At 46.7% G+C, this 144,179-nt stretch overlaps 1 protein-coding gene across 1 annotated transcript; it reads left to right on the forward strand.

Annotated features, from left to right (window-relative positions):
• Positions 1-9,364: 9,364 nt before the first annotated feature.
• Positions 9,365-118,725, forward strand: Hunk (hormonally up-regulated Neu-associated kinase). The gene is made up of 11 exons (XM_034515774.2): positions 9,365-10,003; positions 56,898-57,190; positions 69,280-69,335; positions 75,507-75,642; positions 84,401-84,528; positions 92,127-92,262; positions 95,936-96,098; positions 101,377-101,460; positions 107,361-107,408; positions 112,850-113,030; positions 115,347-118,725. Exons 1-11 carry the CDS (start codon positions 9,743-9,745, stop codon positions 116,003-116,005), a joined length of 2,145 nt encoding a protein of 714 aa, XP_034371665.1. The 5' UTR covers positions 9,365-9,742; the 3' UTR covers positions 116,006-118,725.
• The last annotated feature ends 25,454 nt before the right edge of the window (positions 118,726-144,179 follow it).

The raw sequence follows: 144,179 nt of genomic DNA on the forward strand, positions 1-144,179 counted from the left end.
TCCCTTGGACTCTTCAGCCTTACCTTGCAGGTCAACGCACCATTGTCAACCAAGCTTCATGTTGTATGCATTTTCTATTGTGTCATATACTGCTCCACTAAAAGCTGCCATTCTGAGTTGAGTTAGGGCAGGTCTCATTGAATTCTTGTATGCAAATCTGGACTCAGCTTCAGTTTTCGAGTTGGGGAGTGTATGATTTGAACATTGTTTCCTGCCCATGTCCATGGCCTAGGCTGACATCATCACTGTTGTCAGCCCAGCACTCTGCCCTGTTTTTTTTTTTTTTAAAGTAAAATCAAAATCTTATTTATTTATTTTTTAACTATGTGTATATGTGTGTGGGCATGCGTGTATGCATATGAGTATGAAGTACCCATGGAGTCCAGAAGAGGTCATTGAATCCCCCTGGAGATGAACTTACAGGCAGTTGAGAGCACGCAGATGGGTGCTAGGAATCCAGCCTGGGTCCTCTGCAAGATCAGTGTGTGCTCTTAGCCCCCGACCCGGCTCTGCAGCCTCTCTGCCATGCCTTCCTCTAGAAATATTTTTTAAACAATTTCTGTGAGTTACACCCTTTTTATAAGTGATCTACCCATAGAGGCAGAGCCTTATATATGTCTTAATTCTGTACATTGGATTTGAGGTGCATTTTGGAACAGACACAAACATTCAAAATTTAGCAGCAATGGCTTTATGTTCCACTTGAGGGACCAGAGGGCCTTAAGATTGGAAACTGAGGAAATGATCAGGATTTGTAGATGGGGAAGTTGCTCTTGATCTCCTGGTCATCCACCTTCGATTTCCTCAAAGTGTACAAAATGAAGCAATATCCTTGGTTGCTTGCCATCTGTCTTACCCCTAGGGATATGGTATTCTTTACTGACATAGTTCTCTATGAGGGAGCCCTAACTGGGTGCCCCTCAGCTTCCTTTGACCTCACAACAGCTGCACCTGCCTGGCTGATGGCTCAGCACTCCATCTGGTCTCTGTTAGCTCAAGGGCCTACCATACACATAAGTACTGTATTAGATTTTCTAGAGGAACAGAGTGGATAGAATGATATAATGAGCATAGAGAGGATTTATTAGGATGGCTTACAGGTTGTGATCAGACAGTCCAACCATGGCTGTCTACTAATGGAACGTCCTAAAGTCCGATGGGTGTGCAGGCCATGAGGCTGGATGGCTCAGCTGATCTTCACTATTCGCTGGAATCCTGAGAAAGTAGTCTCTGGTGCCAGTAAAGGGATGGACTTCCTAACAAGAGCAAGAAGGCAGAGAGAGAGAGACAGAGAGAGAGAGAGAGAGAGAGAGAGAGAGAGAGAGAGAGAGAGAGAGAGAGAGAGAGAAGAGAGAAGAGAGAAGAGAGAGAGAGAGAAGAGAGATCCTTCTTCCATGTCCTTCATAGAGGCTGCCAGCAGAAGGTGTGGCTCAGATCTTCCCCTTTTAGAAAATCCATATTAGGGGCTGGGGAGATGGTTCAGTGGTTAAGAACACTGACTGCTTTTCTAGAGGTTCTGAGTTCAATTCCCAGCAACCACATGGCTCACAACTGTGTGTAATGGGATCCGATGCCCTCTTCTGGTGTGTCTAAAGAGAGCGACAGTGTCCTCGCATACATAAAATGAATAAATAAATCTTAAAAAGATGAGGAAGAAGAAGATGATGATCCAGATTAAAAGTGGGCTTTCCCACATCAAATAATTTAATTACAAAACCCAAAAATTCTTCATGGGTGTACCTAGCCTCTTGGCTTTTAGTTCTAGATGTATTCAAGTTGACAAGCAAGACTAGGTACCACAAGTATCAAGCAGCTCAACTCTGCAATGGTGTCTCCTGCTTCAGCTTGGGGAAGGTCAGCAGTGAGCTAGTTCATTGTCACACAGGTAGGCACACAGACTTGGGGTGGGGGACCCCAGTCCCATGATTCCTTAATGTCTGAAGGGCTGAGGCAGCTACGTAAGCAGCCACCCAAGGTGTCTTAATTCTACTATGACTGCATCGGGTCACATTAGCTCCCACCTGTGGCTGTGGGTAGAAGGGACTACTGATGACACACTTAGGAAGGAAAAGCACAGTCTGTACAAAGGTACAAGTCACAGAAGACAGTGAGTGGATTGTAGCTGCATTTGGGGGAAGCCTTGAGGTCAGCAATGGAACCTTAGTGGGCGGAGTCTCTCTGTACATCTCATCTGTCTTGTGTAGACAGAGTCCTCCTCACCTTGCCTTTTGCTGATGAATCCATCCATCATATGGCTATCTCTTGATTAATTTTTCTACTATGCATCTATCTAGATACCATTTTAAATGTTATCTATCCATCATCTGTTTATCTAGAGTTTATTGATTTACTCATATCTATTTGCTTACCATCTATTAGTCATTCTTTAACTACCTCTTAGCTATCTTTTTATTTTTTTTTTTGAGACATAGTTTCACACACGTAGCTCAGGCTGGTCTGGTACCCACCATGAAGCCTAGGTTAGTCTTGAACTCCTAGATGTCTTCTTGCTTTAACCTGAGTACTAGAATTACAGGTGTGTGCTTCATGACCACCTCGGCTATCTGCCTCTTTCTGTAGCTATACACTGTCCACTTAAGTTTTATCTAAACATCATGTGTCGTCCTCATTATTCTTATCAATGCATCTATTTACTGGCCATCTATTAATTTATCTTTTGATCATTTGCCTATTATTTTTGCATAATTTTTGTCTGTCTGTCTAGTTTGCCTATTACTTGACCTATCTAGAGATTTATCTATCATCTTCGATCTTTCTACATAGCGGTTTATTGGCAGTAACAAAGGCCTCGAAAGAGACAAACCGAAAGTTCAGGGACTAGGAAGCAGACGCAGAGGCTTGTGGGTAGGCTGCAGCACTGAGCACAAGGCATGAAGTTGTCTCTACTCCAGGATGCTTTCGGGAGGCTTCCATCGAAGAGGAGCCAGACAGCCATGTTTTTAAAAGCATTCACTCTTGATTGAAATTTATCGTTTTATGAATTACATCTTTAACTACTGTAATGTAATATTGTTGTGCAAGAACAACAAAACGCGCAAAAATATTCTTCCCCTTCCAGATGAAGAAAGCTGACCATCAGAGGTGAGAAATCACCTTGTGGTTCCTTGCTAGGGAGTGCAGGGAAAAACAGCGTGTCCGCCAGCAGGGGGCGCCCACCTCTTCTGGTCTGCGTCAGTCCACCTACCTGCTCTTGGCAACACTCTGCCATCAGTTTGGGCTCTGGCCATTGCCTCAGTGCCACAGTGCCTTTTCTCTTACCATCTCCGAGTCTTCATTCCCAATCACACAGGGTTGCTCATCGCGTGTTCACTCTGTAACTCTCTGGTTATGTCCAGAAACGGACAGCAGGCAGCACCCAGCCAGGCAGGGTCAATAAGCCCAGTACTAATGGTAACCTTTTCCATAATCTACACATGCAACTTATCACAGAGGGTTATCTCTACAGCAAAAATATTTATTTTATTCCAATGGGGTGCACTTAATCTCCAACAGGACACAGTTTTCTTGCAATTTCTATTTTTCTGACTTGTTTATTATGATGAGTTAAAAATCCATCCAACCTTCGAGGCCAGCCTGGTCTATAGAGTGAGTTCTAGGACAGCCAAGTATACACAGTCAAGGAGACCCCGTATTAAAAAAATAAAATCATCCAACCACCACAAATTCCTATTGCTTTCCTCCCAGGAATCATGCTCCATGCCCAGCACATTTAACTAAAATCCCAGCTCTCGTGGGGCTGTAGTTCCTGAAAGGAATAGAAACAATAAGCAAAATAACAAGGAAATTATCTAATTTCTCAGTCAGCAATAAATACTACCAAAAAAAAAAAAAAAAAAAAAAAAAAAAAAAAAAAAAGAGGAAGAGAGAAGATTAAGGAGGTAGGTCACAGGGAGGTAGATCTGTTTATATTATAGGAAAAGTCACAGAAAAGGCACACGATAGTGACATTTGAATCAAAACAAGATGGTGAAAGTCAGATCTTGAGGGGGGGGATATATATTCTAAGGAACAGGCAATGCAGGGAGTCCACTGGTGAGGGGGCTTCTGCGCCTGGAGTGGGGTGACTGCAGGGGATGGAGAGGGGGTGAGAGACATAGGAAGATGTGGTACCTAAGGGTGAGGTGCTGATCTCAGGGCCTTGTAAAGCTACAGGGGTGACATCGGTGTTGATGTGAGATAGGACTCCACTTCCACCTGACAAACACATGCAAGGGGACTGTGCAGGACGGTGTCTTCCCTGTGAAATGTTTCAAATGTCATTCCTCCTCAACGTCTCCATCTGGGACTCAGAATCATCTGAGATTCCTGCAATCCCTGATGGTGGAGGTGGAGGATAATTGTTCTCACAACAGCATATCTCTTGGCTCCTGTGGGCCGTGGCAGGCACAACTGTGTTGAGAGTACGGTGCTCCTAGAAGGGAAACCATCGGCATCTCGTGTGAAAGAATGTATCTTTTCACACAGAACGTCATTGTGGTGGATGCTGGGAGGCAGTTATGGGGGATTGGCACGGTGTCACCACCCACCTCCCATCACATTGCAGTCCTCACATCTTCCAAAGCCCAGAACCACCCTCATCTCCCCCACAGATAAGAGCTGAGATGATGTTTCAGGCTAAGCACCTGAAATGAGTCAGGCACACAGGTGTGGGGAGTCTGTATGTGTGCCTGGTTGTCTGTGTGTGGACCACATGTGTGCAGTACCCAGGGAGGCCAGAAGGGGGCATCAGATACCCTGAAACTGGAGTTATAGATTGGTGTGAGGCACTCATGGATGCTGGGAAGTGAACTCAGGGTCTTTGGAAGGACAACAGGTGCTCTTAATCATTTAGCCATGTTTCTAGGTCCTGACTTCTGGGAGAGAAAGAGAGAGAGAGAGAGGGAGAGGGAGACGAGGGAGAGGGAGAGGGAGAGGGAGAGGGAGAGGGAGAGGGAGAGGGAGAGGGAGAGGGAGAGGGAGAGGGAGAGGGAGAGGGAAAGGGAGGAGTATAGGGAGAGGGAGAGGGAGAGAGAGAGAGTTAGTTTAGGCTTGGTGTAGACACAAGGGACTCCAGTTAGGAGGTGAGGCGGTGGTGACTGAAATGGGGTGACAGGAGTGAGAACCGCAGGTGGCCACAGGTGGACATGATTTGTCTGATAGAGTAGATACAGGGTTAAGGAGGAGAGGAAGCAAAGGATGATTGCTTGATATTTGGGTGAGCTTGAGTGAAGCCCAAGAAAAGAGAAGGGAGAGGTGTGGGTAGTGGCTCCAGATGAAGTCTGAGGTCTTATGAGGTGGCCTGGTGAGATGGCGAAGTCAGCCCATGAGACTTGGAATGAGGGAAGAGGCCCAATCTGGGCGTCAGACCTGAGATTCATGATACCCAAGAAAGGCATGTGTGGGCTTTGGGACGTTCTGGGTTGACTTCTCTGAGAGTGACCCCCATAGGCTCATGTATGTGAATGCTTGGTCTGCAGTGGGTGGAACTGTTTGGGGAGGATTAGGAGGTGTGGCCTTGCTGGAGGAGGTGTGTCATTGAGAGTGGGTTTTGGGATGTTACAAGCCCATGCTATTCCTAGTTAGCCTCTCTCTCTGCCTTGAGGTTATTATCTCACATGTAGCTCTTAGCTACTGCTCCAGAGCCAAGCCTGCCTGCCTGCCGCCATGCCCACTATCAGTACAATCAAAGATCCCACTACCCTCAGGACCACAAATCCCAAATTAAATGCTTTATTTTTTTATAAGTTGCCTTAGTCATGGCATCTCCTCACAGCAACAAAAAAAAGTCACTGAGACCAACGAAAGTGTGAGCAAAAATAGACAAGTTTATAGTACACCAGGGACTGAACTAAACACTGCTTTACGTGGTAGGGAAACTGAGGCACGGAGGTGAGTTGACACCGTTCCCTACTGAGAAGTCATTGTTGTGGTACTGGTGATGCCAGGCTGCACATGCAACTGCCATTATGACTGGGGGACCTCTATTCCCCAGCCTTTACACTGAGCACAGTCAACAGCTGGGCTGTGTGGCAAGAATCACAGTGGCCACAAACTCTGGGGACACGGGTTCAAATCCAGAGTCTGCCATTTGTCGGTTGTTTTGCTCGCAAAGAACAAACAACACACAGATCTCTTAGGTCGTCTTTCAGGCATCGTTTCTCCTGCCTTCTGCCTTTGCTCTCCTGTTTCTTCCCCAGCTACCATACCACTCCTGCCAGCCTAGCCCTTTCTAGCCAACTCTCATTTCCTGGCAGTGCCAGGATGATTATTTCTAATTGTCTTTGACTGCTTCCAGCTGGGTCTTGTAGCTGGCGTACTGTGGGAGCACACAAACAGTGTCTCGGCCATATGGAAGGAGGAAAAGGAGAGAAGGAAGAGCACGAAGGAAGCAGCTGGCACAAGTCAACCGAAACAGCTTCCCCTGGCTTGCCTGGCCACTTGTGACTGATGATGTTTTGAAAGGGTTAACTCTACCAGGTTTGAGAATGAATGGCCTCTCTTTGATAAATGATTAAATCGGTCGATTCCCCAAAGGCAACATTGTAGCAGTAACTTTAGAAAGTCATTTGTAACATCTAACTGAGGGCAGATGGGGTCTTGCTGTCCTCAAGCAAGAAACAGTCACTGGACACTCAGTGACTGATGGGTTTTTTTTGCACTCAGTCAACAAATACTCTTTAGACAAGTCTGCAGCTCAAACACTATGCTGGGTACTATAGGGCAACATGGAAACCAAACAGGCACAGCCCCTGTCCACTGAGTCTAAAAAGAAAGACATCCAGTCAGCAACATGGAGGATGGAAGGTGGATGGGAAGCTGAGTGGTATACTCTGAGAACAGAGGGTTTATCAGCTACGGCCGCTCGTTGGTTGGGAAGGGCTTCTCCCAATGGAACACCTATGTTCGGTGAAAACTGGCCAGAAGTAGCAGTTTGGAAGTGTAGAGCTAGGAAAGCCAAGCCTGGACAAGGATAGACAACTTGTTTTAAAAAAAATACTTTATTTCAAATTCATTCTCTCTTTCTCTCTCCCTCTCCTGGGGGGGGGGGGGGGGGCGGCAGGCATGTGCATCTGAGTGCAGGTGCCTTTGGAGGTTAGAAAAGGGCATTGGATCCCCTGAAGCTAGAGTTGCAGGTGTTTGCAAGTAAATCAATGTACATGCTGGGAACTGAACTCTGGTCCTCTGGAAGAGCAGTGCGGGCTCTTAACCACTGAGCCATCTCTTTATTCCAAAGACAGATAACCTGTAATGCCTAATGAACCCTACAAGCTTGGGGTGTGTGTAGGGGGGTGTTAGAAGAGGCTCTTCAATGACAGGTGACTGGCCCTCTGCCAGCTATTTCTGGACTACCTCATGGGAGAGCCATACAGCGTCTCATGTGCTTGTTTGTCTTACGAAATGAAGTTCTGGAATCATTCCTTATTGAGCAAGGCCACTTTAGACAGCAGAAACTGTAGTTCAAAAAACCAGTTACTAAGCTCAGGCAGGGGTGGGATTTGAACTTCTTTTTCTCTTTGGCATCCATCCCAGCCAATAGAATTGGCAGTGTGCTTGGACCAGACCCAGGCAGCAGCAGGCTTGAAGATTTAATGGGCCTGTGTTTTCTCTCTTCTTACCCATTTCCTGACCTCTACCCTGGGAGGGTATAATCAAAACATTAAAAGGAAAAAAAAGTCTCTATTTCATCATAAGTGACTTCCACCACTTATGAAGTGCCTCTCCCCACCCCACCCCCCCCCCCCCATCAAATGATGAGTACTCTCTGGGATTTGCCTTAAACTGCAACAAATGAATCTCTAAATTTTCACTAAGAGCTAATTTCCTAAAATTAAATCAATACAACATTGGGAAACTTTAAATCCTTTCCTGGTGGAAGATTCACCCCAAAATGGGCTTCATCCCCCCTTCCCACACTTTGAACCTAGCATCCTCTCCCTCTCCCCATCTCTTGCCATTTTAAAATCCAATTACTGAATTAGAAACGGGAAAGTGATTGGATGAGCCCTGCAGAAACCGTAGGAGCTAAGGCGTCCCTTAAGTACAGCAAGAAAGCAGTGGAAAGCTTGTCTTTATCATAGGAAATCCAGAGCAACGAGACCCCAGCCCAAGACAAGACTAGACTCTGTCATAATAGCAAGGGTGGAGACCTACAGCATATTCATGGTTCAAAACAGCATATGCTTAGACTTGGAAACGGGCATTTTGGGGGTTACTTTCCAGATAGGCCAGGGACCTCCCCCGCCCCAAGACTGCATGGGTGACAGCTGTATCCCCTCCCCCATCTCTGAGCATTAATGTGGATCGATGATGTCATACCTGTTTACTGCGGGGTAAACAATGAAATGAACTTTGTTAGGACCGAATCCTCCCTTTGAGCTCAGATGATGTGTGATCAGAGGTTAAATTCGCATTAGGCGCGGGCACCTCAACAGGTCGCATTTTGGAAAGTCCTCCCCGCATCCTTTTTTGTGTCTCTCATTTCGGTTCAGGAAGATGTTGGGGATCCTGGAGACACCGGGTAGGTGGCTCAGGCTGTTTATATTTACTGTTTATGTGAGATCAGTACAGTCACAGAGCCCGCAGAACAAAAAGCATCCATGGGCGGCGAGGCTCCGGTCCGGCTCACCCTGCAATACATCATCTCTAAAGGAAAGCAGACAGGAGGCAAACGGACTCGCACAGGCAGCAAACGCCCTGGTTGGTTCTTATGCTGCCGCCACGACTGTTAGCTGTGGCGGCTGCTTCTTCTCGGACAACAGCAATCCAGTACGTGTCCGAGCCCCGACACACAGCCTGCTAGATACCCACCCAACCACCGACCCATCCACCCATCCACTCATCCGTCCATCTTCCAGAGTCCCTACTGTGTGCCAGGCTCTGGGCTGGGTACCCAACTCTCCTACAGTCGAGAGCTTCTCTTTCTCTTTCCCCTGCCCATGGTGGGTGCTGTTGGTGAGGAAATTTACTCTCGGAAGGTCCAGAAAGCTCAAGCTCAGAACCAGCGCGATCCGCAACCCCCGCCACCCCCCGCCACCCCCCGGAGGCAGCAGGTCTTGGGAAGCCCGGGAGCGCGCGTCTTCGCGGCCGCGCGGGGTCCCCCTGTCTGGCGCTCAGGTGGCTTCGCCGCCCACTCCGCCGCTCCCTTCCCCTCCCCTCTCCCAGCGAGGGTCGAGTTGGGCTGTTGCGCGCGGGGAAGGAAGGAGGGGCTACGAGGGATTTGAAAGTGCTCAGGCTGCGGAGTGGAGCTCGCTTCTGTCCCCGCCGCCCGCGAGCGGATTAAATTTCTGCAAATTCAAACTGAATGGGGCTTTCTTCTGCTGCCTTCCAGAGGGCGCCTGCAGCCTGCCGCGCGCTCCTCTCCGGCGGGAGCGGCCCCGGGGAGCACCGCTGACGACCCGGCGGGCCAGAGGGCGGCGGCGCCCGGGCTTGGGGGACTCCGCCACCGGACCGTGCCCCTCTCGGACCAGCAGCCGCTCCCTCTCACACCCGATCGGGGCACCAGACGGGACCGCGGGCGCGATCTGGGCGATCGATCCTCCGAGGAGGAACTTCTCGGGGGCGGGTCCCCGCTCGCCCCGTCGCCAGCTATTGTCTGCGCGCGGCGCTAGCACCGAGGCGCGGGGGGCGTGAGCGCGGAGACCTGGGCCGGGCGGGGCCGGGTCCAGGGCGGCGGCAGGAGGAGCCGGGGCAGCCCGGGGAGCCGGAGGAGGAGCGGTGCGAGCGCGGGAGCCGAGCGAGCGCGATGCCGGCAGCGGCGGGGGACGGGCTCTTGGGCGAGCCTGCGGCTCCCGGGGGCGATGGAGGCGCGGAGGACACGGCCAGGCCGGCGGCGGCCTGCGAGGGAAGTTTCCTGCCCGCCTGGGTGAGCGGCGTGTCCCGCGAGCGGCTTCGGGACTTCCAGCACCACAAGCGCGTGGGCAACTACCTCATCGGCAGCAGGAAGCTGGGCGAGGGCTCCTTCGCTAAGGTGCGCGAGGGGCTGCACGTGCTGACCGGAGAGAAGGTGAGCTGGGGTGCGCCGGCCTGGCGGGAGGACCCGGGAGCACTGTCCCGCGCGCCAACACTCAGCCTGGCTTTCCAACCCAGTGGAGCTAGACGCACGCTCAGGCTCTCGCAGTGGGCCACTGGGCACCCACTGATGGGTGATGGTGGTGGTGGGGTCACGTTCGTGGGGTGGGGTACCCGGGCAGATAGATGTACCCGTGAAACTACCCCGCACTGTCTTTCTGTTTTGGTTTGGAAGGGTGCCGCCTGGCGGACGGCAGAGGAGGGAAGGGAGAGGTGGCGATGGAGGGTCCTGCGGTTGGGGCATGGATCAGTGCAGAGGCGGGAACTAGATCCAGGCTGGGGTTCAGCCTTGTTTACGGAATGTGCGGCGGGAGAGCAGGGCAGCCAGTCTGAGGTTGCTTAGAGTTTCATCCCTCCTAGGCTCAGGCGAGAACGTGGGGAAGAGTTGAGCCCCTGTAAGCTACCCTCTCCACCCGCGTGGGCTGGGGCAACAATTTGAGTTGGAGTACAGATCTTGCTTTTGGCAGGTGCAGAACTAGGCGGGCCCTGGACTCGAGAAGTTTGGAGACACCTTTTCGCTTTCTAGAAGACTGTAAAGGAAAGGGGCCCCTCCCCCACACCCGGAGGGACACCACTTCGACCTAATTAGAAGTTAGAGAGCGAACTCTTGCCAGGCCAGGTGCGGGCAGATCTCAGGTGTTAACTTAAGATTTGTGAGAAGAAACCCAAGAAGCTGACTTACTTTTGAGGCTGGGTGGCCTCAGACAGGGAATTGCTCAGGGCTGCCAAGCTGGTATCTTTGCAGGGACCCAATACTCTTAATCACCCAGGCTGGGTGCTGTCCATGCGGGTGGAGGAGGGGAACTCAGGAGGTCCTAGCAGCAAATAGCCCATGGGCCAAACCCTCGGGCCTGCTGCTCTAGGTTTCCTTGTCCAGCCTAGGAGTTTGTGACAGTGACGAATTGTGAGAAGTGCGGTGACAGCCCCGAGCTTCTGTGCTGGCCATTTTCCTACCCTCCTGATACCATTGATTTCCTCTTGGTTTCTGTTGTCCAGGAGACCCCTACATTTGAGCACTGGGTTCCATCACCCTTAGAATTTATCTTCTTTTTCTGTAGCCATTCCAAGTGGGGTGCCCCTTTATACTGGGTAAACAGGGTTAGACCGAGTCAATTTGAAAAGTGTCTCTTGCCCGAATTTCTAATCAAAAGGCCAGCATTCATTATGAACTCGCATTAGCTCTTCAAAGAACAGACTCTTTAGACCCATCCAGTTCTCACTGGAGTAAGGGAAAGTTTATTTACTCTTTGGTGTGCAGTGGGCTGACTGCCTGACACACCGACCTCCCTTCGGGGTGCTGTGATACAGCTTGATTTCAGTGAGCTCACTTCTGTTCCGGCAGGGAAAGGCGGAGGACTTTGCCCTCATAGTCTATAGAATTCAGTCTGGCTATGCACATGCTATCACCTCTCTAAAAAGATCAGACCTCAGCTCCTCACTGGGGCAGTTTCGCCCCGTGGGATAATACTTTTGTCCTTGGCTGCACTGCCTGGGGGTCTTCAGAGTTCAGCCCTGATTCAGTTCTGGACTCTTGTGTTAACTCCTGCTTAGCAGGAATAAATACGAGGAGTTTCTGCCCAACTGGGGTCTAGAAGACGGGACCCTTTTCCTCCTATCTTTATGATGGCTCAATTCATCTTTGCAATGAGAGGAGGCTTGTTGAATATAAAATTTCTTCCCTGGACCAATTGATCAGATCTAGTTAAAGACCCTAGTCCTAAATGCAGACGTAGAGGCTAGGGAAGGATACTTAGGTTGTAAACCTTGGTCTTTCCTGCTATGCTTTTCTGTAGCCAGGAGGAGCCCTGCTCTGGGGACAACAGAGTATCAGGGAGGGACCTGGATTTTAGCTCCTTCACTGGTGAGCTTTAAAGAAACAGTGGTGCTATTCATAGCTTTTATCTCCCTAACCCTACATCTTTAGTGCTTAACTAATAGACACGGGCTTTAGCCAGCTGATTGCAGATATGAGAAGGAGAGGGGGAGGGGAGAGGGCCACGGGAACGGAGAAGTTGGTGAGCTCTTGAGTCCCAGGCCCTCTTTTGTTTTGGGTTTTACTTTATTAAGCAAAACTAGAGGGAAAAGAGGAGGCTACCTCAAGTTATTTGCAAACTAAACTGCAGGCCAAGGGGCTTCACCACAGGAAAGACGGACTCTGTGGAAGCCTGCCTCCAGGCATGCCCCCATGACAACTTTTTTGGGGTACATAGGTTTAGTTGAAGCATGTCCTCCTTTCCTTTTTAGTGGGCACAGATTTTCTCTTTTAGGAGGAAGGGATGCAGCGTGTCCTCCCAGTGTCACGGGGGCAGAAGGACCCGGAGTAGCTCATCTTGAGGAATAGCGTTTGTGGTACAGAGGATGAAGGGAAGACGAGGGCACCATCTCAAATTCCGTCCATTCCAGAGCCACTCTTATCAGAGCATGCATTTTATTTTGGTTGACTTGTGGTTAAATCTAGACTCTTGCTCATTGAAGGCAGTGTGGGTGGTGGTGGTGGTGGTGGTGGTAGTGGTGTGTTTGGTAAGGTGCACATTTCCAGAATGCTTTGGGTAAAATCCTCTAGGGCTTGCTGGGAATTCCTGGCTGAGTCCAGAAGACAAACACGTTCCTTCTCCCCACTTTCATTTTGGAATCAGTCCTATCTCATCCAGAAGCTTCTACTGCCATCACTGCAGGGCAGGTCGGTGTTTTACCTCAGTGGCCTCTGAAGCTGTTTGCTTGGAAGCAATCCGAAACTACATGGCCCCTTTACTGCTGAGCACAAAGGATGGCTTAGGGCTGAGATCTAAGTTTTGCTTTCCTTTAGCTTTTAAGCAAAGACAATCTCTGCCCATCTGGCTTTGTAAAAATAAATATTCATTCAATCATAGGTCTTTCATTACAATGTTCTTGGTCATGGCTGAGGTGACATTTGGACCAGGAGACATCGTTTGTTAGATTTTGAAAATGTAATTCCCCGTGGCTGTACATAGGGAACAGAGTGGCTGGGGGGAGTATGGGCCAGTGACTTTCACAGACTGGGGGGCTGGGGAGGGGCTCTGCTGGTTGCCTCAAAGTGGTTCTCCATAGGGAAGAAGCACCATGAGAAGTTACTATCACATTTTAAAACTTGAATAAAATGTAACTGAAATTTCTTGGCGGTTAAAGGTGCGGCCAGCAAGCATGACGACCCAGGTTGCATCCCTGGCACTCTTAGAAGATAACCACCAACTCCCGCAAGTTCTCCTGTAATTCCCAGACTTCCACAAGTGCACTTCCGTGTGTACCCTCCATCAATAAGTGTAATAATATTAAAAATATCTGTGAACACGGCAAAAAGGCTCAGCAGGGAAAGTCTAAGGCCGTCTTGGGCTCAGCTGGCTTGGAAGGCCAACTCGAGTATTTGGCAGAGCCAACAGCAATGCACCGTCACCTGGTCACCTGTGATTAAGAGGCCAAGGAGGGCACACTAAACAGTCAGTGAAGGTACTCAAGGGACTCATTCTACCCTTTGACTTTTATTTAAAAAGCCCGTTTATACATTTCACTGGAGCTATTTCGGGGGCTGAAAACAAGGACTGCCTGCTTAGTAAGTTGCAAGTCATCACCCACAGAGTGCAGCGGCACCAGATACCTGGAGTGAAGAAGTTACTAAAATTACCCTTTACTACGCTTTTTTTTTTTTTTTTTTTTTTTTTTTGCAAAGCAGGAAATATGACTAATTTTAGAGGTGGCCTTTTGGCAAATCTGTTTTTAGCAAGTATTTCTGAAACAAACAGGTGCTAAATCCTGTATTTCTTTTTAAGAGAGAGAAATTTCAGGAGTGATGGTTCTGAGGTACAGGGCACACAAGGAGAACTGGAAATTCCTCTTAACCTTCAGCAGGGTCTCCTTGGGAGGAAGGAGGCCTTTTCAGAGGCACCTGCCCTGTGGTCCTGTGTGCAAGGCGGTGCTATAATTTCCTGGATTACAGGTGGTGGGGCTGTGGGTACACTCTTTTGAACTTCCTGTCTTGCCTCATCTTTTTGAAGTACTTGGGGGATGATGGAAATTGGCACGTAGGGCTTTTTCTCGGCGCTCATTGACACGGGGCCAGAGGACTTCAAAGGACGCAGTGAGTCAGCACCACCATGCAAAACGAGGCACCACCATGCCCACGAGGAGCACACCTTGCATTTTCTCTGCAGGTGTCCCGCTCCACTTACTAATCTGACTCAGGTCTGTGGGCCCATCCATGTCTTCGTGTTGCTGGCTATTCCGGGGATGTAGCAATCATCCAGAGTGGTGATTATCTTCCCAGAAGGGGTAGAGAGTGCCAATCACATCCATCTGACGAGATGGGCAGGTTGGGTTGACGGCGTGGGTATAAAGTAGCGTTTGCACTGAAGTTTGTCCCCCTTTCAACTATTCATGATAACTGAGAAACTTCCTGTCTTGCCTAATTGTGCCCAGTCAGTGAGCCTTATTTTATTGGTTTTGGTTTGTTGTATATCATTGAGAAAGTGACCTTGAGCTGCTTGCTTGGTCCTCCTGCCCCCAACCTCTAGAGTAGAGGATTATGGGTATCTGCCACCATGCCTGGTTTATCTAGTGATAGAGATTGTCTTAGTTATTGTTATAGTGTTGTGAAAGACACCATGACCAAGACAAAAGAAAGCATTTAGTTGAGGGTTTGTTTACAGTTTCAGAGGGTGAATTCATAACCATCATGGCTGAGAGCATGGAGTCAGGCAGGCATGCGTGGTGCTGGGGCAGTAGCTGAGAGCTTACATGTGATCCACAGTCAGGAGACAGAAAGGGAGACTGGGCTGGGCATGGGCTTTGGAGACCTCAAAAGCCTACCCCTAGTGACACACCTCTTAATCCTTCCCAAACAGTTCCACTAACTGGGAATCAAACATTCAAATACATGAGTCTATGAGGGCCATTCTCATTCAAATCACCACAGTGAGCAAACTCAGGCCTTCATGGGTAGTAGGCAAGCCCTCTACTGATTGAGCCACACCGGCCTCACACTTTGCTCTGCCCAGGCTCTGCCACGCCCAGATGCTGTCCTGCTCTGGATTCCCTGCTCTCTCATGGGAGTGTGGTTGGGTGATCACCAGCAGCAGATGGTTGCATCCTGAGGCTTGAACTGGATTCCTGATATTAGTGCAGAACAGAGTCTAAGGATAAGCAAGAAGCTGAGTTGAACCTTATTAGGAGATTTCAGGGCTGGAGCAGGCTTGGGGGTGGGTAAAGATGTTTGGTGCCTAGATTGGTGATCCGAGTCTAATCTCTAGGGTCCACAGATGGAAGAAAAGAACTGACTCCTGCAAGTTGTCCTTTGACCTCCATGGGTACCAGGACACATGCACCCCCAAACCCATACACACACACTGCAATAATTTGAAAGGTTGTAAAAAGAGATTTTTAGGGGCAGGGAGATAGCTCAGTGTGGAAAGTACTTGCTGTGCCAAAGTAAGTACAGAGTTGGGAACCTACAGAGCCCACCTAAAAGCCAGGTGGGCATGGCAGGTCATCAGTTATCCTAGCAAGGAGGAGGCAAAGACAGAACATCTGCAGAGCAAGCTGATTAGCCAGGCTAGTTGAAGAGATGAGCTAATTTGTAGCACCAATAAGTAAAGTGGAGAACGACTGAGAAGACGCTTGATATCAACCCAGGGCTTTTACGTGCCTTTCACAGGGGTTGTGTATCAGATATTTACGTTATGATTCGTAAGATAGCAAAATGATAGTTATGAAGTAAGCAGGAAAATAATTTTATGGTTGGGGGTCACTACAACAGCCGAACATAGGATTTTGGTGGCGTTCATGTTATGTCTGAAAAAGTTGTTGAGGAAACCCCCTTCTCCCCCCTTTTTTTCAAAAGATTGAAGTTATGATTTTAGGGTAGCCCTCTAGATGCCTTGGAAGGGATGGTAGTCTGGGAAAGCCATGCATCATGAGGGTTGCACAGGTCTTTCACTGTAGATGGGGTTTCTTTGTGAAATTTCTAGAACACGGCTGGCTTCCAGCTTGAAGTGGAGGGATATACAGGGAAGGGCCATTATGTGTTTAGGCCTTAAGCATGGTTTATTATTTATTTTATTTTTTAATGAATTATCTACTTTTATTTTACGCGCACTGGTGTTTTGCCTCCATGCATGTCTGTGTGAGGGTGTTGGATCCCCTGGAACTGGAGTTACTGACAGTTGTGAGCTGCCATGTGGTTGCTGGGAATTGAACCCAGGTCCTCTGGAAAGACAGTCAGTGTTCTTAATCACTGAGGCACCTCTCTAGCCCCTTCATGGTTCACTGTTATCTTAACATCCTGATATAAAGTATCTCTCTATAAGAGGGCCATTATCTCTAGGCAGACAGACTTCGAAGCAAATGTTAATTGTGCTGGCATCCTTGACTCTGAGTTCATGAGAGGTTTCAACCAGATTCCTGGGTGGGGCTTCTATTCTTCCCAAGTTCCTCCAGTCTCCCTGGTTGCTCTAGTCTACCTTAGAGAGCAAGCAGGAAAGTGTAGAAAATCAGAGCCTGGGTATCACACTTATCGGGTAATGCTGGAAAATCCCAGCATCCTTGTCTTCAGCACCAGCACTGTGGCTTACGGTTGCTGGGGGGTGGGGTCTTTTGTGCTTTTTCTCCTTAGACTCTGGCAGCAACTCTGCACAGGTGAGCGCCACCTTCTCCCCATCTTTAACTGCATCTTTAACTGCAGTGACTAAGCAAGGCATGCCTCAGGCAGCTTTTCTTTCTGGCTCTCTCTATTAGTTTGCTAGGGAGGCCGTGACAAGTTACCATAGATCAGGTGGCTTAAACAACAGATATTTTTTTTTGCCGGAGAGTAGAGTCCAGAATGAAGGAAGGCCTGGGAAGAGCCACGCACCCTTGGGAGGTTTTTTTTGCTTCTTTTGGTGCTTGGTGCTTATAGCATCCTCTGTAGCCCAGGCTTGTTAACATGGCCCACCAATCTCTGTCTCCCTTTTCCTGTGGTGTTTTTCCTCAGCACGTCTCCTGGCTGAGTTGCTTCCTTCCTCCATCATTGGGTTAGAATCCATTCTAATCTAGTTTTGTCTCCTTTTAACTTGATTACATTTACGAAGACTCTACTTACCATATTCACAGGCCCCCTAGAACTGTTTCTCAACCTTTGGGTCTGGACTCCTTTGTGGGAGGTGTCTAACCACCCTTTCACTGGGGTTGTTTATCAGATATTTACGTTATGATTCATAAGAATAGCAAAATGACAGTCGTGAAGTAACCAGGAAAATAATTTTATGGTTGGGGGTCACTGCATCATGAGGAACTGTATAAAGAATCACAACATCAGGAGGGTTGAGAGTCACTGGCCTAGAGGTCAGGACTTGAAGCTGTGGTTGGCATAGTTCAACCTGCTACACCTTAGGTCACTGAAGGTGTCCTGGATGATTTCCTGGCAAGCTGACTGACCCTTTGGAAGACAGGAATGTGTTCCCAGGGACTTGGAGAGAAAGAGAGTTCTGGAGATCAGGGTTGGTGAGGTTGGTTCCTTCTGAGATCTGTGGGTAAGAGTCTCTCTCAGACTTTGCCCCTTGGCTTGTAGACAACTGTCTTCCCTCTGTGTCTTTCTGAGTTTTATTCATTTGTGTCTCTGATCACCTTTTTCTTCTTGGGGTACTTGCTGTTTTGGAGGGTCACCCTGTAAGAAGACCCCAATCATGCTCCGTAAGGTACCCCAGGAAGGAAGAGGTCAGCTTTCCCTCTAATAACCCCACCCCAACTCCATTACATCTCTAAAGACCTTGTCTCTGAGAGGTGTGGCGAGCCTGGCCTCTCAGTTGTGAGCGGGAGGGGCACAGTAGGCTCTTATTGATGCATTCGCATTATCTATGGTCTGAACTCACCTCCTCACTAGACCATAATAAGCCCCATGAGGAGGAGACCCACTGCCCTGTTCCTGATGCCAAGAGTGACCTCAGGCACACACAAGGCATTCACTAGAGTTCATGATGGATGGAAGAATGCTGTGATCTTCTCGGGTGTTGTAGAGCACCCTTTCTTCTGGGTATAACACGATGCCATCTTGGACTTTGCCCGGTAGCCATAGCAACTAGAGCAGAACAAGACAGTGCAAGCCAGGCTCGAGATAATGGCAACAGAACCTTTAACAAACACTCACCAGCATACTATGTAGGAGAGGAGAGTCAGGAAGCTCCCTTGAGACTCCAGCCATTGTTCCCTGTCCTCTTCCAACAGCTTCAAATGATCCCAGGAGATTTGGGGTGCATAAAAAAGAAGGGGTTAATTAAAAATCAGGACTCCATGGTGTAGCTTAAGTGGGGTCACCTTCTGTGATGGAACAGGACTTTTCAGCGATGCTGCTGTTTTGGGGGTCACCCTGTAAGAAGCCCCCCACTCATAACTCCTTGATCTCACTAAACTGGGCTTTGGTGAAATTGCACTTTGGTCTATCACTGGTGTCCATCTAGGGTGAGTGAATGTTCACTCTGTCTCCTTAGGAAAAGTTACCTCAAACTAGGATGTGGGGAGGGCTTTCTGAGCTGTCAGGTTGTCAGCTGTCAGTCATGGTCTTCCCCCTGCCCCTCTCCATGCCGCTGGGGTTGGTTGGTTTGCTGGGCTGACACCCTGAAGAAAACCGTGGCCCAGCAAAACTGGGCTTTCTATAGAGACTCATTAAGACCATTAACTGGCTGTTAGAGTGACAGGATCAGACAGGACACACCCATTCTGCGATGTCTTAGACCCTCAGCGCTTCCCAGAGAATATGAACCAATGCTACAGCAGATGAAAGAGATTGTTATTTGCAAACATACATTTTTTTTTGGATGTCTCCCATGGAGATATACGTAGGCTTGGAGTCTGTCTCTTTGACTATAATTTTATCCATAAGTTTTATTAGTCTCCTAACCTAGATTCTTGCCAAAGCATTCTGTAATCCTGCAGGCTCTGCTTGCCCATTTTTGGAGCCATTTGATGAGATTTGGTCTCATTCGCTGTGCGACCTTTGTGGTTCCCATCTGTGGCTTGTCGTTCAGCCTGTCTTGTGGCTCTCTGTTGTCAGGGCACATTGCTGCAACGGTTTGAACACTAGTTGCTAATTAATGTGTTGTGTGTATGTGTGTATGTCTGTTTGCCTACATGAGTTTATGCATACCATGTGTGCAGGAAACTTTGGAAGCCAGAAGAGGTCATCAGATCAGTACTGGGATTGGAACACTGGGCCTCTGCAGGAGCAACAATGTTCTTTTAGTTGCTGAGCCATCTCTCAATGGCTCAGTCCCCTGTTTGAACTCTGTTTCTCTATGAGGCACCTCAGTGGGTCACCTGATCTTTGTTTCCAGAGTGGTCAGGAAGTACGAATGTCCACTGGGCACAAAGGGTCTTCAAGCCGTGATAGGACGGAGGCCAGAATCCTGTGGATCTCTGTCTATGTCATGCCGGGTTTCATGGCCCCTGGAGTTCCTGACTTGTTGGGGAAAAAAAAAATGAGTGGGAATCAGGATAAGATAAAAGGGTGAACACTATAGTTGACACCAGCTGCAGCCAGGTCCTTCATGTTGGACTGGATAAAGCATTTCTGCCACAGAGCATTTTGTGGTAGTTACTACTGTCTTCATTTCCTCCTGCGGTTTGACTAGCACCCTAGGGATCTATTGATCTTAGCACATAAAAACCCAAAGCTTGCAAAACCCATCAGAGAAAACAAAGCCGGATTGACCCAAGAAAACATTTCATTAGTGTTCTGTGTGTTAGCTGAAAGCTTCCAAAGGAAAGTGCTGGTCAGTAGGCTGCTCACCAGTTAGGGATCGCAAATAGCATCATTTAGGGATGAAACTTAGAGCCTCAGGCAGAGCTGGAGAACTGGTGGGTAGTAACCTTCATGTGTGGTCCTGGCGAGCAAGGGACCATTTCCCACATCTGTAATACCCAGCTGTTGTCCTTTACAGATTCACCATAAGATTGTGTGTGTGTACATATAAACATATATGAATATAATGTTAAATATAAATTATATGATACCACACTGGGTATAGACATAAACAAATATAACGTTTTGGCAGCAGAGTTTCTCAGGGAAGGAAGCAATGGAGGGGGTGAGGTGACAAGATGGCTAGCAACCTTTCTAAGAGACATCATGGCTCTCCCTTCTGTCATTATTCTGTTAAAAGAATAGACCCTAAGGGTTAAAGTCCCTCAGTAATCTGTGCCTCAGGAAGAGAAAGGTTGAAGCCCAGGTGCCAGCCAGAGGAGGAACTGTCTCTCAAAAAGAGATTTCACACAATTGTGATAGCCTGGAGCTGAGACAGTGATGGGTCACCCATGGGTGACAGGGACCACACCTGAACTAGGACTGCTTAATTACGCATGGCATGCCTCTTGCCCTCTGTTTAAATCCAAGCCTAGTAACAGTCCCCCAAGGATGGACTGGCATATGTGTTCCTTTTCCCAATGTGGATACTGGAAGTCTTGGATTTGAGGTCCAAGGGGTCCAAGAAGGAGGACTGTCTTTTTGGGTAAGAGACTTACAGGAAGAGTCGCTAATGCCATAGACAGCAGATGTCAGGGGGACAGAGGGGTTCAGGCCCACATGGCAGAGTGAGGGTCCCTCCTTATAGATTCAGAGGATGGTGGCTTCTTGCCCTGTGATTGATGAGTAGTCCATAGTTTAAGTTGGCTCTTATTTGGGGAGACATGGGAACCCCTGTATTTTGAGGAAGGAATGTATGGTTAGAAGTTTTGTAGAGAAGTGTGAAGGAGGGTCCCATTTACTTTATGTATGTCGATCTGAGTTGTATTTGTCTTGAAGTGTGGGCCCAAAACAAACAGGAGAGTGCCTGAAGTGTTTGGTCTTCAACTATTTCAGGGAATGGTTAGATTTCTATGGTTGTCATAGCCTCCTCTTAGAGCTGACATCATTAAGTTATTTTGATTTGGTAGCAAAAGTCATGTGATGATAACGGTAATAGATTGACTATTTTTTTGTTGTTTACTTTATTTTAAGGCTAAGGTAGCCCAAGGTATAACCCTTGGCTTCCGGCCTGTAATGTTCCCACTCCACACACTTGTGGAAGTGTGGCAGCCTCGAGGGAGCTTTTGGAAGGGCACAGACACTGGGTTAGCTTCTCCTGAGACGCTTCCCACTGGCCAAGCAAGACAGATCTGTCCCACCCATGTCCTGATGCAAGGAAGCTCATTCCTCAGATCTGATGAAGATGAAGCTGAGTTATCAGGACAGAGAGATGGCTACTAAACCCACTGAAAAAGGATTTCCTGGGTCATGTTACCCTGTTAGCCTTCATGATCCAGCCTGATTTTCTGTATTGTTAGTTTTATACCTAATACTAAAAAAGAATAAAAATAAAAAGCACAGAGCGTGTCAAAGGTCTAAAAACAGCCTCTAATTTACACTAGGAGAGATCATTTAAATCTCTTCACATCCCTAACTGTAGGAAAAGGTCTGGAACTGATTACTACTGTTCTTAATATGAAAAGGTTTTTTGGCTGTAAGAGTTTGGATATAAAATATAGGAACTGGGCTGGCAAAATGGTGGGTCAAAGCACTTGCTGCCAAGACTGACAACCTGAGTTTAATCTCCACGACCTGTATGAAGGTAAGAGAAGACTATCTCCCAAGTGGTCTTCTCTGACTTCCACATGCTGCCATGAAAACACACACACACACACACACACACACGCACGCACGCACACACACACACACACACACACACACACACAAAATACTTTTATATAAAATAAATATATTTGTATCCCAAAATGGAATTTCTTTTGGGATATTTAAAATAAGTTTTTATCTATTTCAAATGAGATTTTCTTGTATACAAATTATACTGTGTAATCATAAAATACTTTCACAAAGACAGTGACACATTCAAATGTTTTCAGACACCAGAGTGGGCTCTGGGTAAGCAGACAGCTATTTGAAAAGCAGGGTTGAAGGAAGGACACAAAGCTGTCCTTTTCTATGGTCTGCTCAGAATCGAGATTGGCATCATTTTACACTGAGGAACAACCGTGAAAACTTACCCATCCTTTAAGTGCAGCAGGACTGAAGACATGTTTGGATACGGTCCTTCTCTTCTAGGCTGGGGAAGTCCTCCAGCCAATGAACGCATCTGCTTGTCTCTTCTTGGAAGGAATCGTGATGAACTCATGATTCCTAATAGCAATCGCTTATTTAACTATCTGTCCAGAGGACTGAAGATTGGAGGCACAATGAGGATTTTGTCCTACCAGCCAAATGTAGAAATAGATTGAATTATTTGTCCTGCAGAATAAGTTTTATGATCACTCTAATTTAGCAGGAATGTCTCAAGTAGGCATAATTCTTTGAAACAGAATTTTTCCTACTGTTAGACAGTGTGTCTTTTCAACAAGAGACAGCTTTGCCCATTCACAGTACATACTAGCACGATTTGGAGAAATCTAATCTCAGGTTTTATGTGTCTCATTTAGTAAAAAGATCGAACACAATAATTATTTTTCTAAGCCCATTTTTATAAACATTCTTGAGAGCAGATCCAGACTTGAGAAAATTTTATTGTTGTAAACAGCATCAGACATCAATTTAATATCAGTATAATAGAATTTTGGCCATAGGAATTATAATTAATTTAGAACTAATATAATCATCTTTTTAGAATTTCCCACATAAATTTGTTGTATCCAAAGCCTTTCCTTTCTTTAACCTTCTTTACCGAAAACACACTTTACAATGCATGTATCTCTTAATAAACAAATGAGAACTTAGGAAATGATAGTGCATTGCAGAGATACATTGTAACATCATCAAAAAGGCCTGGATACTTAAAATGTATTGATATTATTGGTAAATTCCAAGATGTCCCTGTATGTCTTAAAACCAACAACAGCCCCTCTACTTTATACATACGTACCTGTTCATACATGTGCACACGTCTTAAAATCAGGTATATAGCACTCTATAACCCTGACGGTGGCCACAGGTCTTAGTTTTTCTGCTCTCTTTAGAACAATGTTCATGCTTGCAACATTTATAAACACATTTGCAAACAGCTGCAGCTGTTTTGCAGACAAAGTGACAGTACACAGAAACATCATGGTTTGGTCTAACCAGTGAGAGGAGCTAAGGAGAGAGTGGAGGTTTGTGTCTGGGCAGACAGTGGGCATTTGGGACCAGCCGGCCTCAGGAGGGAGGAGTGGCTAGGAGCCAGTTAGGGCGGTTTGAAACTTTTATTCTCATGGAAGCTTTTGCTACTTGGAGTTGAAAGCTGCAGGGCCCTGGAGGGGTGTGGGTGATTGGACATTTTTCTTTCAGGTGTGTAGCCCCAGACAGGGGGAGGGAAGAATCTGGTGCTGAAAAGATTTTGGAGCCTAAAGGAAAGCAGCTTGGTTAACCTGACTGAACCCAGAGTATCAGGTTACCTGGGAATGAGCAGAAAGGGGTCTTAATCCTCAAGATATTTTTGTTTGTCAAAGACCAAGGCCCCCAAACTTACTGGGTATTGGGGTAGCATGCTCGACTCAATCCAACAGATTTCTTAGTTGGTGAGGACTAAGTTTTTTCACCAACAAGACTCAAGACCCACAAGGAGCTTTGATTGCCAGGAACCAAGCTAACTAGCTTTCTTTCTCCCATTCCTTCCTTTCCCCCTTTCTCTCCCCTCCCTCCATCCCCACTTCCATTCCGCCCTCCCCACCTCTTTTGTAACTCAAGAGTATTTAGTGTGGGCTTCAAGGCACGAGGGACCCCTTTGTGGGTTCTTGTCTGACTTGTAATGAAATCTGGTTTTACTTTAGCGAGGAGTCAGTGGTGGTGGTGGTGGTGATGGTGGGGGAGAATCACTCACCATTTTGGAGGGACTGAACATTTGTAGCTGGAGGCCTGGGGAGTTTTCACTGGGAGAAACAGAGGCTGTTTCCCGTGGCATACTGCCCTGGAGATGGAGCCAGGCAGGGTGCCCATGCAGAGGGGAATAGCCAAGAGAAAAAAGTTACTGCTGGGGTAGGAGTGAGGGTGGGGGTGGGGCAGGAGTGGGAAGCAGAGAGAAATGGGAAGAGCCTTCGTGGGAAGGAGACTGGCTGCCATCCTTGTGTGGGAGACACCTAAGCAGGAGGGGGCCACCGCTGAGAAGCTGGGCCTCTCGTCATGTGATCAGAGGAGACCTGGCTAGGAAGGACAGTGGCAGGAGGCACAAGTCCTCTTACCGCCTGGGGAAAGTTGCTCTGGGCTGGACCAGCTGGAAGCTTTTTTGAGCCAGTTGATAGTAACTGGATTTAGAGAGCAGAGGGGAACTGGCTGACAGGAAGCTTTTTTTTTTTTTTTTTTTTTTTTTTTAAGACGTGAGAGTTCCCACGGGAAGTCTCTACCAAAATAGACTTGCCACTGAGCTCTGTAAAGTTACCTGGGTCTGTATGTGTATGAATCTGGGGATCACATTTTCCAGTTGTGAGGTCAGACAAGTTGAGAGGAACAACTTGAGAGGAGCAGGTGTCTTTATGCCTTTGATTTCCTCCTGCGTGTGAGCAGATGGCAGCCATTGTCATCCTGGTGGGCCTGGAACTCACAGAGATCCACCTTCCCGGCCTCCCCAGTGCTGGGGTCAAACCACACCTGGAGAAGTTTTCAAATCAAATCACAAAGCCCTGAGCTCATATTTTGAGTAGCCCAGAGAAAAGGTCCCTGGAAGTTTCTGGTCAGTACATCCTTTCTTGTTACACATGAGTATTTCGTCTGCTGGGCACCACCAGGATTTCCAAGTCCTGTGTCCTGAAACAAGACGTTGGAGAATAGTAGGAGCAGCAGAAAAAACAAACAAACAAACAAACAATTTACAGAGCACTTCTGAGGAAAGACGTGGGCAAGAGCAGAGAACAAACGTTAAGATATCTGTGGTGCTCCTTCCGGTGGTGTGGAATCTTCGTAGATCATTCAGAAAGCATGGGCCTTTTCTATATGTGTTCTGTGTCTCTTTGGTAAGGGGGCTTCCTGTCTGGTTTCTTTTATATGTACTTTCTTCTCCACGTTCTTGTTACACCCTTAGAATAGTGAATATTCTACCAGATCTGTCCTTTCCGCCGACGTGCTCATGTGGACTGTCTGGAGCCAGCACAGTTTGTGAGGGCCTTCCTTTGTTGAGAAGGGACTTCGAGACCCAAGGAATGAGGAAGTGTTCTGATAGGTGAAGGCTGGCTGCGGGTGTGTGTGTATGTGTGTATGTGTGTATGTGTGTATGTGTGAGTGGGGTGGGATCAGAGCCCCATGTCAGTGGAAGCAATGCTTCAAGATCTGTCATCTTCATATATGTAGTCTGTCCTCCAGCTGGGATCACCCCACTCCCACGCAGAAGTAGGGCTTCTAAGTGCATTCTTTATTCCAGGTTAAAATTTAATTACAGAAGCTTGTCTCTGAGTCGGTTCTCAGTTGAACATTTACATTTAATAATACTAATAAAGAAAGCTTGTTTTGAAAACACGGCTGCAGGTTTGTGAAGTGTTGTTCCCATAGGATGACATTTTATTCTATTAAAAGGGAACATTTGTGAGCAGTCGTCGCAATTTCAAGGCCAATTTGAACTCATAAAACTCAAATTTCCCTCTGGAGGGAAAGTGCTGTGGGTATTCCTCTCCCTCCTAATTCATTACTTTATTTCTCCTGCTCAGAAACAAGTTGTTGTCTTGTTCTTTCTCACTTCTCTTCCCTCCTCCCTCCCTTCTCTCCCTCTTCTTTTTCTCTTTCTGATAGAGAACCAGAGAGCATTTGAAATAATCCAGTCAACAGACACAGTGGCTTCCCACCTTTAAAGGGGTCATGACTGGACAACGTATTTATTTAAATTTGTGTCTGTGTGCATGTGTGTGTGGCATGTGAGAATGTGTGTGTGTGTGTAAATTGCCACATGTCAGCTCTCTTTTTCTTATGATCAACTATGTATGTGGGACTGAGAGTAGACCCTTGGGCTCCTACATGCTAAGTACACATGATACCACAGATTAGTGCCTCTCACCTAAGGGCTGTGAAAAGAATACTTGGAAACCATTCTTGACAAACCATTTCCTGCTTTAAACTTCAGTCCCAGGAGTGCTTTCTACCTTTTGAAGCTCTGAGCACATTCAGGTAGGTCTTGGGCTAATGGCTCCCTTTCTTTCCTAGCCGTGTGGCATGCTCTCGTCATCGTCAGCTCTTCCTCTTGTCGTGCACTTTAAACCTCATGATCCATTCTCCTCTTGTTTTAGACAGCATTAATGTTTTCCTCCTGTTTAATTAAATACACCTCCCTTTTCTTGTTGGAAATAAACACAAAATTAATTAAAAATAGCTTTGAGTCACACAGTTCCGAGAAAATCAGTGTGAACATTTAGTTCACATGTGCTGCATACACATAATAGTTATATGTAGTTACATGTACATGCATGTATTAGTTACATGTAGCTACATGTATATGCATGTGTTAGTTACATGTAGTTATGTGCACATGCATGTATTAGTTACATGTAGCTACATGTACATGCCTGTGTTAGTTGTATGTAGTTACACGCACATGCATGTGTTAGTTACATGTAGCTACATGTACATGCCTGTGTTAGTTGTATGTAGTTACATGCACATGCATGTGTTAGTTACATGTAGCTACATGTACATGCCTGTGTTAGTTGCATGTAGCTACATGTACATGCATGTATTATTAGTTACATGTAGCTACATGCACATGCATGTATTATTAGTTACATGTAGTTATGTGCACATGCATATATTATTAGTTACATGTAGTTACATGCACATGCATGTTTTCGTTACATGTGTAAGCATGTATCATTAGGTATATGTAGTTACATGTACACACATGTATTAGTTATGGATATTGCTGAACCTTCTTTTCCCCTTTGATTACAACATTGATATTGACTGTTCATATGTAAGTATCCCATATTTCACTGAAAATTTAGTGCTTTCCAACACTGTTAAATCTTCTTTTAAAGTGTGATATTTTGTGATATATTTAAATATTTGAAGTTACTGTAGTATTGAAAAGTTGGGATTGCTTCAAGATGTCCCCTGTATAAACAACACTGCTGTGTCTGTCCTTGCATCTGTCTCTCTGAGCCAGTCCTTAGGAACAATACTCTGAAGAGTTTTGACATATTATTAAATTGCAATTCAGAAGAATTCTGCTTCATGGCAACATTGTATGAAACTGACTTTTGGAATATGTGTCTTGGTATATTGCTAATGGTTTCCACCACGTTTCTCCCATATGGCGGTTACTGGCTCTTTCTGTATTAAGGATGTTAGCTTTATCTTTATTATATTGTAGATAATATTGTCTACTTAGTCACTTGCTTTCTTTCTGATTCATTTTATGACTTTTTGGCAAACGTACATTGAGGTTTTGCTTTGTTTTGTTTAGCCAACCAATTGATACTTTCCTTTAGTGTCCCCTTACTTCAGGCTTATACAGAGGGGAGGATTTATTGTTGGCTTTGCTTTATACATTGTCAGGGACTTGCCAGTTTTTTGTTTTATGAGGAAGCCCTTGTCCCGGGGTAGGGAAACACCTTTGACTATATTTTCTAACCTGTTGCATAGTAGCAGCCTGCAGGCTTTGGGGGTTCACAGCTTCTGCCTCCCAACTTTCTGCTTCTCAGTAATTGTGTGGTCTTGGGTGCGGTATCAAAGCTCTTTTAAACTTCCATCTCTCCATCTGTAGCATAGTGAAATGTATTTCATGAATATTCAGTGATAACCATGCACATATGTATATGTAAATGGTATGTGTGATGCTTAGCTTAAAGTGTGTGTGTGTGTGTGTGTGTGTGTGTGTGTGTGTGTGAATGTGTTGTGTGTGTGGGCACTTAATTAGCCTAAAGTGTATTCATCATTGTGTTGGAGAACACTTGACAGTCAGTTACGCTTTTTTTCATTTAGCTCCTCAGACCTGTTTTTAAACTTAAAGGTACATAGAGGTCAGATTCCTTGAGCTAGCAACACAGAGACCGCCCACTTGGTTTATCTGTATGATGGAGTTGACCTCTGAGGACAGAGGCGAAAGTGTGAAGAGGATCATGGGACACCTCTGCAGCAGTTACCTCCCCAGGGCAGGAATGCCTCTGGACGTGCAGGGACACACATGTCTGCATTCCTCAGCTTCCACACCCCTCGTATCTGCCTGTGCCACGAGCCTCCTTTCTCTGCCTGGGGAAGGGACTCCTCTGCCCCCTGGTTTTTACTTTCTGCTCTTTTTAGGCATCTGGGGTGTTGTGTGTGGGTAGGTGGTGTCCCTTACCTTTCTAGGATTCATGACACCATGCCAGGAATGATCACTGGACCTTACTGGCCTTACCTCCTAGTCACCTTTGTGGTCCCTTTAATGGTAGAGACTTTTTTCCAAAACAAAATTAAGAATGACACTTATAGACACTTCTCCACCAGTGACCAGACTGGTAGGGTTGGGGAAGCTTCATTGGATGTGATTTTGATTTGATAGCTTCCTCTTTCCTCGACAGGCAGCTGGATACTTCCAGTGTGTGTTGCCTTTAGCTGACGCTTGGTTAGAAGCCCCTGGAGCTTCTGAGACCTCCGTTGACAGCATGGTCCTGGATAGGAGACTGATCTTGTATTAGAGTTTCCTGGAGTTCTGTTTCCAATCCCGCAACACCCCCTCCTCCCCTCCCACAGGCCATTTTCCTCTTGTACCTCTCCGGCTGCATGTGGTTGCCAGTTGTCCCAGGATGGAGACGGGATATTGATTGTTTCCTGTTGCCCGTGGGACACGAACACTTCTTGAATTAAACCTAATTTTGGAGTTTGAAGTATTAAATGTCAAATTTGAAAGAGAACATGTCTAAGACTTCTTTGTTGTAGAATGGAAGGTCATCCAAGGCCTAGGGAAAGGGACGGGAAGAAAGAAATGGGAGAAAGAAGAGAACTGTACCCTTCTGATTAAGTCTGCTGTATTAATATTTCTCTATCAAAACAGTCATTTACGATAAGGTAGCCTGAACTCTTTCCCTTTTTTTTTTCTTATGTTCAAAGTGATATCAAATCATTTTGCTATAGTGTTATTTAATATATTGAATGTATCACTATGTATAAAATAAAATATGGTTAAACAATTTTTTTTTTAAAGTGAAAAGTCATTTGTTAGAGAGACTACAGAGTCAGAATGTTCAATGTTCAATGCCAGGAAACTGTCCTTGTTGTAATTAGCTGAAAACAAGACACACAATTATGGTGGTGAATCTCCTTTCTGCTTTTGTAGTTGTGAGCATGCATGTGTGTCTCTATGTGGATTTGTGCATGTGAGTGCCTGTGTCTGCAGAGGCCAGAAAGGAGCCTTCTTATCTATCCCCTGGGGTTGACATTACAGGTGGGTGTGAGCTTTCTAGTATGGGTGCTAAGAACGAAACTCAGGTCCTTCCTCTGTAAGAGCAGCCAGTGTTCCTATCTGCTGGGCCACCTCTGTAGCTCAGTCCTTCCTTCCTCCCTCCCTCCCTCCCTCCCTTCCTTCCTTCCTTCCTTCCTTCCTTCCTTCCTTCCTTCCTTCCTTCCTTCCAATTTAAACATCTGTAGGTTCTTTCTACATGTAGAGTTTGTGCTAATCACCTGTGTGGGCTTTTGTACAAATTAGAGACAGCTCAGCTGTGTTAGAAACACAGGTCTATCGAACTGTAAGTAAAAACCGGCCAACATCAGTGCTGGCCTCTCTCTGCTTTGACAAAGTCCGTTTTGTGGCTTCCTCTAGAATAGGCGACAAAGGAGGGGGAAGAAGACTCTGGAAGGGAACGATGTTCAGTGTGTGTTGCTCACTGCCCAGCAGACCCCATCTTCTGGAAGAAATAGAGTATGAAGGAAACTACCTTGGGCCTCATGACCTGCAGCCTTCTGTCTCTAGAGTCTTCACTCATCTGGATGCTGGAGGGACTCAGGGCTCAGATTTGTAGTGTGGCAGGAGCCCAAGACACTGCTCTAACAAGGTGCGAGAGATCTCAGTCTGTATATTTGATGCAGAAAAATCTCAAAGTGCTGGCTGCTCAGCCCCCCTCTCTCCTCGTGGTTCTGTCCATGGATGAGTGAACATCGTGACAGTTTAATCAGGGCTGTGATGGTGACATGCAAGGGGGGAGGATGGAAAGCCAGAGCCTCTGAATTGGGATTTTTTTTTTCCTTCTTTCTGGGAAAGGAATTTGGTGGTTTTGAGTTTCTTGGTGTGTAACCTGAGAGGCTCATCCATCTCTTTGTGACAGAGGAACATTTTGGTGTTGGGAGTGCAACTTCTGATTTATCACACACAGCTGGGTGGGCCGCATCTAGCTGGTGCCTTGTCGTGCCCAGTTGCTCAGCGAGGCTTTGCCTTCCAGAAAGGCTTGTGAGCTGGGGCTTTGTGTGTTTAAGTGGTTGCTGGGAGCTGTCACTCTGGGCATGTGTGTAGGGAAGCTCAAATGACGAAGTGGGTCACCTGGCCCCTTTCCAGTCTTTCTGGAGTCTCAGTCTTGTCAAGGCTGAGTTGGGCCCCCGCTAAAATTGCTTTATTAAAGTCTGAATTCTTAGTACCTCTGAATGTATCTCTGTTTGTCTTTAAGAAGGAAGGGAAACTGAAGTCATATGGATTGCCCTAATCTAATGCAACGTATTCTCTTCCAAAAGAGGAAACTTGGGTAGAGATGTGTGCACCCAGAGAAAAGACCAGAGGAAGAAGAGACATAGGACGGCCAGTCTATAGCTGAGGAGAGAGGCCTCAGCAGAAATCCACTCTGTCCGAATCATGGACTTCTGACCTTTATAACTGGGAGACAGTGCATTTCTGCATATAAGCTGCTCAGCCTGTGGGGTTTTGTGATAGCAGCAGACAAACACTGTGCTTACACGCTGTGAATGTCAGCAGTCGAGGTGGAAAACTTTGGCTGGTTATTTTAGAGGGTTTTTGAACTAGACCCTCCTGCCTCTTCTTTCTTCATGATGGAAGCTTCTGGAAGGAACCTTGGCTATTCTCCTCACAGCGTTTCCCTCACTTCACTCTGCTCTATAATAAACTCATCAGGCCCAAATACCACAGTGCCTGTTCCTAGACACAGGTTCCTCGTGGAGTAAGGAACGGAGCTTGCTCAGCAGACCCTGGTTTGGTTTCTGTGATAGAAAGCTCAGGGCTGTCTGATTGAGTGGGGGTGGGGGGAGGATTTCCTCTCTAAAGAATGAGAGGAGCCTGAGGCAGGAGGATTACCAGGCATGTTAGACCACCCTGGGCTCCATGGTGAATCCCCTATCTCATCTCAGGGGGAAAAAAATCTCCAGTGAAAGAATGAAAGTATTTTAAGTTCCAGATAGAAACTCTTCGGGGGCACATATGTGAGATTAGGAGGGTGCCTACAGAAGTGTTTAGATCTGGTTATAGGATGCATTCGAGTGGCCCGTGGATATTGGTAATTTCCCTATGAGATGCATGAACTGGAAAGGCTCTTCTGTGCGGCTTCCAAAATGTCGCCACTAAAACTGTGCTTCTTGCTAATAGCATTTGGTGCGTAGTTCTTTCTTTCCTGAGTTGATTAGGACAAAATACCCACTGGCCTGGTGTCTTAAGCCACAGACATTGTCTCTGGGATGTCATGGGCAGCACCTTCTGAGGAAGACATTGTTTAGACCTCTCTCCCAGCTTCTGGCAGTCTCAGATGATGCCGGGCCTGTAACGGTCTGTCTCCTGCCTAGATTTAGACTACTATGACATTGGGTTGGATGAGGGTCCATCCTTCTGGCTTGGCCTCATCTTAATCTGGTCACCTGTAAAGATCCTACAGGGTCAAGCTCACAGATACTGGGGGTAATAAATGACTCCAGCTTCTTTTGTGGAGACACAATTTAATTCATAAGAACATGTCCTGATTTTTCTTTTGTACACATATTATGTCTAAGTGTGTGTGGCACGTGTATGCCCTGGTGTGTGTGGAGCTATTACCATCCATCTTGTTTGAGACTAGATCTCTTGTTGCTTGTTGCTGTGCACTCTGGGATAGCTGGCCCACGAATGTCTGGGAACTCTTCTGTCTTTGACTCCCATCTTACCTAGAACACTGGGCTGAGAAATGGCTCTATGTGGGGTCCTAGGGATTCAAACACAGGCCCTCATGTTTGTTCAGTAAGAGATTTTCTTACTGAGCTATCTTCCCCAGCCCTGTTACGGTTTTCTTTAATGGCCTCCTATGATGGCTAATCTTGGTCAACTTGACTACATCTGGAATCAATTAAAACCCAAGCAGCTGGGCACACCTGTGGAGGATTTTCTTGATCGGGTTATTTGAGACGAGAAAACTCACTCTACATCTGGATCTCTGAGGTCAGAAGACCTACCCTAAATCTGGACCACACCTGGTGTGGAAAAATCTATGGAAGAAGAAAGCCTCTGTGTTTTTCCTGCTTGCTATCACTCTCGCTGGCACGTTCATCTGCTCTGCTGCTGAAGCATTTCTTTGCTGGGATTTGAACCTACTTCTTCAGGGTTTCAAATGCAGACTGAAGACCAGCTGAGACATTCAGCCTTGTGTATTGAATAACTTTGTGATTCTTAGTCTTTCTGTCAGGACACACACACACACACACCCCTCTGGTCATTTCTGTTTCTCTAAAGAACCCTGACTAATACTCTTCCCACAGGTCTTTGGTCTTACAAAGCAAAGAGCAAGATCCAGGCAAAGTGAACAAGGTCATGAAGGAGGGAGGTAGTCACAGCCAAAAGATACATAGAAGCTGTTTCTAGGGGTCTGCAGAGATTTAATTCCAGGATGCCCCGTAGATACCAACATCGTCAAGTGCTTAAGTTCCTTATATGCAGTAAACTAATGCACCATATCATTTAACCTAGTACCCCACTAATCATTCTTAGGTTATCATGCTAATAAGATGCAGATGATACGCAAATCGTTCCTAGTGTATGCTTGTTTAAGGGATAATGACTAGAAGAAGTCTGAACATGTCTAGGGCAGACCCTGATTTCCTTCCTCAAATATCTTCCATCTGTGGCTGAATTAATGGGCACAAGGGCAGCTTTGCCGCCTCTACCTGTGTTGTGGATTTTGAAATGCTCAGTTCATTAGTTTCTTATCATGTGACATAATACCTAATGCAAACAGTTTGAGGGAGGAAGGATTTAATGCTCGTGCTTCCTGGGGAAGGCGTAGTGATGTGAGTAACTCCCAGCTGTAGCAGCCAGGTAGTGAGGCACCTATTCGTCTCTCAGCAGACCAGGAAGCAGAGAGACCCACGGTGGAGGTAGCCTGGGGCATCCACAAAACTTGTCTCCCAGATACCCACCTCTTCCAGCTAGGGCTTCCGAAGCCTCCAGGAACAGCACCACCACCTGGGGACTAAGTGTTCAAACCCACGAGCCTGTGGGAGTTGTTTTATACCAAACCCATGGCTCCCACCTAGGAGATAGTCACTGTTGGGGTGCCTGGGCTAATGGTGCAGTGTCAGAGTGTGGAGAGACACAGCGCCCCTGTGGAGGAGAGATGCGTAGTAGAGACAAGGGTGGTCATGTGTTGCTCTTCTATAAAGTAGGCCCTGGCAGCATTCTGCTCCTGTGATGTCTTTAGCTGGTATGACTTCCCCAGAAGGGCGGGAGCAGCAACACCACACAACTTTATACCTCACCCACGTGCCCTGTGGTGAGTGGTCCCCCATCCAGTGAAGCCTCCTGGTTATTAGAACAAATTTTACGCTTTGTGGTTCTAAAATTAGGTCAAAACTTGGTGTATTGGACATGCTTCTTACAGCTACATGTTTCTCCTGGTTGGTGTTGTGGGTTCTCTCTCGTTCCCATATGGAGCGTTGTTTTGATGTGGAGAGAGCAAGGTGGGCAGGGGTAGAAGCTTCTGGAAGCATGACATGGGGTTGCCATGGGATGCCTAATGTCAGACCAGTTCTTCACGGGCACACTTGAAAGGTAGAGCAGAAGGTTAGTTTCTAGGGATACAAAGAGCTGATGTGAAGGTGTAGCCTTTGCTACTCGTGATGGACGTACCCGAGGGAGCTAATGGAGTTGTCTGCAGGAGCCCCTTAAGGAATTCCATGTGTAGGCTTCTTGTGTTCCATGGCTTAGAGTTGAAAGCGTTTGTAATACACGTCATGGTAGCGCGTTTGCTCTGGTTCCCTGGCAGTCCTCACAGGCAGATGAGTGGGAAGGAGGAAGCTGCCTCTGTCTTGGAGTCCCAGAGGAAAGGTTTGACAAGTTGCTGCTGCACCAATGTCACTTAGACCTGCTGTGTCTGTGGTGGCTGAGAGGACACAAACCAGGGGCTGGAGGGGAGAGACATTTATTCTCACTGCCCCAGAGGCTAGCACAGGAGATGGAGCTGTCAGCCTGTCCCTTTAAGGAGGGACTTTTTGCTTTACACTAACTTTTAGGGGTTGCCTATAAAATTTTTAGTCTTCTTTTGGCACTTAACTACAAGTGGCATTGTGGAGAAGTCCCCAGGGATTTGCCAATTATCACATCAGCTCAGTGACATGATAGGAGATGACGGGGTGTGGGGTACCACCTGCACGAAGGGGTTAATGCTGTTCTTGCAGGACTGGATGACTTACCACAAAGGCAGATTGTTATAAAGTGAACTGCTGCAACCAGTGTTTCTGTCTTTCTGTATACATCCTCTTGTCTGTCACCTTTTCTGACATGTTACCATACATACATGAGGCCCTCACTGGAAGCGAAGCAGATGCCAGCCACCTGCTTGCTCTAGGACTTCTCAGCCTCCAGACCAGGAGTTAAAGAAACCTTTTTCCTTTATAAAATTCTTCACTTGTGGTGTTTTGTTGTAGTGGCACACAATGGATTCAGACCATCTGTGGCTCTTGAGTTTTGTGTGATGTTTCTTATGACCTTCCCCCTGTACGCCTGTGACCTTTCTTGTATGGCTGCCATGGCTTAGACACTGTGGTCTTTCCACATCAATGGCCTTGCCTAGACCGGTTAAATATATAATGACCTTGTTTCTAAGAAGGGACACATTTGGATGTCCTGGGTAGGGGTATGATTTCATATCTTTGTGGAGAACACAATTCAGACCCTAATGTGTTGCAAAGTGGCTTTCCTGCCTTAGACATGGAGGACTCTCCCTCATGGTTGTCTGCTACGTCTCCAGCTCAGCATCTTGCCATTGTCTTGGATACTCTACCCTCTCTTATTCATTGGCCTATTGGAGTTGCCTTCAGTTCTCCCTGGCTGATCAGTGTTCACATAGCCTGGCCGAGTCCTCCAGCATCCTCCCATCTCCTGGGCCTCATGGCGCAATCCATCCTGACTGTCTAGATACAAACTCTAGTCAGGCTACAGTCCTGCTGCTAAAGCTTGAGGATCTCAGAGAAGATCCCACTTGGTTCTGTGCCTTCAAAACCATCAGGGTCAGTCGTCATGATCCTTAGTTCTACTGACGGACTTAGTGCTCTGCCCTCTGTGGGGACCTGCTGGCTTCCTCTGCCTTCCCCTGGTGCCCATGGTAAGCATAAACTTCTAGATCGCCGAGGTTCATCCCCAGGGTTTGTTATCATCTGGATCTCTGCTGGAATTCCACATCACTGCTCACACTGTGTGTGCCTTTATCAGCATTTATGAGTAGGTGCTGGCTTCCGCATCAACTCCTAGGATTTTTTTTTTCCGGGTGGAATCGGACCCTAGAAATTTTGAAATATGTACTTTTCTGTGCCCATCTCGATTGTTCCCAAACAGTGGCTGCTTAGACAAGGTCAGTGGAGCAAAGGTCTCTGGGAAGCTCTCACTGTAGTCAGGAGGCTCTGCATGGTCCACAGGTTTCCTCTTCCAGCCCTGTGTGCACAGTGACACCCAAGTTAATCAGTATCTATGAGTCAGCCTTTCTCCAAGGACGCTGGGTGTGTGGTGGTGGCGGCTTATGTTTTAACTTCTTGATGGGTTGGAAGCAGAGCAGTTGGAAGAAATCTCCAGTTAGGTTTAAGGTTGGGCTCAATGGAGGGAAAGAACCCTTGAGAAGTGTGTTTGATTCCTTGAACTGCCTTAGTAGGATGCCACACGTAGATGGTTAAAGAAGCAGAGACACACTGTCCCATAGTTTTGAAGGCTGGAAGGCCAAGACCAGGGTGTTGAGAGGGCACATGTCCTCTGAAGGCGCAAAGGAAGTCTTGTTTCTAGACCTTGCCAGAGGCTACCTGTGGTTTGTGGTTCATGGCGGTGTGAAAACAGTTTTTACACAGTGTTCACTTATGTGCCAATTATCTTCTCAGAAGCCCAGCATTCTAAGAATCTCTTTAATCTATTGTGTTAAGGTCCTCAGAGTAGGACTTCAAGTGCTTGGAAGACACATCTCAACACCAGCCATTGCTAGCATGGGCTCCTCTATCCAACCCGAAGCATGACTGCTGAGTGGCTTATTAAAGTTTGTCAGGTCAGAAGGTTACACCCTGTAGGTAAAATGTGAGGAAGTGGCATTTGCATGCACCCTGTTTTATCTAGTTTCTGGGAAGACATCCGGCTGCCTTGCTAACAGCACTTCATGCTGGAAGCCTTGGACTGATAGCCAAGGGCAGCCAGCCTGGGCTGAGCATACGGTCACGTCAACCCTGCTTGCTTTGTACAGAGGCTAGAGGTCTGCTCCCGAGTGAGCCTTTGAGATCTGAGTCCAAGACCTGTATTAGTCACAGTCTGCTCAGCAAATGCTTCAAGTCGCCCATCATCCTTGTCTAGTGAGCCCAGTTTTGCCTGTACTGTTTTATTTCCCCGTAAGCTGGGTTCTGATGACCAGTGACTGAATTCTGAATGTGGGTGAAACTGTCTTGCTAGTGAATTCTGTTCATTGAACCCTGATGATTAGTGAAGACGTTCTAATGGCCGGTGATCGAGGCCTAAAGGTTTGTCAGGGTTCTGATGATTCGTGACTGAGTCCTGGTGTTTGGTGAGTGAGGATCAGTGATCAAATGCTAGAGGTTGGTAAGTGAATTCTGATGGTTGGTGACCAAGGACTGACAGTCAGGGGTTGACTTCTGATGGTTAAAGTCTTAGTTTCTTTTCCTCTTGCTGTGATAAAGGACTCTAACAGAAGCGACTTAAGGGTGAACTTCCAGTTCACTTTTCAAGGTACAGTCCAGTCCATCATGGCGGAGAAGGCGAGGCAGCTGAGAATGAGGCAGCTGCTTGTGTTGCATCTACAGTCAAGCCAGTGAGAGTGGTGAATGCCTCAGGCCACTTTCTCTGTTTATGCAGAACAGGATCTCTCCAGAGAATGATACTGCTCATAGTAGGCAGAAGATCTTCTCACTTCAATTAAAGGCATTGACGTAATCACCCACAGGTGTGATTCCAATCCACCACTTGACACTTCACCCTGACCGTAATAGTCTGTGATTGCGTTCTGATGGTGGGTGAGTGATTGATTTGCTCCCCCTATAAGACATTGATGGTGAGGAGATTTGAGAATTAGGCCAGTATGGAGGGTAAGGTGTTCCTGGTTTTCCTTGCTTTCATTGGCTTATCTTACCATCCTTCGGTTATCTACAATACTTGATCCCTAGCCCCTGTGTGGTCAGGCTCAGAGCAGAGTCACAATCACTTTTCCCATTTTTTCCAAGAAGCAGCTTGTCCACAGTCCAGGCCAAATAACAGCCCTGCCATGTCCCAGGTTGGAGACCCTGGGGTAAATTTCTTAATCTGTGTCAATCCAGAGTTTCCCTCTGTATGGGGAGAGCTGGTGTCCTCCTTAGAAGGACAGAGTGTGCACAGGATACAGAAAATGGCTTACAGGACCTTGGTCACAAGTGCCTAGTGGATACGACTGGTCCCAACTGGAAGATTGGATTCATAACTGTGGTCTCCATGTATGCATTTTTTTCACACCACGTAGTTAACAAAGATAGGAAACAGACCGTATCAGTGCTACCCTTTTTGACTATGAAACTAGATAATTTAGGCCATGGGAGATTGGTTCCAAGATCCCTAAAGAGTCCTAAAAACTAAGGATGTCAAGCCCCTTCTATAAAATGATTCAGCATCTACATATAACTTACAAAGTCCTCCAAACAGATTAAACCAGCGTTAGCTTATTTGTAACATCTAACTCAATACTCTGTAAATAGTTGTTATATTAAGTTGTTTACGGGTTAAGGAATATATATATATATAGTCAGTACATGTTAGTATGGATACAGGAACCGTAGGTCTGGCTACACATCGCAGTGAGGCTCCAGTGGGTGCTGGAGTGAGGTGGAGGACCAGTGATGTTGCATGGTGCTGGGATGCAGGGTATGGCTGCACCTGGCTTCAGTGTGATGCTCAAGGCTGGCTGGGAACGTGAAACAATCTTCCTGCTTCCACACCTCTGGGAAAAGCGTGACTGTGCCCATATTTTCCTCTGAACTGGCTGAATCTTTGAATGAAAACCTCACAGCCAAGAAGGGCTGACTGTATTTACAAAGTTGAAGTTAATCAGACAGTTGTTTGGACTGAATGTTTGATTGTATCTGGACCATTGAGCCCTAGCTTCTGTGTTGCTTAATTGTAAGTGAACACAATTCACCTTCCCTCCCTCCCTCCCTCCCTCCCTCCCTCCCTCTCTTCCTTCCTTCCTCTGACCCTTCCTTCTTTACTCCCTCCCTTCCTTCCTCTGTCCCTCCCTCCCTCTGTCCCTTCCTTCCTTCTTCTGCCCCTTCCTCCCCTTCCTTCCTTTTTTCCTTCCTTCTTCTGCTTTTTCCTTCCTTCTTTCCTTCTCCCTCCCTCTCTCCCTCCCTCTCTCCCTCCCTCCCCTTCCTTCCTTCCTTCCTTCCTTCCTCCCTCCCTCCCTCCCTCCCTCCCTTCCTTCCTCTGTCCCTCTTCTTCCTTCCTTCCTTCCTTCCTTCCTTCCTTCCTTCCTTCCTTCCTTCCTTTTCTGTATGTGAGTATGTTGGTGTGGGTGCACATGTATGTTCAAGTGCACATGTGTCATAGGGTCAACCTTGGATGCTGTCCCTTGGGAGCCATCTACCCTGTTTATTTTGGTAACAGAACCTCTCACCAATTAGGCTAGATTGGCGGCCATTGAGCTCCAGGGGTCCACTCACCACTGTCTCCCTGGTGCTGGACTGTGAGCACTGCCCACACCTGAGTACTTTACCTGGGTTCTGGGGATTGAACTCAGGTCTTCACGCTTGTCCTGCAAGTACTTCACCACCTCGGTCATCTCCCCAGTACCCTGACCTTTTCTGAGTGCTTACAAAATTGGTAAAATGAGAGCCACCCTCCTGGTCATTTTTTTTTTTTTTTTTTTGAAAGTGTGGTAATAATCAACATATCTTCTTTATTATCTGTCTTTTTAAAAATGGCCAGGAGGTTGGATTTGTAACCAGTACATCTTGTTTCCCATGAAAGCAACATTAAAATCTTTCCGACCTGATTTTGACCTAGCAAAGCTCCATTAATTGTGATGAAGGAAATAGATAAACTAGTAGTTAACCCAGATTCTCAGGATGAGGCCCGCTGGGACTGGCATTTAAGAGCTGAAAATGGTAACTCTGATCACAGCTGCCTTGAAACTCAGAAAAGAGGCAGCACAGAATTTACAGGGTTTTCAGTTAGTAATCACAGCCTTCTAAGTGGAAAACATTTCTTTGAAGTTTATGATGGTCTCCTTTTTTGAAACTGTTCTGTTATCGATCTGCTTATATAAATATTCAAATCCTTGGGTGTCTGTCTTTCACATTTCTTTTTCTTTAGTTAAGGTTGTTTACATTTGTGTATTTCTTTTGTATGTAGGAGATGCCTTTGTGCTATGCTACAGGTGTGGAGGTCAGAGGACAGCTTTTGGGAGTTGGTTCTCTCAGGCTTGGTGACAAGAACCTTTACCTGGTGAGCCATCTCTGGCCTAATCCAGTTCACATTTCTTTATTGTTTTTTTTTTCAATTATCAGGCTTCAAGAGCCACCCACCTTTGAGGCAGGATCTCTCATTGGCCTAGGGCTTACCAATTGATGTTAGGCTGGTTGGCCAGTGAGCTCCAGAGATCCTGTCTCTGTCTTAACTGACTGAGCAACCCAGCTCCTCCTTTGTTTAGCCCCCTCCAGAGCTTTAAATGATAAAGAGTAGAAAGAATACTAACCTATTGTCTCATGTGATGGTTTTTATAAGCTCAGTCAAGGGAGAGGCACTATTAGAAGGTGTGGCCCTGCTGGAGTAGGTGCGTCTCTGAGTGTGGGCTATAGGACACTCATTGTAGCTGCCTGGAAGTTAGTCTTCGGCTAGCAGCCTTCAGATGAAGATGTAGAACTCTCAGCTCTGCCTGAACCATGCCTGCCTGGATGTGCCATGTTCCTGCCTTGATGATAATGGACTGAACCTCTGAACCTGTAAGCCAGCCCCAATTAAATGTTGTTCTTTATAAGACTTGCTTTGGTCATGGTGTCTGTTCACAGCAGTAAAATCCTAACACATCTCCTAAACTTAGTTCTTCACCAAAAGTAGCTGAAAAGAGAGAACCCAGTGTGGCAAATACCCATAAAGACATGGCAACTTCCTTTTCAAAGATAAAGAGCCAAAGCTACAAAAGCTACACTTATTAATAAAGAAGTTAACGACTTATAGGAAATACACGGAAATGCCCCAGCTGGGAAGACAAATCCTGTGATTGGTTGGGTTGGGTTTACTCAGTAGCATTCTTCGTCCTAGGTTCTGGGCCTTCTGTCCTTCAAGTCTTCCTTTCTTAGCATTAAAATATGTGAAATTTATTGACTCCTTGAGGCCTCCAGTGCACATGTCAAAGCCCGACTCCCAGCACCTGGAAGATGCCTGTGCTTTTGCAAACAGAGTCTTTGAAGAGGAAAATGAGCTGGCATCCTCATTATAGCCCGTGGTCCAGTCCAAGTTGTGTTTTATGAGAAGGAGTTTGCATTCTTTTAAGTGATGGCCTGGCAGTGGCAACGGAAAGGCAGGCACGGAAGAGATGAGCGATGACCGGGTACCGCATTCTAATGTTGTATAAAGAGTCCGTACATGGTGAGGAGAGGCCAGGTAGGAGGGCCAAGGGAGCTGCCCCTACGAAGGCTGAGGGGAACCAGGAGAGTGAAGATCTTTCCTGGGAGTCAAGGACAGATACTGAAGGATGGATCTAAAGCAAGGCTGGCTGAGATGGCTTATTGGGTAAAGGATCTTGCCGCCAAGCCTGATGACCTGAGTTTGATCCTCAGACCTACATTGTAGATGGGGAGAAATGACTCTTATGAGTTGTCTTGTGACCTCCCCACGCCTGCTGTGGCACTTGCAGCCGCATACATAGGCATCCCTCAAAAGTACATGTAGTTAAGAAAAGAAGAAAAGAAACTGAGAGGAAGGTTGAATACAGGCGTGGGCTTATTGAAGTCTGAGTGTCGACCCCACTGTGAGAAGAGACCTTCTGCCAGCCACTGACAGAAGCCTCACAAGAAACTTCCCTTGTTAAGGCTTTGATCTTGAACTTCTGACCTTTAAAATTGTGAAGCCACAGATTTCTGTTATTGAGGCAGCCGTTGTGGGGTAGCCTGGATGGATGGATGGATGGATGGATGGATGGATGGATGGATGGGTGAATGAATATGCTGGGAGATGATGAGAGAGTTGGATGAAAAACTTGTATTAGAAAGAAAAGGAAGAGAGACCTTAGTCTTAGGATCTCAGCCATCCAGTCTCCACAAAGCTCTGCCCAGTTCACAGAAGCATGCAGGCACAGGCCTGCCTCCCACAGTCCCCTCTTTCTGCTTATGGATTCTGTGCCCTTCCTGAGCTGTTATCTGCTTTTCTCTGAAGCAGAGTGTTTAGTCTTCCATGGAGAGGAAAGAAGACCAGGAGGATTTATGGAGGCCTTGCAGGAACACAAATTCTGCTTTATTCAGACTGACATCATAATTGCACACGGATAAATCAGAGCAGATCCGGGGAAAGGCCTTCTTTTCTGATTCTGAGGAACGCAGCAGCTCTGGGGCTGGTCTGACAGTAGGTGATTTAGGTGGGACTTAGGCAGAGAGACAGGAAGGAAGCCACCTGCAGTGAGTTGTAAGGAGCTTGTGTGAATGCAGACTGGAGCCCTGCTGGAGCCCTGCTGGAGCCCTGCTGGAGCCCTGTGAGAACTTAATCCTTCCTCTATCCTGTCTGTCACTTCCCTGGGTCCTTGTCATCTCTGCCTCCCAGTGTTAACTTATATGCCCACCCAGAGTTGAGTGTCATTAATAGCTACTCAATTAGAAGCCATGGATTATGGCCACCGTGTGCCAAGCACAGCATGTGATACCTTGGCCACTTTTATTATCCCTGAGTCACTAGAGGGGAAGCTTCTTGCCTGGGATTTCTCAGTTCTGGGACCCTCAGTTTAGCTGTGAGTGCCAAATAGGTTCAGCTGAGCTTTGACTTTGTGGCTGAGTTGTGGGTCTCGGGTAGGCGGTGTGCTCAGAGAACAACTGATTTGAACAAAGCCACATGGCTAGAACTTCCTTACAGTTTGCTGTAGTTGCCTGTGACCATGGTGGCCACTGAATGCCAGAGATGAGCCAGGCATAAAAGATGTGCCCTTGAAGTGTAAAATACTCATCCAGAGAGGTCTGAGGCACTGTGTGACAAAGAGCTTGTGAGATAGCTCACTAAGGACTCTGGATGCAGAGGCTGGAAGAAAGTGACTCATTAGTACCTGTTGCTCTTGCAGGGGAACCCAGGTTTGGTTTGTCACATCCACAGGGTAGCTCACAACTATCTGTAACTCCAATTTCAAGGGACCCCCACCCCCTTACCCTCTTCTGACCTTAGGCACCAGTCATGCATGTGGCACAGACACATAGACACATACATACATACACACACACATACACACATGCACACACACAATCTCTCGGGTTCACGGTCTCACCTATTGATGAGCTCTGGGTCACTGAGCTATCCTACCTTAGAAAGTAATGCAGATGACCCCAGCTTAGGTGGCCTCTGCTCTATGTGAACGCTCACACACGTATGCAGACTCCCGCTTCAAGTGTGCACCCCCCACACACAAGTGCATTCTCACACACACAAATGCAAACACATATAAAATGTTGAAGATGGTTTTGTTATACATCACTCTTTTAAAAAAAACTCTAAAAGAAAAAAAAAAAAAACGAGTGAGAGAAGGAGAGAAAGAGGATCATGGAAGGCGGGGGAGGGGGAGGATGTGAAGGCCAGCAAGGGGGTCCCAATCAGTAAGAAGTGCTGGCCACACCTGAGTCAGATCTCTGGGCTACATCAAAGTGTAGATGACCGGCTCCACAAAGTTGCCCTTCACACGCAGGCTGTGACACCCCTCCCCAATAATAATAATAATAGTAATAATAATAATAATGAAAAAATAGGGAATGAGCAAAATAAAGAAGTCCACATTTCACAATGACTATTATGCAAAAGCATTTAAAGAATGAAAACTTTATCCGAACAAAATCGGGGTGGGGCAAACAAAAATTAATAGACTGTAAGTCGTCAAAATAAAAATGTGTTCCAAGAAAAACACAGTGCAGGGTGCAGTGAGCGGGGCTGGTACCCGATGACGGAAAATTTCAAATATCTTCTTAAGAGATCGTATTTAAAGATGTCCTGTCACCAGAGGTTAGGGACGATGGATGCTCCAGCCTCACCGTGTGGTGGATGGAAACAGAGAAGGCTCAGAGCCAGCACTATGCATGCAGCCTTGCAGGGAGGCTAGCCCAGATGGAATGTTCTGGAAGAAGAAACTTGGTTGTGAGCAGGAGGAAGGAGAGAGGGATTCGGTCACTGAAACAGTAGATGAGGACAACACAGAGTCTCAGAGAGCCCAGGAGACTCTTCTCAGGGAGGTTCAGGCACCGTCACCATCTCTGGGATGGTGTATGGGGGTGTGGACTGCAGCATGCCCACCTTGGGGTATCCTTGGGCAGTGGGGTTGCTGCTAATCTCAACGACTGAGTTCAGTGGCCTCGAACTGTAGCTGTGCCAAGCCCACCCATTGCCCTTTGCATTTCTTGGATCTCTTTACTTCCCGAGTAAAATCTAGGCTTCCCTGCTGTAGCCATTGGTGTAGGCTCTGGCTAATACGGGGACTGAGTCAGAATAAAAAGGAACAGAGATGAGTGCTGGGGAACGGATGGGGATCAAGAACGCAGTATTTTACCTATGGTATTTACGGATTGGCTTCAGAGGCCAAGAGTAGGGAAATATGCCCAGAGAGATCACATGACCTCCACAAAACCGCTTATCATGAAAGAGAAATGGCGTTTGCATCTCTCTCTCATCAGTACCTCATCTCCTTGTAAGATGCCCCAGTTTCCTGAGTCCTACTATGTGCATACTCTGGTTGACTTGGCCTTGACTTACAAAGGCAACACTATCCCAGGCAAGGAAGGAGGCAGGCTCTGGGTAAGAATTACAGGCACCACGCAGACACCTATGTCTGCGGTCCAGCCTTTGTCCTGCTAGCTCCGGTTCCCCACCCCCAACCCCCACCCCAGTCCAGCAGGATCTAGTTTCTTCTTTCCCACCAGCAGGGTGTGTTTCCAGGGTGATTTGCCCAATAAATTAGAGCCAGAGTGGAGTATGTACAGAGTAACCCCTGGAAAGTCACTTCCGCGAACTCCACGGGGTGGGCGGTGGGCGTGGGAGGGCTTCCCAGCCCTGCAGTGCCTGATTATTTTTTTTTTCCCCCTTAAAATAGAGTTGAGACTTTTGCTTTTGCCCAGTGCCAGGTATGGCAGCTGTCGGGGAGATCTGTTCTAATGAGCTCTGCAGTTTCATCTGGGGATGGAAGGTTTCCCCCCCCACTCATTTTTAATACTGGGAAGAGAAGACAATTAACCCCCCTCATTTACAAAGAGATGAATTTTAGCTTGCAGCCGCAGTGGGAGGGAGGCCAGCAGGGAGCCAGGGGGGTCAGGAACCGTTGTGTTCAGCTACATAAACAGCAGCAATTAGTGGGTCCCTGTAAAAGACAATCATGCGTGTTTGCTGTCTGGCATCTCTTTCTCTGGGAATCTGAACAACACTGAAATTAATTATGAAGGCGGCAAAGGATATGTTCTGCTTCCTGTTAAATAATTCCCATCCACACAGGGGCACGTTCCAATCCACACAGGGGCACGTTCCAGTCGGATGCGTGTACACACAGGTTCTGGGGAAGAAGGCATGAAGCCAGTTGATTTTTCAAAACTTCCCACTGGGTCATGTTATTCATGCCAGTGTTCAGCCCTTTTCCACTGAATTCTGGCTGGGGCTGGGGAGGCACAGCCCCAAGTTCCTTGTCACTTTCCTTTTCTGGCTTCTTTAGTGGGTGGGAGAGCTTCTCTTTTGCTGATTTCATGCTGCGTGGTCACCCAGATTCTATTGTCTGTAATGAAGTTTACAAGGGCTCTGCTATCAACTTGTTAGTTTACTTAGGGTTCATAAGAGGCCTGGGATGGGCAAGGTAAGCAGCCCTGGACTTTGCTTTCTAATGGTCCAGGCCTTTGCCTGGTCTAGATGCAGAGGTTTGGTTTCTCCTGAGGCCTCCCGTTGTCCTGCAGATGGCTGTCTCCTTGCCGTGTCCTTACATGGCCTCCTTTTGCCTGTCCAGACAGGGATGACAGTGTTGTGGAGACATCAGTGCCCCTCCCCCTTTTGGCGATCAGATGATATCGACAATGGTTTCCTCCACACTGGCATCTCCCCAGGAGTCTTATACTGAGAAAAAGAAAAATCTGCAAGCATGAGCCGGCCAGAAGCTGGCTCCCAGAAAAGAAAGAAGCTTGTCTCCCAGAAAGAGACTTCAGGAATGTGACTTCTTATCAGACCCCCTACAGGAGAGACCTTGAGCTGAGACAGGGATGGCCCAGGGGTAGGTGGGACACCCCTTGACCAGGACCCGCGGTGGTGGGTGCTGAGGCCACAGGTGGTCTCCCTAAGAGGAAACATTTGCTCCAAGTCTCCTGAGGTTTGGGAGTGAGCATCCGGTCAAGGCCTTGGAGCAGCCTTCCTGTGTAGCCTGAGAAACAGCAGGAGTCAGTCAGTATGGCAGCCAGAGGAGGCAAGGACAGATAGGAGTTTTTGGGGTGGGGCTGTGCCGGCAACATTAGGACGTTGGGTCTTACTGGTGAAGTGGGAAGTCTGTGTTCACATGGACCTGGTGCTTTTGAGAAGGTAGCAGGCGTCTCAGATATGTCTGGGGGCGTAGAAGGGTTAATTGACTGAGATCCATCCATTCATCCATCCATCCATTCATCCACCCACTCATCTATTCACTCATACATCTATCCATCCACCCACTAATCCAGAGTTAACTGTTGAGGAAGGAGGGGCTTTGGAGGGCACCAGGGGCCACAATGGGAACAATAGGGTCTCCCTGGCACAGGGAGATTCCTGGAGCTCCTATGTTAATGCGGGTGATGTGAATTTTCTTGTGACTCAGCCTCAAGTCTCTCCCTCAATTATGCTTTCAGAAGTAAGACTACTGAGCTGCAGGAAGGATGGCTGGGTCCACACTTGAACTTGGCAGTGGTCCCAAGTCTTTCTGGTAACACTCATCCAGAGCTGATCTGTTCCCGTGTACCCATTTTCTAGAATGAACATTCAGACTAAGTAAATGGCTGCTGTCCTGTTGAGGGTAGAGTCGCAAAGCACACACTTAATTGGGAAAGGGCTGAGGTGAGGTCATTTGTCTGTCCATCCTTCCTCTCTTCCCTCTTTACATCTCTAGTTGAGAGCGTGTTTGTTAAGCCCCTATTCTATTACTGACACAGCTGCGCACTGGGCACATGAGGGGTGGTGCTAGGTACAGGTTCTAGGGAAAGGGTGAGCTCTGAAGAAGGGTGAGAGGGCTCAGGTAGAATTGACCCCAGAGCCTGGAAGGAGTGGAGGTGGGACTATAGTACCTTAAAGGAGATATCTCTGTCCAAGCCCGGTGACTTACTGGGGAGAGTAGACCTGATTAAGTGGGTCATGGGTGTTTTGGTGGGGTTGTAGCAGTAAATAGGCTGCAGGGACACTCTCTGTAAGGGGTGTTCCTTAGAGGGGACTCTGTGATATCTTTATCACAGTCTGTCACCAGCTGAGTCTTTGTCTACAGGTTGTATCCACTATTCCCATCTCCAACAACGTAGTGAAGGTGTTGTTCTTCTCTGTTACGGTTTAGAAAGCTGGGAATTCAAATGCTTAGTTTTCCTCCGGGAAGTCACAGAGGTGACCAAGAACATAGTAGCTGTCTGTGGAGTTGTTAAAGATAATATTTAGAATGGCGTTTTCTTGGGCTGACTATCTAAGTGGCAGTAGCTCTGCCACCATGTTCCGAGGCCAGAGGCCACACGCGTGCCACAGCTAGAAAAGGCCAGCCAGGAACACCAGCCCTTGTACCCATGAGATGCCAGCGTGGGAGATGGCTCTGCCAACACTGTTTGTCTGCCACAACATTTGGCTGAGCCCAGACCATCTCACCATCCATGCAGTACCCGGTAGAAATGAGACTCTAATGTTTAAAGGTTAACCAAAGGCTTTATATATTTGGTAATGCTCAATTAACAAGATGCTCATGCACTTAGAGGTGTGACCCAAATAACTAACCTAGATATATCAACTACCTTAGACTGCTAGAGACACGCGCACATCCGCTGCCATCTTCCCCTTTCTCCTCCAGTCCTATTTCTCCTAGCTCCTCCTCTTCCTTCCTTTCTTCACCCCTACCAACTCCTCCCACATTACCGAGTTGATTGTAAAATATCCAGCTACGCTTAGATCCATCCATCCATTCATCCATCCATCATCCACCCATCTGCCCATCCACCCATCCATTCACCTATCTGCCCATCTGCTCATCTGCCCATCCACCCATCCATCCATCCATTCACCTATCTGCCCATCTGCTCATCTGCCCATCCACCCATTCATCCATCCATCCATTCATCCATTCACCTATCTGCCCATCTGCTCATCTGCCCATACACCCATCCATCATCCACCCATCCATCCACCTATCTGCCCATCTGCTCATCTGCCCATCCATCCATCCATCCATCATCCACCCATCTGCCCATCCACCCATCCATTCACCTATCTGCCCATCTGCTCATCTGCCCATCCATCCATCCATCATCCACCCATCTGCCCATCCACCCATCCATTCACCTATCTGCCCATCTGCTCATCTGCCCATCCATCCATCCATCCATCCATCCATCCATCCACCTATCTGCCCATCTTCTCATCTGCCCATCCACCCATCCATCCATCCATTCATCATCCATCCATCTGCCCATCCACCCATCCATCCACCTATCTGCCCATCTTCTCATCTGCCCATCCATCCATCCATTCATCATCCATCCATCTGCCCATCCACCCATCCATCCACCTATCTGCCCATCTTCTCATCTGCCCATCCATCCATCCATCCATTCATCCATCCATCCATCCATCCATCCACCTATCTGCCCATCTTCTCATCTGCCCATCCATCCATCCATCCATCCATCCATCCATCCATCCATCAATCCATCCATTTGCCCATCCATCTGCCCATCCATCCATCTGTCCACAAACACATTTTGTCAACCCACAGCATTCCTTCATCCATGCTCACATTCCATTCTTCCCTCATTTTTAGTTCCTGCTGACCCTAAAGACTTTCTTAAGTGCTAAAAGGCCAAACACAAATTCTGCCTCTCTCTGTGAGTGTATGTGGGGGTTTTTCAGTACCTCTCCCTCTCTCCCTGTTTCTACCCCACCTCTCTCTGTGTGTGGCTTGGAAGTGTTGGGAGGAGAGTGTAACCTGAGTCTGAGAGCGGAGTGGGAATTGGGAGTGAAGTGTGTGTGGGAGGGATTTCCAGGCCAGGGTGAGCCGGGACCAGAGCCAGAGATGAGGATATGATTGGGGCAGTATGACCCAGGTCAGTGTGGTGGTGAGGGGTGGAGGGAGGGAGACTTAGGAGGTGGAGCTGGCAGGCCTTGCTGATTAATTAGGGATGGAGAGTTAGGAATGGGAGGGAGAGTGGAGAGAGAAATGGAGGAGGCCGCCAGTTGGAACAGCCTGTGGATATGTGGAAGATACACAGAGGTGACAGACAGTGAATGGCCTTTGGATGACGCACACGCAGATGGCTGCGAGCACATTACAGCTCACGTGAAGCAAACCAGTGCTCAGTCATAGTGTGTGGATCACTAGACCCAGGGCAGCAGAGGAGGGGGACATGCACCTCTCTTAGGTGAGAAAAGTGACCTGGTCCAAAGACCTGAGGCTCTGGTGGGAGGAGAAGCAGGAGGTGCTGAGCTTGCGGGAAGAGGATGTAGAGTCTGAGAGAATTGGGATCCTGGATTAGGTCCCTAATGGTACTAGGGACTTGAGGGGTTTGGATTGCAAGGGCTTCCTGCCTCCTGTCTTTTAATCTTCTCTTGAGTAAAACACAAAAGCCATGACAGGAATCTGGCAAATGTGCCGTCAAGGGCTCATTTATCTCCAGTATCCTAGATGCAGGCATTGTAATTCCTTCTCCATGATTCAAATCATTGAGGAAGGCTTGAGAGGCCCAAGCCACTGAGTGGTACAGTCTGAAGTTCTGAAGTCTTGTGCCCAGCTTGGATTCTGATTGCCACCAGTGCTGAACCTGTGTTGCCTGTCACACAGGACCATACAGCTGAGGACAGGAGAGGGGCTCTGAGAACTGTCTCTGTCTTGGTGACTGAGCCCCAGGCCCTTGTTCTTACTGTGGGGAACCCTGTAGTGATATGTTTGGTGGCCCATTGGTCTACTTGGGCTCTGTAACGGTATCTCATAGACTATAGGTTAACACACGTTTATTTTCTTGTGGTCCTAGAAGGTTAAGATTGGAAGTGCTGACAGGTTTCACTTCAGGCCTGTCTTTCTCTTTGCAGTGTCCTCCTGTGGCCTTTTCTGTACTTAACAAAGAAAGAGACAAAACTTGACCTTCTGTTCTGTTTTCCTACCGACTGGCAGCTCTGGGTTAGCATCCGGCCCCTGAGCCTGGGCTTTACTTTAAATCTCTTCTTTCAAAGCCCGGTCTCCAGATGTAGTCACGCTGAAGTTAAGGCCTCAACTTACACTTTTAAGGAAGAACAATTTATTTTATACGAGTTAGTAATTTCAAAGCACTGAAATGATCTGAACCTCTCCCTACACACACGCTTGAGAAGCTATGAGTCAGTTATGGTGTGTAGTTGTTACCTGGAAGAGTATCCAGTGAGCTTTAATGCCGAATGCCTGTTCATTAAAGCACGGAATATTAATCTCAGTTTAGCAGATAATATCCATTAAGAAACCAAAGTGCTCTGAACAGAAAGCTTTTTGGGGGCTCGTTTTCACATTCAAAAGAAATCTAGTTGCTAGGGCCTCTATTCCTTGAGCAGTTAGACCCTTTATACATTACAATACAACAGTGCTTTGAAGGCTCCGACTTCAGGAAACCCAGCCTCCACTGTGAAATGCCCAAAATGTGTGTACGCTTCTTGTGATGTTGAAAGGAGTCTATTTTTCTTTCAGCCACACAGAAGACTCATTTAATCCCGGAGTTTCCTATTTAGGGAGCCGGTACATCATTTCTGGATCCGACTTCAGAAGGATGAGTTTTAGAGACTGTCCAGAATCCAGGAGAAAGAGATGACTTGAAAATGCTATTAACTCTGGTTCTGTGTAGACAGTCTCAACCAAGTCAATATTTAAAGACGGGAGAGACTAGGCTGCTAGACACTGCCCTGGGACTGAGAAGCAATACCGTTGTGGGGAATTCAAAACACCTGGAGGAGGCTCCTGCTTCTTGTCTGTGGGCCGCAACTGTGGGTGGAGGCAGTGTGTTGTTCCATTGGCTGAGTGGAGCCAAATGCGTTCTCAGTCTCTGCAGGCAGAGCCATCGAAGGGAATGGGGTGGTGATGATGAGTATTCATCAGGTACAGGGCACAGCATGCTGGAAACATGGGGTGACCTTTGAAAATAGATTCCTCTTTCCGTTTTTACAGTTGTATTTTCTGTGTGTGGGTGTGTGGCCTGCAGCTAGGTCTGTGTGCCATGTGCATGCATGGTGCCTGCAGAGACCAGAAGAAGGTGTCCTATCCCCTGGGACTGGAGTAGCCCCAAGTGGATTTGTGAGCTACCATATGGGTGCTGAGAATCAAACCTGGAGCCTCTGGAAGGGCAGCCAGTGCTTTAAATCACAGAAACACTTCTCTAGAACCAAAGTAGACACTTTTGTAAAAATTCTCAGAGGCTTTGCAACTCAGATCCTTGCTTTCAATGACCGCAGTGAACTGGTTCTCTTGATATTCTCAGGGAGACATGTGGGTCTAGATTGTCCCCTGCCCGACCTTCTCCACACTTCCAATATGGGAGAACTAAAAACCACACACACACACGCACACGCACACACACACACACGCACACACACACGCACACTTGAGAGTTCCTACACAGCATTGCCAGGGTGCTGACCCTTAGTGAGTTTGTAGCAATAGTCTCAGACACCTGTGTCCTCTCTCCCATGGTTCTAAATCTGCTTATTTTACGTTTTTTTTGGTGACATGTTTTTCCTCTAAAACTCTCTTGTCTAACAGATTCCTTTTTCAGGCAGAGACTCATGTCCACATCGCTTTTACCCAGATGGAAAGGGTGTTATTATTCACATTTTGCTGCGGAGTCCCTCTGATTTCCATCCTAGTAAACCCCAGGCCTCCCCATGTTGATCACTGATTGCGTTTCCCTTAATCCCCGTTCAGTTCCCACTTCAGTTGTTGTACACACAGTTGATTAAATGGTTCTGTGTAATCAGAATGGCATCCCATGTTTAAGCGTTATCACTGTGGAGACTAGATGGAAAGGAGACTGTCTTAGTGAAAATGGAGAGGGAGCTACATAGGCAGCCCTCTCTCCCTGAGGTAGCTTTAACCCTTCGGGATGTTCTCACAGGGCAGCTGGGCAGCTAGCACTTGGGAAATAAGACATCAAACTACCATGTTAGTTTCCTGGGTTACTGTGACAAATTGCTACTGACTTGGTTTGAAACAACAGGAAATTATTCTCCAGTGTCTGAGATCCAAACTCCAAAGTCAACTGCATCAGTTCTAAATCAAAAAGACAATGGGACCATGTTCCCTCCCAGAAGCCTTGGGGAGGGCTTGACTTTGTTCTGCTCTCTGGTGGCTGTACTAATCGTGGTCTCCTAGTTCATGTAACTGCCTTTTTCTTTGGATCTTTCTCATCCTCTAAGGTCACCTGCGATGGTCTTTGGGACTCACTCCATTGATGCAAGGTGACCTTCCCATCTCAAGATCCTGTCATCATGTCCATAAGGACCCCTGTCTTAATTAGACCACATTTACAGGCTCCAGGGCTTGGGATAGGAACCAGTCTTTGTGACTCCTGTTTCCACACTATTATCATGACCTCTGTGAGACAGCTGAAGGTCAGGGCTGAAGTGATGAGGGGAAGGCTTGCGGTGCTCCCTGCTGTGAGTCAACCCCCCATTGCCTTTTATTCCCCTTCCTTCTAAGGAGCTGAGAGAGCTGGAGAGAGTTAGGAAATGCCGACATTCTTTGGCTTGCGTTGGTTGGTTCAGTTTAGGGTTATTTGACAAAGTTGCTGTGCATTCAATGAAAAGTATACTTTGCCATTTTGCATTTGGGTCATTTCCTGAGCTGTGCAGTACCCCTTCTGGTCAGTGATGATGAGTGTGATGTGGGGGATGGAAGGGTGGGGGTGTATTAGGGCATGCTGTGTATTTTCTACATAGAGTTTTCAGGCTACCTTGGGTTTACCAGGACATAGATCCACGATACAAAGAGGGGCCCATGATGGTGTTAGCTGTCAACTGAATGGAATCCAGACTCACCTGAGAGACTGGCCTCTGACCTTGCCTGTGGCTGGGATTGCAGGAAGGGAAAGGCGTGAGATGGGTTCAGATAGAAGGCGGCCTTGCCTATGGCTGTCAAGGAGGATGGTCATGGAGCCTGGAAACTACTCTTAAAAGCTTGTATCAGGTAAAGATTCCCCCTCTCCTTTCCCTGGGAAGTTATTAGTGCCTTGTGGCTGCTCTAACAAAGTCTCACAGTTCTGGGCACCAACAGTCTGATCAAAGCACCAGCAAAGCTTTCTGTCTCTCCTGAGGCCGCTCTGTTCCTCTCTCCTGGTTTCTGGAAGTTGCTCATGTTCCTTGGCTTGTGGCCCCATCGCTGGAAAACCCACCTCCTTCAGTGCTTCAGTCCTCTCTGCTGAGGCATGCACTGGTTTCCCTCTGCCGCCACTGCAAAAGAACACTTCCTAGGGTGTGTAGGCCCACTCTGGTACCTCAGGTTAACCTTCTCATATCCCTTAACCATGTCTACAGAGTCCAAAATAAAATCATGTTGTTATGATTCAGGGATTAGCACTTAATGTCTTTTGATGGTCATTATTCAGGCCAGGATAAGTGTTAATGAGTGAAATAAATTATCTCAACAGTAACTGTGTGCTGTTTTTTTTTTTTTTTTTTTTTTTTTTTTTTTTTTTTTTTTTTTGGTCATATTTTTGCTAGCTTTTTATACTACCGTTTATTTGTGGTACTTTCAAGATTTCATTGCCAAAGGCTTTAAAACAGACAGACTCAAGCCAGAGGTAGCACTTAGCTGTGGCTTCTCAGCATCCTCTCATCCCCTAAAAGATAGGTCTGTCTGTCTGTCTATGTAATAGACATACATATATGTACATGCATATATGAGTGTGCATGAGGGTGCACATGTATGTATGGGTGCCCATATATTTGTGTATATCTGCATGGACATCACCAGTCAACCATGGCTGTCATTCTTTAGATCTTATCCGCTTTGGTTTTTGAGACCAGGTCTCTTAGTTGCCTAGAACTTGCCAAGTAGGCAAGCCTGACTAGCCAGCGAGCCCTAGGGACCCATCTGTCTCTCTGCTTCCTCACTGATGGAATTACAAGCATGCACCACCATGCTTGGCTCCCCCACCCCACCCCCAAGGATTCTGGAAATTGAACCCAGGTCCTCAATTTACAAGGCAAATGCTTTACTGATTAATTCATCTCTCCCTTCCCAGAAACACACACACACACACACACACACACACACACACACACACACACACACGTCAGGAAGAAGTATACTTGATAAAGCTGTGATCTTGACACCTAGCATGAGTGTCAGGTGAACCAGGATGTAAGGTCTGCTCCAGTGGAGTGTCAGGTGAACCAGGATGTAAGGTCTGCTCCAGTGGTCTGGAAGCCCTGGCCTGGGAGGTAGGAATGGAACAGGAAGGTGACCTACTGTGAGGTAAAAGCTGAGCAAGCCTCCTCCAGGGTGTGTTCCTCTTGCTGATTGCCCCATGGTCCTTGGTTTGTTCTTCACATCTCTGGAGAACCGGGTATGGAATTTCCTATTAGGAGGAAGCCGTTTCTCAGGAAGCCATACCAGACTCAGGGGTTGACAGCTAGACTCTGCTCAGCCCTTTCAATGGTAGCCGCTCAGCCGCTACTGTTTATAATGTAGTGTGAGGTGCATCGGGAGCAGGCCCTACATTAGCGATGAGCGTCTTAACATCTGATGGAGTCTCGGTGTGCTGGATGTGAAGGAGCCCTGGGTGGCCCTTTGTAGCCCTCCCTTGAGTTGGTCAGTCAGGGTTCAGGGACATAAATGACAGGGAGGGTGATTGAAGGACTTAGGATGTCGTAGACCCATCTCTGACCACACATTGGACACAGGCTGCACGCTGGGTAACCTGGGGTAACCATGGTGGGTCTGATGAGAAAACGTGAGTGAATCCAAAAACATTTCATCCAGAAATCAGGCCTACAGCCCCCTCCATCCGATTTCTGGGTGGAGTGTAGACTGAATTCAGGGGAGGCCCAGACAAAGATCATGGAGTTGTAAGCGCTTTGATGCCGTAGGTCAGGCTGTGTGCTAATGGCCAGAGTTTTGCTAATTTAGATTTGTCTTTGGCTCATACTTTTTCTCATTTTCTTTTTATTAATAGAATCTTTGTAGCTCAACAGAGGTTCAATTGACAGCTACAACGGGTACGTGTTTATTGTGTGCGGTGCGGTGTTTTGATACGTGTGGATATTGTGAAATGATTCCCACCTTCAGGTTCATTAATATCCCGTCACCTGCCGAGCAGCTGCTGTGTGGTGAGCGTGTGGAGGTCCACAGTGTGTTCCCACTAACCATGGCCACCTTGATGTTAGTGAGGTCTCAGGTTTTAATTAGCAGGAACTATGTCCAGAAGATACTATTTGAGCCTCTCAGTCAAGCATAACTATTTGCTTATGGACTTACCTTGCTTTTATGTGTAGAGCTGCCCTGGTGTGAAATTGCTCCGGGTATGAAGGAGTGATCGGGAGGCCCCTGAGTTCCTGCTGCACCCAGGGGCTCCAAGCTTTATTCCAGAGTGACCTTCAGAGGTAGCAGTTCTGGGCACAAGGGAGGCAGTGTGTCAGTGAGCTGAGAGGAAGGACGGATGAAGAGATGGACCACTAGAAGGATGAACTGGCATGCTGTTCACAGCTGGCCACACTGAGGGGGACTGAGGAGGACTGAGGGGGACTGAGGAGGACTGAGGGGGACTGAGGAGGACTGAGGAGGACTGAGGAGGACTGAGGGGGACTGAGGGGGACTGAGGGGGACTGAGGAGGACTGAGGGGGACTGAGGGGGACTGAGGAGGACTGAGGAGGACTGAGGAGGACTGAGGAGGACTGAGGGGGACTGAGGGGGACTGAGGAGGACTGAGGAGGACTGAGGAGGACTGAGGAGGACTGAGGGGGACTGAGGGGGACTGAGGAGGACTGAGGAGGACTGAGGGGGACTGAGGGGGACTGAGGGGGACTGAGGGGGACTGAGGAGGACTGAGGAGGACTGAGGAGGACTGAGGGGGACTGAGGAGGACTGAGGAGGACTGAGGAGGACTGAGGAGGACTGAGGAGGACTGAGGGGGACTGAGGGGGACTGAGGAGGACTGAGGAGGACTGAGGGGGACTGAGGGGGACTGAGGAGGACTGAGGAGGACTGAGGAGGACTGAGGGGGACTGAGGAGGACTGAGGAGGACTGAGGAGGACTGAGGAGGATATGGAGGTGTGCCTCAGGACCTGGAGGGGGAGGAAGTGACTCTCTGAAGGAAAAGAGAGAGCTGAGGGCAGTGCAGATTTTCGTGGATAGACTCTTCCTTTCTGTCTGTCCTCCTTCCCGTGTTTAGGACAAGGACATGTGGAACGTCTGTGGGAGATTGATATGTGACGCTGGATCTCAACAGAGGGGTGGGAATTCACCAGAAAGTGATTTACCAGGACAAGGAGCCACCACTGGAGGCTGGAGACGGTCTGACCTGGATTGAGCAGGCCACAGAGCATCAGAGCTGAGGCCAAGTGAGCTGTATCTGTGGGCAGTCCCTCCCTGGGCCCTCTAACTCTGCCTAGAACTGAAGATAGGGAAGTAGTGTCGCCGGTCCTGAAGTGGGGCCTCAGGGTCACCTGAAGGCATCGGGTCCTATGAACAAGTGCCAAAGTCCTCAGTTCCAGAAGAAGTTGGTATCTCCTCCCCATACTCTTCCGTGGAGAGCTGAGTATGACCTGAACTCTGCTGAGTTGTCCGGGTTCAGGTTTGCTTAAGTTCGTCTTATTTTTCTTCTTTAATTCTGGTGTTCTGGTTTGTTTGTTTCTATTTGATGCTATCTGGTGAACTGGTTGATTTTATCATGGTGTCAGGGATGGAATGCACAGCCTCGCACATCTTCTGCAGGAGCTGCTCAGCTCAGTGAGTCCCAGCTCCTAAGCTTCTTCAGACGCAGGTCTCCCCTGCTGCAGGGAAAGGGCTCTGTCTCCCCTGGAGTTCTAGAGGCTCCCTGAGGAATGACCTTTGTCTAACTGGTGTTCGATAACAGCTGAACCTTCTGTTTCTCCTTAGGTAGCCATCAAGGTCATCGATAAGAAAAGAGCCAAGAAGGACACCTACGTTACCAAAAACCTGCGCCGAGAGGGGCAGATCCAGCAGATGATCCGACACCCCAACATCACACAGCTCCTGGACATCTTAGAGACAGAGAACAGCTACTACCTGGTCATGGAGCTCTGTCCCGGTGGTAACCTCATGCACAAGATCTACGAAAAGAAGCGGCTAGATGAAGCCGAGGCCCGCAGATACATCCGGCAACTCATCTCTGCGGTGGAGCACCTGCACCGTGCTGGGGTGGTCCATAGGTAAGCGCCAGGCATGCCAAGGTTCCCACATCTGTATTGAGCAGACAACCCTAGCTAGGCTTAACAATTGCAACTCCATTTACAATTTCGTGGTTTTGTTCTGTGAGTTGGATGGGGATTCTACATTACTTCACCCCTCTGAACTCAGTCTTTTCATCTGTGAAATGGGGGTGAAGGTACATGTCTCTCTGGTGAGCTAATGTTAGACAAGAACACTAACGGTGCTTGGTTAGAAGTAAATGCCAGGCAAGTGTTACCCTGTCCTTATCATTTCCAAAGGAAGTTATCTTAGCGTCACTTCCTGTTGCTGTAATAAAATGCCACGACAAAGGCAACTTAAAGGAGAAAGGCTCAAATTTTTAGGATACATTTTGTCACTACAGGGCCATCAAATGTGGCAGGAGCTTGAAGCAGCTACTCATACTCCTTTCACAGTGGAGAGCAGAGAGCAGTGAGGACTTGCAGAGTAGAAGTTAGCTCACCTTCCCCACTGTTGGCATTTAGTCTAGGCTCTGCCCCACGGTTACCTGGCAACAGCTAGGTGCACGCCCACACTTACACAGTGGACTGGGTCTTCCCACTAATCAAGACACTGCCTCATTGAGACTTTACTCAGATGGTTCTAGATTGGTTCAAGTTGACAATTAAAGACAAAATGCATTGTATAATGTGTGAACATTTCAAAGAATAAATGAAAGTATTATTTAAAAACAAATAGTAAGTGTGCAGAGCAAAACAAAAGGAAACCACCGAACCCAGGTACCTTACAGTTGGTGAGGTGGCACCCAGGTGGCACCCATGGATCGCTTTCACTCAGCTCTGTAAACGCTTTATTCTGTCGTGAGGACTCACCATTCAGATTGTGACGCTTGCCCCTAAAATGAGGGCTATTTCCTGGAAACTTAATGACCTTTGTGAAATGTAGTGAAGATCAAGCTTGCTTACCCCAGCTCACACTTTTGGGGGAGAGAGGTGGAAGGAAGTGAGTGGAGATTCATAGCAGTGTTACTGTTGCTCCTGCTCAAGTCTTGGCACAAAAATAGACCTAGATTAGATCCCCGTTCCCCCTTTCTCTTCAAGAGAATACTGAGTGCTTGCAGCCCCGGCAGAGTCCCCCAGATCGGTTCTCACACCTATATATATTGGTGTCTTACCTTGCCTGCAACCTCAGCTCCAGAGGACCTGACACTCTCTACAGCCTCTATAGACATGGACCTCACGCACACATCTGTGCAGAATTAAACATAAAATCTTAACAAAGAGTGCTGGGTGTGCTGCCACATGGAAGGCAGAGGCAAATAGATTTCTGGGAATTTGAGGCCAGCCTGGTTGGTTCACACTCTGAGTTCCAGGTCAGCCACGAATACATAGTGAGACCTTGTCTCAAAAGGAAAACCAAAAATACCAACAAAAAATTCCAAAACAAAACAACAAAAAATAGATAGATAGATAGATAGATAGATAGATAGATAGATAGATAGAGATACAGATAGATGATAGATACATAGATGATAGATACATAGATGATAGATAGATAGATGATAGATAGAGAACCTCTATGTCTTTTTTTAATTTTTTATTTTTATGGAATTGTAAGCAATTACTATGCTGTTGAGAAAAATGGAAAATCATTTAACTCATTTTAAAATGCAAAATCAAGACGTAAAATATGCATGTATACATTTTTACATGCACACATGTGCCTTTAAATGCATGTTTAGACACTGTAAAACTAAGATGAAAACTTCACAGTATAAAACACACAATTTATTTGTATTAAGTGTATTCAGAGTCCTGCAACGATCGATCCCCACATCCATTTTAGATTCGTTCTTTTTCCTCACCAAGCAGCCTTGTTCCTATGACAGCCATTTGGCCTTCTTCCCTCCCACCACCTCTTGGTATTTATCCACTGCCTGCCTTTGTGGATCTGCCTGTTCTAGATATTTCACAGCAATGGAGCCATAAAATACATGGTCTTTGTTGTTGGTGTTTTATGCAGCACAGCTTTTCAGATTCCTCCCTATTAAGCTTCTATTAGTTTTGTCTTCCTCTTCTCATGCAAGTAATATTCCAGTGTATGGATATACCACAGTCTATCATTCTCTTTGTCTGCTAATGGACATTTCGGTTGCTCCACTTTGGGGACATTGTGGTAAGGCTCTGACAAGCCTTCTTAGTGGAGTTTTCTGTAGCCATGTGTTTCCGTGTCTGCTGCTCCTGGAGAATTCTTCTATACTGGGAGTTAGTGGGTCAAGTGTCACCCCTTTGCAGAAACACATTTTTTTTTTTTTAACATTCATCTTGAATGCTACCTCTTACGTTTCTGAAAGTCGTTCCTTTCTGACCAGTGAAGGACTTTATAAAGTTTATAAAGGAGTTGATAGAGTTTGCTTAATAAACCCTAGCCTTCCACTTCCCAGGTTGACAGAGCGGTGTCCTCCCAGTGAGACTGGCACCTTGGGATGCCCTGCTATGTCATGTCTGAACCCAGGGTTACCGCAAGGATGTCCTATTGCTTAAGGCTTTTCTGGGCAGGCTGGAGCTTACCAGTGTCCAGTCCTATCACCCCTGCTGAGGTGAGAACCCACTCCCCACAGTCAGCCTTAGTCACAGCTGTCAGGCAGCCATGCATTGTTAGAACTCCATAGGTCAGTAAGGAAGGGAATTCATAAGTTTGCAGTGTTTTTGGCATGTGTGTCCTGCTGTGTCATCCCCTGGCTGTATAAGGAAATGTACCTGGCTCCTTCTTTGTTTGACAGAGGCAGAGACATCATGACTGAATCAGCTTGGATTACACACTCTGTGGGTCACAGCAGAAAATATAACCAGGGGGTGCAAGCGGAGGAGTGTTCTGTGGGACTTGGTGTTTTTTCCCAGGGTTCCATGCTATCAAAAATAGAACAAGTGACAAGTGACAATCTTCTCAGGATCAGAGGACAACAAAAGAAGCCCCTGAAAGTCCTGTAAGGTGCACATGGGTCTCCCCCCACAAGGAAATTCTCAACAGCCCCTCTAAAGCAATTTTAACAAAATCCAATCCCTCAGTGCAATTACTGTCAGAATGTCAAAGGAAGGAATTTAATAATGTTTTGATAGCAGAGACAGGATGCTTAAAAAAAAAAAAAAAAAAAAAAAAACCTCTCATCTGTAGCTTTCTCCTTCTTCCTCTCTCTCCTTGGAAATAGCTTTATAATCCAATACTGGTGATGGTTCCTATCTTTTAAAGTTAGGAAAGAGAGAGCAGAAACATAGACAAGTATAGCTAGCTTTTTTCTCTGGAAGTCATGGTGTGTGTGTAAAAGCATGTGCGTGTGCTTGTGTGTATGAGAGAGCATGTGCATGTGTTTGTGAGTGTGTATAAGCATGTGTGAGCCTTTGTGTACATGCGTATGCAGGCCAGAGGTTGACATTGGGTCTTTTTCAGTTGCTTTTCCATCTTCTTTTTGACACAGTCAAAATTTACTTGATTTTACTGATGAGGTTAGACTGTTCAGCCTTCTGTTTCTTCTTCCCAGTGTCGTGGTGATTGCAGGCATGCACCGCTGTGCCTGGCTTTTATGTGGGTATTGGGAGCCTGAACTCAGATCCTCATGTATGTTAGTAAGCATGTTAGTAACTAAGCTATTTCCTCGGGCCCCTGGAAGTCCTGTTAGAATGTGTCACCCTACATGGATGTGGGGGATGGGTTATTGAGACAATCATTAAAAGATTTCTTATCCTATATTCACAGGTGGCTTTTATTCAAATGTCTTGGCTTTCAAAATCTCCATAGATCCGACTTTTAATGTTTTTTTTTATTTAGGGGCCATTGGCATATTTTTGTCTGTCACTTCATTGGTTCCTCCCCCCACCCCTTTACCCTAGTGGTGGAGGATTCTCTTTTTCATGTGCTTGTGGAGGAGTAAAGTTCATAAATTATTCTGAGGTTACAGTTTTCAAACGAATGAGAGAAGTTAGCATTTCAGAGAAGGCTTGGAGTCTCTGGTGGAAAGACTTGTGAGCGAATAGATTGAACCATGCATAAGCATCGGAAGGGACACCGCTGGCCTGGCGGTGCAGATACTGGGCTCTTGGTTCTGGTGTTGCAGGATGCTACAAGCTCTCAGAGTTCTGAAGATTCAGACTGGGTCCTCATATTATGCTTCACCTGCTGAGGCATTGCCCAGCCCCCAGCTTGTTTTCTTTAAAAATACTATCCCAGCAGGATGGCACCATCACACACAGAGCTTGACTCTTAACTTGAACCCTCAAGAACACTGTGAGACTTATCTGGTCATTCAAAGTAACAGATTCCAATCAAAGTCTATAGACACAGCATTCCAGAATGGTATGGTGCCGGCTGTCCCTAAGCAGGAAGAGACAAGCCACAGGCCTGCGGGACCAGAAGAAAGGGCTCCATGATCAAAGGAGAGCTGCAGCCTGTGCTTAGACAAGTGTTAGCACCTCCCTGCCCAGGGACTTGACCCTCCTCATTCATCAACAGTGGGAGAGGTGTCCCTCCCACCCCCACCCTCCCACCCCCCCACGGAGGGGGAAGGCAGAGGGAAAGAGAGGCCCTTTGTTCTCTTGTGGTTGACAAGAGGCAGGCACCACCTGGGCAGGTTGCTTAAATCCTTTTAACTTTTAGGAGTTGTTTCTCAGCAGAGGAAAAGGCTAGGCAGGTGAGAGGTGGAATTCTGTCTGCTCTCATCCAGGAACTGCAGGGGATCCCAGGGATCCCAGGGATCCCAGGGATCCCAGGGATCCCAGGGCCTTCTGTGGGGAGCAAACGTCTGTCTGCAGCTGCTGGCTAGAGCAGAGAGAGGTTTTGTGTGTAGTTGGATTTGAAAAACAGAGTCACAAATGGTCGGTCTTGCCACAACTATAGTCCATGCCCTCTGTGGATTGACACGTACGCTCAGCAGCCTGGACTCAGATTGTCCAGACCACCTCTCTGTGTACTGTCTCCACTGCTTAGCCTATGGTGGGCAAGGGGTCAGACTTCCTGTGTCTTTGCCAGTCTGCTCTATAAAGATACTGGATCATCTTGAATAAAAGGTAGTCATCTTGAATTTGGGGAGATTAAACTATAAGGAGTCCCAGCTATTGTCTTTCTGGACGGAGAAGTGTGACATCAGAGAGAGCCAGAGAGGACGCCTGTTGTCATAGACATCTGGGTACTGATTGGGTGTGGACAATTACACAGATCCAGTGGAACAGGGGGGGACACAAGAGGGGGAGTGTGTGTGTGATTAGTACGGGATTCTGTCAGTTGACCTATATCATGTTTCACACACACACACACACACACACACACACACACACACACACTCATATCTATCCTATCCACATGTACATCTGTGCGCGTGATCATTCACACTTTTGTATACTAGGACACACATGTATGTGTACGCATGCATGTATGCGTGCCCCATGCGTGCTTGTTTTCTTCCACAGGCATGCATACATAATGCTGTCACATGTGAGTGTGTATGTGCACTTACTCACACACACAAGCACACAGTGGCCACATGTATGCTCATATCTACACCTGCTCCCCCTCCTGTGTCTCCCCTCCCCCCCACCGGATCTGTGTAATTGTCCACACCCAATCAGTACCCAGATGTCTATGACAACAGGCGTCCTCTCTGGCTCTCTCTGATGTCACACTTCTCTGTCCAGGAAGGCAATAGCTGGGACTCTTTATAGTTTAGTCTCCCCAAATTCAAGATGACTATCTTTTCCAAAAATTCACAGGATAGTTTGGGTGGGTGGAAAAGAACCTTGGGGTGAGCCTTTTGGTTATGGATGATTTATTTTTTGGTAAGGGCCTACAACAAAGGGCCTGTTGGCGGGTGAGGCTTCCTGTGACTCCACTGTGCATCTCTGTGAACCCCACCAAACACTTACTTCAGCATGAGGGGAGCCCCCACCCTTACTTAGTACAAAAGGTTTCAATGACTCTTCCCTTTTAAACGGTGGGATGCTTTCATAGGTATGTGCAGTGTGTGAAGGTCAAATCAGGGTAATTAGCAATCATCATTTCAGACATCATCTCCTTGTGGGGAGAAGATTCCAAAGCCGGTCCTGTATCTGTTTTTCAGTCCACACTAGACTGTTGTCAGCTGAAGCCACCCTGCCACGATGCCCCTATATCACTGACCCCTCTCAGCCCTCCTCCAACAACCCTTTCCAGATTCTAGTAACCACTGTTCTGCCTCCTACTGAGAGGAAGCCTCTTCTTTTGCATCATCCACAAATGTCTGGGAACAAATGTCTGTATTTCTCTTCCTGTGTCTGGCTTATTTCACTTAACACGCTCCTCTTGGTTACATAACAAAGGGAAAAATAATGAGCAACCAATGACCTGTACTCCCTACTTGTCCATCAAAGGTGACAGGCAGAACAATATGGCACATACCCAACGGCACTCTATTCGACAGACATTTGTGCCAACATGGCTGAGTCTGAGGACACATTCATCAAAATAAGCCTTCCTCCTCTTTGAAGCCCTGTAGCCCAGAAAAAGTGACTTCCATGAACTAGCCCTGGGGAAAAACCTGCCGTGAGGAAGTGAACCTGTTTATGTTTTATTGCTGTTGTGAGGTGGAAAGAAGGTCTCCCTCATATTCCCCCACCCCCACCCCCCCACCCCCGTTAAAAACGTGATGAATCCAGTCAAGGGCCACTAACATGTAACCAAGCCTTCCTTCACCTGTCTACTGTTGGCGCCCCTCTTCCCATAGGGTAAATCTGGCATATAATACGACCAGGCATTCTACTCTTGTGATGGATCTAGACGAGGTCCCAGCTTGCATTGGGCCTTAGGAGTCTGACGGAGCTGGTTTTTCTGGACAATGGCAGTAATTTTTAAAAGATGCATTATACCACAAATGCAAAAAAGCCTTATGAGTAAGTTTACCCTCCTTTTTTGCTGCTCAAGAATATGCCTTGATTTTTGTGATTTTTTTTTTCTGAATCATTTGTGGCCTCTTTGGTTATGACTGAGCAGCTGGACAGCATTTGAGTGGCCCATTGTTCAGAACAGACTTGGATAATAATGTCAGGTAATGAAGGCTGTGCCTCAGTGAACACCTGAGGGAGGCCTAGCGTGTTCTTAACACAAAGCATAAAGACTACTTTGAAAAGATTATCGACTTAGTTTGTAGAAAAATTGCACAGAAACTCCAAGGTCTCCCTTTCCTTTTAGCTTCCCCTTCCTCTTCCTCTTTCCCTCTCCTCCCCTCCTCTCCCCTCCCCTCCCTTTCCATGTTCTGTCTACTTACAGATCTCAGGGACCCATGGCACCCTTGTTTTAGTTGGGGAGCTCATATGTAGACAGCAGCGTTAACTGAAGACTGTAGCTGACATTAGGGTTCACTGCAGTGTACATTTCTGTGCCCCTGGGAGATCTGTGCCATCCTGGTCATGACAGAACAGCTCCACAAAGAGCCATGTGACCGCCAGTCATGTGACCACCAGTCACGTGACCGCCAGCCAATCCCTCACATCCGTCTTCTAGATACTCCAGTCTCCTATATGAAATAACCTATCTAGTGTTTGCAAAGAACCCTTGGACATCTCTAGATTACTTATAACAATAGCTAGACCAGTGCAAATACCATGCTAATGTTACCCTACCCTGTCAACAGCAAGGAAAGAGTCTGTGTACTCCCTCACAAGAAATCTTTCTCCCCCTCCATATATTTTGGGTGTAAGCCTGGAGATCTTGTGACTAGAGAGGACTTACAGTAGCCAGGTAAAGACAACATTTGAACACTGGACATTAAGTCAGGGGTGGTAGTATGTGCTTATAATCCCACCCTTGGGTAGCTGAGGCAGGAGCATTGCCAGAAGTTTAAGGTCAGATTGAATGACATAGCAAAACACCTTATTAACCCTCAACCCCCCCCACTCCACTCCATCTCAAGAAAAAAAAAAAAAAAAGCCTTCCCCCAAATTTGGACATGGGACCCTTTGTCTCAAGAGTCTTCAGGGAAGCAGTCTTCTTGCAAAGCAGGCGAGGGACTTCATCTCCCCGCTGCTGGCCTGCTGGCCTCGGGACATCCTGGTAGTGAAACTGGCGCTAACTGGAATCCTCTAGAACAAGGGTATAATCTGGATGGACACCCTAGTTAACTAGGTCTGTTCTACCCATGTCTCCTGGGGACTGGCGTTGGTCACTAGGGAGATTACTGAACGGGAAAAAGTGAGCTGATTTTATTCTCTGTTTACTGAATAATTATATTTTAGACCCCTCTAGGTTTTATTAACTTTTCCCGGGTTTTGTATTTGTTTTGTTTTTCCTCTGTAGTGTTTCTTTTCTGTGCTAGTCCTAATTGTTGCCATTCTTCTCTAGGCATTCACGGCCCCAGAGTTTCCCGGCCTCCATTTATTATTTGTGGCAATTACTTTTTTTTTTTACCTTGACTCCTTAAGCTGTTTTTCTGCACAATATTTGTTCTGAACATTTTTTCTCTCCCTTTAATGTCCGACTGTGACTTCCATTAGGCCAGGGGGCCTTATTTCACTTGATGCAAACCATGGCTTTGCCTTAGACTGAAATAGCTCTGTGGCTGTGTGTTCAATCTTCACTGAGTCCACTTTGGGCTGTCCTCCTGCACTGTTGTGTGTTTGCCTGCCAGCTGGAATTACCGTAAATGCTTGAATAAAAGTCTCAATTATCCCTGGGAAAGAGAGCACCCCTTTCAGAATCTCTGCAAATCTCTCATCACAGGGGCAAGGTGGAAGCCATGATGTTTTCCCCAACCAAGCTGTAGTGACAGAGGACACGGGAGACTCAGAGTCACCAATGACTCCGGGGCTCTAGGAATCTGGTAGAGAGAGAGATAGACGGGGGACAGGACATTCACCACAACTTCAAGAAGAACGGCTTCCAGTCGTGAGGGCTTGAGAGATGACATCGAAAGGGACCCTTTGGGTGGTTGATTAATGGAGGTTTTAAGTGGGTGCTTATGGTTTAGGGTTTCAACAATATCAACCCACACAGATATGCATTTATACAGTGTTAGCCTGTGATGTGTTCAGTGGCAAGAGCTTACTGGGGAGTTCGAGAGTTCCATTGTAAATGTCTTCTTCAGGAAGCTACCATGTTGACCCAAGGAACTCCTGATTCTATCTTGACAAATGGTAGTGAAACTGTTTCATGAAATGTGAGGGGTGTGTGTGTGTGTGTGTGTGTGTGTGTGTGTAATAATTCTAAAGTTAGGGTTGGCTGTGGTAGCACACACTTTTACTCCCAGAACTTGGAAAGCAGAGGCAGACAGATCTCTGGGTTTTAGGCCAGACTGGTCTACACAAGAGTGCTCAGTCAGCCAGAGCTACCCAGTGGATTGTGTGGACGTTTTAGTGTACCATCTTTTGTTCTTGTGGTGTTGGGACTGCTTGAATCGGAGGCTCCATGCAACTTTAGAGTCTGATGTGATATTGCAACTTCAAAGCTAAACAGAAGCCAGAGAGACTTGGTAGTTCTATCCTATCCCTGAAAATTCACATACGTGTTTTCTAAAATCCTGACTCAAAGGGGCGGGATCCACCAGTGGGAATGCGGGTGGGGCTGCATCACATTTAGGGGGGCTTCGAGTTTGGATATGTGTGATGCTGTTTAAAAGCAGTTTCAAGTGGATTGTGCACTGTTCTGCTGGAGCTGAAGGTATACAGTGTTTCTCCCCAGCTGTGTATACATTCAGAGGATAATGTATATATGCATACATACATTATGCATGTATGCATATGTATGTATAAATATATACACACATATGCACACATGTGTATGTATATATACATAAACATACACATACAAATAGACATAGACATATTTTTTTTCCCCTCTACCTGGATGTTAACACACCCTTCATTCACATATCAGGCCCCAGGGCTCTCCGTAGCCTTCTGGTTTTGAGTCCACATTTTTTTCTCCATTTGACTTCTTGATTCTTCCCATTCTGAAATCCACCCTCGGGTGTTCTAAAGAAGCTATCTTCTAGTTCCTTCTGCCCAATCCTGCTGCAAATGGCTGCCCCCCTTGGGGGAGCCTGTACACACTGATTTGATTTTTTTTTTTTCTCTCCAGTGTTCTGCCTGGTCCTTGGATAGTCTCTTATCTTTCTCGAGCTTCATCTCTTTCTCATACTGAGTTGAGAATTGGTCGCTGGCAGCTCAGATCTTGACTCAAGCTTGGCTGCACAGTGTTGTTATTATTGTTTTACAATCAAGTTTGTTACCAGCGTTTAAAAATTGTGACCGAATGGAGACTTCTGGCTTCTCTTGCAAATGGACAGGCTGGCAGCACTGGAATTGGGCTGTAAGCCACTGTCCTCTCATTGGGACATCACTGTCCTGTTTGATGATGTTCATCTATTTACAGACATTGGTGTAAGGTGTCAGCTGCCATTTTTGTTTCATTATTAGATTTTCAAGTTCCCCATATTAGATCTGATTTCTCTATTCCAAGGTAAGGACATTAAATCAGGGCCAGTGCTAGCAGACAATGTATAAACGTGTGTGCAGATGGACATTTATGGAGAAGCATTGCTAAAAGTAAGTTTTTAAATTCTATGTGTATGAACGTTTTGCCTGCATGCACTCAGCGGGCATGAGGAGGCTAGGAGAAGGTGTCAGCTCTTGGAACCGGAGTCAGGGACAGTTGTGAGCCAACATGTGGGTGCTGGGAACTGACCCTGGCTCCCCTGTGGGAGCAGTAAGTGCTCGGAACTGCTGAGCCATCTCTCTAGCCCCTAGAAATGTATTCTTAGTCAGCATTCAGTATATGTCAGAGTTGATAGTTCAGCCTGAGATCCCAGAATTCATGTGTTGACTGAGATGGGTTTGAAATGGCTCCCATACCTACCTTCGTACACATGTAGATTTCAGCTCTGAAACCCAGGCGGTTCTCTTTGGTCTAATTTTGTTGTTGTTTTGGTTAGTTTGATTGTTTGGTTGCGGTGTGTTGTTGTTATTTGTGGTGCTAGGGATCGTATTGGGGCGCTATACACATGAGGCAGCTGCCGCAGCTCCAGAGCCCAGACGGTCTTTTTGGTAATCTAGCTTCTCTCTGTGTTAGTTACCGACTCACCTACAATGTGCAAGGATTCGATGGTGCAATGGAGAGAAAGGCAGGCCTGTTCCCTACAGGAGCCTACAGTCAGCTAGCACAGCGCCCAAGTGTCCAGCTTGGATGGCTGGCTTACTTGCTCTTGGTCTCCACTGTCAATGAGTGACGTCACCTACTGTCAGAGGAACTCCCCATTCCATCTGCAAGCTCAATTCCCTTTCTTCCTGTCAGGTTAGCATGCAGGCACGACACCAGGGATTGGATGCCAACATCTGTGGAGTCCATTATCCCACCTGTGATAACATCTGCTTGCTAAATAGATGAGAACGTTATCATCTGCCAACGTGCCCTGACAGCTACTCTGAAAGAGAGGCCCGTGGAGGCTGTGGAAAGGATTAATTAAATCTGCTTTCAGTTTTTATTGATTTTATTTTGTACTTATTTTATTGGTGTGAATCAGGGCGGGGTGGACTGTAGCATGTGTGACGGTCAGAGGACAGCTTGCAGGAGCTGGTCCGACCTCTCCTTCCACCATGTGGGTACTGGGGAATTGAACTTGGGTAGTCAGGCTTGGCTGCAAGTGTCTTTATCTGCTCAGCCCTCTTGCCTTATTTTGTTTAAGCGCTTCCTCAGATCCACTGGTGACAGGGATTGCTGCTGTTCACACTGTCACAGAACCCAGCCTTTCTATTCTTTGATACCCAGGCAGCACCTGTGTGGCATGCTGTATGCCTGCTTTTTATTTCTTCTGTCGTTTATGTTTAACTTTCAGATGTCGAGTCCACTTCTGGAGACTGCTCCCCATCTTCCCTGCCCTTGCTGTACTGTAGTCCCTGAGATCTTTTAGCGTTTATAGTTGATGCAATTAGTGATACCCTGCCCTACGGACGTTTACTCAATGACTAGGTTTCAGCAGAAGGGGCTGGGGGTGGGTTGGAAGGAGCTGTAAGAATGTTGACTCATTTCAGGAGCGAGGTGACATATTCTGCTCTTTCAAATGCTTATCTGAAATGTGTGGTTTTGTTTATTTCAGAGACTTGAAGATCGAGAATTTGCTATTAGATGAAGACAATAATATCAAGCTGATTGGTATGACTTTTTTTTTTAACCAAGATTACCTGTTAAATGTTGTGTTGTCAGTTATTAACTTTGAAAGTTGTCCGTGATCTATGTCTAATCCTAAGACAAGACTTTTCTATATTATCCCTTGTACTTCTAATGTTTAGTTATAGTTTTGATCATTAAAATTAATTTTTAAAGTAATTTAATAATTTATTTAAATAATAAGTTGAAATAAGATAAAAATAAGATAAAAAAATAGTGTCGTTGGATTGTGGAATGAGTTTTATAGTTCCCAGTAAATATTTGCTGGTCACATCTCTTTGGACTTTTAATAACTTCTTCTATGTATGTGTGGTATATGTTTGACGTGTGTGTGTGTGTGTGTGTGTGTGTGTGTGTGCACGTGTGTATAGGCGTGGGCATGGAGGGTGGAGGTCAGTATTGGGATATCTTCCTCAGTCATTTTCCACTTTATTTTTGAGACAGGGTCTCACTGAACGCAGAACTAACCCAGCTGATTAGGCTGTGTCTTAGTCAGGGTTTCTATTCCTGCACAAACATCATGACTAAGAAGCAAGCTGGGGAGGAAAGGGTTTATTCAGCTTACACTTCCACATTGCTGTTCATCACCACAGGAAGTCAGGACTGGAACCCAGCAGGTCAGGAAGCAGGAGCTGATCCAGAGGCCATGGAGGGATGTTTCTTACTGGCTTGCTTCCCCTGGCTTGCTCAGCTTGCTTTCTTATAGAACCCAGGACTACCAGCCCAGGGATGGCATCACCCACAATGGGCTAGGCCCTCCCCTCTTGATCACTAATTAAGAAAATGCCTTACAGCTGGATCTCATGGAGGCATTTCCTCAAATGAAGCTCCTTTCTCTGTGATAACTCCAGCTTGTGTTAAGTTGACACACAAAACCAGCCAGTACAGGCTGTGTGGCCAGGGAACACCAGAGCACTAGGGAGCACCAGAGAGCACCAGGGAGCATCAGGGAGCATCTAGGAGCCCATGCTCCATCATGACCAGCTGTTTACTTGGGTGCTGGGAATCCAAACTTAGGTCCCCAGGGCAAACACTAACTGAGCCATCCTCTGAGCTCCTCAAACTGTGACTTCAATTCAAATAGTTCTTACTGACAGACCTTCCTTTCTGTGTCCCTCTCTTCTTCCCTCCCTCTCCCCTAGATATTTTTAAGTATATGCATGTTGCCTGCATGTATATCTGTCCACCACATTTGTGCCCATGGAGTCCTTAAGAGTGCACTGGGTCCCTAGAACTGAAGTTTCAGTGGTTGTGAGCCACCATATGGGTTCTGGGAATTGAACCCCAGTCCTCTGCAAGAGCACTTGGTGCTCTTAACTCCTGACACTCCTCAACTTTGTAGAAGGTTTTTTTTTTCTCTCTCTCTTTTTAAAATATGAATTAACAAGAAAATGTATTATTACTACTAGAAATAGTTTGGCTCAGAAATGTCACCTGAATCTTAGTCCACTTTTCTGTGTATCTGAGAAAGCCCCAAACAAGGAAAAATGAAACCCACCTTCCCTTTTTAAATATAACCCTACCCAAATGTAGTGGTTGGTGGGGGTTGGGAGCTGTGGAGAGAGGGGCCTGGAGAGGGGTGGTTAGAATTCGGACTCACTGCAGGAAGGCGGGAAGGTTATTAGAGGTTGTGATTGGTCCCTAATTCAGGATCCTAAGTAAATCCCCCATGACTGTTCTGGAAGAACTGGATTATTTTTGCTGATGATTGTGTGTGTGTGTGTGTGTGTGTGTGTGTGTGTGTGTGTGTGTGTGTTTGCTCTTGGCTGTCAATTTCACCCTGCCCTAGCCATGAGGCAGCCAGCACCACATCTCCATTTCCTTTCTTTTCCTACTTCAAATGCAAGTAATTTCCTCTGCCTAGATGGTTTGAAAAGACCCATTGGCATCTTGAATCTAACTCAGTTCCCTGTAAAGGATAGACTGCAGGGACTCCAGCCCATTTTCCCAGGAGAGTCGGCATCTTGACAGCTGTTGATGGATTTACCCATTAGTGGAAAATTAACAGTTATGAGGAAACCAATCTTCTCCACCCTAAAAAGGCCCTTTAAGGACCCTATTTTTAGCAGGTTCTTAGACCAGACCAATGATTTTCTTTTTGTTAAATTGCTTCACTATTCCACCGTGGCTGTCCTGACAGACAGACACAGCAGTGAACAGAGGCACCGCTGAAAGGCCTGCAGGATCTTTCTAGTCCAGCTCTCTGGGATCTCTAGCCTTTAGCAAAAGTGGCCCCTGGAGGGTAAGGGGGTAGAGGGAAGGCCATCCCACCCATTCATGGCTAACGTATGATTCATCTTTGGAAACTGTAGAGGTGACAGTGTCAGTTGATTTAACAGCAGAGATTCTGAGAGGACAAGCTTGGCAAGGGCTGGGGTGCTGTCACAGTAACATTCCATCTTGTAGACGAGGCCACTGAGGCAAGCAAAGCGCTCCTCCCCTGTGGAGAGTTTCCAGACCCTGTCAGGCCACCATCCACTCTGTCTTTCCCTCACTCTCTGCCTCAGCGCCTTTTCTCTTTCTGTCAATCGGTAGCCCTAGATAACCACTTGAAAAACGGTCCTGTTGTACAAGCAAAGCTGCTACAAAAGACAGGCCTCCCTCTGTATTGATACAGGCCTTCCTCAGAAGAACTCATCATGGTTAAGATAGGCCAGCAATCTCCCAAAGGCTGCACCCACAGCGCTGAGGTCCACTCACTGAAATAGCAGGTGCCAGAGATAGTCTGGAAAAGGCTTTCTGAAACATAAGCAGGCAGTCTGAAGGGACTGCATACCTGATCTTTCGCCTGGAATTCTCATCTCAGGAAGTGTGACGGTTGCTTTTTAGACCAGGAATGGTTGGTTCCATTCATCTTCCGTGGGTTCTCACCTCTTGGCTGGTAACCGTAAAATTAACATCTAACCAAGTATTTCAAGTCTTCAAGACTGTAAAAAAGATAAGGTGCAACTAGTTGCTCAGACCAAATTTATCTATGAGGTTTTCTAGCAGTAGGCAGCAGTCCCGACTCTAGTTTGGAAGATCCTGCCCTACCCCCGCTTGTGGCTGAAGTAAAGGGAATGATGCACAGAAATGAGGCACAGAGAACCCGATTGGTTGCAGATAAGAGCGGCCTTCCAAGGGCATGGCTTCTACAGCTGACAGCTGGCGACGAGTGCAGACTCGGATCCTTATTGTAAGAGTGGATTACAGTCTATTCACCTGTCACAGTGGATGATTGGTCACCATGCAGAGGAAGGCCTTCAGTCCAAACTTAAAACATACAGAAACATCTTAGGCCAAACTTAATTTGGTAGTACAAGATGGGCCAAGCCTATTGGAAAATGACCTGGTGTCATAAGCCAGGACACACAAAGTTGTGAAGAAGAAGGCTCTGGTCATTGGGTTTCTGTTAGTCTCTTCCTTCTCTCACCTCACAACGACCTAAATAATACTATAAATGAAAGATACATTGTATAGCCTGGAAGGTAAGTAGGTGTTTCATTCTTCTGCTTCCCTGGTGTTGAGGAGAGGCCAGTATCTTACCAGGTTTTCTTGCCTCCGGGATGGGCAGAGAGGATCAAAGGTCTTTACTAAGCCTTATTATTATTGTGTTAACTTGAAGGCTCTTTGAACCTGTTTTCTTCAAAGGATTTATTTAGGTGGTTTTCAAAGAGGATTACAGCCATTACCATTTCTTAATAGTTTCCCTGTTTTTGAAGCCATTTGGTTTAAATAAACTTATTCCATGTTTCAAATTAGCTAGAGTTATCAGCAGTAAGATTTTTGATTCGATCATGTATTTTTCTTCTTACAAAAAGAAGAGAGGAAGAAGGGGAAAGAGCGAAGGCAGCCTGATGTCTGGGGATGCTCCTTCACCCACGGAGATAGCTAGAGCTTAGAAGAGCAGTGAAGCCACCAGGGTCTTCTTTTGAGATTGCATTTTGCAGCTCTCAGAAAGTCGAGTGATAATTAGCTTATGTATTTACCGAATCTAATTGAGGCCAACCTATCTGATGTTACCGGGAGGCAGATTTCTCTCCAGCCTCCCCCCATTCTAATTATAGGCATATGTGTAAAACTTTAATAACCATAATTACGAATGTGAAACATTCTGCCGTTTATTTCCCTACGATGTCTTTTAAAAACCGAGTGTTCTTGGCTGAGATGGTGAGAACTTTTTAAATGCAGGTTCTGAGCCCTTCCGCTTTCCAAATCCTTCCCGGTTTTATCTGCTTGAAAATGCGCTCTTAAGATAAGGCCAGGCTCTGTTCCCTAACTGGCCTGGGACAGTAGAGGGTGATCTGGCCTCTTATCTTGACCTTCTCGATAGACCAGATTCGGGGTGGGGGAAGGGAGGAGATGGTCTGGAAGAGGCTGCCCTTTGCTGTAACAGGGCCCCTCTTGACCTGAGGAATGGGATCTTTGCCTCTAATCTTGGAAACTTAGAGACACGTTTTTCTGGGACTGCTGTCAGACTGGGCTTTTAATAGGCAACTTTCCTTAAAACGTTGACTCCAGGTAATGCTGGTCTATTGTCTCCAGTCTGTCATGGTAGGTGTTCTTAGAGAGCCCTTTTAGCCTTATGACTTCTCTTTCTCCCCTGCTCTCCTGGGATCCGGGAACAGGGCCTCTCCCCTTTGCCTGTTCAGATGGGAGGCCACTGTCATTTGTAGCTAAAGGCTTTTCTGTGCAGATCTTGTGGTTCCTTGTGGGGCAAATTGGATAAAGGGACAGGAAATGGGCAGGGTAGAGGGTAAAGGTAAGGAGTCAGGAGGAGGGACCAGAGTTGGGAGGTGAATACAATCAAAACAAAAGAAGAGAAAGTTCAGTGTTGGAACACAGATTTCCTGTTGGTTGGTTGGTTACAGCCCTAATGTAGGCTCCGATTCTTCCTCTGGAGCCTCTTGGTGTTCTTCCGAGCCTGAGAGAGTTCCAGGGTTCTCTTTGGACAAGCCATCCAGTTATTCAGTTCACTGCAACAGCTGTTAGGGAGCTCTCTAGTCTCATCCTTGTGACCTGTGGGTGGCTTCTCACCCTCCCAATTTTCTCCTGTTCTTTTTGTCATTTCTTGAGCTTTCTCCATGGCTTCTGTGGTGGGCACGCACTTGCGGGTGGAGACATGCGTAAGCATAGGGCTCCATTCCAGCCTCAGAGGCAATCTCTGGCTTGCCCTGAAGCTTGGGAGTCTTATGTTGGCGCATTGAGAGCTCAGTATTTGCAGTGGAGTTCAAAGGATGACCCAGGATCTCAGCTCTTAATTCTGAGATCAACAAAGATTGAAGAAAGATAGGGGAGGAGGACGGACACTAACAGCTCTCTAATTACCCTCCGGTCGCAGTATCTTTAAAGATCAAAAAGTACAGAGTTCACAAAACTCGTAATAGACCCAAAGGAGCTGTGAGGCACTCTGGGGCTTCCCTGCTGGCCTCCCAGATGCCTTCCTAATCTAAGAAAAGCAACGCCATGAGGTCACGTAGTCTGGTTGGCATCACAGCTCTGCTGGGCAGTTTCTCCAGCTAACATGTGGAGCTGTTTAAACTGTGTTTCCTGCCCTCCGGCCCCTTCAAACTACAGTATACCTTTGGAAGGAATTTCTTAAAAACTTTAATGAAATGAGACCGAGCTGAAGAAGTCAGCTGTAAGCGGTCAGGGATGCAGTGGCCAGCAGGAGACAATCAGTCTCCATTCAGTTTTCCCCAGCCTGGTCACCAGGCAGCCAGAATCTCAGCATGCTCTCCCTGCGTGCTTCAGTCCTAGAAAGCTAACACTCTCTCCTTACCCTGCATGACTCATTTACAAGACTCGGTAGAAATATGTTTTGGCTCATCACACTGTTAGGTCTAGCTGGATTGTGCAGTGAGCGCTGATGTAAAGTGTTCCACCGAAGCGAGGGAGCCGAGAGAGCCGCCACCCGGCACGCCTTTGTCTTGAGAAGTCTATCAGAGGTTAAGGGTTGCAGCTGGCGGGGTTTCCTGCTGGATGTTAAATTATGTGTTAGCCTGAGACAATGTTTCCTTTCCTGCTCTCTGTTTTTTTTTTGTTTTTTGTTTTTTTTTTTCTTCTCTCCTCGTTTTTTTTTCTCCCCAGTTTTCTAATTCAGAGTTTATGTTCTCTGAATAATTCAGAGAATTATTCTCTGAATTATAATAATTCATGTTCGTGTTCTCTCTGCAGACTTCGGTTTGAGCAACTGTGCAGGGATCCTGGGTTACTCGGACCCATTCAGCACACAGTGTGGCAGCCCCGCCTACGCTGCTCCAGAGCTGCTTGCCAGGAAGAAATACGGCCCCAAAATTGATGTCTGGTCAATGTGAGTATCCAGTTTGTAAAAGTGGGTTGGTGTTCCCTCCTGAGGTCCCATGTCCCTTTGTGTGTGTGTGTGTGTGTGTGTGTGTGTGTGTGTGAAACAGTGTCTCACTATCTGACAAAAATGTACGTATGTACCATGGAATCCATCACCCGTGGTTCTCAGAGCCCAGGTTCCCTTTTTTCTTTCCAGACATTTTTTTTTTTAAATAAACTTTCAAAATGGCATTTGCAAACATTTCATTGAGGAGCTGGGAAAAGCAGAAAACCCAGCCAAGTCTTCACAGACCTTGCATTGATGTTCCACGAGCCATCCCTGTTCTCATGTAAAACTGTTTCATAAAGCCAGGCCTCCGGGTGCAGTGAAGTCAAAGCTACCTGGGAGGCTGAGGGAGGAACATCTCAAGTTCAAGCTCTGCCTGGCCTACAGAGTGAGTTTAAGGCCCCCTGGGCAACTGAATGAGACTCTGCCTCAAAATAAAAAGGAAAAAATAGGTAGAAGTGCAGCTAGACGTAAACCCTGTTTAAGCACATGGCAGGCTCTAGGTTCAATGGCCTGCACCATAAAATCCAAGCTAAACAAACATACATCTACATGTATATACACATACATATGCCACTAAATACATACATCATACAGGCTTGCGCGTGCACACACACTCACATGCACATACACAGCAAAACAAAACAAACACGCAGGCATGTGGATGTACATCCACACATATCATCAGACATACACACTATACACCATACACATACCACATACACACACACCCTATATACATGTATACAGCATACACACACACACACACACACACACATATAGACACAGACCAAATAGGCAAGCACACATCACACATGCCATATAGACACACAACACATACTTCCCCCCACATATACACACCACACAGACACACACACACACACACACACACACACACACACATATAGACACAGACCAAATAGGCAAGCACACATCACACATGCCATATAGACACACAACACATACTTCCCCCCACATATACACACCCCCCCACACACACACACTAAAACAAAATCAAACCAACAGATCCTACCATAACTCTGTAAGCACAAGCTTTAAGTCCGTCTGTTGCTGCCCACCTCTTTGGACCTGCCTGGCCCCCACCCTCCGCTTGGCTCTTCCCCCTTGTTCCCATCCGTGTTAACTTTGCTGGAATGCTATTCCATCCCTCGTTCCAATCTGGCACCCAGACTTTATTCAGCAGCCCCCTGTGGACTCTGCCTGTTTTCCCCTGAGGACCCCTGTGCCTGCACACAGTCTTTACCTCCTGGTGACAGTTTGCTCCTGAGGTCAGGAGGCTCTTAAGGGAACAGACGGTATTGTGTTGCTCTGCATGTCAACGCAGTGAGATGAAGCGAAAATCTCCTGAGTGTAGAAAGTACGTAGAGGAGGGTGTCAGTCTTTGGCTCTTCTGTCACCTCTTCTGACACAGAAGCCAGTCCGTTATCCATGTGGAGACGAAGGCACCAGCTGAGAAGGGTTGGACTTTACTTTTGTTCTTTTGCCAAGTTGCTTGGCCAGGGAGAGGAATTCATATTTAGCAACCGTCGACACCCCATCTCTCAGTCCTGTGACCAAGGGTCCTGCTCCCAAAGAATGGTTCTATCCAGTTCCCCTTGCTCATGGCCACCAGCTGTCTGTCAAGAAGTAGGGACTCTGTATCTGTCTGGGGTAATGGTGGCAGGTGACACTGGGGAAGAAGAGAGGAGATGACATTGGGTCACAATGCCTGGGTATCTGGAGCTGTTGTCTGCGGCCAGCAAATGTTCTCTGTCACTCATCGCGGCATAGATGGGTCCCTCCCGTGGTTCCTGAGGTTCTTCAAAACTTCTGTGTTAGTGTCCCCTTGATGGAATTATTCTAAGAAAATAATGCACACTATAGGTGCTTGTAAAATCTCTACGAGGCCCGGTGACCCTTCTTGGAGGCTTGCTGGCAGAGAGACACGGGAGCAGAACATGTAATATGGAGAATCTCACTCATGCCAGGGTAGAAGAATCCCCAGGAGCAAGATGGCAAGCTGTGGTACCCAAGACTCTGCTGAGTGCTTCTGTGTCTCCTTTGCTGGAGCCTCAGGAGGCAGAGCCAATCACATGACCTAACCTTGAGCCAGAAGAGAGACTTCCTTTCTGCCATTGGGGATAACAGGCAGCTACTTCTAAGAACTGAATCGTGTCACCCAGTCCCCAGCTGATATTTTGAAGCCCTAAATCCTCCCTCCCCCCCCTCCCCCCATGTCTAGGTATTTGGTGCTGAGCCTTTGGGAGGTGTTAGGTTTGGATGAATTGAGGTGGGAAAGGCCCATGATGCAGTTAGTGTCCTTATAAGAGGCACAGAGAGCTTGTGTCATCTCGGTGCTATGTGAGGTCACAAAACAAGGACAGTCCTGTCCCAACTAGGAAGGAGACTCTCACCAGAACCTGGCTTTGCTGGATGTTAATCTTAGACTTTCAGCCTCCAGAATTGTGAGACATTGTCTGTTATTCGAGTTTCCTGTTCTGTGGCATTTTGTTATGGTTAGCCAACTTCCCGTTGCCATATCCAAATACCTGGGATGATTGATTCACGATAAAGGTTTATTTTGACTGATACCTCCGAAGGTTCCAGTCTATGATTGATTGGCTTCATTGATTGGGGGTTGTGGTGAGGTACAGGGTTGGGGATGGTGTGAATATGGGATAGGGCAGAACTGCTAAAGTTACAAGCCAGGGGACAAAGAGAAAAGGGGGACACAGCCCGATGGTCCCTTTCCAGAGCATGCTCCTGCTGCTTAAGGATTTCCAGTAGACCCCACTCCTGAAGAGCCCGTTTCTTCTAATAATGCCATCCTGGGAACCAAGCCTTTAAAAGCACATGGACCTTTGGTGGAGACCTGCCTAAACCACGGTATCGATAGACTGGGCTGACCAAGACACATACCTACCTACAAGTCCCCTGTAGACAGATGCAGTATCAGGCAGTGTGGCAGCATTGTGTGTGCATAAAACTGTGTGCATGAAACACCTTAGGATTTGTGTGCATGAAATCGAGAAAGCAGTGGGGGAATGGGGGGGGGGGGGCTTTAACCTGCTCCTGAGAGCTGATCAAAGCTGGCCAGTTAGGGAAGTGGGGGGAGGGGGGAAGTCCCAGGCAGAGTGTACCATGCAGGCAGTACTGGCATCTGATCACTGCCAATTCTTAAGGTCTTGGTGAAAACATGAAACCTCAGAGCTTCCTTTACAGGACGGATTAGGTTTCTGTGTGGTACCCATGGCTTTGTTGACAGCACTGGGAAATGGAAACCCAAAGAGAATTCAGTTCAATGCTGCTTACGCCGAGAGTGGAAATGGAGCCCACTTTCTCCCTGTTCCAATACCATTATTACGGAATGCCTTCTTTCTTGTTGCTGTGAAACAGCATATTGAAGAATTGACTTGTGAAATCAAAAGCAAACTCCCCTCTGCAGAGGTTTTTGAGCCTGCTGGGTGACAGGGACTTACACACACACAGACACACACACAGACACACACACAGACACACACAAGACACACACAGACACACACACACACACACATTTATTCTTTTCCTTCTCTTCTCTCCCCTCCTCTTCCTTCTTCCCACTTCCAGTGAACTTTGAGATTTTAGACACAAAACTGGAATGTTCATTCTGATGCATCAAACATTTATTATTGCTTCTTGACTCTTCCCTCAGAGTGGCATATGTTCTAATTTGAAAATAACTTTAATGCAGATGTCCTTCCCTGACACCCCCCAGGCCTGCCTTTGCCTCCCAAATTCTGGGATTTCTCTGTGTAGTCCTGGCTGTCCTGGAACTCACTGTGTAGACCAGGCTGGCCTCAAACTCAGAGACCTGCCAGCCTCTGCCTCCCAAATGCTGGAATTAAAGATGTGCGCCACCACCGTCTGGCACCAGATATACTTACTTTTGGATCGAGTATAATTTAACTTCGAGAATATTATGATGCTTGAGAATTTCAGCGGTCCTCTAGGGGTAAAAATATAGACACCAGAAGTCTTGTTCCCAGAGAGAGGGAAGAAGCAGTATTCTCAGTTTGTCACTGTGGCTGTGAAATTAGCTGTCCGAGGTTCTCTGTGTGAGCAGGTGGCTGCTGAGGGTCCTGGTAGCATGGCCCCGGGACTATGGACCTCACTCGCTACCTGTCCGGCAGAGTTGACACTTGCTTTGTTCCTTGCATCTAGGTAAAGTTTCTGGCAACCTCTCCAGGGAACACTGGCTCTATGTTTTTCTTCTCAGAGGAATTTTCCTCTAGAGAATATTTTAATGTGTAAGACTATTAGGACCAGCATTTGCCTTCTGACTCAGTACCAAAGATTGCAGGCTATACTCCAAGGGAACTTTTCTTTCTTCTGACTACTCCTCACTGTCACCCCTCACTGTCACCCCTCACTGTCACCCCTCACTGTCACCTCTCACTGTCACCAGGTCCTTCTCTTTTGACATCAGAATACTGCGTAATGTCCACTATCCCATAGGGTTTTCTCACCCTGCCAGGACTCTCTCTACTTCCTCTTGGTTTTGAACACATTGGCACTATTGCCTTGTGGCTCTCCCCAGCTCTGTAATTGCTGGCTTTCTTCAAAGCTAGCTATCCTGGAGTCATAGAGATTCGGTGTCTGCCGCAGAGAGCCCAGGAAACCCCTGGGCCATATTTCAAAAGGCTTTTCAGGAAATTCTGAGCATGTTTTGAAACTCCGCCTGATTCTATGGATTACAGAGGTTATAAACCGCATTCCACAAGTCTCCCTTGGTATTCTTGCATACTTGTGAAATGTCAGAGGGGGCCTCGTCTCTATCCACATATTAAACACGGATGAAAATTCTAGGGGAGAGGAATTAATATGTCCAATCTGGTTTCTCTTTGAACATCTCCTAGGGCAATCTGACTATTAGTGTGGGTTTCCATTGTCAACTGCAATAGGTCCCAAATACAACTGTAGTTTTTGTTGTTTTGTTTTATTAAAAAAAGTTTCATTATTTATTTATTTTTTGATGAAACAACAGAGAAGGTTATTTGGTGCTTGACTGAGAGCAGACACAGCATTCCTGTGGGTTCAGCTATTTGGCCCTCAGATTATCTACATTTTAAGGACAAAAGACCTTGGGATGGAGTGAGAGAAACCATCTGTAAGGGAGTGTGAGTTTTTAATTGACAAACTTTATAAGAACTGGGAGCCTCTGGGTAAGGCAGTCAAGCTCTTCCTTGCTGGTTGGCGTCCCCTGGTGCCATCTTGAACACAGTAGCTCCCTCATCCTTATCTGTGGTCTAAAGTAAATAAGGGAGAGAGGCAGAGACCAGTGTATTAAGCAATGACTTATGGAAGGTTTTTTTCTTTCTTTCTTTTATTCTTTGAAGCCAAGTGATTTGGTATCTTCAGATCTCCTAGAAGAAAGTTTTGCAAAGGTGTTCAAGTAGTTATTCTTGGTTCATACGGTCAACAAACCCTTCAGCAGGTTCCTTCCCTCACCACACTGTACCCTACTTCTGGAGGATTTCTGGAGGCATTCAGAGCATTCAACCCGTGACAAAGAAGCCACATGTCCCCCATAGACAAGGCATAACATGAAAGGTGACAGACAGGGCCGTGTCTTCAGGCTTGAGTGATGTATTCTGGCCCTGAGTGAAGAGCAGTCTTGAGGTCTTCACGTGTTGGCTCAGGTGAGCTTTTTGTTGTTGTTGTTGCTTACGTGTTATGAGCACATGAATCCAGAATTAGGTGGAGTACATTTATGACTTGGCACAGCTAAAGTACCCGAACTAATTTACGTGCTAAAATTACCAAGACTAAGGAGCCCCGAATATTCCAATGAACACATTAACATAACACAATGAGGTCTGTGCTGAAGAGGAACTGGGTGGTCTGTAGTCTGCAGCCCTCCCTGCTAGACAGAGGTGCTCCGAGCTCTGCAGTCCTAAGATAACTTGATTTTCCCACAACTTAGGTTTTCTTCTCCCAATGGACTGAGTGCATTCAGAGAAATTTAAAAAAAAATCATTATTGTTGACCACGTGTGCTTTTGTGTATGTGCTGTGTGTGTGTGTTCTCATCTCGGTGGGCACATGGTGATCAGAGGACACGACACATGACAGTTCTCCTTTAACTTTGATACACATTTCAGCACTGAAGTGCCTGTCCGCCAGGCACCGTTACCTATTGAACCATCTCACTGGCCACGAAGTGATTGTTAAGCCACATATTACCAGGCCTGGCCTCCAAGTCTCTGGCTCCCTAAGTCTGGAGCTGGTCCCAGGAATGTGCACTCTTAAGTGTTCAGGGAAAGCTGATGCGGTGGCGTGAGGAGAGCACTCTGGAAGGTGGAGCCCTGGGACGGTCGGGACTCTCTTACAGGTGCATCACTCGCAGGCTAAGTCCATTTTTCCCACTTCCTCATTAGATGGTGTGAATAATAAAGTTCTCACTATGTGAGAGTACCCACTTGTTCCAGCAGGGACGCACAGAAGACACAGACTTAACTTTGGCCACACCTCCTCATTCAGCCCTGCAGGCTGCCGTTAAGGTTAGATGACTGTTTAAGTGGCCTACAGTAACTGTGGAAGAGGCCAGAGGTTTCTCGCCCATTAAGGCCCGTGTCTAAGGCCTCTCTGTAGATACAGACCTTACAGTTTTGAGACTGCTTAGTTTTCTTTTCTGAAGACTCCTTCAAAGCCAAGGTGTTTGGCTCTACCTAAAACACATCAAAGACACAGCACTGCGAAGCGGGTTCTTACAGCAGGTCCTCACCTACCTCTCCTTCCAAGCTGCCTGCCTCCGTTGCCCACTCCCTTTGTTTTTGAGATCTACTGCATGGTATGGACTTGCAGCAATACCGTGCGTGCTTGCTGCCATGGTCCTCCACACCGGTTCCTGTTGTTCACTCAGCACAATGACAGTGCAAAGACACCTCGGTGTGTAAGTAACTTATTCGATTGTGGAACCTTTTGTTCCTATCTCTTCATGCCCCGAGGAACGTGTTTCACTGAACACACACCAAGAGCGCTCTGGTTGTGCATATGCCTTGTCTGTTCTTGGCTCTCGCTCCTTGGTTTTATGTAATTTCTCACATGGCCATGTGCAGCCAACTGAAGACATCTAAGCTCCTGCATGAAAACACTCACCTGAGAAGCTCTCCCGGTTTTAAAAGTCCGTTTTTTTTTTGTTGTTGTTGTTGTTTGTTTGTTTTGTTTTGTTTTGTTTTTCCCTTAATTGAACGCTTGTGTGAAAAGCCGTGCAGCCCAACATGCTTGCTCTCTGTGCTCTCCTCTCATAGGGGTTGTGTTTGTTTCGGGTTTGCCTGTTCCCTGTTTCTCTTCAACTCACCATCCAAAATGGCAGTGTCCTTGCCTGGCTGACAGTACTCTGTCATCGAGAGGCATCCAGCAAGAATCTGTGGAATGAATGAATGAATGTGTGTCTGCCTCCCTGACTCTATTCTGAGTTCAGAGAGAACTGGGCCTCAGCTTACATCTGAAATTTGAGAGTGCTTTGTGCTGGGCTGCGGGCTCCAGTACCTGTCATTATATGGAATGCATAACTCTGGAGGCGCCTCTGTGGAATTAGGCCTCAAGGGTCTTAATTTCAATCAGTCTTGCTGGCTCTGTTTTGACTGGAAATCCTGTTGCCTGTTTTTAAAAACACATCCGCCCCGTGCCTTTGAACAGTGGAGACCTCTTGGCAGGCAGTCATTTCTTACCCATCAGGAAATCTCATCAACATGATCGTAGGTTTATACATCCAGGATATAAAACCCTCCCAGAAGACTTCGCTGTCCTCTGGTTTGGCTTTGGATATAAGCAGTTAAGCCCACTCAACTACAGCCCAGATACTGAGCCAGGGCCTGGAGGCCAAGTCTCACAACAAATAATCAAAGGAGAAATAACACTGGGAAAGACTTTTGTCACTAAGTTTCCTAAGTTCAAGAGATGGACAAAAGACTGGCTTTGAGTGTGGGGTTTTAGTCTCAAAGGGCTGAGGGGTAAGCAGAAACCCTCGTTGGCCCAGTGCTGGTAGTTCTGAGCCTGTGTCATTTCATCTGGCTCTTAAGTCCCACTGTGTGGGTCATGGTATCGGGTGAGGTTGTTCTTGATGCCCTCGAGGTGTATTGTATGTCCTTTCATCTGGAATGTCTTGGTGTTGACATCTTCCCATTACAACTTGAATGTCCCTTGCTCACATGCTTAAGTCCAGAACTATTTTTGGTTTTGGAATCTTTGCATACATGTAGTGAACTATCTTGAGTGTGGGACCCAAGTTGGTGTTTCACACACGTTATACACACAGCTCAAAGGTGAGTTTATGCCATCCCCTTTATGCACCTTTTGACTACAACCTGCCCCATGAAGACTGAGGTGCAATTTTCTGCCTGTGACATCATTTTGGTGGTCAAGAGGTTTCAGAATTTGGGAGATTTTAGGTTGTCCAGATAATACTCGGCCTGAATTCATAGACAGGAGAATGTGTGGTTCCTCCTCTGGAGGCAGCCCTTCCTACGCTTGCTCATCTCCGAGCCCCTCAGTATGACTTTACAGTGTTCTCGCCCCAGCCTTTCCAGTGTCAACACCTCAACTGTGACATGATGAGAGGATTCTGGAAAGATGCCTTAGCCAGAGGCAGAGGCCAGAAGCTGGCTCTGTCCCCGTGCTCCGTGCCTTCTGCACCCAGGGCCTCTTCTGTTCTCACACTCTGATGTCTCTCTTTTCAGAGGCGTGAACATGTACGCCATGTTGACCGGGACCCTGCCTTTCACTGTGGAGCCTTTCAGCCTGAGGGCTCTGTACCAGAAGATGGTGGACAAAGAAATGAATCCCCTTCCAACCCAGCTGTCCACAGGTAACGCATCTGCTGCTCTGGGTCGAGGATCTGTCGCCTGTGTTGGCATAGTCTGAACTCATTTTGGAAGTGCTGTTGGTTTGATGTGAGTTCCTTCCCTGTGTAGAAATAAGATCACTGGGCTTCCCACCCCTAAAGCCTGACCACTCACTGCACATGCGCTCATTTCCCCTTTTACTTTGAAAGCTCTAAGCCTCTCCTTCTGTCTTTGCTACAAAACACATATATTAGGAGGGCCTTGTGTTCTTTGCTTGGGGAGTGGCTGCAGGCCCAGCTGTTTGAGAGCTCACTGTGTTACAGTGTTGCCTTGGAGAGGAGGGTTATAAGCAAGCTTAAGTTTCCATTAGTCAGTTTATTGCACTGAGATCTTAGTTTCAGATCCTGCGTTTGATCTGTGATTTGTTTTATTATGCGAATTTTTGAAGTTTTCAGGTATAGGTGGGTTCGGTTACTTCAAAGCAATCGATCACACACGTGTTTGAGAAGTTCCCTCAGACTTTAGCAGCTTCAAATGGAGGTAAACGCCTTGAGTGAAGACTTGGTTTTGACTCTGTAAATGAATGGAATCTGACCTTCCCTTTGGTTCATAATTCACATCAAGTTCCTAGGCCTCCACTCCACTCCGAGGGACATTTGATTGTTCTGTTAGAATAAATCTAGGTTCGCTGAAATGAGGCTTTTGACCAAGAAAGGATAATTATTTAATTTTTGTCATTTCTGATACATGGATAAAACAGAGCATTTTATTTTGCCACTGTTAAGTATTTTCCCCTTGGGTTTATAAGCATCTGGGAAACTGACCCGAGATTTATTCTTGTCAATGGATCCAACTTGAAATCAGTTCTTGGGCACAATTATCTAATCCACTTATACTTTGACCTTGCAAGTGATGTCTAATCTCTGGGGGTTGAGAACCAGGGGAGGCACTGTGTCCTTGGGAAGAGAAGACACAGTACTGACTTCTAGAACAAATATTTCTACAATGGGAGTCCCACCTCATAGAGTTAGAAAATGCGTAACATATTGAAGGGATCACCACATTGAGGCGTTAGGGCACTCAGGGTCAGGAAGTGCTGCAAAGCATTATGGGAAATATTCAGTTATCCATCCATTTATTCATCATTTCATATCCATTCTCTTAGTCCATGACAACTAATCACATGCTAGGTGTGTGCCCGAAAGAGAGGGAATGAGCCACACATGGCCTTGGCTCTTATAGAGTGCATACATCTATGGGAGAGGCAAATATATACATATTTGTGTGTATGTGTGTGTGTGTGTGTGTATGTATATATATATACACACGATATATATACACACATATACATATGTACATATACACACCTACATATACATATATATTTGTCCCTCCACATATATACATATGCACTTATACACACACACACACACACACACACACACACATGTCAGATAGAGTTGCTGGTGTTGGTGCTTTAAGTGAAGTAAGAAATAACAATTCACATAAAAGCATAGAAAGTAAATTTTTGTAAACAAATAAAATGTTTTCAAAAACAGGTTTTTTTGTTGTTGTTGTGACTTTTTTTTTTTTTTTTTGATGCACACACAGCTTAAGTCGTGAACAGAGAAATCTGTACATCCTTCACCCACTTTCCCACAAAGGCACTATCTTTAATTACTGATGTAAATCTCCATTAGGAAATCGATAAAACCGGAATGTCTGATAGTATGTGTTTAGCACCATATGAATTTATCACCATCACCTCCCTCTCTTTCCTTCTACGAACCCCAATAGCCCACTATTCTTTCTCCATCTCTCTAGCACCCTTTGAAATGAAGGAATTATAGAGATGGACAAATGCACAAAATCTGTACAAATCTCTTGTCTCACTGTAATTGTGTTAATTAAGATCCATTTTAGTTGCTGGATGGATCAGAACCTTGTCTCTTCTCACTGCTGAGTTGTATTCCCCTGTATGGACATACCACAGTTTTTGTTTTTTGTAACCATTTACCCATTGAAGGACCACTGGATTGGCTCCAGTTTGGGATTACTGGGAATGAAGCTGCTCCGAACATTTACCTCCAGATGTTTGTATGAATGTGGTTTCTGTAAGACCAAGAGCTAAAAAGCAAATTACTGTGTCAGTCAGTAAGCCATGCAGCTTTATAAGGAGCAACCACACTGTTGTTCAGAGTGGCTCTACCATGTTGTGCTCTCCCTTGAATGCTCCGATTGCAGCTTCATTGTATAGTCTGAAACGTTGTCATCTCTCAGGGTGGTTCTGACGTGCTTCTGATGGCTTAGAGCTTGCTTTGTCCTAAATGACCCATAACACGGGATACTAGGAAGATGTCTGGAAAGAGCAAGCGTTCTGAGTATTAGTGGGACTCCAAGAAGTTAGGCAGTTGCTGATTTTCTGCCTTAAGTCACAGTAACAGCAGTCAGGCCCAACTCCCCCGGGCTTAGGACCACAGAGGCTTTACTGCTTTTGCTTATGTTAATTGAAAGTTGGATCAAGAATAGAAGAGGCAGAGAGATGTGTGTACAGCACTAGTGTGAGCCGTAGGAGAAGCAAGCCATTGCAACAATCCTGGTTTGTTCTCTCACGATGTTATATCCTGAAATACTAGTTTACAGTAACTAGTATTACTAGTCACTCGTGAAACATGGAATGCTAGTGTTTTTCTGTTACCGTTTTCTTTTACAGTCAGGCAGGGCAAATGCCATTGTTCCTGGTTACCCAGCGAGAAACCAAGTCTCAGAGTGAGGAAGTTGGTTTGGCTGAGAACCCAGATTTTCCTCTGTGCTCTGTTATTTCTTTCCCTTATTGTTAAAAGACATGCACGCACATGCTCACACTCATGTGTACAAAGTGCCAACAGGAGCCAGAGGAGGGAGTCAGACCCCCTAGAGCAGGAGTTAGTGGGTAGCTGTGAGCCGCCTAACATGGCTGCCTGGGACTGAACTTAGGTCTTCTGCAAGCATAGCACTCTGTCTTAACGACTGAGCTGACCCTCCAGCCCCCTTTCCTTATTCAACGTACACCCTATTCCCCCTACAGCCCCTGAATGTGCAAGTTTATCTCTTGTCTTCAGGTCTTGTCTTTTGAGTGATGTCATTGCCAATTTAAAACGCACCTATGTCACTCTCCCTCAGGAATATCCATCTTCATTAATCTGATATTCTGTCAGTCCTCTTTGCCCGTGATTGCACCAATTAAACCTTATTATTATTCCATTTAAATTAAATCCAAAGGATCCAAAGGGTTTTTTTTTTTTTTTTAATTTTAGCAGAGTTCAGTTGGAAACAGATTTCAGCACTCCTGTCCTTGTGAGCCTATGACGTGTGCAGAAGGTCACCTTGCTGTCCCCATCACTTAGCTGGAAACCTTCAGCTTTGGGGGCCTTTCCAATGCTCCTCTAGTTGGTTTCTGCTTTCTGCAAGTTGGCTCTTGCATATCACAGAGCTAGTGAATGCTTTTCGCGGCTGAGAGATTTTTTCCAACAGTTTACTCTTTCATCACGGGCGCCATAGCAGTAGCATTTACAATACATTCCAAACAGACGCTCCCAGTTAAGAGGATTCAATCCCACAGATCCTCCGGAGAGAAACTGAAGACACACTGGCATTGCTGAAGGTTGGGCCTGGTTAAGATTTCAAAGAAGGCTTAACCATCCATCCATTGCCAAGGGATTCTTAGCTTAGAGGAGATGAGAGAGCAGCCTCCCACCGGGACAGGCCTCTGCTTGCAGCCGGCCGGCTACTCTAATGTCAGGTGGCCTTGTCTGTTGCCTGCAGCCCCTGCCTTTGGCAGTGTCCAGTGCTCTCATAGGCTAGTTCAGACTTGAGAAGTCTGACTGCTCCTGAAAGAAAGGGTGTTGGCACCACAGCAGTGCCTACTTCCTGTTATGTGCAGGTGACAGAGCCCCCATTCAACTCACTTCAACCCTCTCAGCTGGAGTAGAGCACCCAAGAGTCAGCTCGAAGGAGCTGTGACTTGTGACCATGCTAGATTCTACTTTCTGGGATGATGTAGTCCCTCTTGGCCCCAGAGACACACGGATATGTTCAAGATCCAAGGACAGGCTTCATAGCTCTCTGAGGATGTTCACAAAGTCTTTTCAGGATAGTGACATGATATTTGTGATGTCCAGAGGTACACGACTCATCAGCAGAGACTTGAACTAAGACCCCCTGGGCTCATCAGCAATTTGTGGAGATTTAGAGCACTTGATGGTGAAAATAGGACAGAAATACACATCTGGCATCTCTAGCTCTTCTGGTTAATCATTCTTCAAAGAAGCCTGGCCCTGGGTGCGAAGGGATGCCAGTCTTTTAGGTACCCCCAGTTCAGTTCATCAAACCTACCCCTTTGTCCATGAACAATAAATGCCCCTGTTTGAAATTCACATGGTGGGTTGAAAAGATGGCTCAGTGAGTAAGAGGGCTTGCTGTTCAAACAGGAGGACCTGAGTTCAAATCCCTGGCACCTGCATTAAAAAGTCTCACATAGTTGTGTATGGCCTGTAGCCCCATTGTTGTGGAGGACAGAGACAGGATTTACTGGTTCTTGTTGGCCTCTAAGTTCAGAAAAGAGACCCTGTCATGAAGGATGATGATAGAACAGGGCACTGGACATCATCCTTGGGCTTCTGTGTTTGAACTCATGTGGATGCACACACCAAACAATAAAACAAAACAAAACCAAAAAACCTTTTCCTGTTAGGAAAGTTTTATTTGGAGACTTAGCTATAAACTATTTATGTTGAGGCTGGAGAGACAGCTCAGCAGTTAAGACATTTGTTGTTCTTCGTAGGACCCAGGTTCAGTTCCCAGCACACACAGGGTGGGTAACCAGCCACCTGTAACTCCAGTTACAGAGGACGCCCTCTTCTGGCCTCCGTGGGAACTGCATGTGCATTGTGCAATTACATGTATACAGGCAAAACCCCTCATAAAATAAAAATAAATGAATCTTTTTTTTTTTAAAAAGTCTGACAGTGTTAAATGTACCCCATGGCTCTTATAGCATCCACACATTTGTTCTGGCTCTCTGTGTTCTTGAAGACAGAAGGCTGTGCACTGGGCTCTCCTTGCATGAGTTACCTTATGGATGTGACCTGACAAAGGGCTATTTCTCTGGAGCTGATCCTGGTCTCACAATTGGCCCCTATTTTGATGGTTTCATTTCCGCCATAGAAACAGGACTCACAGAAGGGCCATCATTCTTTTAAGTGCAGTATAAACCGACAACTGAACACAGATGAGAAAGTATGAATTTTCATGACCACTCCTGGCTAAGCAGGGTTCTATTTTCAAAACTGGCAAAGAGCCCCTGACAAAAAGACGGAACAACTTGGAGTAAAAACAAATGGAGATTGTTGTCTGGGACTTACTATTTGATCCGATAGAAACTGGATGTATAGAAAGCTAAATGAAAGAGTTATTTGGTGGGGGCCTAGGAGGATGGGATGGCTCAGTTGGTAGAGCACATGACTTGCAAACGCGAGGTCCTGAGTTTGGTTCCCCAAATCCTCCATATGAGCACTGGGCGTGGTGAACACCATGACTTTCGCTTGTAATCCCAGCACTATAGAGGGAGAGCCAGTCTAGCCTAGTTGTTGAGCTCCAGGCCAGGGAAAAGCCTTAATCAAAAAAATGAATGGCATTCTCTCTTGTTTTTTTCCTTCCTCGTTTTTAATTAGTTCCTAGAGAATTTCATACAATGTATTTATTAAACGAACCCCATTCCTGGCTCCCTCACCAGATCCACGCCCCCTTCAGATGGCACTTTAGGTGGTCTTCCAGCCTCACATACATGCACACACATATGTGTACACACCTGCATGCACGTGTGCACTTGTATAGACATGAACATGCTTACATACGTAAAAAGGAGAAAAATAGTACTTTCTGTATCTGAGAGGGAGGAGGATGTGTCTTACATATCCTACCCTTGGGGCTGACCTTGAACTTGCTAGGTAGCAAAGGATGACCTTGAACTCCTAACTCATCTGCCTCTACCTCCCAGGCGCTGGGATCCTGGGCATGTGCCTTCATGCCTGGCTTTTCTGCTGTTAGGGATCTAACCCAGGACTTTGCTCAAGCTAGGTGAACACTCTGCCAAGTGAGCTATATGCTCAGCGCCTTGCAAGGCTAAGGTAAGAGAATAGGAAAATGTAGTCTCAGAACTCAGGAGAACCAGGCCTCTGAGTGTAGACTCTCAGTCTGGGTATGCACTCACACTGAGTAGCCTTGCACCTCTGACCTTCCAGAATACAGGTATGCATGTTATACAGTTGTCTCTTCTGCTACGATCATAAAGGATACAGCTTCCTGTCTCCGGTGTTTGGGTAGTAGAGGTGTTCTGTAAATGTCTGTTTTATGAATGGAGACCCAGGATACAAATTGCTCGGTAGGGACTGAAAGTGACAGAGGTAAGAGAGGTGGTGAGGACTTGATAGTTTGGCCAATGGTTTCTCACTTCCTTTCTTACTCGCTGGCTCAACGTAGCTGACGTCCCTATACCAGGTCTTTGGGCTGAAATTAAGAGTAATTTGGCATGCATTCTGTCCAGACATCCCCTCCTTTTAGTGGACAGCATCTAATGGGCTGTTTGTAGTGAGGTACTTGCTAGAACTTTATGACAGACTAGGATTGGAAGACAGATGTTACAGTTGACCTAACACTTAAAAGCACATGGATTTCTGGTGTCGTGTCATCTTAGTTAGCTAGCTAGCATAGGTTTGAGCTAGCCTGGTTTACATTATAATTTCACAGAGTCTGGGGGAAATGTGAGCGGCATAGAGAATTGCTTTGAAAGAAAGGAGCCTTGGAGAGGCACGCCTGTGATCCTGGCTACTCAGAAGTCTAAGGTGGGGAAGATAGAAGTTTGAAGTCTGCCTGGGCTACAGAGCCAGTTCAAGACTAGCCTAGGCTACAGAGTGAGTTCAAGGCTAGCCTGGGCTACAGATTGAATTCTAGGGTAGCCTGGGCTACCTTGTGAAAGCCTATCTCAAAATAAAAAGTAAAATAGGGCTAAAAACATGCTATGATGCTACATGCTTAACCCCTGGTACATTAAACAAATTAATCGATTAACCAATCGATCAGAAAGCACCTCACTGACCTTATGAGACGAGGTGCTCCATGGTAAGGATCAGTCAAGTGTCTCGTTCAAATTCATTCATCTGTTTTCCCTTTTGATTGCTCACACCACCATGATATTGAGAATTTTTTTCAGTTTCTACTCTTTCAGCCTCCACATGTAATAGTAGTACATCTCCGTGTTTGGTCTCTGAGTGACTACAAAGGCACACAGATTATTCCAGAAATGCCAGGCCCAGGAAGAGCAAACTGATTGTTGCTGTCTAGGGTACCAGGTGTGCTCCTTGGACCGATCTCTTTAGCTCTTTGGATATACATGTGGGGGAGAAATGCAATTTAGAACCACAGGTGTCTGAAGGTGGGGCTGAACTCACGTTTTTGTGAGTTGTGGAACAGAAGCCCTGCCAGAGACGCCAAGAGCAGAGGTTCTGAGGGGCTGAGGGCCTCAGGCTACAGCTTCAGTGTCTGCACCTGTGTTCAGTCTCTAAGGTGTGTTCCTGTCTCACAGGGGCCATCAACTTTCTGCGCTCTCTCCTGGAACCAGATCCTGCGAAGAGACCAAACATCCAGCAAGCGCTGGCAAATCGCTGGCTGAATGAGAATTATACTGGGAAAGTGCCCTGCAATGTCACCTATCCCAACAGGTAAAGTAGCTCGGATGGAGGAATGCCTTCTCCAGTGAGATGGGGCCCGCTGTGAGCCCTCCAAGCTCGGGACAGGAAGCCTTGTGTGACTGAAGTCAAGGCTGTTTATACCCTGCACCCCCCCATGCCTGACTGTGCCCACCTCTGCAACCTCTTACCCACAGACAGACCCATCGCATTGGGCAGGAAGGTGCAACCAGGGCTGTCCTATGTTTTTGTGCCAAATTGGTCCTGTAGTGCCTGGTTAGAGGCGTGGAAGCTGAGCTACAGGAGATCCCTCACCAAGCCTCGCTCTGACTTCTCTCTAGTTCGCTTAAAGGGTTCATTTAAATGAACTGTGGCATGTGTGACGTGTGTGTGTGTGTGTGTGTGTGTGTGTGTGTGTGTGTGTGTGTGAGAGAGAGAGAGAGAGAGAGAGAGAGAGAGAGAGAGAGAGGGAGAGGATGTGGGTGGGTAGAGAGATCTACCCGTGCGCGCTCCTGCCAGCATTAAGCCTCTCAGTTCTCATGGAACTGAGTCTTTCAAATCATTTTCAGCCCTGCTTCCTGCTGCTTGGCTCTTGTGTCTTTTGCCCTTGGCTTAAAGTAACAAGAATGGAAGCAAAGAAGGTCAGATCACTCACTTCAGCTGCCATATTGTGAGCTTGCTGTCCATGAGGGAGGTGACAGGTGGGTGTGCACTGAGAGACAAACCACCCACCCTGTCTCTGCAGACTACAGATTGGAAAACCAGCACCAGAAACATTTCCTTGTTCTTTTTGACTCATTTGTCATTATTTGAGCCACTCTGATTGAGGGAGGGATGAGGACCCTCCCTTTGGTTACTTCAAACACATATGGAGACCACTTGACTCCAGCCTTCTGGTATAGCTCTCCTCTTCCTTCTTCTGTTAACCCTTGAGAGCTTAGCACGTTCTACCAAGCTTGGATGAGGACCAGAGCATCATAGACAAAGGAGAAGGGAAGGGGCCTCCTCTGTGGCCTTATTTTTGAAAATCCCCAAGTCTTGGGCCAAGAAAGTCTAGAAATATCCACTAAGCCTTATGAGAGCTGAAGGGCTGAGTCTCTAAACAAGACGTTCAACCGGCCCTCACTCGGGATGGGTGTTCGTAGGATCTAAATCTAGGATACTTGACCACATTTACCCTTACCCTGGGCATAGAGGAGGTGAGGTTGTCTGGTCACCGTGAAGAATTCTACCATTTGGCTCATGGGTAGTAATTTAGACAAAGTCTAGGTTACCTAAGTTGTCACAGGAACCTGGAAATAGACACCATTTTCCAATACCTGCTCAATTTGGGCCAGGAACTGAAATAGACACCAGAAGAATTATCCCCCCTGTGAGTCTGCAAACAGAGCTGAGGGGCAAGGTCTTATCTCTGTGGAACGGCGGAAGGCTGCTTCTGGTCAGAAGTGGGTAGCATTGGTGGTAACCAAAGGAGCCATTTGTGAATGTCTAAGTGAGCATAACCCACCCACCCAACACAGAACCTGTCGAAGGCTGTGGATCTGGCCCTAGAAACACAGAGAACCCTTCCTATGGTTAGCTACCTCTTCAGTGATGAAGACTTACAGTATGGCTTATAGTTTTGTAGTTTCTCCTCAGGGGGTGAAAGGTAAACATTAATTCAGTTTCTTACACTTTTTTAGCCATCTTGGGTAGTGTGTGTGTGTGTGTCTGTGTGTCACACACACAGACACACACACAGACACACACACACACAGAGAGAGAGAGAGGGAGAAACAGACAGACAGACAGACAGACAGACAGACAGAGAGAGTTGTGTATGTGTGTTTGAGGATGTGTGCGTGTGTGAATTTGTGTGTGTGAGTGTGAGGTATACATGTGTATGAGGGCATATGTGTGTGAGTGTGTGTTCTGGTGTCTATGTTTGTGTGTATTGTGTGCATTCGAGGGCATGTGTGTGAATCTAAATGTGTCAATGTGAGTGTGTGTGATGGGGGTGTGTTTGTGTAAACAACTAACTAATAGATGGTAAAAGTGGCAAAGGGCTTGTTTACAGGAAATAGCAGCTTTGTGTCTTCTGTTATCAAAGGTTATTGGATAAAGAAGATAAATCAGTTTTGATAAGATAGGAGAGCAGAATTCTAAGATATTGGGGGAGGTATATGTTATTTACAGTTTTATTTTGAAAAATTGTTAATCTTCAAGGCAAAAATAGTATATATTTTCCCAGTAATTGTTTTTCTGGCTTTACCCGCCCTTAAATAAAAGGCAAAGAAACACACAGCCAAAGATACATACTATATATATATATATATATATATATATATATATATATATATGTTTGTAAAATCTATTTTCTAGTTTCCCGACACTGCTATCTCCTGGTTTAATTAGTCTGGATATTGTCGGTGCTACTTTCCCGAAAAGTTGAGTTTTACGCTGCTCTTCCATACAGCTTTTTCCTATGAACTCATTTGCTTTTAAAGGTGCTCACTGAAGTGTTTAGAAATGACATAGCACAGTGGCTACAATTTAAAACATTTTAGCAACAACAATAGCAACCCCAAATGCAGCAAGCATGGCAAACTATACCCAGGCGATGGTCACACGTGCTGATCACAGTCATCTCTCTGTATCTGTGCGGCCATTCTCATGATCTTCCCCCCCCCCCCCCCCAAAAAAAAAAATATTCAAAATCTTCAGATGCCACAAGTGTGGTGGCGCAGACCTCTAGTCCCAGCACTTGGGAGGCAGAGGCAGGTGGATCTCTGTAAGTCTAAGGCCAGCCTGGTCTACATGGTGAGTTCTAGGATAGCCAGGGCTACATGGTAAGCTGCTTTCAGCCCTCCATCACCCAAATCTACAGAACTCAAGTCATTCATATATATATATATATATATATATATATATATATATATATATATATATATAAACACACACACACACACACATATATATTATGTATCTTTGACTGTTTCTTTGACTTTTATTTAAGGGCGAGTAAAGGTAGAAAAACCATTACCAGGAATATATATTATTTTATATATATATAAAATGGTATAATTTGTACATATGCCATGCACACTCTTTCATATACTTTGAATTACCTCTAATTGATTTATAATAGATGTTATGCTATATTGCTTAGGGAATAATGACAACAAAAAAGCCTTTTAAAGTCTTTATGCTCAGTACGCATATATTTTTTTTCCTGAAATGTTCCGTCTAAGATTAATTGAGTTCTATGGATGGCAAACACACAGGTTATATAGTAAACCCACGACTGTTCTGTAAATGTGAAATGTTTCAAAATAAAAAAATCACAGGGGACTGGAGACATAGCTCAGTTGAGATGGTGCCTGCCCAGTGTGAGCAAAGCCCTGGATTCCATCTGTCCATGCCACATAAAGCAGGCATGGTGGTGGACCTCCAGTCCCAATATTCAGGAGGTAAACAGGAGAGTCTGGTATTCAAGGTCACTCTTTCTGCTACTCATAGAGTATGAGCTATCCTGAGTTGCATGAGATGAGATGAGAGAGAGGGAGGGGGAGAGAAAGAGAGAGAGAGAGAGAGAGAGAGAGAGAGAGAGAGAGAGAGAGAATTCAGTTGTCCTTGGGGCTCTGTGTGGACCCTTCCATCTGTCACGTTTGTGAGTCACTCTGAGAATGTGGAGAGTTGATTTGTTCCCTGTGTCCAACCCTCATAGGATTTCTCTGGAAGACCTGAGCCCCAGCGTGGTGCTGCACATGACTGAAAAGCTGGGCTATAAGAACAGTGACGTCATCAACACGGTGCTCTCCAACCGTGCCTGCCACATCTTGGCCATTTACTTCCTGTTGAACAAGAAACTTGAGCGCTATTTGTCAGGGGTAAGTGGGACCTTAGAGGAGCATCTTCTGTACAGCGTTGTGAAGCCACCGACACTTGATCCCTGCTGTTATTTTAGCCTAAAACGTGAGGCCCTGTCTCTTGAATGTGGGATAAAGGACTGGCACAACCGGTTTCTTAGATTTCTTGCTGGTCTGAGATGAGTTCCAAATGCTCTCCTATAAAAGTTAGCCCTGACTGACCCCTGAGGGGCTTAGCTCTGTTTGTCTTCTGCTCTTAGTTGTCTCCCCGTCACCTCTTAGCTCTTTGGGTTCTCGACTTTAAAGGAACTGGAGTCGTCACTGCTAGTAAAAGTTGGGCAGCCATGCCTGGATGTATGAAGAATGAGGTACAAGAAAGCTTTTCACTCAACAGCCCTCTGTCTCGATGGTTTGTGTCCACAGGATTCAACCAACCATGGCTCAAAGATACTCAGGAGAATATTGTGTCAGTGCTGCACATATGCAGCTTCTCTCCTGTCAGTCCCTAAATAATAGTTACATAACATTTGCATTCTATTAGGTGCTGTAAATAAGTCAGAGATTTAAAGTGTCCAGGAGAGGACCACAGTTTATATGCAAATTTTGTACGGTTTCCTATAAAACATAACACAAATTGGGATTTGGGATTTGTAGGAAGCCCTAGAACCTTAGAATGCCAAGACCAAAAAAAAAAAAAAAATGTGTTTAGGTTTATGACTGCAAAAAAATAAGAACACAACAGGGTTTGCTAGGTTGATTCTGGCAGCTTCACACAGGCTAGATGTTAAAAAGCCCATGTGACAGGGGCTTAAGAGTTAAGAGTTGTCTTAACAGTTAAGAGCACTAGTTGTTCTTGCCGAGGACCTGTGTTCGATTCCCAGCGCCCACAAGGTTGCTCACGACCATCTGTAACTCCAGTCTCAGGGAATCTAATGCTTTCTTCTTCTGCCGCTCCCACAGTATACATACATGTAGGCAAAACGCTCATGCACATAAAATAAAGTTTTAAAACAATCTAAATAAAGAAAGTCCACACGCATCGTGCCATACATGAAGTACAGTATGGACAGCAGTAGGTACTTTGATATTATGGCACCTTTATCATCTTGGCCACAGTAGCTCATATGTCAGTCTCTCCATATAAACAATCTCTCAAGGAGAATGCTATAAGACAGCATATAGATTCTATACAATACGGCTCTGCACTGGTGTGGAAGCGTACAGTATAGACCAGCTCCAACAGAGTCGGAGAAACTCAGGATTGACAGAAGCCCATCTGAGGTTTGATTGGACACTCTCTTAATGGTGACCTTGACCCTGTGTATATTGTACCTTATGGTCTGGTGGCATGTCTGTGTGTTGGTTAGGAGGACAGAACAGAAACCGTAAGATCAAACTTCTAGAGATAGTTTAGTGCTGTTTAAAGTCACATGATAGACTAATGTGTCACAGAATTCCGCCAATCTGTAGGGTGAGAAACATTTTAGAGTTTCTATCTTAGAGCAAAAGATGAAAATCCACTTGTAGCTAGTGAAATGACCATCCCCCTGACAGGGCAGGAATGACAAAATAATATCCACAGGGCATGATAGTCCCAGTGAAGCTCTTGTTAGCAGAGAGGATGAGGTGCACGTAGATAACATGGCTTCCTGTGTGAAGAAGCCAAACATCTGGATGGAAGTCCAGGTGTTCCTAAGCTGACTCAGCTTATAATTTGCTTCCAGGAAAATTTACCCAGAGTGCGCGTGCGTGCGTGCGTGCGTGCGTGCGTGCGTGCGTGCGTGTGTGTGTGTGTGTGTGTGTGTGTGTGTGACCAAAGGAAAGACATATGTGAGGAGAAACACAAAAAAGCTTTCCCAATCAAGAACAATGAGCATGCAGAGATAAATGCTTTGTACTTCTGATGGGTACCCATCTTGAGCTTTGAGGCTTTGAGACAGTACCTGTGTGGCTGCCATCAGTCATAGGAAAATGACACCAGGTGACATGTTATCTTATTCTGGAATTGTGATAAACCACTTTGAAAACAACTCAGGGAGGAGAAGATTTGTTTGGTTTCTATTTCCAAGTCATGGTCCATCATCCAGGGCAGTCAAGGTAACAGCTGGAGGCAGGACCAATGGAGGGATGCAACTTGTGGCTTGAATTCTAGCTTGCTCATTTTCTTAAACAGCCCAGAACCACCTGCTTGGGGGAGGTACTGCCCACAGTGTGTGGGCCCTCTACAGCAATTAATAGTCATGATGGTTCCTCACAGACACACCTGCAGACAAGCCTGGTACAGTTACTCAGTTGAATCTTTGCTCCAGATACCTCTAGGCTGTACCAAGCTGACATCTAACACTAACTAACTTAGAAAGACAAGATAATATGTATATACACATATATGTATATATATCATTTGTAATTATATATAATGTATAATATGTGTGTACACAATACATATATATTATTCTGTCGTCTGTTACTATAACAAAATACCCCAGGGGCTAGATACTCACTTAAACAAAGAGGCTTGGGGGCTGGAGAGATGACTCAGAGGTTAAGAGCACTGACTGCTTTGCCAGAGGTCCTGAGTTCAATTCCCAGCAGCTACATGGTGGCTCACAACCATCTGTAATGCAATCTGGTACCCTCTTCTGGCATGTAGACATACATACAGGGAGAATGTGTGTGTGTGAGTGTGTGTGTGTGGTGTGTGTGTGTGTGTGTGTGTGTGTGTGTGTGTGTTGTGTGCATGGTGCATGTGTGTACATCTAAAACAAAAGGGCTTGGTTGAGCCCATACTTTGGAAAGTGAGCCTCTGGGGTGTATCCCCATTCTTTGTCATGACTTGCCAGAGAAGGGGTATAACCTCAGGCAGAAGTGCCAACTGCAGCCTCCCTTTCTAACAGCACACTTTCTTGGTGACTGACTTGCTGTATGAGACAATATCAGTCTCTTCCATGAATGCCAGTCCTGATGACCTCATTATCTTATGCCGGTCAGTCCCCCATTGTGTTAAATGCTCTGCCACTTCTTGATACCAACACATGAGGGACCAAACTTCCTGAAGGGAAACTTCCAGGAGGCACACGCAAACCACCGCAGTATATTCTGTTAATTTATTAAGTGATGATAATAGTAAGTGGCTCTCTCTCATCTTATCCTTTTAAATCCATCTTTACTGTGTATTTTATAATGTAGGTGACGTATGAGTACAGTGGTCGGTGATGAATTATAAATGCGCATATCCTTGTAGCGCCTCTGTACAGCTTCTTCACTCATTAAGACTCTTGGTGATATCATTTGGACACCATGCCAGAGGCTAAAAGTTAATCTTTCGAACGGTTCCCAAGTAGGGAGGGTGTGTGCACACTGATTTTCTTACTCAAATAATGAATGTTGCTTAGAAATTTTAGAGTGTTTTGTTGGAGCTGATGTGTAGGGAAGGTCTTAGTTCCAAATATTACCGAATAATGTTGCTACAGACTCAGGTGATCTAGGTCTTTGGGTGTTTTTCAAGGTTAGATGGTGTATTAGTTAGGATTTTACTTCTGTGAACAGTCACCATGACCAAGGCAGCTCTTTTTTTTTTTTTTTTTTTTTTTTTTTTTAAGATTTATTTATTTATTTTATGTATATGAGTATACCATTGCTCTCTTCAGACACACCAGAAGAGAGCATCAGATTTCATTACGGATGGTTGTGAGCCATCATGTGGTTGCTGGGAATTAAACTTAGGACCTCAGGAAGAGTAGTTGGTGCTCCTAACCTCTGAGCCATCTCTCCAGCCCCCAAGGCAACTCTTATAAGGACAACATTTAATTGGGGTTGGCTTACAGGTTCACAGGTTCAGTCCATTATCATCAAGGCTGGAGCATGGCAGCATCCAGGCAGGCATGGTGCAGGAGTTGCTGAGAGTTCTACATCTTCATCTGAAGGCTGCTAGCAGAATACTGGCTTCCAGGCAGCTAGGATGAGGGTCTTAAAGCCCACGCCCACAGTGACACACCTACTCCAACAAGGCCACATCTTCTAATAGTGCCACTCCCTGGGCCAAGCATATACAAACCATCACAGATGGAAGGATGCTTGTTCCAAGGGGACAGCGTCCTGTGGCTACTTACACATTTACACCTAGCTATTTTCGTCACTCACACTGCCTTGACACTGTGGCATAGCTGATGTCAAGAGGGACCTTGTGTCAGAAACGCTTAGGCTGTGTCTTGCTTAGCCTGTGGGCTCCTTGCCTTCTGCTGTCTTTTCCTTTCTTCAACTTTGTCTAGCGTCAGTTTCACATGTTGCAAAGCCGAGTGTGGCTTTGTCTGGTGGAAGGCATTCCCTGGAACCCAGACCATGCAGTTCTGACTGGAGAAGGGTTTGGTTTTTCTGAGCAGTACCACCTAACTCTTTGATTGTAAGCTGTACCCGGTATAAGAACCTGTTCTCTAGGCAAGTGGAGTGAACTGGTCTCTGCCTGTGCCTGCAGCTGGTCCATGCAGGGATATCCAGATGTGCCTCATCTCACTGTCCTTAGGCACTGTCCCAGTTATTTTGCCCAATCACCAACAGGCCATGAGTGGTTTTCAAATCCAGCCCAGTGAACCAGAATACCCAGCTCCCCGTGTTTGCCTTCCTCTCTCTTCCACTTCTTTCTTTTTATCTTTCTTTTATCAAGAGATACATATTTTAAGCTGCCTCCCTCACTGGCTTCCACTGCAGCTTGTTGTGACTCTTGGGGTGTAAATTCATCACCCCAAGCTATTTTTGTTTGTTTTGATTGTTTGAGGCTGGGTCTCCTGTCCCAGGCTAGTGTCAAACTTTCTATATAGTCAAGGATGACCTTGAACTTCTGGTCCTCCACTCATTTCCCACGTCCTGGGATTACAGGTGTAGCCACTGTGCTGCAGGTTGAACTCAGAGCTCCAAGTCCTAGGCAAGCCCACTGCCAGCTGAGCTATGTTCTCAGCCCTGTTCTACAATAAGCAAGTGGGCACACTGCTTCCTACTCACTGTGGTAGTAGATTGTTCTCCCAGTGATTTGTTTTCTGCTTTCTCCTCTGATGGTAAACACTGGGCAGATGAAAGCTCTGAGGCCCAGTAAAGAGCAGAGCCCTGCTCAGGGCTGTCTGACTCTCCTGGGCTCGGGGTTCTCCTCACGCTCAGTACTGGGATGAGACCACACTGCAGCTCACTGGTGTTTCAGCCATTTTTGACATTTTCTCAGCTAAGCACTGGTTGAAAAATTCATGGCTGTGTGATGGACGTTTCTATTTCCCAAGACTTAAGTTATGTTTCTTATTTCTTTCTCTGGAAGAAATCAGACATCCAAGATAGCATCTGCTACAAGACCCAGCTCTACCAGATAGAGAAGTGCAGAGCCTCCAAGGAACCTTATGAGGTGAGTGGCCCCGAAGCAAACTCAGGGGCTCTTAGTCCATTTTAGGGGAGAATGGAAAGAAAGCTAATTACTGTATGTCTTAGGGTTTTACTGCTGGGAACAGACACCATGACCAAGGCAACTCGCATAAGGACAACATTTAATTGGGGCTGGCTCACAGGTTCAGAGGTTCAGTCCATTATCATCAAGGTGGGACCATGGCAGCATCCAGGCAGGCATGGTGCAGGAGGAGCTGAGAGTTCCACATCTTCATCTGAAGGCCACTAGAAGACTGCCTTCCAGACAGCTAGGATGAGGGTCTTAAAGCCATCACCCACAGTGACTCACTTACTGCAACAAGGCCACACCTAATAGTGGCACTCCCCAGGCCAAGCATATACAAACCATCACACCGTAGGACACAGAAATAGCAGAGGCCTTACAGCTGAGCCCTGGAGAACTGGTTTACAGTGGAGCCAACATTATTCAGTCTCCAAACCATAGGCCTTCTGTACCACATATCACCAGGAACATTTACACACCTACATGCTCAGTGTCTATCACAGACCACTGACACGAAGTCTTGGGAGGCAAGACTTCAGTAATTTTTTCCTTAGTCTGTTAATGAGATTTGCTAAAGGCCTTTTATGTTTAAATTTCCACTTTATATATTCATTAAGCATAGTGTTGCTTTACATAAACACATTTTATACAAGTGCATGGACTTTGGGCATATTCCCTGCATGCCCTGCCTTCTTCCTTTCTCCCTGCTCTAGAATTAACCCTTTGTTTCTCTACACATCTTCACTCCTGCTTTCATGGCGTGTACATACGTGGTTTTGTGTATTCTGTAAAATCTAGGACCCACACAGAAGAGAAACATGATGTTTGTCTTCTGGGCCTGGCTAATTCACTTAATATGATTTTCCCCAGCCTTACCCGTTTGTCTGCAAAGGACACAACTTTGTTATTCTTTATGGCTGAAGAAAAAAAAAAAAAAAAAAAAAAAAAAAAAAAAAGCCAAGCCAAACCCTTTGTGTAGATAGCATATAGACCACATCCTCCTTACCCATCCCTCAGCTGTTGGACACCTCTGGCTCCATGGCTTGGCTATTGTGAGTAGAACTGCAGTAAGTTTTGAGGAGCAGGGTTCTCTGGGATGTGCCGACTTGGAGGTCTTCTGGGTGGCTCATTCTGAAACCCATCTAGATGAACCCTTGGAACACTCACAACTGGAACCGAAATACAGGGCACTCAAAATATGGCCGAATGACACAGCTGGCTTGGGAAGAAAGAGGTAGGTGAAGAGCAAGCAAAGTTCTAGATGGAAGTGAGTTTGCCAGTCGGAAATCTATCGCCGGGGTCTTGAAATGACCTGCAGTGTACCTGAGAGCAAAACGCTAAGGTTCTTGAATTTAGTCAAAACTAGTATCATATGGCAGCTCAGATTGCTACACACGTGGACTACACATTGTGAAGGAAGTTTTGTTGAGGATTTTCAGTCCCAGCATGAGACGTACCGGGTGGGTTCTTTTTTACTCAGCTTCATTCCAAGGAGACAAAACTTTTCCCTGTAGAGAGTTTGTTAGCAGCTGGGGCCCTGTCAGTGGAACTTTGTAGCAAACTCAAGAATTCGTTCACTGAGGGGGCAATCACAAGGGCTCCTCCTCCAGACTGTGGCCACTCCCTCCTTTTCATATCAAATTCTCATCCTGACAGAGTGAAAGGCTCACCTGCTGCTCTGGGGTTGGCCCATCTCTGTCTAAGGCCAGTACTTTGAGGGCTGAGTGTGAATGTCACAGGAGCTCAGGAATGAGGCAGACCCTGAAGGTGGAGGCTGGGCTTTGTTGGCCGTCCATTTTAGACAGAGCTTGGGGGCAAGGGAGGAGGGAGATCGAGGGTGGTGGTGGGGAGGTGGTGGGGGTTGTGGGGGGGTGATGACTGAGGAACTGGGAAGATGGTTTGGCAGAAGTCTCAGAACTCTGCAGTTGTTCTGAGGATGCTGAGGTGAGCAGCTTTGAGGAAGCAGAGAAGGCAGAAACCCCAGCGCATGGATTAGGGGAGACAGAAAAAGCCAGAGATGGTGAATAGCACTGAAGTGCTGGGATAGAAGGAGAGGGAACTTGGCCTTCGTGGGAGGACACAGGGCTGGGCTGAGAGACACTGAGGGAATGAGTCAGAGAAGGGTTGGGGTAGAGGAAATTAATTAATTGCCTCCTTTGCCTGAGACCAGCTGTGAGGCTCTAGGATAAAAAAGATGGAGAAAGGCCTTTGGGAGGATGGGCCAACTCCAGCAGACCCTGAGCGACAGGCCCATGCAAGGCTTTTAGGCTGAGGGTAGGAAGGCAGACTAGAGAGACAGATGCTTCTGAGCTCTAGGCCTAGCTAACCAGTTCCTACTCCATGTTGCCCTTGTCAACGGTCACCTAAACACTTCCCTTATAGTCCTCAGTGGAGGCTGTGTCCTCCCTGGGAGCATAGAGTAGAAACACAGTATCCATCTTGAAAAGACCGCCCCTCGCCAGGGGCTGTCTTAGCACTTTCCCGTTTGTGTGAGGGAGTCACCTAATGAACAAATACTCTCCCAGTTTGGTCCATGAGTTCTGCAAAAACAAGGACTATGTTAACCTCCCAGGAGCCTGCATGGTTCCTGGCATGGTGGAAGCACTCTGGATATTTGCTAAGTGAAGAAAGGAAAGGATGAAATGACCCTTGCCCTGTGTCAGAAGCGGAGTGAACTGAGGCAAGACTGGAAGAGGTTGATCAGTTCAAGTGCAACTCTTAGGTTACTGCCTGGGGCACCATAAGCAAGAGGCCGAATCATTTGATTGTTGGGAAAGGCCTCTCGATGCCACTTGCAGCGAGACTGGTCACCCTGCTGGAGTCTGGAGCATGCACAATTCACTTCTAGATATACATTCAATTTTTTTAAAAAGTGCATGCTTCCTAAGTGTCCGCCAGGCCTCCCTGTTCATGCCCTTCTTTTTGTCTGCACTGATCTCAGCACCCAGCCTTCTGTGGCTGTGGCTATAAGAGCCAGAGCCCTGGTGGGAAAAAGGCCCGTCTCTCATTCAGACTCTTTTTCTCTGACGGTTATTTCCACTTGGCCAGAGAACACATGGTGAACGTTTGAAACATTTGTTGAAATATTGAACAGTTAGGATTTAAATAGGAGCACTAATGGGCAAACTGCATCTCAGTTTTCTGTGATCCATTTGTTTCTCCGATGCGGTTAATTGAATCACAGGCTATTACCAGATACCCCACTCATCTCTGGTGGAACCTACAGAGTGGAGGGAAGCTGGGTAGAAATGTTCTAGGAAGATCTTAGATGGCCCAGGCTTCCCTGCAGCGACTCGGAGCCCCTGGGTTTCACTCTGGTTGCCACTGGCTGGCATGAGAAGCAGAGGACAGGGAGACAATGCTGGAAGTGAGAGTGAATGGGGACAGGAGATGGAGTGTGAAGTTGCAGTTCATCAGGGTGGGGGGTTTGGCTGGAGGGTCGCATCTTCCTAGGATGTCACGAAGCTGTGTCCTACCCTGAGTGTGCGGGTGGCCTCTTTTATTTCTTCATTTCTGTTCTTCTCTCTACTAGAGGACAAATAAGCCTAATTGAGTTTTCAAAGCTTCCCTTTGGGGATTACAGTGCTATGCTGCTAAGAATTATTCTTCCTCTTCATGTAAAAAGGCAAAGACTGCTTTGTAAAATTGGAAGATACAGTCTAGTGTGATGGTGCATGTCTTTAATCTCAGTACTTGGGAGGCAGAGGCAAGGGGATCTCTGTGAATTGGAGGCCAGTCTGTCTACATGTGAGTGAGTTCTCTCTCTCTCTCTCTCTCTCTCTCTCTCTCTCTCTCTCTCTTTCTCTCTTTGGTTTTTGGTTTTTCGAGGCAGGGTTTTTCTGTCTCTCCTGGAACTCACTCTGTAGACCAGGCTGGCCTCGAACTCAGAAATCTGCCTGCCTCTGCCTCCCAAGTGCTGGGATTAAAGGCGTGCGCCACCACTGCCTGGCAGAGGGACCCAATCTCAAAAAAAAAAAAAAATAGTGGGTAAGACATATATCTATCTCACTTGGAAACACCAGTGTGTGGTATCCAAAGGACCCCTGGGCCCAGTGGGATGGAGATGGGAGAGTCATTATTTTTAAACTACTTATTAAAAATGGCTTCAAATGGGCTAAATATAATGGAGCATGCTTTTAAACACAGAATTTAGGAGGTAGTGGTCTGTAGACCTCTGTGACTTCAGGCTATCCAGGGCTACACAGAAAGAACCTATCTTAAAAATAAGTATAGTACAAAACTATTTTTGTTGAAATCTTTTTTAAAATGCTGATTTATTAAAAAAAAAAAAAAAAAGTGTGAACTCGAAACAGGGGGTGTGGGAGGGGGGTCTCTCCAGACAAGGTTGAGGTCATGGGACAGCAGGGGACAGGATTCTTCTGATCTGGCTGTTGTAACATATAGCAGCCAGGGTGGACCTCTCAGTTCTAGAGGTCAGTGTGACTTAGGGCTGATCCCTTCTGACAGCTAGGAAGGGAACCTGCTCTAAGACTTCCTCTAGTGTCTGATGGTTGCTGTTGGTTTTCCCTCCTTGGCTTCCTTCTTAGGCATTCTTAGATGCATTCCTGTGTCCAAAGTCTTATAGTGACACCGGCCATATTGCAGAAGACTCCCCCTGATAACCTCGATTTAACTCAATTATTTGCTATAAACACCTGACTCAAAACAAGGCTATATTCTGTGGTTCTAGAGATATTGTTAACTTGCGGAGACTATAAGTTTAAAGGTTAATATTAAAATGTTCAGTTTATGACTTATTTAAAAAATATCTATGACTTGGGGCTGGAGAGGTGGCTCATCCATAAAACACTTACTGCTCTTGCAGAGGACCCCAGTGCTGTTCCAGCACTCACGTGGGGGCACATGGCAGCCTGTCACCCCAGTTTCAAAGGGTCTGAAGCTGTCGTCTGTCCTCCATGGACACATGCACATTCATGATGCATATGAACTCACACACACACACACACACACACACACACACACACGCATATACATATACATACACATAAAAATAAAATACAGCCAAGAAGCTATTGTCAGTTGCTACCTGCTACCAAAAGTAAAGTCTGTTTTCTCCAATTGAGTGTTATAACACAAGATAAACTCTGTCACTTTTGTTTGTTTGTTTTCATTTTGATTTTTAAGAGAAAAAAAGAACATGAAATTAGGTGGTGGGTAGGATCTGGGAGGAGCTGGGGAAGAGGGAACATGGTCAAACAACCATGTATTTTTTTTTTTTTTTTTTAAATAACGAAGGGAAAAGAGAATGTGGAGTCGGGTCAAGCAGTTTGTGCTAATGGCAATCAGAATGGTAGCTACACTGGGGACAAAGAGGCTGGGAGAAGAGCCAGCAGGATGTGGCTCAGCAGGTAAAAAGGCACTTGCCACTGGAAGACCGGAGTCTGTTCCCTAGGACCCGTGTGGTGGATCCAGCCCTACAAGGGGTCCTCTGACCTCTACGTGCATACCACAGTGTGTGTCTGTATACGTAATTAACAAGCAAAGTTTAATTAATAAATTAGAAGGAGAGTTTTAGATGGGAAAAAGTCTGAGGAGAGCCTCTCAGGTGTTGGGTGGTATCTGGTTCTTGATATGGGTGCTGTGTCCATGGGTGTCTTCACTGTTGGAGAGACATGTTGAACTGCTGCTTTGTCAGGAGAACACACCTCCCTTCTGAGCTTTAGTGTTTAATAACTTTGCCTCAAAGATCTCTGCATGTGAGTCAGGATACTTCCTCCCTCCCCACACTGCATTGAAATGATTAATTTTCTATTGGGGGGAGCCATGGGGGGCTAGAATTCTGGGAAGAAGGGATAGATGTAGCTTCTTGAATTGATGAGAACTGGTGTTCTTCACAGGCCTCTCTGGATACCTGGACGAGGGACTTTGAATTCCATGCTGTGCAGGTAAGAACCTGGGGATTTCTGATGGGTTAGCAGGCTCTCCAGAGAGATGCATTTTCTCTCATACACATATGAAAATAGAGATATGGTAAAAAAAAAAAAAAAAGACAGACAGACAGAGAACCATCTTTTAAATTCTTGTGTGTGTGGTGTATATGCATATGCATGTGTAATTAAGGAGACCAGAAGAGTGCACTGGGTGTCTTCCTCTATCACTTTGTACCTTACTCTTTTGAGGCAGGGTCTCTTCCTGAGCTTATATCTGGTTTTTCAGATAGGCTGGAAGCCCCAGAAATCCTCTTGTCTTGGTGCCCTCAAAATGCCAGGGTTTATGGGAATGCGTAAAACCACGCTTGGCTTGTTATATGATCACTAACAGCCAAACTCAGGTCCTGGTGCTTGGGTAGCAAGCAGTCGGAGGCACGGAGCCAGCTCTCCAAGCCTGATTGGATGAGACACAGCACATCAGGAGGACCACGACTGTTCTTAGCTGGTGTGGATGCTGAATATTTTAAGCACACCCTTTGCAGCAGCATTTACACTGATGTTGACTACACTCTAGCCCAGCTGACACTCGGAGTTAGCTGTCACGTGATCCTGAGTGTCAGCCAGTCTCCCCTGAACCAGCCTCTGCCACCTTCTGTCCTTATCCTGAGTCGAGGAGCACAGAATCTTGTCAATAGTTGGTCGGGTTCTCCCTCACATGAGCTTGGTGCCTACTGTGCGGAGCTGACTATGTTTCTCTGTCTTTTACTCCTGGATCAATGGTTTGATTTATGAACTGACCCTTCTGTTTTTATAAACTCACTTATAGTTGCTATTTTTTTTCTGCAGCCAAGTCTGGCTTTCTCCAGCATGATAGGCACAAAGGAACCAATATCGACTGACTAATGACATCTGGGAATGTTGGCCATCTGGGGTGGGAGGGGTGGGCAACTGGCTCTGATGCTGAAGGAAGCCAGGTGAAGCTCCTTGATTGTCAGTCAAGCTCCTGGTGAGCTCCACTTGGTAGAATTCACACACTGGCAGCAGCATCTTCAACTGCCCTCAGTCACTGGGGTTCACCCTCAGTATGGGAGGGAAGTCAGTTTCCTGAAGGGAAGTTCCCCCTTCACCCTGGCATGATAGGAGGTCTCTCCTTGGCAAACAGTCTGATCAGCGTGCGGGTGCAGGATAGATTCTTGCTTGTGCTTGCGGAGCTGAGAAGGATGCACACTTCTGGTTAAAGATGGGGATACTCTTCCCTGGAGGCAATGGTAGCTGCTCATGGTCACAGCAAGTTACAGAGAGGCAGGGATGGATTCAGCTGCCAAGCTATGACCATGGCTGGCGTTCATTGGTGACTGCCATGCCTCCGTGGATAGTCAGGAAAGGAGACTCTAAAAAGGCCTAGCTTTCTGGAGCTCAGGACTTGGAGTCTGAGGAACAGGACTCCCCCTCATGTTGTCTCCTGGAGAGGATTCACATCTGTTTCTGAACACTCAGTTGATGTTGGTTTCTTCTGGTAAATCATCCTTTCCGGATCCATATTAAAAATGCTTTGGATCTGTTTTACATATCTCTGGTAAGCAGGTGTAATTGGGGACCAGAGGTCAGGATTCTGCTTGTGGGGCTGTAACAATGGCTCAGTGGATGAGGTACTAGTTCTATAGTTTGAGGACTTGAGTTCACATCCCTAGCGTCCACATAAAAGATGGTGGGCATAGCAGCCCACCTGTAGCCTCAGTACTCTGACAGAGGACCCAGAGGTGGCGAGTTAGCCCAGCCACAAGCTCGATGGGAGACTGAGTCTGTAAATAAAACAGAGCGTGATTGAAAACAGCAAATGATATCAACTGATGCCTATCTGGTCTGCACATGCATGTACACACACACACACACACACACACACACACACACACGCTGCTTGTATCCACCTCACATGGTCTTCTCTGGTCTGACTTGGTGATACAAAACTTTCCTGTGGGTTAAAAGGAAAAAGTGCTTAGAGTCAAGATGGTGGATTTCTTAGCATTAAAAATTAGCCCTCAGTGATGCTAGGAAACTCTGACCAAGGAGAATCAGGGAAAGCATGTCGGTCTCTGCCAGCCTCAGCTCTGGAGGGTGGAGCACATGCCCTTAGAAGGCAGGGCACCATCTTTTTTTTTCCTCTGAGTATTACTTCCTGTTACACAAGACATTGTTAGCACGCTGCCCCTAGGGGATTTCTTTTGGAGAAAATAGGCAAATGAAAAAGGTCTAACCACGTGATCGTTGGCATGTGTTTGGGACAGTGGGTCTCCTGATTAAATAAACACATTTCCTTTGGACCATTGAACTTTTACATGAAGTGGCCCAAGGTTCACCCCCTTCAAGGAGTGTTGAAGATTAAGCTCTTAACTGCTCCCCGGAAAGAGTTACTATGAAGTTTCTATGGAGATACTTGTTCTGAGGGGTTTCGAGGCGTGCTGGGACACAAGTCCAACAAGGATGCCTTTAGCAGGGCTACCTGGAGGTGTTTGACCTGTGGGCAGTTTCCCCTTCACAAAATGAGGCCCTCTCCTCGTTGCCAAGTATTTCTCCCTTGAGCACAGGACAACTTGTTCTTCCAGGCCAGCAGCCTTGGCCTCCCTCTCCCGCAGACACTCACATCTTACCTACTTCTTGCTACTAAGTTCAGTCTGCAGGGAGACCCGACCCTAGAGCTTTTATAACCTGATTCTTAAACCATTGAAACCCCCAAAGGGGGCAGGAAAGGAGCCACAGTAGATCCCTACAGCTGCTGGCTGCCCTCCTGTGCCTGGGGTACAGAGCAGCCTGAAGGGGCTTTTGCTGCTGCCTTTCTCTCTCTCTCTCTCTCTCTCTCTCTCTCTCTCTCTCTCTCTCTCTCTCTAATTTTAAAATGGGGTGAATGTAATTTGATCTTTTTTTAAATCAAATTTTATTTTAAAGTACACTGCAAAAGTGTATCTCATTAGGTTTATTTTTCTATGTGAGGTATGAACAGATAGAAATGGTGACTTTGCAGATGAACAGAGAGATTAAAAAATAAATTGAAAAAAGGAAGAAGTTCCTTCAGAGTTTTCAGGACAAACCTATCATATCCTCTCTCATGCTCCATAGAGGTCTGTAGTGTGTGTGTGTGTGTGTGTGTGTGTGTGTCCATCTGCTCATCTGTATTTGTGTGTGTCTGCCTGTGTGTCTATCTGTGTGTCTGTTGGGTCTATATGTGCCTATCTGTGTGTGCGTGTGTGTCTGACTGTCTATTTGTATATATGTGTGTGTTCTGTCTGTGTGTTGTTCTATTTGTCTCTATGTACACATTTATGTGGCTCTGTGTGTGTCTGTGTGTCTGTCTGCATTTGCTCTAAAAGCTTGTTATCCTTTGCTTTAGAGAAGGTAGAACATGGACCATTTGTGTTTCATGGAACCAGAGGAGCAGAGAGCAGTAGAGACCTGTGATTATCCCCTGCCAACCTTCCCATGGTCACTTGGGACACACCTCGTAGCATTTTCTGTTCTTACAACAGAATGCCTGAAACCGGAAAATTTATAAAAAACAGAGGTTTATTTCTTACATTTCTGGATGCTAGGAAGTCCAAGGACCTGATGCCATGTCTGGGGAGGGAGGGCCTTCTTGCTGCATCACAGTGTGGTGTAAGGGACCGTGTGTTGGCAGCTGAGGAAGGAGCCTGTAGCAGCTGTGTGAGCTATTCTCCTTGCTTCTCACACCCTCACTGGTTGAGGGTTATATCTCCCAGGAGCTTCTGCCCCTGGGATGCTGAGGACCCAGCATCCTCACTTCTGATCTCTCCTAGCAGTTCTTTCCCATCGGTGACCCGCTCATAACGAGTTCTCTGCAGAGGTCCTGAGCATCCTTGTTGGGAAGGGCACTTTGGTGAAGTACAAAGAGACACTTCCTTGCAAAGCTCTTCAGCACATAAATGAAAAATTGATGAGCCCCCTCAAATTGCAAATCCTCTTCAACTTGAAGGCAAAACAATGTGGAAAGCTGCCTTTCCCTCACCCAGGGCGAGATCAGGGATGCCTTGCCCATGCTTAACAGTAAATATCAGTGTTGTCATCAGGACCAGAGAAAGGATTTCTCCTTCTGCAGTTGCTTAATGGCCCCACCATTCCCAGAAACTTGAGTTCAATTAATTTTAATCAGTTCAGTTTCCACTGACAAAGGGTCCCTCCCAATAGCTGTTTATAATGCTGGTTCTAAGTGCCTGGCTCGATGCCAGAGGCCATGGGGTTGAAGGCAAATTAGTCAAGTCCACTCCCATTAGAGGGATTAGGATCTGGTTCTATAAAGATAAAATCTACAGTTAAAAAACAGCAATATCCATGTGGGTTTTAAGTCTATAGATAAAGCTCCCATGCTTACACAGTAGAAATGGTTAGAAACTCACCAGGACTTCTCTGGCTCTGTAGGGTTTAGACTAAACATGCTGGGTCTCGTGTTAAATGAAAGCAGCTATCTTTGTGTTTGCCAAGTTTTTGTTGCAGTTAGGATCTCAGGGTACCACTTGGTGATGGATGGATGGATGGATGGATGGATGGATGGATGGATGGATGGATGGACAGATTGATGGATGGATGGATAGCTGGATGGATGGACAGATTGATAGATGGATGGGTGGGTGGATGGATGGATGGACAGATTGATGGGTGCATGGATGATGGATTTAGTATTCTGAGACATGGTTTATTTGGAATTTTCCATTGTTGTACTATTTCTCTGAAAAAAAAAAAAAAAAAACTTATAGGACAAATGATTTTGCTTCTGATTTCAGAGTTTTCAGACCATGGGGGTAAGGGCAGAGCAGAGCAGAGCTGGTGGTATCATGGCAGATGGAAGTAAATAGAGTATTAGGAAAGAGGCCAAGGCAAAATATAACTGCCAATAACACACACAGCAGCCTTTCTCTCAACCAAGCCCCGCCTTCCAAAGCTTCACGTCTTTCCTAACTGTCCGCTCCAGTTTTGAAGCCATCAGCAGATGAATAGATAAGGTCATCACACTCAGGAGCTAAGGCCCTCAGGGTTTGCTCTTATAGACACCCCCAGGACTAGGTTCTTTATAGCCCCTACATGTTGTTCAATCCAGTCAAGTTGAAGGTTAAGATTAACCCCAGCCAGGTCTCACTATGTAGGTCAGGCTGGCCTTGAACCTGAAAAACTCCTTGTTCAGCCTCAGAATAATGAAGTTATAGGTCTGCACCATCATGTCTAACCATGGCAATACTTCAAACGCACACAGTAGGTCTTTAAAACTCTGGATTGTTTGCTCCTTAGTTCCTTCAGATTTTCCAGAATACCAGTGTGGCCTTGCCCACTCTGGAACATATTGACACAGTGCAGTGTAAATGAGCTAGAGGGAGTCCAGGTTTGCTTACTCCTGGGCAGAGTGAGTATATTCTAGTGGGTGTCTAAATAGGTATGTTCACTTTGTTTTAAAGGATAAAAAGCCCAAAGAACAAGAAAAAAGAGGTGATTTTCTTCATCGCCCGTTTTCTAAGAAGTTGGACAAGAACCTGCCTTCTCACAAACAGCCGTCACCCTCGCTGATCACACAGATCCAGAATACCAAAGCCCTGCTCAAAGACCGGAAGGCCTCCAAGTCAGGCTTCCCCGACAAAGGTGGGTCAGCTCCACTGTCCCGCTTGCTGAGTGTGGGTGGCTGTGTGGGCTCAGAACAGAGGCGATGATGCCTCTGGAAAGGTGCCATTGGTGCATCTAAGGCCAAGGGACTCAGGCCAAGCAGTGGGGTGGACAGCCTGTGTAGGAGTTGAGAAGACAGAGGTGGGCATGCGGTATAATGAAAGCTGATCAGGGTGCATAGTGCTGCAGGTACCTAGTGTTGAAGACGCAGAGATGTGGCAGCAAGTCACCAGGGTGCTCGGGACTGTGGGAGGAGAGCTGAAGTATAGAGAACTACAGAGGCAGAAATTAGAACAGAAAGTGCTGTGGGAGCAGAGGCTGGGGTACATGGTACTCTGTGGACAGGGATCAGATAGGTAACTGTGGCATGAGAGTCGGGGGTCCATGGCACACAGGAACAGAGGTGTGCATGCACAGTATTGTGGGACTGGAGGCCAGGGCATATATAAGGTATCACAGAAGCAGGTCGGGGCGTAGGAATAGAGGGAGATACGCATCCTCATTCTGGGCTAGGATGAGTACACGAGAATACAGGGATCGGTGGGTACATGGATAAGGGTGGAAGGTGGAGGTAAAAGCAGGCACTGGGGGGTGGACTTATTGGAGCTATTCTCAGAAACATGACCCCATGAGGCATTCAAGTGTGACCGTGTCTGGGTTCTGGAGTAGTGGTAGGATTCCCGGACCCGAGTTCAAGTCCCGGCCCTGTTGTTTGGTGTGGACCAGAGGCCTTCCTTGAGTCCCTTAGTTGTAATAACCACTGGCTGAGCTACTAAGTAAACCCACTGTGACCTGATTCAGAATCCATTCCATTGTTGCTCCATGATCCATGTGATCATCCTTGGATGGCACAGGTGCATGAGAGAAAGCCCCTGGGAAGGAGACATGGAAGCCTGGGGGTGTCCTAACATGGAATCTTGAGGTAGGGGTGCTCTAATTATATAGGTTGGGTTACAGAGGTTTTATTATTTATTTATAGAGGTCAAAGTGTCTGATCCTGAAGCTCAGGGAGGGTTGTGGTCATCTGAGGTCAACTCAGACTTGTCGCTTTGCTCAGTGAGATTGTGGGGCAGCAGCTACTAACCCTTCTTTCCCAGAGCAGCCTGTCTTGGTGCACAGAACATGGCAGATCTAGGAAGAGAGAGGCAATGCTCGTGCGCCAGACGGATCACTGACGAGATTAGCTATTAATGAAATCCTACATCTTCCCGCTGTCACATCCCAGGCATCTGCTGCCTGAGGAGACTTATCTCCTCAACTGAGTATTTATTTATGTGGAGAAGGAAGATTCTCTGAGCCCTGACTGCTCCCAAAGCCGCTCCCACTGGGAGGCAGCTTGCTCCTGCAGCTGGTCCATAAAATGTTACTCAGTGAAAAGACCCTGAGATGGAACCTATTCTTCATGAACTTAGCTTTCTTTCCCCCAAGTGTTGAGCCTCTAGGGGGTTTCCATCTCTTTCCTGGTACAGTTTACAAACCCGATGCAAACTCAAGATGGAAAGTCTGGCCATTGGCTAGTTGCCTCTGCTACCCAGTTCTATTTGAAGTTGACAAAGCTGCCTTGAGTTTAACGCCACAAGGGAGGCTTGAATAAAGGAGGGGCACCTACAGCCTGAATGATCCTGGAAGCTTTTGCACTAAGGGGATGAGCCAGTCTTTAAAGTTCAGATGTTGTATGAGACTATGTATGTTCCTAGGATGGCCAAGTCCATGGGGCTGCAGGTGGGATGGGGAGTGGAGGGAAACAAGGCAGAACGGGCGAGGCTTCAGTGACAGCATTATGTCTGCGGGGTGAAATGGCTGGCTGTCTTTGCCAAACTGTAGACTGAAAGAAACTGAGCTAGTAAACTTTCTATTACATGTATTTGTTAAACCATGATAAACTTGTAAGAAAGTGTCTGAGGGGACACAAGCCTTTCCATAACTAGCAGTCAGAAGACCAGATATGTGGGTGTTCAGTAAGTCAGACTCTGTGCACGGTTCAGTCTTTAGCCGACGTTCTGTTGACCAGTCAAGCCTCTCTACTCAAAGTGTTCAGGATTTTCAGTTACCAAAGGGGAGTAGCTGCTGAATTGGGCTAGCCTGGTGCCTCCTATACCCTAGAAAGACTTGTGAGGTTCTGTGGGGCCTCAGATGCTCTGGTTGACCCTTCCTCTAACAAGCCAAGACTGTTTGCTTCCTCCAGCCTCGCACGGGTTTGCGGTCTCAGTTAAGCTGGTGGGCAGGGCATGAACACAATGGCTGTGTCCCCTCTTTCCGAACCTATTCTCACGGTCTTGTTCCCTTGGTATCTAGATTCCTTTGGCTGCCGCAACCTTTTCCGAAAAACCTCTGATTCCAACTGTGTGGCTTCGTCTTCCATGGAATTCATCCCTGTCCCACCTCCCAGGACACCAAGGATTGTAAAGAAACTAGAACCACACCAGCCAGGGCCGGGAAGTACCAGCATCCTTCCCAAGGAAGAGCCCCTGCTGCTGGATATGGTACGCTCCTTTGAGTCCGTGGATCGAGAGGACCACATAGAACTTCTGTCCCCTTCCCACCATTATAGGATCCTGAGCTCTCCTGTGAGCCTGGCTCGTAGGAATTCTAGTGAGAGGACACTCTCCCCGGGGCTGCTGTCTGGAAGCACATCACCTCTCCAAACTCCACTGCATTCCACGCTGGTCTCTTTTGCTCACGAAGAAAAGAACAGCCCCCCGAAAGAGGAGGGTGTGTGTTCACCACCTCCAGTTCCCAGCAATGGCCTCCTGCAGCCTCTGGGGAGCCCCAACTGTGTGAAAAGCAGGGGACGGTTCCCCATGATGGGCATCGGACAGATGCTCAGGAAGCGACACCAGAGCCTGCAGCCTTCCTCGGATAGGTCCCTAGAGGCCAGCATGTCCCCTCTGCAGCCCACAGCACCCTCCAGCCTCTCCTTTGACATGGCCGATGGTGTCAAGGGCCAGTGTTAACCTGGGATGGCAAGATTCTGAGTCTCTGTGAGGACAGCCGTGGAAGAGAGCACCACACGTGCATCGGGGCATAAGTGAACAGCCTCATGGGAGCATCCTTTATTCCTGCTACACGATGTCCCACGCTCATATCAGCTAAAATCCACAGACTCAACGTCCACACACTCACTTAGGGACCCTCTGAAATGCTGGGGCTCTGGGGGTGGGGAGGGGCTGTAGGGATCACACATTCCAGCCTGAGATTCTTTTTGCTACCACTAATCACTGAGCCCTCTCCAGTATCCCCAGTGGGCTCAGGGCTAAAAAAAACCCACACCTCCACCTGCTGGACCACTCAGATTTCCAGACTGGTACTGGGCCTTGCCTCCCTCTGTTCTATGTGTGCCTCTCACAGACTGCTCTGTTCAGTGGTCAGTTACAGTCTCACGAGGACCAAACCACTCACTGTAAGGAAGTCCACCCACCCTAGGGATCCCACCATAGAGGGAAGCAACTCCTTTTCTCCTAAGAGCCCCTACAGGAAAGCAGAGTGGTGAGTCACAGTGATGGACCCAGAGGAAGATGCGATGATGCCTCAGACAGAGATGGAGCCCATCAGGGAGAACCCAGGAGGGAGGTGAAGATTCAAGCAAACGCTCATTATTGTGCAACGTTTGGACAGATTTTTCTTTTCTCTCTTTCTTTCCCTGCCCCCCCCCCTTCTTCTTTTTGGGTTGAAACTTGCTGAGGATTGAGTGAACTTGTCCAAAGAGATTTTTCTTTATATGAAATCATTAAATTTAAGTAACTTTTTTTTTTTAAAGACAGGGTCTCATTAAGTAGCCCAGGCTGGCTTCAAACTCATGATCCTCCTGCCTCAGCCTCCAAAGTGCTGGGATTACAAATGTGTCTGGCTCAAAATAGCATTTTTTAAAAAACTATGTGGCCAGATGGAAAGTAGTTTTACCAAATTCATGGGGTTTTTTTATTTGTTTGTTCGTTTGTTTTTCTGAGAGGCTACAGCTCAGATGGCCAGAAAGCTGGCTTGGGAGGTAATGGGAGGAACATTGGATCACACTGCCTGAGGAATGACATACTAGCCATCCTGTGTTTACACTGTGGCAGCAGCAGAAGGCATAGAACTTAGCTCCAGATGGTTCTGGAGAAAAAGGATTCTTAAGGCAGAGTTGAGACAGCAAGAAGCAGGGAATTTGCTGTGTTGCGCTGTTCTGCCCAGGTTAGAACTTAGCTGTTCTTCTGGGAGCTAGGAGCATGCTTGCCCCCTGCGAGCAAGTCCACACTTGTATTCTGCACCTTCCCTTCCAGGATTGAACCAAAGATGCATTTCCGGTTTTATGACTGTGCCACCCCTGTGTGTCTTTTGTGGACCCTGCTGTTGTCTGATCATGTCCAGCTGGCATTTGATGGAGAACTGTCTCTGTGTGCATCCTGGGCCCTGGTACTCAGCAGAGGACACTGAGTGCTGTTATCAGGAGGGGAAGACTTGGCACAGGTTGGACCACAGCTAGTTCAGGAGATGAGTTATGGAACAGCCTAGAATCTTCGGTGTTTGACTAATTCAGATGTGATCAGAGACCATAGCCGTAGCCATGGAGCCAGGTTCATCGTCTCGGTCCATTGATTCTCAAGTGGGCAACTTAATGTGAAATCACAAAGCCGGCCTTTGCCAGTGAGGGATGAGACATAGCATTAACCGTGTCTCATTTACCAGTGGTGGCCTCTCCCAGCTCCGACTGGACAAGAAGAGAACATACATTTGGCTGATCCTGGAAGAAAGATGCTCTTGGCTGAATTTGGTAAGACCTGGACTACTTAAACCCTAAGGTGGGACTGACTCTTTCCTGAGGACCCATTAGGAGGAGGCCAGTCTTCTCTCCCAGCAGCTGGTGGTGGGCTTCATTCAGCATGGCTTCAGTTCAGCTTCCAGGATTACCACTGAAAATAGAACTCTTTGAGCAGAGAGGAGAGGAGAGTCACCTACAGACACTCTCTATTTGACGCGATGTGTTTGAGTTTTGATGGGTGAGGAGTCCTTTCTAAAGACAACTGCCAACTGCAGGTACCTGGCTCTGCAGGCTGGTAGAGATGTGTACCTGTGTGCTGTGCCCCCACCTTCTTGTGGCCCCTTATGTCTGTTTCTGGCTGTTTGCTTTTCTCACATGTGTGTGTGCCTGTGCTGGTGTTAGCTCGTGGAGAAAGGGTTTCCCGTTCTTCGAATGCTAAGAGAACAGCGTCAGATGTACAACTGGTTGCCTGCATTGCCACTGGTAACTCGGACTCTGAACTCAGGTTACCCATAAGTACTCAGTGGGTAGTGGACCCACTGAGAGGCAAGTGAGAGCAGGAGGGGAGACAAGCTGCGTTTTGGGGTGCACACAAACACCTGACAGACAAGTCTAGGAAACCGAGTGAAAGAAAAAAATGTTAAATTCTTTATTGTTTTATTATATTTATATGGGAAGCTTGACTGTTCCTCTTGTTAAGTGCAGAATGTGTTGTCTGTTTGGCCCATGACTGTCCTTCGTGAATGAATCTTTGCCTGTGATTCTAGTCAGCCTGGGGCTACTGATGGGAATGACCGATCTGTCATCATGTTAAGTCCAGGAAGAAGAGTCTATTTTAGTCATACGATTTGGTCATGAGTAAGGACTATATTTATGTCACCACTATTGAATATATGTACTTTTATAATGGCTGTGAAATACACTTTTTCCTCACGATGGCTGCTGCTTTGTTTATTGATGAATCTTGAAACACATGGAGTGTGAGGTACACGGTACCACTGTCTACTTAAAAACTCTTGGCATGGATACAAATGGAGTCTTGGGAGCCCCTGGTTAATTTCACCTGCCGTGGGCGTTTACACAGGGTTTTGCGACTGTGGGCTGTGTGGCATCTCAACGTGGTTCAGCATCTTTTCACATTCAAGGGTCAGGATTTCCCAAGGAGAACCAGAGAGGGATGTCTATGAATCTTGCTTCTGGATTGCCCTTGATTTTTAGGTTGTGGGTCAGGGAAAGGGGTGGATAACTGTTGGGGCAGGAGTATTGGATTTTCCTGGGTATAACACCAGTCAATTGCTCACAGAATGTTTTTCTAAAGGTGCCACCCTCCTTGCCTCCTGTGTCCCTTTCCTATAGGGACTACAGGCTCAGCAGGTTGCGTGGCAGGGCCCCTGTTCCCACTACTGAGGCTCACTCTGAAGTGAGAGATAAAGGAGCAGCTTGGAGTTTGATGTTTTGTTTTACAAAAGAATCACATTTCAGAGGAAGGAGGAACCTGAGATCCTGTAATCCAACCTCCTCCTCCCCCTCTTCTTCCCCCTCCTCTTCCTCCCCTTCTTCCCCCTCCTCTTCCTCCCCTTCTTCCCCTTCCTCCTCTTCTTCCTCCCCGTCTTCCCCTTCCTCCTCTTCTTCCTCCTCCTCCTCCCCCTCTCCTCCTCCCCCTCCTCCTCTCCTCCTCCTCCTCCCCTCCTCTTTCTCCTCTCTTCTTCCCCCCCCTTCTACTACTGCTCTTTTTCTTCAAGGTCTCATGTAGTCTAGGCTTACAATGAAGTCATAATCCTCCTGCCTTCAGCTTTTGAGTGCTGAGAACACATGTACGTACCGCCACCATACTCAACTATCTCTGTGCTTTGCTTTGTTGTTTAGATAAGGTCTTGCTATGTAGCCTAGGCTGACCTCGAAGTCACAGTCCTCCTGACTCAACCTTCTGCATGATAGGATTATAGACAGCTACCCCAACCCTTTAAAGGATGATACCCCAGAATCCCTCAGTGAGCTGGCTGCCTTGGGCTTAGAGGAAAGTTGAGGGCCAATGGAGCTGTCACTGCAGCAGGTACGTCCGAGGCTCCTGGGAGGCTCGTCTCTGCATTCTTTCTCATCCTCAAAATGGCCAGCTTCTCAAGAACCAGCAGATTGTTAAGTAGAGTCCTCTCTGCTACCCACCGCTTCCTCTTTTTTTGCATTTTCTGGTTTTCTTCAGTAAATCCGATGTAAATAGGAACCCATTGTTATCTACTGGGGTTTGTGGGACTAAACCCATAGAACATTTACACAGAAACACATCACAGAGTGAGACAGATTCAGAAAGAATGCAAGACTGGCTTTTTTTTTTTCTTCAGGGTCTGGAAAGCCTCTTGGTTACTGTATTTGTTTTCTGTGTACAAGTCTCTGTGCCACAGACACACTGAGAATAATTCAGAGCAGGGCTGGGAGCTGGCTCAATGTAATGTCATCGCTTTTCAATGGAAGAAGTGTGTTTCCTGAGTGGTGAATGACTGTATTATCTGTGGCAGCTCTTTGCTCAGGGGAGCTCCTCAGACATCTGCTGCCACAGACAAATGGGGTACAAGTTTGTGCTTCTTTGCTATGGACACGTTTTCAGGGCACTGTGTTCTAGGATGTCCATAGGCATACAGCCACAGTGGGGGGAGGGTGGCCAGGCATGCAACAGCAGTGGGGGAGGGTGGCCAGGCATGCAACAGCAGTGGGGGAGGGTGGCCAGGCATGCAGCAACAGTGGGGAGGGTTCCGCAGATACCTCATCTGAGTTGGTGCTCATGCAATGAGATATCTGGGGGAATCCCATCTGAGGTCATAGACCAGTGAGCTACAGAGAGAATCATGGGACCAACTGGAGTTAAGCAGCTTATGATGAAAGATAGTACATGATAGAGAAACCACTAGGAAACAGATTTACAGGCAAAGAAAGAAATGGTGCTGGCTTCCAGGTCAGGGCTACTTGCAGTTCCTGCTGAGAAGATGGCCTATGTTGAAAGCCAAGGCCTTATCTCTTAACTCATATTTACGATTTATACAATAACAAAACTAGGTTTTTCTAGATGTCACCCCATAGACAGCTGACAAAAGGGCAGGTGGAGTCTTGTATTGGGAACAAACTTTTCATCCAGAATGGGGCAGAAAGGTCAACTGTATCCTCCCCGTGAACAGCAGCCCGTGGGTGGAGTCTTTTGGGCTCCACTTGCGTAACATACAATACCCCAAATCCTAATGATTTTCTCGGTAAACATTTGTTTTCTACACAAATTTTAATGAAACTCACTTAAAGACCATCAGAGAAGATGAGTGAATTATTGTAGAAGCCAGAGGTTGGAGACAAAGGGCGCGCGAGGCATTGTCTTCTCGATGTGGCTGGACCTCTGCGCTCATGAGCTATGGCAACTGTGGTGGCCTGCATGGGATCAAGCCTGTGGCAGTCAAGACAGCATGAAGTAGGAGGGGCCTACAAGCCTCCTATCCTGAGGAACTGTAGACAACCGGTAGATTCTTGGGGAGGGAGAGTCCGTTTTCTTTAAGGGTATGGCTCCTAGTAGGTCAACCACACTTGCCTTGGGTCTTGCCTTTGAGTATGAGGCTGGAAAATGCAGTTTGGCCCTCTGGGTTGCAAAGAGTATTTCTGCCATAGAAAGGTACAGAAATGTACCACTTAAAGTACCCTATTGCTTTGTATTTTCTGGGAAATATAAAACAAAACACCCAAATCACATCTATTCACCCCAAACAGATCCAAGAATGTTTTCTGGCCAAATGTGGTTGCACACACCTTTAATCCCAACACCCTGGAGGACCTCTGTGAGTTCAAGGCCAGCCTGGTCACAAGTTCCAGGCTAGGCAAAGGACTTATTTGGGGTTATTAATAGGAACGTGAATGACTCATAGCAGAAAAAAAAAAAAAAAACCCACTAAGTGATTTACGGACAGCTACCTCATCAAACTACCCCAGCTAGTCACCTCCCATAGTGTGACTGGAGCCTTTGAGAAGGCCCTCACAGGGATTGTAAAGGCCTCAGGAGTCTCAAGATCCTCTCCTCTCTTAGAAGGGATGTTGGCAGACCAGGTCTCCAGGGTCTTGGGCAGATCACCACAGCTGACCTGCTTCAAAATGGGAGCAGTTGCGTCCAACCTGGAAGAAACAGCCACCTCATAGTTTCTAGTGCCAAGTTTGATGGTTTATACCTGCAGTCCTAGCACTGGGACATTAAAGCAATGAGAATTGCAAGTGTAAGGAAATCCTGGGCTACAGAGCGAGACTCTATCAAAAAACATCACTAAAATCGGACAAGCCTCACTCCACAGTGATACAATAATGGCAGCTCTTAGTAAGTGAGGGATTTAGGTACGTGTGTGCATGTGCGTGTGCGTGTGCGTGTGCATGTGTGTTCACGGAGGCCAGAGGGCAACCTCGGCTGCCGCTCTTCAGTTGCTGTCCACCTTGGACTTTGAGACAGGATTGCTCACTGACCCTGAACTTCTCCTAGTAGCTGGGCTGGCTGTTTTGAGGTCTGTGCATCTCCAGCGCTGGGACAGCATGACTGTGCCATCGCATCCAGATTTGTTTGTGGTTTGTTTAGTTGTATTCAACATGGGTACTGGGGAACTGAACTCAGGTCTTTATGCTTACAAGGTAAACAATCTACCAAAGGTGATATTGATTTTCTTTTTATAAAGTAAGGAATTTACACTGGTAAATTCTAATCTCACTTGCCAAGAGCACATTAAGGTGATTTGTGTTCTTAAAATTCATATGTTGAAGCCCTAATCCTTATTACTTCAGAATGTGACACCTTTAGAGACAAATTCAAATGCGGCCACTCTGGTGAGGCCTGATCTAATCTCAGCAGGGACACCAGACAGCAGAGATCATTCCAGGACACAGGAGAGAATAGCAGGCTGCTGCAGTGGCTAGGAGGCTGGCCTGAAACCACTTCACACTTGCAGAAAGGTGGAACAGTAGTTGTAGAAGACACCTAGTCTAGGATGCTTTTTTTGTTTGTTTTTGTTTTTAAATGGGTGCCCTGCAGACTAACATGGAGAGACAGTCAAAGAATAATGTTCATATAGTGTAGAAACCTTATGATGTTTTGCCCATGTGCTGTACTCATTCAACATTTCTCTGACCGTGAAATGACTTCCAGAAAGTTCCCTGGCTTGGGAGTGAAACTTCCATCTTTTCCATGTGTTCCTTGTGAACTCATCTAATTTAAAAAAAAAAAAAAAAAAGAAAAGAAAAAAATCCCTTTAAACAGAGATCCGCTGAAGTTTTCTACAAAGGACCACACAGGCAATATTTTCAGTTTAGAGATTATTTTTTCCTTTGTTTTGCTTTGGTTTTTATACAACAACAACCACCACAAACCAACAAACAAAAATGTCCATTGAATTGTTGCTTTCCTTTCACAGGGATCTAAAATAGAACATCCATTTTATTTGTGGCTAATAAAAAAAGCAGATCACAGCTGCCTTCAGCTCTCAGGATTTGGTTGGCCGGGCCCTGATTTTGTCTTCACAAGGACACTGTGAGGTGTCAGATTCTCTGTCTTACAGACATATTCATGGAACTCTGACCTTTGATGAGACAGGACTTCTGCAGTCAGACACCAAAAAAGTGTTTTTAAGAGGTTGCCCCATGAGAGAAAGGTCCAGAGAAAGAGGGAAAGAGAGAAGAAAGAAAGGAAGGAGGGAGAGAGGGAGAGGACACACACACACACACACACACACGAGAGAGAGAGAGAGAGAGAGAGAGAGAGAGAGAGAGAGAGAGAGAGACACACAGACAGAGACAGAGACAGAGACTGAGAGCGATCTCCATTCATGATGCCTGGGCCAGTGGGCTTTCTGTGCTCTCAGCAGGGTCTGTGTAAACTCACTTGTTAAGTGTTTGAAAGGGGATTTGACTTGAAGGGGAACAGAGGTTAGGACCCCAGCTTTCTAAGCCTCATCATCCTTTCTTGTTTAGCTTTTGGTGTTAGTCTATTTTTCATGATTAAAACCAAGTGCCTCAGGCAGAATAAAAGAGTTTACTTAGCTCAGGGTTCTGGTCCCAGATTGGCACCTGCTTATAGACGTGGAACAGTTGTGTCCACCCATCCTCCAGTCTCTCTTTCCTATGGATCCAATGGTACTCAATGGCGGGGCTCCATCCTCATCACCTCAGGGAATCTCCATCAGCTCCCCGAGGTCCCGCCTCTAAACAAAGTGGGATTACATTTTCATACCCTCACAAAGGGGATCAAATTTTAATGTATACATCATTCAGGGATACACAACCAAGCCACATACAGACCACAACAGATGTGCAGGGTCCTTTGCCGTCACGAGCATAGCAATGCTTGGGTAGAGCCATGGTGATGCCATTCTGCTGATGCCATAGACCCCATGCTAAGCTCCATTCCTGTCTCTGTGATGAGTGGTTCGATGCCCATCATCCAGCTGCTTTCTATTTCAGGCCATTCCCCACCTCTCTTTTGAGAAGAAGCCTTAAATATGGGCTCTTGTTTGCATATCAAAGGGGGATGCTTTACTCAAAGTCTAAATGGAGGACCTGTGTGAATCGGAATGATACTCCTTGACTCGTCATGACCATTAGTCACAACTGGATGACGAGGGGCCACGGTTGGATAAGTATCCCTGCCAGTGAAAGACAAATTGTGTCGTCTGAGTCAGAATTCCAAATAGCCCATTCAAGTGTCCTTCCCACCCACAGCCACTTCAATTACGTGAGCCATTCTCTCTGTCATTTTGGCCATCTTGGAGAATCACAGCAACCTTGGAGTTGACCTGACTCTGGGCTCCAATGCTTGGAGGTATGAAGCATCACCAGGAAACAGATTCTTGGTACGAGCACCGACCAACTTCTTGGAGATTTTTATAGTTTTTGTAACTCACAGCTGTTTTCTCAGCAAACTTTAATTTGTCCTCTATTCAGATTTAAAAAAAAAAAAAAAGAAAAGAAAATCAGAGTGAGTGTTCCTAGTACAGCTCTCCTCATCCTGTCTGCTTCGAGACATGTCAGCAAATCATGGTAGAAAGATGAAGTCAAGCTGGGCTTTTCTTTAAGGTCAGGATGAGAAAAGATGCCTCAAAGAACTTTTTGGTTCATAGGCCCAGTTCCCAAACTGCTAAGCCAGAGGACTCTAGAATCAAAAGGCACCTGGGGTTGCTTCGGGGATCATGATATCTGGAGTCTACTCACTCTCTTTTGCAGAGCTTTGGGCTTCAGGGAAAGCGGGCATGAAAGTGAGTATGACAGGAGACTGGTTTCTGGGGAGGGCTTGAAGGAGAAGGGTCTGTGGGTGGGATTTGTCCTACCTGCTCTGAGCTCGGTTAGTTTTGTGATACAACCCTGAATATACTGTGTGAGTGCCATTAAATTACAAAGAGCTTGGCACACCCTCTTACTTATTCTTGTACCTATGTGCAGGGTCCAAGCATGCACTTATGGATATGCAGGTGGGCAGGTGAGTAATGTGTCAGTTAGCTTTCATGGTCACTCTCTAGACAAATGCCAGACCAAAAAAGAATTGTAAAGACTTGATAACATTTTGGTTCAGTTTTCATCCTGGCAGAGAGAGCATAGTGGAAGAGAGTAGAGACGTCCACATCCTGGCTGAGGGACATGCAGAGAGAAGAATCCACATCCTGGCTAAGGGACATGCAGAGAGAAGAATCTCTGTGCTCACCCACCTTTCCCCTTCTTTCCTTCCCACTTATCTTTTTGAGCTCTCAGCTCAGAGGATGATGCATTCCCATTCATGGTAGGTTCTCCTTGCTTAGTTGTCCCTCCTCAGAGATGCTCACGTAGAGACACCTAGGGATGTGCATCCACAATTCCCTAGATAATAAAAAGTTAGTCAGGTCGGCAGTAAGCTTAACCATCATAGAGGGTTAATGAGCAGTGGCTACATGGATGGGTATGAATGCACTTAGAGGTCGGACCTTTAAAGGAATGATTAAGATGAGGTCCGTAGGGTGAGGCCTCATCTGGTCTCACTGTGGTTCTAGTGAGAAGAAGAAATGTGTGCACTCAGAGAAATACCAGGAATTCAAGGACATGGTGTGAAGGCAGTGACCGGAAGCTAAGTCCCTAAGGACCCACCCAACAATACTTTGGTCTTTGATCTCAGTCTCCAGAACTGTAGGTCATAGCTTGTTCAAGCCATTCTCTGTGTGTGTGAGTGTGTGTGTGTGTGTGTGTGTGTGTGTGTGTGTTGTTTTATCACACCCACTCTTCTCTAGCCAACCAGTCACTTACAAACACAAGATGCAGGTCAGTGAAGCCCACCCAAGGGAAACAGGGTGCTTATTCAAAGATGCTGAAGGAAGGTAGGCGGACTCTAGAGCTTACTCCCACTTGCCAGATTCATAGGCAGGCAGAGGGTGGGGAGCTGTTGAAAGAGGAAGGTGCTCTCTTGTTTGCATAAGGAAGCTGGAGGTGTCCTATCCGGATGTGGTAGCTGGTTTTGTGCTAACACAAGCTAGAGTTATCTGAAAGGAGAGAACCTCAGATGAGAAAGTGCCTTCGTCAGATCCAGGTGTGAGGCATTTTCTTGATAAGTGATTGATGGGGGAAGGCCTAGTCCGCTGTGAGTGTAGCTACCCCTGGGCTGGTGGTCTGGGTTCTATGAGAAACAGGTTGAGCAAGCCAGTATGCAGCATTATTCCATGGCCTCTGCATCAGCTCCTGCCTCCAGGTTCCTGCCCTGCTTGACTTCCTGTCCTGGTTTCCATCAGTGATGGGCTACAATGTAGAATTATTAAGCTAAATAAACCCTTTCCTCCTCAACTTACTTTTCTGGTTGTGGTTTTTTGTCACAGCAATAGTAACAATAACTAAGATGCTAGCTGTATGGCATCTTTTGTGACTGGTTTGAGTGGCTTCTCTGGCTTCTTTCTGCTTGGTTTGGAATTGGATTCTAGAGTTAATACTTGGGAGTTACTACTTAGGGAAGTCTATAGTCATTCAACAAACTGTGATCATTGGACCTGTTGCTGTAAAATGTAGCTTCATGGGTTATTTGCCTTAGAGGCTGAGGGTCTAAATTCTATTGTCATCTAGAATCTAACCACTGCCTCTTTGGGTAGTCTGCATGTCACAGGGTTTCAGATAGTTCTTCACCCATGTTTCTCTGTCTGTACTAACTCCCTGGGTCTGTTGTAGAAAATCACCACAAACTCTATGGCTCAAAAGAAAAACGTGTTCATCTCAAAATCTGTGGAGAATGAAACTGGGGTACTAGAGAGGCCGTGCTCTGAGCCTTTGGGCAGGGTTCTACCCTCCTCTTCTGCTTCTGGTTGTTACCAGTAACCTTGGGTTTATTTGGTCCATTCTCTACCCCTAGCTTCACATGACATCTTTCTATGTGTGTGAGTCTTTACACAGCCTTTTCCTAAGGATATCAGTAACTGGATTTAGGGCCCACCTTGCTTCAGTATCCCCTCAACTGTTCCTGCAAGGACAATATTGTAGATAAGGATAATATTTCCGAGGGACATGGATACTACCCAACAGATTCTATTGGTTAAGGGACCCTCTGCTGTCGCTATGACTAAAAGGCTTCCTGAGTTTGGAGATTGCTTGGGATCTTAGGCATGGTAGATTTAACTCGAAAGTCTTAAGTATGTTCAGGGAGGTGACAGTTAAGAAGTAACCTTTTGGGTAGAAACCGTGAGGTCTTTACATACGGTAGGAGAGCGACCCACATCTAACTAAGCAGGGGGATGGGAGGTAGATCATGGGGCCAGGCGGATGGTCTGACCTCCAACACAGACTGTTTCAAACAAACAAGAGAGACAGTTGGGACACCCAGGGGCACCTAATTATATAAGTGCTGTGCAGAAGGCTCATGAAATCTTGATGCAATTTGTCATATTCTCCCACTCCAAAGCACATAGATCAGCTGCATATTTCTGACTCGCAAACTCTTATCTCTAGAACAGAGCATACTCTGTAGTGTCGGCTGTGTTTATTAGATCCCAGGGAAAGTCGACTCTCAATTCAGTATGACCCAAACTAGCGATCTCATCCCCTCAGCCAAGCTCAGCATCTTCTGTTCCCTCTTACAGTGAAGGGTATGAGAAATTCCATCTTGCCTAAATCCCGACCCGAGCGTTAGTCCAGACCATACCTCCCGTCATCACCCACATCACCCACATCCAGTTCATACACAATTCCCACCATTTCTGCCTCCTTCACTAGCCTGAATGCTCCAACGGTGAGGGACTAACTGGAACCATTGTACAAACTCAAGATGGCGTTATAATGTGGCAGAACCTTCCCCTAATGAATAAAGATTTCAAGGAACCAATCACTGGACGAGTAGGCGGGGCTTCCGAGTCGGAGAGCAGAAGAGGGAAGGCAAGAGAAAGAGAATTTTTCTGTTTTGGACGAGAGAGAACATGGAGACACCATGTAGGTGGCGAGAGGCCCCCGGTTTAGGTGGCAGACTTGCCAGGATGTGCCACCAGAGGACTTATAACTTAAATAGCTTACAAAATTAGGATGCTAGTTTCTCGCTCAGAGATTGGTCCCTTGAAATCTTTATTCATTAGTTCAGTCACGGTGTATGATACCCACTTTCTTCCCATTCTTCACATTTGCCGTGGCGCAGGGGATGGCACATCAAACTGAGAATTTCTGAAACATATAGGCTGAAGGTAACAACCTAAGTGTAAAGATTAACTAGTATAGGCAAGTCAAGCAGAAGTACGAGCGATGCACCGTGGCTGTGTGGTTGTTATTGTAGAGTTGCCAGGCCAGAGTGCTCAGTCTTGATCTGTGCTAGGGACTTGGATGCAAGCTGTCTCCTTCCTGAGGGGCACGGTTCACATCAAAACAACTTAAAAACAAAGAAAAAGAAGAAAGAAAAAATTGAGTAGCTCTTCTTGGGAGACAGAGCACCTATGTTAGCGTGTGGTTACTGGTGTTTTTCAAAATGCTTTTGTGGAATTTCATTTTGCCCCGGAATCTTTTCTAGCTGAGATTCCATGTGCTGAGGGCTGGGGGTTTGGCCCGTGACTACTGGGAGATGGTCGAACCCATTAGAGGTGGTCAGAGCTGGGGGGAGCTAGAGGATTGCCTTTGAAGGAGATTGTGTGTGTGTGTGTGGGGGGGGGTGTCTTCCTTTTTCTTCACTTCCAGGACATAATAATAGCAGTTCATTGTGCTTGACACACCCGATGTGACAGGCTTCCACAGGCTCAAAACAATAGGGCCAGCAGGTCATAGACTTGAACCCATCCAAACTGTGAGCCAAAATAAACCTTTGCCATTTATAAGTTGACTGTCCCAAATGTGTGTAAGAATAACAGAACACTCACACAGAAATCTTTCCTTTTCTTAAAATTCAACTTTTGATTTTGAATAATTTTAGATTTTTCAGAAAAGTCGCAGAGATAATACAAAGAATTCTTTAATGCTCCCCACCGTGTCTTCTCACCATCTGTACATCTCGTGCAACCCTTGTACCTTGATCCAAACCAAGATGCTGGCATTGAGGCCTATAGTGTGAAGAACATTCCAGACCCTCCTTCCTCCTGCCTCAGGACCCACTCCATTGCAGTTAGCTGTTGTGGTTTCCACACACTGTTATCTGCCACAGCCTGCCCCTGTGCTGTTTCACAACCTCTGGAGTCTCAAGGGGAGTAGACTAGGGTCCTGTTGGGTGTCCTTCATCTGAGAGTGTCTGTTTTCATCACAGTCAGACAGAGTTACAGCGTTTATGAAGAACCGTAGAGATGAAGCATCCCTCCCAGAATACCCCAGCAGGCTGTGCCAGAGGCCATGGGGTAGGTATGGTCCTTCTTCCTTTACTTAAAGTACAGTTGGCATCGTAGATCACGTGACCCCTTTCCCTCGTTACATTATTTGCATGGTCACGTACCTTATATCCCCATGGAATCATGGGTATTTATTTTATACTCAGGGTTATAATCTAACACTGTATTATCTAGTTTGTTGCTCTGGTTCCAGTGTTGGCTTTGAACCTTTCCGGCTGGCTCTGGCTCTCTTTGCCATGCTTCCTCACTTCCTGGCACTTCCAGATGCTCAGAATCATCTAGACTACTCCGTGCTCTACCCTAGAATCAGCTAATTTCTCCAAGGAGCCCAGTTCATTGTGTCCTTTTGACTGTTAGCAATGGTGGCAAATTCGATTCTTTTGTGAGGGGATTTAAACAACAGATTAAGAGTCAAAAGTCATTTAGACTCATATCTGCTGAAACAGATCCGTAATCAAGCACATTAAACAACCTCTTTCATCAAAAATTTCTTACAGAAAGTAAGCTGCAAGCCAAATCTTTACTCAAAAGGAAAACCTGGCCAGCATTATCCTTCCACGTTAGTACCGTGATTGAAGGAACCCGACCAACTCGACCTTTTTGGAGAGAACAACGTTATTGATATTGATGGAGCAAGTTAGCATTCTCACTTTGGATGGGTCCCTCTCCGTCCCCACCCCCAAAGTCCTGCGATAGGGTGAAGCTTTGCTTCAGGTTATAATAGAAACACCATGTTCCACAACCAGTTACTATTTTTCTCAAAAACGTGTGTGCTTCCCGCCACCCCAAACCTCCCATGAAAAATCAGAACAAATGCCAAGACTTTGCAGTTGAAGTCCATGGTCCACATCCTTGGCAAAATTTCACAGATGTTCTCCCCGTTCAGATGGACAAAGTTTTCTTCCAGTTGAACACAGCACGTCAGCCACTGTGCTCGAAATGCCTGGTCCAACAAAATGACTTTGTTAGCATTTGTGAGGGACAGAGTTACCCGTTTGTGCTCCGTGGCTGAACCATCTCTTACCCTGCTTAAAACTTCTGTGACCACCGCTGACTCTTGTCTTTGCCATCTGCTCTCTGTCTTTTCTCCAAATGTTCCCCGTCACACAGCAAGGACTTGTGTAATGTTTCGCTCTGTATGAAGTTTGGGACTCTGATCCTGACATTCCTATGTTTTCCACGAAGGCGTGAAGCTACATGCTGTTCCTGTCTCTAGCACGCGTTCCTGTATAATTAAGCTTTTGATTTCCACAAGTCTTGTAGGACACCGATTTTGGTTTTTGTTTGTTTGTTTGTTTTTTCACATCCAAATCCACCTCAGTGGATACAGAAAAGCCGTGGCACCAAGAATTAGAAATGTTTATTCTGTCTATGGCAGAATTGCAAATCCCTCAGCAAAGAAAGCATATCTAGAAACCCCACATGAAACTTTAGTTCATAATGCTCTCCTATCCATAATGCTCTCCTATCCATAGTGCTCCCCTATCCATAGTGCTCCTTACTCATTCATAGTGCTCCTTACCCATTCATAGTGCTTCCTTACCCATCCCCATTTGTGCTCCCCATCCATCCATTATGCTCCCCATCCATCCATTATGCTCCCCATCCATCCACAGTGCTCCCCATCCATCTACAGTGCTCCCCCAAATGAGGCAAGCCACTCCAGCTCTGCCCTCACCTGACCCAACAGAATTCAGACTAGCATCTCCACTCACCTCATACAACTTATAAAACCTTACTGAACATATCAAAATAAAACCTATTGAATCAAAACCACTGCCCTCGTTTCTTAATATTGTTCAGTTTGTCTTGGACCGGAGCCTTCTGTCTTATTCGACTGTCGAGTAGCAGAGAGTGGGAGTGGAGCACTGCAGGTGTGCTGGCTCGTGGTTCTGGGGGCTGGAAGTCCAGAGGAAGCTGTAGGTGGCTTGGCTCTTCCCAGATGCGTGAGTCTCCTGCTTCCTCCTCCTGGCGGCCTCAGGCATTCCTTTGGCTTGTAGCTGACTTTCCTTCTGTATGATTTTCTCTCTGCTCTGTCGTGTCTGTCTCTAGGTTCAAATTTTTCTTTTTTCCAAGGAGATCAGTTTTATTGTGGCAGGATCCATTTTAAGCATGTCATTTTAACTCGGAGGTGGCGTGGCCACCATAACACAGTATCCTGATGAGGAAAGAGTGGGGTGTTTATGCCAAGGTTCTGGCATGGCCAAGCTCTGCCAAGCCACCTCCTTCTTGACTCCTCATACGGTGAGTAGAGTGAGAGTTGGGGCCTCCCTTCCTTACAACGGCATTGATCTTTCAACCATAAGGGGCCAACCCTTTGGAACCTATTTCCTCTGGTATTAGCCTTTTTTTTTTTTTTTTTTTTTAATCTCTGGCAAATACCTAGTAATGAGTACCTAAGAGACCTAGTAACAAGTACCCAGAAGAGAAGTCTACCTTGGCTTATGGTCTTAGAGGTGTCTGGCCATTGCTTTTGCTCTGAGGTGTGTGTGTGTGTGTGTGTGTGTGTGTGTGTGTGTGTATGTGTGTGTATGTGTGTGTGTGTGTATGTGTGTGTGTGTATGTGTGTGTGTATGTGTGTGTGTATGTGTGTGTGTATGTGTGTGTTTGTGTGTGTGTATGTGTGTGTGTATGTGTGTGTATGTGTGTGTGTGTATGTGTGTGTGTATGTGTGTGTGTATGTGTGTGTGTATGTGTGTGTATGTGTGTGTGTATGTGTGTGTTTGTGTGTGTGTATGTGTGTGTGTATGTTGTGTGTATGTGTGTGTGTATGTGTGTGTGTGTGTGTATGTGTGTGTGTATGTGTGTATGTGTGTGTATGTGTGTGTGTGTATGTGTGTGTGTGTGTGTATGTGTGTGTGTGTATGTGTGTGTGTGTATGTGTGTGTGTGTATGTGTGTGTGTATGTGTGTGTGTGTGTGTGTACACTGTGACATAGGGAAGCAAAGGAGCTCATCTCATCACAGACAGGAACAGAAAGAAACAGAGATGCTGGGACAGAGAGACTCCCCTCAAAACAACCCTCTATTAAGTAGGCTTGGCTACTTAATAGAGGTTTCCGATGACCTATTAACAGCTCGTTCTGCTTTGAATTCGCCCAAGGCCTAAGTTAATTGATGTACTTAGTGCCATCATGAGCCAATCACCCTTGATAGTTTGCCATCCAGAGACCAGTCCCCAACACATGAACTTTTGGGGGAAACACTTACATCCTAAGCATAGCACCCCACAAAGGCTGCACTTCCTAATAGGATCACTTTGGGTTTGAAACTATGAATTTGGCAGGGAGAGACATGAGACTTTCAGTCTCTAACACCCGTGAGGTATGGCAATAGGGGCTGGTATTCTACTATTATATATATAAAATGGAGTACCAACCTACTACCATATTATATATATAAAATGGAGGCACAATCTAACCTCATACTATCAGCTAGCCTGGTAAGCAACTTTGCGTTCAAAATGTGCCACAGACTTTTGTTCTACAGAAACCTTCTCTGCAGTTTTGGGGCAGGCTGTGGGATACTATGGATGGGGTGCTAGGGTCTGTGGAAGGTACCAGAGCTCCAGGGTTGTCCAGGCCTTACTCCTTTGTGGCAGTTGATGGGACTGAGTGCCATTTCTGCTGATAGTAATTCCTTTGCATCTATAAATTACAACCTGGGGAAACTGTCAAGAATCTGAAGAAGACAAGAGGATTTTGATTCTTGACTGTGAAAAGGAGAGTCTCAGCTCCACATCACAAGAGATGAAGCAGGCGATGCTAGCAAAACTCTTTCCCCCATAGTTGTGATAACAAAGATGTGCTTTGTAAACCCAATAAAGTAGAAAAGAAGTAGAAAAAAAATCATTTATTCCTGTACCCATGACCTAAAATATTTGGAGTATCTTTGTGTAATTTTCTTAGATATTTATAAATATCTTTGTTACCCTTTATAGGATTTGTTCAGATACTTTTCATTTTTATTTAAAATAACTTCCTTACACTTTTACCTGCTTGTATGTATGCATATGTACCTGTGTCTGTGGGTGGGTGCATACGTGCCATGGCACACAAATGTCAGAGAACCAAGTGCTGGGGTCAGTCCGCTCCTTCCACCACATGGACTCTGTCTAATTTAGGTTACCAGGCCTGACAGGTGGTGCTTTTACCCACTGAGCTCTCTCCTGGTCCAGCCTTTCCTTACTTTTCAATTTTCATTTTGAAATAATTTTAGACCCACATTCAAGTTGTAAAATGTGTATAAAATATTCCCATGCCTTCTTCCCACTTCTTCAGTGATGGCTCCTTTTGAAATTGTTAAAATATGCATAACGTGTTAAATTTATTTTCTCTCATATATTACTTCCCAACCTTAGCTTGCCCTCCCTCCACTCCTCTTAGATGTCCCTCCCACCCCTCTTCTCTCCCCTAAATCCACTCCTCTGTTTCCCTTCAGAAAAGAGCAGGCCTCCCAGGAACATCACACAAATTAACAAAATAACAAGTTACAATAAGGCCAGTCACAATCACTCATATCAAGGCTGAATGAGGCAGCCCTGTAAATGGAAAACAGGCAAAAGAGTCAGAGACACTCCCTACTCCCACAGGTAGACCAAGCTACACAACTGTAACATTCGTGGGGAAGACCTAGCTCAAACTTACACAAGCTCCGTGACTGTCTAGTCAGTCTCTGTGAGCCTCCGGGAACCTTGCTTAGTTGACTCTGTAGTCCATGTTCTTGTGGTGTCCTGGACCCCTCTGGCTTCTACAATGCTTCCTCCTCTTCTGTGCGTTCCTGTGGACCTGCTTGATGTTGGGCTGTGGGTCTCTGCATTTGCTCCCATCACTTTCTGAATGAAGCCTCTCTGAGGATGATTGGTCTATGAATATAGAAAAATATCATTAGGAATCATTTCATATTCTCTCTCTCTCTCTCTTTCTCTCCCCCTCTCTCTCTCCCTCTCCCCCTCTCCCTCTCCCCCTCTCCCTCTCCCCCCTCCCTCTCCCCCCTCCCTCTCCCCCCTCCCTCTCCCCCTCCCCCCCTCCCTCTCCCCCTCCCTCTCCCCCTCCCCCCCTCCTCTCCCCCCTCCCCCTCTCCCCCCTCTCCCCTCCTCTCCCCCTCTCCCCCTCCCCCTCTCCTCCCCCCCTCCTCCCTCTTCTCCTCCCTCTCTCCTCCTCCCCCTTCTCCTCCCCCTCTCCTCCTCCTCTCCTCCTCCTCCTCTCCTCCTCCTCTCCTCCCCCTCCTCTCCTCTCCTCTCCTCTCCTCCCCTCTCCTCCCCTCTCCCCTCTCCCTCTTCCCCTCCCTCCCTCCCTCCCCACTTCCAGTTGTGTTTGGTTCTCTCCTAGATCTGTGGGCTATTCAGTCTCTGATTCCTGACCCTCCAGGCAATGTCAGGTGTGGTCTCCCTTTCATGGCATGGGCCTCAAGTTGGAGCAGTCACTAGTTGGTCATTGTCACACATTCTCTGCCACCTTTGCTCCAGCACATCTTGCAAGCAGGACAAATTGTAGGCCCAAAGTTTTGTGGCTGGGTTGCTGTCTCAGTCCCACTGCTCAAAGCCTTGCCTGGTAACAGGGGATGACCAGTTGATGTGACATTTTTATGTGTGCAGCATTAACGTTCTCCAGCACAGCAGTCACCCCACATAGTGTCTTCAGCATGGGCACAAGTGACGGCCGCTGAAGAATGGTGAAACTTTCCTATGGTGGTTACCAATATGCTCTCCTTCTTCCTCTTCTTTCCTTCTTTCCTTCTCTCTCTCTCTCTCTCTCTCTCTCTCTCTCTCTCTCTCTCTCTCTTTCTAATTGAGACAGGAACTCACATGACCCAGCCTGGCCTCTAAATCCACAATATAGCCAAGGATGAGCTTGTGTGTGTGTGTGTGTGTGTGTGTGTGTGTGTGTGTGTGTGTGCATGTGTGCCCACATGCACATGTATGTGCACATTCCTACAGGGGCTAGAAGGAGGTGTCAGGTCCTCTGGAGCTGGAGTTACAGGCCACTGTGAGCTGCCTGACACAGGTCCTGGGATCCTACCTCTGCTTCTCTGCAGAGCACCAATCACTCTTACCCACGGAGCTGTCTCCGTGCATTTTGAATATTTTGTTTCCCTTTCTCTTTTTATGGCAAATGCATCTTTGTTGGCACCAGCTTTACTGATTTAACAAAAACCATATACATAGCAAAAAAATATTTGGCACCAGTCACTAGACTTCATGAATAGACTCTCAGTTTATCTGACAGCTTCCTGTTCCCTGAAGGTGCCATGGCTTCCCTGCAGGAGTGACCTGGAGCAGGGAGGAGATCTGAAAGTGACCGGTGGCTCTCATGGTCCCTGGGCCGTCCGACACGTTATTGGATTTCCTGTGCACTCAGTGACTCATTGAGTCCTATGACTGGAATGGCATACCAACTTGGGGTTAGAGACTTCCTGGGATGTACTTGGCATCCATGTCTCCTTTTTTGTTTATGGGAATGATGTTGGAGACTTGAAAGTACCAAGAAGGGAGACCACCAGGAAGGCTCAGAAGAGGAAGTAGCAATTAGGGACTGAGGTTGGCGCTGACAGGGGTAGATTGCAGAGCTGCTCTCAGGACTCAGCTTGTCCTTGACATCAGGGTCCTGGGGGTGGGGGTGATTGGACCTCAGGATTTCACCAGCTGCCCTAACTGTCCCAACTGTCCAAATCTCTGATTGGTAGGCCAGTGTTCTGACCTATCCCCCAAAGTCCATAATCACAGGTCCCTACAGGTGGTTTCCCGTGGCTGTGACATTAAAGCTTCCCACACTAAGTGTTCTAGAACATCCCAAGCCTATTCTCCCATAGCCAGAGGCTAAAAACAGCCTCTAGGAGTTCAAACAGTGTTGAACACTGTGTGAGGTCCTCAATCACTCTGCACTGGGTTGCTGAGGCACTCTGGCTGCTGAGAACCTGGGGTTGGGGGGCCGGTGCTAATCTCCTAATCTCCGTGCCTGGCCCAGACCTCCTGGAGTGTATCTTCCACCTTGTGTTTTCCTTCTAACTTATACCAGCAACCTTCTTTAGAAGCCCGTGATGGGTTGGCTTCACTTTCGCACCCGGAGGAAGATCAGAGTTAATGGCCTTCCTATGGTGGAATAGGGTCTATTGTATTGACACCTTGAACTTTGGAGGATGTTTGATAGAGGGTATGGGGGCCTCTAGGTAAGGTCACCTCTTGGTCTCAGTGCAACCAGGACTATCCGATTTGTAGCATTTAGTCTGTAAGCGTTGGTCACAGACACCTCAGCCAGACTCTGAGTTACTGAGAAGGTAGCCTTCTTGGCCACCCATCCTGCCTCTGATATTTGGTTTAGTGTCACTGTGTTTGCAGAGGTGATGGGAGTGGGGAGGAAAGCTTGCTGTGGCTTGTACTAATGATCCTGGCACTGCTGAGGAAGGGCTCTGGGGTCTTTAGGACCCCATGGACTTTGCAGAAGTCCCATTTCTCTCCCAGGATTGCTGACTGCAGTGCATTTGTAGCCAAGAGTGTGGGTGGTGGGGCATCTCAGACATTGGCCCCCCCCCTGCAGTGTGCTGGTGTGTGTGTGGGGGGCGGATTCCTGGAGGACTTCACATTGGCACCATGCAGGAAGCCGTGATGAAAGGCAGCCATGAAGACATCATAATGTGCATCTGGGAACAGGCATATGGAACTGGCATCCTGCCTGTCCCCATCCGCATGATGCCAAGTAGCTCCTGGGTCTACACAAACAGCTTGTGTCTGGGGTCCTCCCTGAAGTCCATAAACCTAGCGTTTATGTTTTAAAGGCTTGAGGCAGTATATACCTCCACAGACAGGTGGTTCAGCCAGTGGTTCTTTTGCACAGGGTCCTGCTGTTTGGTTTAGATGTTCTGATGAACTTTTCCCATGGGCATTTAAAACCTACGGACCCTCCCGAACTCGCCCCAGCTAGAAAGTGGTCAGAGAATGACTAAATGTAATGTCAGATTCTCCTCCCCCTTGACATTCAGAGCTGCTCCAAAGTGGCTGTGGGGTCTGTCTGTGTCCTGGGAGAAGGGTGACATACCACCCAGCTAGCGTCCTCAACCCCTTACAGAGTTGTTCTTGGCGGTAGAACATGCACGGACCAAGTACTAGAACAGTGTCTTCTGCAGTGCAGAAGGTTCAAGTCTCGACAAACACTTGTTGCCTAACAGCATCGGAGATATCCAAGACAGGAAGGGAAAAGGAAATTCCTTCCAGCATGTGGGATGAAATCCGTCCATCAACAAGTAGAGGGTGAAGGGATCACACAAACGTTCCGTCTGGCATTTCCATTCCCAGATAATGTAAAGCAATTGCAGCTTCACTTCAGAGGGGCCCAGCCTTGTGGCTGTACCTCCAAATCACTCCCTCCCTGCACAGCGTCCACTGGCCAGAGAAGAAGAGTTACCAAGGATGAAAATACCTGGACATGAACTTAGACAGGTCATCGCCAGTCTTGTTCAGTTGCTGGTGGACTTGCTAACAGCGGAGCTGCATGGGAGTGGGGTTGAGGAAAACTGGACTTGGGACAGGGGTTAGGAGTAGGTGTCTGAGGATGACATGGGAGCCTGGGTGACATGGCAACTGGATAACCTCTGACCAAACTCAGTGCTGTAAGAAAAGCATGTGACCCGCGCGTATGGAAGTGTCATGGTGACAGAAGCCCATCATGTTATACAACGACCATGTCGATTTAAATTTTAGTGAAAGGCAAACAACTTACCCAGAAGAGAAACTAGAGGGTATCTAATTTAGGATTTCTAAAGGGAATCTGGTAACAACAACAACAAAAACCGGTCAGTGCTGGCTGTCAGCCCTGGTTTCTCTGGATGAAGCCCAAGATGAGGGAAAGGGCTGCAGCTCAGGGGACCACCCTAATCGAGGGTCGCTGAGCTTTCTTGAATTCCCCAGACACCTGCAATTTTGGTACAACAGTGCTGTTTCACAATCACTTTTAAGTATAGACATCAGAACCTTTGCATCTGCAGTAGTCTCAGTGAGGCACAGGGCAAAGGTCCCCCCATTTGGTGGAACTTGAAGTTATAACCCTCAGTCATTTAACCCTTTGAGGACTGATACCTCTCATTCTGACTCCCATTTCTGGGGTAACTGGTGAGGTTGAACGTCTGATATTTATTGGTCATTTGCCAGTCCTCAAAGCCTTCAGCCCACAGCTATTTCCTGCCTACTCTCATTTTTATAATTGTGGTGCATTACTAATGAAGAAAAGGGGGTGTGTCCTAAAGAAAGGTGATTGTTCTCAAGAGCTTCCGACTCCAGGAAACAGCCCTTGACCCAGGCCAGGTTTCCTCCGTCCCATTCCCAGTCTTCTGTCCAAGGCTTTTGTCTTCATTGCCTCTTAGCCTTTCCCTACAGCCCCTCTCAACTCATCCTCAGAGAGAACTCAGTCCTGGTCCCAAACCCTTCTCAGGTGGAATTACCCCTGAAAACAAAGGATACATTGTTACCATGGCCTTTGGCCACTATTTGTATTTTTGTTTAATTATTTTCATTCATTTGAAATTGTCTTAGATCTTTGTTCTTTCTCTCTAGTTTGGGAATCCTGGAGGCCCATGGTGGTAGGTGGATCTACCCTCTGGTGAATTTCCTCTTGTGGCTGAGGGAGGGCCCTGTTCTGGACGGAAGGAAGGTTTAGTGCCACTTGCAGCTGCTGCACCATAGGTCAAGTTTTCCTTCTTCTTAAAAATTGTTTGTATGTATGTATGTATGTATGTATGTATGTATGTATGTGTCTGTGTGTGTATATGTATGCCTGTATATGTGTATGTTTGTATGTGTGTATGTCTGTATGTGTGTATATGTGTATCTTTATGTATGTGTGTATATCTGTGTGTATGTATGCATGTGTGTCTGTGTCTGTATGCAAGTGGGCATGCATGCTGTGGCACACATATGAAGGTCAGAAGGCAAACCCTCAGGAGTCAGTTCTCTCCTACCATGTAAGTTCCAGGGATTGAACTCAGGATCTCGGGCTTGGCGGCAAGCAGCTTCATCAGCCGAGCTATCTCCCCAGGCCTCTAGTTTTCCCTTTTAACGGTTTGCAACACTTACTTCTTGCTAACATGTTGGAGATAACTTGCTCCAGCCATAACCTCCATGTACATCCTGAAATCAATCCCAGTGGTCCTGGAGCAGAAGGAACAGAAGAGCAAAGGAAGAAGCTAAAGTATGGTGGGTTACGAAATCCACTTAAGTGGATACAGTAAGAAGCTTGGGATGAGGAGTGGAGTAGGCAGCCATACTCTCCTTAGCATCCGGCCCGCCTGGCTGGGCCACAGAGACAGGATGCTCCCACATGCTCTCGCTCTATTATCACAGAAGCTTAGCTGGTCAAGTTTCTGGTGAATCCTAGTGAGTCTAAAGGTCTCAGACCAGGGCCTCTGCTTTGTGCTTGGTGTCAAAAGTATGATCAGTCTATGGGTTCTCTCCAGACTTCCCATCTTCCCAAGCAAAAGAGGAACAATAGAGGGAAAACGCTGGGTGGGCAAGATAGCTTGGCCAGAAAAGGAACTTGCTACCAAGTCTAATGACGTGAGTTTCATTGCTGGGACCCGTATGGTAGGAGAGAACCACCTTCCATGAATCATCATCTGATTTCCATGCTGGCATCTACACACATACATAGACTCAAAACAAATGTGGAGGGGGGATGGTGGTACTCGCATACGCTGTAAATGAGGTGAGAGAGCGGAGCCGATTATGACGTCACAGAACAACAAGCTTGTCAGAGCATCCGGAGGAACCATCACTCTCAGAACACAGACTTTCCTCTCCTGAGCTGAACCAACTCATCCCGACACATCTCATTCTGAAACAGGGTGGCCTGGGCTTCGCTGGGCTCAGGTGTTTTTACTATAACAGAGATGAACGAGATAAACAAAGCCAACCCTTCAAGAAACATGTCAAGTTTAACTGTACAGAGCTGCTGTATTTTTTAAGCCAAGTGTATATGGTTTAGCTTAATCCCTCCAAGTGCACCGCTCCAAGTCTCCAAGTCTCCAAGTCTCCAAGTGCACCGCCAGCCTAAGAAGTGATCTCAGGTTCGGCTACAGGAGATGCTCTGCGGAGCATTGAAAACAAACAGAATTAAAACAGGGGCCAGGCGGTTCCCGGCTCACTGAGTTGAAATTTCCAAAGCTGGAGCCCAAACAAGAATCTTCAGAACTCCTGAGACATTTCGACTGGCCACGGACAGCTGAAGCGTTTCCAAGCTGGAGTGTGTGGTTTCTGCTAACCCATCAGAAGTTGCTCCTCGGTGGTGGCGCACGCCTTTAATCCCAACACTTGGGAGGCAGAGGCAGGTGGATTTCTGAGTTCGAGACCAGCCTGGTCTACAGAGTGAGTTCCAGGACAGCCAGGGCTATACAGAGAAACCCTGTCTCAAAAAACCAATTAAAAAAAAAAAAAAAGAAGAAGAAGTTGCTCCTCACGGACAGCTGTCATTTAACAGATGCTTGTGGGAGTGTAGTATGGTGAGACCTTAGGTGGGAGTCCCGGGGCTCTGCTCCCTCACGCCTGCAGCTCTCCACCCAAGCCCTTGCTCTGCACTGGGAACCATTCCACCCCGACCTTGCAGTTGGGCTCGGTTGAGAATGCTAAGCTTCCTCATTGGTCACTTTTCTCACGTGACAAGAGCCCCTTATGGAAGGGTTTGTTTTGGCTCACAGTTTAAGGGTACAGTAGAGCGAGGCCTGACGGCAGGAATATGATGTTGCCTCCACCCCTCCACTATTGGAAGCCGGGGTGGGGGAGGGGAGAAAGGGGAGGAGAGAGAGAAAGAGAGAGAAAGAAGAGAGAGAGAGAAGAGAGAGAGGAGAGAGAGAGAAAGAAGAGAGAGAGGAGAGAGAGAGAGAGAGAGAGAGAGAGAGAGAGAGAGAGAGAGAGAGAGAGAGAGAGAGAGAGAGAGAACGCGAGAGAGCTGATGCTCAGCTTCCTGGCTTCCCTTTCACGCGTCCAGGACCACAGTCACAGGGCTCGGCATCCTATTTAGGGTGAATCCCTCCACCTCATTAACAGCTTCCTCACAAACATACTTAGAGGCTTGTCTCCTAGGCGAGTCTAGACCCTGTCAAGTTGACAACCCATATTAGTCATCACATCCCTTCCGGCTGTCCACCATATTTTTCCTCATGGGAGCTCACCTCAGGTCCTTCTTACGAGTCATTGGAAAGCCAGCCTTTCCCTGCGGCCCCACTTAGAACTTAGAAGCAATGTCCTCTCTCTTTAAGGGTATATTTTCAAGGTCTGGGCCAGGGAGCTCCTGTTTGAGTCACATGTGAGTGTTGGCTTAAATGCGTCCCCCCCCCCATTAAGAGTTCCTTAATCCAGACTCTGTGTAAAAAGCAGATTCTTTGGAACCACCATCATAAACAAGATCCCCTCTCCCACAAAAGTGACCAGGGGGTCTCAGAGCTTAAGAACAGGCTGAGAGGCTCCACCTGATTGCCGGGTCACAGGGTCAGTGACTTCCTGGTGATCATTTCTCCAAAGTCCTGTGGTTACTCTCTGCACTGACAGGACACGTGGGAGAAGCTGCTCTCGCTCCCAGCTCTCAGGTCCACCTGATTCACAGCTTAGTGAGATGCGAGGCCCAGGGAGAGATTGTAGAGTACTCACTCCAGGATATGCACTCCAAGACTGGATTGCTGAAACTCGGGTAGTGCTGATGCCTATGCAGGCTGTCTTTTGCTCCTAAGGCAAAGTTTAGCTTGTAAATGAGGCACAGCGAGAGAACCAGAATGGGGCTGTTAGGAACAGCATCTGTCTTGGAAAAGTCAAGACAATTTTCGGTATGTTCATACTGTGGTTGATTTGGGGTAACTGAAATAAAAGGGGCTTGACTGTATTGTCTTCTCTCATTCTTGCCCCGCCCCCACAGTGCTCCCACTTTCCCCTCCTCTCCTTTTTCTTCATTTCCCCCTTGCTCCTTTCTCTTCTCTCCCCTCTCCTCCCTCTCCCTCTGTACCCTCCCCTCGCTCTTCTTCCCTCCTCCTTGCTCTCTAAAGCTTCTCAACAATGGAGATATGTAAATGAGCCGCAGAGTCAAACAGCTTTGCCTTTGTGCTGCGGTCCCTCCAGTGAAGGAAGAAAGACCATGTTTTTCCAGGGAAGGGATAGCATTAAGGCAGAAATGATAGGCAGATCCCTCCCTAAGAATGAAGCAGATGTCTTTGTGAACATTGTCATCCTTTGTTTAAAATCTTTCCCCTTTATCTACAGTTGGGGAGCTGGTACAGAGGCTACTTGCTACCCCTGTGAGAATCTGTTGCTACATCAGGGTAGGTGCTGGGGCTTCTTCAAAAATGACTGTGGCCTGTTAAGTTTTTTCTTTTCTTTTCTTTTCTTTTCTCTTTCACTTTTCTTTCTCTCTCTCTCTCTCTCTCTCTCTCTCTCTCTCTCTCTCTCTCTTTCTTTCTTTCCTTTTGAGATAGGGTTCTTTGTATAGCCTTGGCTGTCCTGGAACTAGCTCTGTAGACCAGGCTGGCCTCGAACTCATGGAGATCCACCTTCTTTTGCCTCCTGAGTGCTGGGATTAAAGGTGTGCAACCCTACTCTTAGGATTTTTTTTCCCCTTTTTTTTGTCAAAACAGAACTAGTGAGAGGAAGCCTGTGGCCAATTCAGTGTCAGGAGGTGTATTTCTAAGGAGCAGAGGGCAGATATTCAACCTTTAATCTTGGTTCACAGCAGACTCCAAGGGCCCAGCGTTTTTCCTCTCTGGGTTCTGGATGGGTTCTGGCAGGAAGCAGGCATCATCACACTGGGTTGTTCAGGGATCAATACCAATTAAAGGACTACCTATAAAGATGTAGCCAAAGCTGGGAGTTATCCAGAGACAGGAGCTCTTGCCATCATATCTGAGACCAGAGAGTTCCCTCTAAGGAGACCATGACAACTGTCTGAGGGACACAGTCAACCCAAGCAGCTTATCACAATAAGAAGTGGAAAATAAATATCAGAAAAGCAAACATGGCCTCGTTCCCGCTAACCACCAGGTGCTTCCCATTGAGGTCAGAGTAGAGGGAAGCTGGCTTTCACACACACCTGGCCTCCCAGAGTGCAGAGCCATGGGAGGACGACACAGGCCAGATAGAAAGCATTTAGCTTCTCCATATATCCTGGAGTATTCTAGAAGACCACATGCCCAGTGGAAGGGGTCTGAGAGCCCAAGTTTTCAGGTGCTGCCCAGGTTTTTATGTGCAACCCAGCCTTCTGTAGCTAGGGGGATGGCTGACATCTCTTCCCTAGAATGTTCCATCCAGAGTGCCCTCAAGAGAAGGAAGTCTGTGGAACTGTACTGGCTCTTTTGAATTGTTCATACAGGCAGCCCCTCCCCCACCCTCCGTTATACACATGCGCTGCGTATCTTTGGTTCACAGTGAATTGACGACAGCCACACAGGGCTCGATCCCCAACCCTCAGGAGCTGATAGACCTGGGACACAGCCAGAGCTTTAGTGGCAGCAACTGGTGGCTACTGAGCCCCACTGAGGGAATAATGGAATTCTTTTGAATTCGCAGAAGTGAGGTCCACTCAGGATCATGTGTAGCCAGACAACTCCTCGATGATGCAAATGTAAGACCTTTCCA

The sequence above is a fragment of the Arvicanthis niloticus genome, chromosome 12 (genome assembly GCF_011762505.2).
Source record: "Arvicanthis niloticus isolate mArvNil1 chromosome 12, mArvNil1.pat.X, whole genome shotgun sequence".
NCBI classification, from domain to species: domain Eukaryota; kingdom Metazoa; phylum Chordata; class Mammalia; order Rodentia; family Muridae; genus Arvicanthis; species Arvicanthis niloticus.

What these genes read in the sequence shown, in the direction of transcription:
- Hunk (XM_034515774.2), top strand. Translation starts at nt 9,743, where the DNA reads ATGCCGGCAGCGGCGGGGGACGGGCTCTTGGGCGAGCCTGCGGCTCCC. An exon ending in ACGTGCTGACCGGAGAGAAG is followed by an intron (nt 10,004 to 56,897) that starts GTGAGCTGGGGT and finishes GTTTCTCCTTAG; the next exon opens with GTAGCCATCAAGGTCATCGA. An exon ending in TCCAACCCAGCTGTCCACAG is followed by an intron (nt 84,529 to 92,126) that starts GTAACGCATCTG and finishes CCTGTCTCACAG; the next exon opens with GGGCCATCAACTTTCTGCGC.